General features: G+C 34.9%; 1 protein-coding gene and 1 non-coding gene across 8 annotated transcripts; both read right to left on the reverse strand.

The window, feature by feature from the left end:
• Nucleotides 1–723: 723 nt before the first annotated feature.
• Nucleotides 724–114715, reverse strand: LOC106982877 (sodium channel protein type 3 subunit alpha). 7 transcript variants are annotated; one of them, XM_027055589.2, is made up of 28 exons: nucleotides 114460–114715; nucleotides 94776–94952; nucleotides 83685–83998; nucleotides 78080–78198; nucleotides 75392–75481; nucleotides 70834–70962; nucleotides 70089–70180; nucleotides 68752–69024; nucleotides 68481–68544; nucleotides 60864–61005; nucleotides 59631–59837; nucleotides 52387–52677; nucleotides 46381–46728; nucleotides 45236–45368; nucleotides 43493–43731; nucleotides 35942–36115; nucleotides 34405–34761; nucleotides 32264–32734; nucleotides 21585–21705; nucleotides 20061–20215; nucleotides 19139–19312; nucleotides 12781–12903; nucleotides 10007–10279; nucleotides 8557–8610; nucleotides 7609–7746; nucleotides 6326–6430; nucleotides 4039–4309; nucleotides 724–3522 (listed from the first exon to the last, which is right to left on the reverse strand). In XM_027055589.2, the coding sequence occupies exons 3-28, from the start codon at nucleotides 83946–83948 to the stop codon at nucleotides 2327–2329; spliced, it is 6003 nt and encodes a 2000-aa protein (XP_026911390.1). In that variant the 5' UTR covers nucleotides 83949–83998; nucleotides 94776–94952; nucleotides 114460–114715; the 3' UTR covers nucleotides 724–2326. The 7 variants fall into 7 exon arrangements, with proteins under 7 accessions (XP_026911390.1, XP_026911393.1, XP_026911392.1 ...); XM_027055592.2 differs by having other exon boundaries at nucleotides 46528–46728; nucleotides 94758–94952; XM_027055591.2 differs by having other exon boundaries at nucleotides 46432–46728; nucleotides 94758–94952.
• LOC113598374 (small Cajal body-specific RNA 24) lies at nucleotides 44078–44203 on the reverse strand. The gene has a single exon (XR_003419038.1). It is a non-coding gene; the product is annotated as a small Cajal body-specific RNA 24 (non-coding RNA).
• Nucleotides 114716–115304: the final 589 nt, after the last annotated feature.

Raw genomic sequence — 115304 nt, forward strand, 5'->3', positions numbered from 1 at the left:
GAATTGACAACTATTATCGATGATGACTATTATTGTTATAGAAACCATAAGTTGGAACATGTGGATTTGATCCTTTTGCACACAAAAAAGTTCACAAAAACTGCTTTTCATAGCTTTTATTCTGTAGTACTGTTTGGTAGACCATACATTAGGTTGTTGTAAAATCCATGTGAACTTTTATGTATACAAATGTCAGATCAAGTGCGGGTTTCATTAATTATGTATATTTTAAACTTCCATCAATAAAAAAAAAACAGAGGCCAAGATATTAAATATAAAAAATGAAATATTTATTCTTTTGGCTCAATAATAATGTAGCTCACCATTCTTTTTAGTAATAGCAATTCCCTGCATGCAGTTCATCAGTACACTACAAGTAAATAGTTTTGTAAAAGGTTAACATTAAACTTTTGGTTTGTGCAAAAAACAAAAATTTATATCATATTAGGTAATTGCACAACTTTGCCACTTTGTTCATGGCTAAAAAGGACAGAGCCTGTGTTATTTCTCTAATAGCTATAGTGTAGCAAGAATTAAAAAAATAAGACTAGTCTGCATAAGCAAATACTACAAAAGTTTGAGTAAAAAAAAAAACTTCCATGAATAACGGGTAATATTGAGGCAACCATAGTTGGTAAAAAATGATCCATGTTTGAATTTTTGACAATGTCTCTCCTATTGGAATGGTAGAAAATATATTATAACAAAGAAATCCACAAAACCCATTGTCTAACTTTTATTTTAGGAAATTATCCATTGAAAAGTCTTATGGATTCAAAAGTTTGGAGTTGTGATTAAAAATAAAAAGCAAAAGCATAAAGTAAAATAAATCGCCATGTCATCAACCTGAAAATAATTTTCTTATGTACAAAATGCAACAAATAAAATTGATCATATTTTTACATTATTTATATTTAAACAAGTTTTAGACATATTTTTAGCAAAAGTTCACAAGGTTTTGACAATAGGCAGTGCGCAGTGTGTTTCCTTGAAATATAGAGAGACACCATATGACACTCAAGTTGAATTAAAAATGCAAAAATAAAGGTACTTTTAAATAACTGCAAGCTATTCTGCTTGACATACTAGATAGAGCTGTTTGAATTCACTCTACCAACATGTGACTGCTAACCAAGGCTTGTGAAGAATGAATTGGGTAGAATAGAGCAGCATAGGCAATATTAACATGCATTAGTGATAGTCTTCAAACTATTTATGTTTAATGAATGGTACAGGATACATCCCTGTTGGAAGATTGCAAAAGACATATACACTGTGGTACATATTTGACTTAACAGAAGTTGTTGATCTGGATATGTGTATCTATATGTATATATATACATTATATATACATATACATATATATTTCTACCCAAACATGCACCACAGGATAAAATAACTATTTACATAACAGGGGGTGTTGAATTGACATAAAATATCAGCTTTGCTGAGAGTAGAAGATGGCAAAGCAATACTGCAGCAGAAAGTGGGACAACTATTCTAAAGTGACACTTTAGATACACTTTTCTAGATTTTTGTTGTTTTGTTTTTGCAATGCATTTAACCAAATTAAATATAGAGCTCTGGAACTTAGAATAAAATTTGCACTTGCTGAAACAATTGTTGCATAAAAATAATCCTTTAAAAATTAGAGGAGACTGTACAGGCACATAACTGTTCAGATGTAAATAAATATAACAGACCAAAACACTTTCAAAATTAAAGTCTTCTAGAAAATGGAAGTACCTGAACTTACTGACATTAGAATATTTTTTTTCTGGTTTTAAGCAAGAATTTTATCTCTCAAAACACTTTTGCTCATTGTTTAAGAGATTTATGGAGGAGGAACACAGGGCTCTTATATACTTTTTTCTCAACTTAAACTGCATTTACAAAAATAGTGACATAGTATTATGAATAAACTATGAATTAGGGAGCAAGGAGATCCACCAGAACAAATTTTGTAAAAATATGGCAGATATGGAAGTTAAAAATAGAGTGGATGCAAGTACTGTACTAAAGGTGTTTGGTGTAGTTACAATGATCACTTTGCACAATTATCCCTACAGTCTAGGTAGCCATTGAGTTTCTCTTCAGCAGTGTCAGCTGGTAAGGAAAACAGCAACCTCTTGTCAATCTTGTTGATACCCTGACTCACAGAGTTGTAGTCATGGTGAGGTCACTGTCTTGTTATAGGCACTGACCATGAGTATTTGTTAAAACAGTCAGTTTGGCATAGACCTCCTCTGGGAGTCCAGTTGACACTTAGACTTTACCATCGTAGGCTGTAAACAATTGATCACAAGGATACTTCTTTGTTTCTTTTTTACTTTTGAGTTTCCCTGACCTCTTTCCCTTTGCTTTCTTTTTCTGGTTTGTCTTTCTCAAACTTTTCTTTGTCTGGCTTTGTTACGCTGTCATAGGAAGGAGGAGATGTGGTAGAGGAGCTTCCATCTGTTTTTTCGGGGGTGGAGTTTCCATTTAATTTGTCAATAATCATGTCTTCTTTTATAGGTAGGTCAATCCTTCCTTTAATTGCCTCTTTGTTATATTCACTTGATACTTTTTTTAACCTTTGCCTTAAAAGATAACATCTGAAGTTACGCTGAATGATAGCAGCAGACACCTCCTCTTGCTTGCGTTTCAGAGTGGTTGTGATGGGTTCGTAGGAGACTTTGGAGGGGTTCGATGCCATGAACCGGTCCTCCATCTGTATTCGAAGGGCATCCATCTCTCCACTCTCGCCCAAAACACGCTTTGTGAAGGCAAATAAGATGTCAAGACAATGGATCCGGTCGCCACTGACCATGGGCAGGTCCATGGCAATGAGCTGGACTTTGTTTGGTTTTGCTATGAGGAGAGGAGGATCTAGGGCAGCTGCAAAATCAGAGAGCTTGGAGAACTCTATAAACTGGGTGGCATCAGGATCAAACTTCTCCCAAACCTCATAGAACATCTCAAAGTCATCCTCACTCAGGGGCTCTGCACTTTCCTCAGTAGCGACACTGAAGTTCTCCAGGATGACAGCGATGTACATGTTCACCACAACTAGAAACGATATGATGATGTAACTGACAAAAAAGAAAATCCCCACAGATGGGTTCCCGCAGTCTCCCTTAACAGAGCTTCCAGGATGAATTGTGTCAGGATCACAGTCAGGTGGTGCACTATTAAGAATAGGTGCTAGCAATCCATCCCAGCCAGCAGAGGTGGTAATTTGGAACAGGCAGATCATGCTGTTGCCAAAGGTCTCAAAGTTGAACATGTCATCAATTCCAGCTTCCTTTTTAACATAGGCAAAATTGGACATTCCAAAGATGGCGTAGATGAACATGACCAGGAAGAGCAGGAGGCCGATGTTAAACAAGGCGGGAAGGGACATCATCAGAGCAAAGAGCAGCGTGCGGATCCCCTTCGCCCCTTTGATCAGACGCAAGATTCGACCAATCCTGGCGAGACGGATCACTCGGAACAAGGTAGGGGACACGAAGTATTTTTCTATCAGCTCGGCCAGAAACATGCCTGTGGAAAATATACAAATGAGCTAAACAGTGAATATCTTATGCTTATATGAACGCTTTATCTTTGCAAGGGGTGGGAAAACAGCAAGATTGTGTATAAACTTTTACTAAATATTTGGGCCCACTCCCTAATGTTAGCAATTAAAGATTACAGAATTTTATTCAATCATTCTATAATGTCATAAGCCAATATAGATTTTTGGAAAATCCAACAAATTAAATAATCTCAGACAGTGTCATGGCAATTTAAGGTTATATATACTCAGTTACTATGAAGAGTTATCCCACACATGAAATGTGCTAATTACAAACAAAGGTTATTTCTGAAGTCTCCAAATATATTGTTTTTTTTACTCTTGAATACCAACATTCCTCAGTTAGAGGAAAATGAACAGCAGTGGTAAACTTTAGATTATACACATTATCATTCTCAGATCTAATTTCCATGTTACACAGCTGTCAGACCTTAGGGAACTTTACCTACAACTGTACCCCTCTGTAACTAAACCACTCTTACCTACAATGGAGAGAATCACTACCACAAAATCAAAAATGTTCCAGCCTATGGTGAAGTAGTAGTATCTGAGAGAGACGAGCTTCAGCACAAATTCTCCAGTGAACAGGATAATGAACACAAGGTTGATCCGGGACAAAACTAGAGTCATATATTTGCTCTGGTCATCAGTTTCCACCATCATGGTGACCATGTTGAGGCAGATGAGGATCATGATGCTGATATCAAAGACTTGCCTGGTTACAAAATCAAAGACCATTCCTTGGAATTTGTTCTAGAAAGAGAGAAGAAGAAGAGAGAGGGTTAATATGCATATTTCATAAATAATGATCCATTAAAATTGCAGGTGAAGTCCTTCCATATATGGCCATGAGATCTACACCCTTTTCACATTACTCCAAATAATTTTTCATGCTACATTTCTCTTCACATTAAAATACAAGAAGGAAATGAAAAAAGTCATATGATAAGAAAAAACATATTTGGTTTATTTAAGTTCCATGGAAAAACAAAACTCAGTAAAACATAAATTGGTGACAATTGGCTGTTAATATGTATGGGCTTTGCTTGATTTCAAATAACTATGATAGTTTTTACAAAAAAATCATGACAACTAATAATGAAGATTTAAAAAGTGAGCTGATACAGACAGACTTTTAGATGGATGAATACCCTAATTCATTTATCAGTACTTCAGGAATTTTGGTTTATATCTGATTTCCATCTCTCCCTTCTTAAAAATATTCATTTTCTATTTAATTATACCTCTTCTAACTATGTGTGTCTGTGTGTTCACTATCACTTTCTTCACCTCTTCATGCTTCAACAAAAATGTATGATTTGTTTTTTGTCTTATTATTAACAATCATCTCAGGAGTCACACACTTTTAAAGATTACTTATATGGCCATTAAATATAGTTCTATTAGGGAAATAAATTAATAATTTAGAATAAAAATACAAAATTTCACAGGTTACTGAAAATCAATTTCATGAGTTGACCAAGTTTCCTTTTCTTAAATATAATATTTAAACAAAATATTCAGTAAAGCAGGTTTATGCCCTTCTGTGTATCCTGCCCTACATCTCCCCTTGACTGTCCCCAACCTCAACTCCAAAACTCTTAAAAATATGGTAATGTGAAGTCATTTATAGTATTCACGAGACCTTGTCAAGTCCCAGTTCTGGCAATTATAAGCTTATGACTTTAGGTACAATATTTTACCTTTTGGGGGGGCCTCAGTTTCCTTATTCCTTACCCATCTAAGAAGATAGATAAGTTAGAGTACAGCTCTTGAACATAATCCATCACTATTATTATTATGAAGCTCTACAGAATATGCATTCTAAATAAGTCTTTTTCATCTTTGTGTATTTGGTGAAACAAACTACTTTGATGACACACTTTTCCTTTCTAAAAAGGTTAAGAATATTTTCTAGTCCTACAAATAGAGAGAACAAATAACATAGAGGGAAGTGATAGGGCAGGATGCAGTTTTCCAGACTCCATATTTTTTTTGTAAATTTTTTAATGTTTTTATTTATTTTTGAGAGGGGGGGAGGGGCAGAGAGAGATGGAGATACAGGATCCGAAGTAGGCTCCAGGCTCTGAGATGCCAGCATAGAGCCTGACACAGGGCCGAACTCACTAGGGAGATCATGACCTGAGCTGAAGTCGGATGCTTAACCAAATGAGCCACCCAGGCACCCCTCCAGACTTCATATTTATTTATTTTTTTTTTCAACGTTTATTTGTTTTTGGGACAGAGAGAGACAGAGCATGAACGGGGGAGGGGCAGAGAGAGAGGGAGACACAGAATCGGAAACAGGCTCCAGGCTCTGAGCCATCAGCCCAGAGCCCGACGCGGGGCTCGAACTCACGGACCCCGAGATCGTGACCTGGCTGAAGTCAGACGCTTAACCGACTGCGCCACCCAGGCGCCCCCAGACTTCATATTTAAATGGCAAAAAGTGCCATATAGCAAAATTGGGTGCATTCCTGACAGCAGCGGGTGGCAGCAGGAGTATGAAGGCTGCTTTGGAAGCAGTTATTAGGACCTCCAAGTTGGATGTTTTCAGTTGACAAACTGTAAGAACATTATCTCCTTTTTAAGAACTTAGTAACTTTTATTAAGTGTAGTGATTGTGAACTGTATTAAACAATGAACTTTACAATTAGGGCATATTACATATTAGTGATTATCGCCCAATATGTTCTCATCCCGAGCACTGCCAATTTCATCATATGGAAATAAGGCTTTAGAATATTAAAGAAGATGAGTAGTTCTTACTGCTGGCCGAGGTATAGGCTTCTGTGGTTTCTTGGATCCAAGTTTCTTCATTGCGTTGTAATACTTTTTCTGTTCCTCTGTCATAAAGATATCTTGACCTCCAAAGTAAAGATAAGTATAAAACTGGTTACAATCCCAACATGTGTTATAACGGCACTTGTATAAAAATATTTCTGACTCTATCTTTTAGTCTTTTCTCAGGTTTTAAATGGAAATTATATATATATATACATATACATATATGTATATATATACACACATACACACACATATATATACAAATACATGTATATATATATGTGTGTGTATGTGTGTATATATATATATATACTTTCCTCATTTAAATAAAATTCTGAGTACTTTATTATTATATAAAACCTCTAATAACGTAAATCTCTGATTAGTACAGGATCCTAATATGATTATATTATGTTTAGAAGGAAGCTCAGGGATCTCAAATAAATTTCCATGAAAGGAAAAAATGTTTTCTTAGTCTGTTTCACTGTTGACAGTTTTTATTTGTTCAATAATTAGAAGTCATTTCTGTATGCTAGAAAATGTACCTGGTATCAGAATTACATAGATATATGAGACACAATGTCTTGTTGCCATAAGGAGCAGTAGGGAAATGAAAATGGGTGGAAAATGCATAAGGGTATGAAAAAAAAGTATTACAGAAATCAAAATAAACTCTTAAGACTCAGAAACAGGCTTTATATATGAAGGTGCCATTAAGCTAGGCCTTAAAGGATGACTAGAGTTGTACTAGGCAGAGCATTCCAGGAAAAGAAAATACCCTATGTAAAGTCGTGTACAAGTCACGTACAAGAGCATGGCTTGTTCAGAAAGGGCAGAATATCCATGTAGCTATGTGTGTAGCATGTGATAGTAGTGATGGTAGGTGTTGACTGAGGAGTAGGGAAGTAGATCCAGAAATGTAGAAATGTGGTGTTGTGGGAGAAAATAAAGCTGGAAAACTGGGTGGAAATAATTCCTGAAAGATCTCTAAGTAAGGGTAAAGCTTTAGAGGAGGTCCCCTGGATGTTCTGAAGCAGTGGTCACATTAATGTCACAAAGACACTACAGCAACTCTGCAGAGGATGAACCTGGAGAGCAGTCACCAACTAGAGGCTGGAAACCCTGCAGCTGCACTGACTGTAAAGTGAACTGAGAAGAATAGAAAACTGATGTAAGTCTGTCCTGACCATGAGTATCCTGATGATTTGGATGTACAACAAACAGAACCTCAGAGTGGAGAAAGTTGAGAGCTGAGGAATACTTATCTTCTTTTTCTGTTGGTTGAAGTTATCTATGATTACACCAATGAATAGATTCAGAGTGAAGAATGACCCAAAGATGATAAAGATGACGAAGTATAAATACATATATAGATTTTCTTCATATACAGGCTGAAGTTTTACCTAAATAGTATTGAAAATATTAAATAATATTTAAAAATGTAATAAATACTTTAAATTATTAACAGTTTGGTGAGTGTTGTTACTTAATATAAAGCTATTTTCGCCTTGCGCTAGATACTCTTCTGCAAAAAAAAGTTCTTTTTTCAAACTAGTATAATCTAGGATAATGAAAGTTTGTAATTTTTATGATTGTTCCTGAATCTCTCTTTCCATTGTGGCTTACCTATACACATTTTTTAGAATAAATAACTGATAAAACAAGAAACATTTGAACCTATTATTAGTCATATAATTTTTTTTGCAGTACTTTAAATTTGGGTTTGGAGATGTTGGTTCTTTAAGATATGGCTTTAATAATAGAACATCAACTTCTAAGAGGAAAATGCAGTATAAACAGATGCGTTCTGAGGAATTTTTTAATTCCTATTTTCAAAATTGAGTTTCCCTGAAATTTCCTTGCTTTTTTTCGTGATATTTTTGGAAGCTGCTTTACAAACTCTGCTTTATCATACTCTCCAGGGAGAGGGAGAGACAAGTTACTTTCCCATGAGCAACATTTCTAATCTTGAGCCTTATTTATGGATCAGTCTGATGTCTTCTGATCTATGTATATTAGATATATTTACCAGACATATATTAACAAAAATATCATCTTCATTTAAGTGCTTTAGCTTACGAGGATCATTTCTGTATGAAATTATAAATGTTCTTATTGCATCTAGTGTAAAATTCTGGGTCATTCACTTAAATTATTGCAAATGTTCACTATAGAAGAATCTAGTATCTATAAATAGTATGAGTGATACTTACATCTCTTGAGTCAACGGCTGCGTACATAATATCCATCCAGCCTTTAAATGTGGCCTGTGAACAATACATGTTTGAATTCTGCATTAAAAACTTAATCTAAGAATATGGCGTTTCACTATATGAAAATCTGATAGTGTTACTATGAGTAACTTTTTGTATAATATTGTAAAATTTTCTACAAAGAGGTTGAAATGTGAAAAAACAATTTTTTTAAAGGGGCGACTGGGTGGCTCAGTAGGTTAAGTGTCTAACTTCAGCTCAGGTCATGATCTCACAGCTCGTGGGTTCAAGTGCTGCATTAGCCTCTGCTGACAGCTCAGAGCCTGGAGCCTGCTTTGGATTCTGTGTCTCCCTTTCTCCCTGCCCCTCCCCCACCTCCTCTCTCTGTCTCTCTCTTTCTCTCTCTCTCTCTCTCTCTCTCTGTCTCGAAAATAAATAAACATTTAAAAAATTTAAAAAAATAGATTGAAATGAATTGAATGAAGAAATTAAATTGAAATAGAATATGATTTTATTTAGAGTCTGGAACTCATTTTCTTTGTTTCTCTTGGAAGATACTGTATTTTTTTTTCTACACTAAAATTTATCTGGAGGCTTGATTCATAAAATTGCCATCTTAGTCTCAAGTCCTTTTTATACAAAAACATAAGCTCTGCGATTCAAACCTGTGGGGAGTTTAAACACAACTCAATGGTTTTCATTAGCAAATAACTGATTAGTTAATATGTGGTCAACTGAGTCAAAATTATTAAACATTATACATTTTGAAATCTACCCATAAGATTTGTATTCCCACAAATACTAGAACCATCCTCCTTAGATGTTGGTACAATAAATTTCCTGGCTAATGATTTAATTTAGCACTAAAATATATTTAATTCATCAATAAACTATACATTGTTATTTTAACATATAAAATTGCTCCTTTGGCAATGACTGCTAAAGAAAACTAAAAACAGTATAGTGCAATAGTCCTCAATATATAATAAGAGAAAACCTAGCAGGGCGCCTGGGTGGCTCAGTTGGTTAAGTGACCAACTCTTGATTTTGGTTCAAGTCATGATCTCATGGTTTATGAGTTCGAGCCCCACATCAGGCTCTATGCTCACAGCGCGGAGCCTGCTTCAGTTCCTCTGTCTCCCTCTCACTGCCCCTTTCCCCTCTCTCTCTCAATAAATAAACATTAAAAAAATTAAAAAGAAAAAAAAGAAAAAACCTAGGAAAAAATACAAGGCCATATTAAAACATACTAAAAGCAGAACACTGCTATAAATACATAATAAGTTAACTGCAAAACATCTTAAAATCAAGTTCAGTTGATAATATAGGTGTTATCATCAACTACTTTTATACTGTCAGATATTAATTATTCAATCAAAGACCATCAGAGAAATGATCTTTTGTGAAACATTTTGAAAATGTTTTCAGAACTCATACAGTGGCAACTTACCACTTGAAGCAACGCAAGATAGCCAGCGCCAACGTTATCGAAGTTTACTTTGACGTTTTTCCATCGAGCTTGCTTGCCAAGAGCCTGACAGTCGCTCAGATTGTTGACTTCACTAACTTCAAACATGTTACCCGTTGTCGTGTTAACACAGTGGTAGAACTTGCCAGCAAACAAATTCACACCCATAATGCTAAAGATCAGCCAGAAGATGAGACAAACCAAGAGCACATTCATGATAGAGGGAATTGCTCCAACAAGAGCATTCACAACAACCTAGAAGAGGAAACGAGGGTAAGACAGCCGACAGATCGTTACAATGGAAACCATTCCTTTCATTTACTTATTTAATATTAAAATGGGCGTGAAAAGAGTTAAAAATCTAGGTGAGTAAGTTGTTTCTTGGATGTTTTCTAGGACATGTTTGATAAGGGAAAACAAACAGTGACACAGCTAAAGAGCTAAAGGATTTAAGGAAACCAAAATATGCCAAAGTGTGAAAAGAAATAAAAACCTGATATAGTAAGATGGAGTCAGAAAATGTTTGTATGCTGGGGAGAAAAGAAAAAAATGCATTAAATACCAACAGAAGAAGTAATCGTCATTCAGCAAAACATTTTAATTTTCAAAAGTGTTAATGAATGACTGATGATTTGAAAACAAGGTTAAACAAATCCTTTACAAATGAAGTATTAATAATGCCTTAAATCTGCATCCACAGATCAAGTCAACTTTTTATGACCATGAAGAATAGAGTTAGGAATTTACAAGGTTCTTTTTTTTTTCTCTACTGATAAATCCCAATTTAAAAAAGTATATTAAATGAGATAGAATTTATCTCTGGACATAAAAGTACTGAATATGTCCTCATTATTATTCTAAATCTCTCAAATGTTCACTTTGGGGTACATGTTGCTTCATCAACCTACACTGACCTGTTTCATGAAGGAGAAATCAAGTTACCTTTCCTCTTGTTAAATTCAAAAGAGCTTAAGTTGTATTTTGAAATCTCTAGGGAGGTTGACAGTATCTTTTCTTGTCTAATTTAATCTGATTCATATTGGACTATTTTGTTAGGCATGTATATTAAATAAAACTATTGTTTTATTTTAAAATACTGTAAAAGTGGGGCACCTGGGTGGCTCGTTCGGTTGTGTCTGACTTTGGCTGAGGTCATGATCTCACTGTTCATGGGTTCAAGCCCCACATCAGGCTCCATGCTGACAGCTCAGAGCCTGGAACCTGCTTCGGATTCTGGGTCTCCCTCTCATTCTGCCCCTTCCCCACTTGCTCTCTCTCTCTCTCTCTCTCTCTCTCAAATAAACGTTAAAAAATTTTTAAATACTGCAAATGTTATGTTAGAAATCAACACCAAAAATTTTTTAATTAACATCAAAACCTGAAATTCAAAGTTGTAAAAATTTCATATGCTACTTGTTTTATTTCTTTTAGAAATTAAGTCATATATATTATACTTGCCACATTTCTTTGTTACTAAAATTTGTATAAAATGACCTGCACAAATTTTCTTACCAAATAAATATATGATACATTTACCATATTTTATAGTGGGAATATTAATTCTGCCATATGGTTGAATTAAAATGCCAAACTATTTTTTCAGATTGGAGCAAATTTATAAGTTTCTTATTTTGTTCAATTGCTATCTCCCCTCAAAGAGGAATTGTTAATATGCAGCTGTGGATTCAGGACGAGGGCTTAAGTCAATAATGGCAAAGATTGGTTTGAAAAGAACTTGAAATTATATAATTTTTATGAATTTTATCTTGTCCTGTGACTTTTTTATCAAGTAGCAACGAAATGAAATTAGAATGTAAAACCAAATATTTGTTTGCTTACAGTGCTTCTGGAATGTCTGGAGAGTGGTTTCATTCTCCCTGATGAGTGAATCTCCAAGTCAAGGCTGAAGTGTTTTTATTGCTCCAAACAAACCTTCTAACATAAAAGCCCTACGGCCAGGGAGAAATTTAATAGCCATGTGCATTTGCATGCTGGGTTAAACAAAGCTGGCCTTTGCTAAATAGTATTTTGAGGGGCATGACAAAAGATTGTGTAACTCAATAAGTGTGTACTTTACATGTAGGTGCATAAAATATACACTAAAGAAGAGAGCTGGCGAGAACGATACACATGCTATGGAAAAAGTGAACCTCATTCAGAATGCTCTGTTAAAAGAGCAATCTTTAAAACAAACCCCAGGGGTTGCCTGAAATGCCAACTTTATTATTCCAACCCCCTATTTTGGTTGCTTAGGATGTATAGATTTTATCAGAGGCTACAATTTAGTGTTGTTTTCTTGTACAACAAGTGTTTTTTGTTACTCCTGTTAATTGAAGAAGTAAAGCACACAAAAACTCTTTACTTTTCATTCATTACCAGTGATTTCTGAGGAATCAAACTGCCCATTGGGAGGAAGAAACACCCTTACTAAGATGAATGTCAATAGTAAATAATCATTTAAAAATGCATAAGCAATGAAAAGAAATAAATGGCAGCACATTTTTTGGATGTTGTAGAAACATCCTTGAACTGTTATCAGAAGACTTGAATTCTAGTCCTGTTCTGCCACAGTTTCTGAGGACCTGCTTGTATAAACCTCGGTTTCATGAGGCTGGCCTTAGTGATCTCTAAGATTCCTGCTCTGAAATTCTGTAACTCTATGAACTAAATATCAGAAGAGTGTGGTACCCCTCTGTATCTAAATGATCACCTACATTTAATTCTGACATGAATCATCAGAGTTTTTTTCTTCTTACCCTCATGCCTTCAAACCGGGATAATGCTCTTAGAGGTCTTAAAGCTCTTAGTGTCCGTAGGGATTTAATGGCACCAAGTTCTGAGTAGCCAAGAGCGTTGGCTACCAAGCTAACCAAAGAAACCTACAAAACAAAAGATATTAATCAGTCCACCAAGAAATAAACTGTTGACTAAAGACATAGGATATGGTGTCTCTTCTTTAGTACCAACCACATAAAATTCAGACGTATCTTGGCAGCCTTCACCTTCCACATAGTGGGATCATCTTACATTGCCAGGCTCATCTGATGTCACTGCTTTTCTTACCAATGGAAACAGAGTCTTTGCTCATTTTTATAAACATCTGTAAACCCTTCAAGTTAGATATTTCACCCCATGGAACCCCTTTCAACCTGTGTATGTATAACTGATGATTCAGGATTTGATTCAAAAGCCAGATTCTCTGTGGATCTGTGCTTAATATCATTGATTGGAAGTTGTATTTCTCTCCTGAATTTATATAGTGTCTTGGTTATGTGTCCTGGAAGCATTTACCATTTAATAGAGTCAGTTGCTTAGATATCTTCTTTTCCCCTTCCAGGCAGGTCACATAAACTTTTCATGGACTGGCATGAAACATTCTTCTCTTACGGTGCCTAATGCTATCTGGCTGAATATGTTTTGTATAAATAAATAATGGGATAGTTTTACCTGAAAAAAAAACTTATCAAACTGTGTTGTAGTTTCACAATAATGAAGAAATATTTTCCCAAACTTCTGGACTTATAATTTAGTGAAATACATCTTCTGATATTTACACGTAATGAAATTTTAGTTAAATGTATGAAAGGTTAAAGAAGGCATGTCCTTTTTTGAGAGGAAGATACTTTATTTGCTTAGATTTTCTTTCGATATAGTAGCATATATTGAACATTTACTATATGTAAGGTTCTGTTCTTTTTTTAATTTTTTTATGTTTATTTATTTTTGAGAGAGAGGCAGAGAGAGACAGAGACAGAGTGCAAGTGGGGGGAGGGGCAGAGAGAGAAGGAGACACAGAATCCAAAGCAGGCTCCAGGCTCTGAGTGGTTATCACAGAGCCCGACACAAGGCTTGAACTCACAAACCGTGAGATCGTGATCTGAGCCGAAGTCAGATGCTTAACCAACTGAGCCACCCAGGTGCACTGCAAGGTTCTGTTCTAAGTGCCTTATGCACATAAATCTCAAGATGTAGATACTATTACTATTGCCTTTTCACTGGTGAGGAGGTTAAGCCCCCCACCTCCCCAAAAGAAAAGAGATGAAGAGGTAATAAGAGGTGGAGTTGGGACTTGAACCCAAGTGATCTGATGTCAAAACCATACCTTATCCTTTTGCATACCTTATCAAAAATTTGTTTCTCGTTTTGTAACAGGAAGAGCTTTAAGACCTCCAAGAAGATATTTGTTAGTCATCTGAGCCACAAAATACAGAAAATGGTTTGAGTGACTATCTTCTCAATTCTCAAGGACTGTACAAGTGCTTTCCTTAATGTGTAGGGAGGGAGGAGTTAATTCATTACATCCGCTGGATGCTTTAAAGGCATGTGAACTTAATTTCTTGTGAGAAAGGCTGTTGAAAATGGATCTGAATGAATCCTCCAACAGTCTTATGAGGTAGAATGGAAACAGTCATCTGCCCAAGAACACATGGTACAAAGCGTGACACAAAAAACAGAACTGAGCCTTTAAAGGCAAATGGAACCACTGTTCCCTCGTTGTTTAATTTAGCGTACATCTCACAGAATTTAACAGAAAAATAAATGACTAGTGGCAAGATAATTTATTGAGCTATTCATTTCTGTCTAGTGTTTGCTGCTACAGAAGACTGGAAAGATGGGAAAGGTTATTAGAGAACATGCAATCTTCTGTATTCTGGGCTTCTTTGCCTCAGGAAGCATTCACAGTTTCTTTAGGCCTCTGGAGCTGCTTTCAGAAGAGTTCCCTCATGCTCTCCAAGTCTTTTTATTTGAGAACTGGGAGTTTAAAGGGAAGTGGCTGGAAATTCCTCAAGACCTCAAGTAAGGAAGCTTATGCTTTGAGAAGAAAAGAAAGGCAATAGCCAAAATCAGAGAGTACTGGATGGATCAGAAATTCTGGGTTCCAAGACTGGGAGGGACCACTTGCATATAACTACCTCACCATGCCTGACTCTGAGTTCTTAGAGAAGTGGGGCACAAGTAACTGAGCTTCCTTTAATGGGCCTCATCCCATTTTATGTAGGATAAAAACTAATTTATTGAGGTAACTAATGTGAAAAACTTCATATACTTTAAGGCAATATTGAAAAAAATAATTTTAAAGATTTGCCATGCACTTAAAATTTGAAGATAATATCCTATATTGATAGCATGCTTTACAACTTACAATGGTCTTTTTTTTTACTTATTTACCTGTCTGAGAGTGGTCAAATGACTAGCCCAAGAAAAGGTAGCAAGGGGCAAGCCATGGCAGGAATTTAAGTCTTCTGTTTTCAAGGCCAATGTGTTTTCCACCTCAGAAAATATGTCCCCAACCTTTCAATGTATATTATTTTTGGTTTCATCTCTTTTGTGATAAATACAAAAGGCACTCCTGCTAATGTGTACAAAGTATAAGAGAAGCCCTGTGACAAAAACTGAATTTTTAGTATAAATTTACATGAATCCAGGTGCCTCACAATACAGCAAATTTATGAACCTGTTTGTGTTACAAGTTTCAGGAGGTTGGTTTAGTTGTCTTCCATACCTTTCCACGTTTCTGTATCAACGAGACTGAGAAAGAGAATTAATGCAGGAGGGATTTGATGATTTTGAAGAAGACCCTGGGAGTTCTGTGAGTGGTTAATGAACCAAGTAATGTGAATGTATTTCTCTTTAAAATGGCTTAAGATGATTTATTAAGTTCAGTATGAGCAAGTTGAAGTAAAAACCACAATCACCTCCATGCATTCCAATGATACATTTCATTCCAAATACTTGCATGATTTTTGATGGCAAAATCCAGAAGCATTCTCATTAAAGTGGACTAAAAGAATATGCCCACTACCAACATTTTTTTAACACTTTCTGGAAAAAGAAATAAGAGCTATATGCATTAGAAAAGTAGTAGAAATCATTATTTGCTGATATATTATTGTTGACCTCAACAAAACAAAGGAATAAAGTAAAAAACTATTATAAGAAATAATACAATTATTTTAGGTGCTAATATATGTTTTCATATATTTTTTAAAATGTTGTATAGGAGCCTTTGGAACTATATAAACTTTAAAATATTAACATGAGAAAGTATAAGTATAATTTATTATTGTTTTAAGAACAGAGAGCACTGACCCCACCAGATGTTAAAACCAATTATAAATCTGCAGTAATTCAAGTTGTTATGTTAATAGACAAAGAAATGAATGAAACAAATAAAATCCAAATTAGACCCAAGACATGCTGAGATTTACCATGTAATTAAAGGTAGCGTTTCAAAGGAGAGGTTAAAAAAAGAGAGAGAGAGAGAGAGAGGCAGGCAGAAATCATTTTGAAAAAAATAGTGTCGGATCCTAATCTCACACCTTACACCAAAATAAAAATTAAATGGATAAAGAAACAAACAAAACTCCATCTATAAAACTGGGGAAAAAACATGAAAAAGTGTTTTAATAATCTTGACATGACAGGGTCTTCAGAAGCATCAACAAACCAAGAAGGGAAAAAAATGAGACTGATAAGTTTGACCAAATCAATATGAAACATTTCTACATGACAAAAAAACAAAGTCAAGAAACAAAAGCCCAAATAGGCAAAACAATCATACCACATACGACAAAAGATCTTATTTTTATTTTTATTTATTTACGTATATTTTAAATGTTTTGTTTTATTTTTGAGAGAGAGAGGCAGAGACAGAGTATGAACAGGAGAGGGGCAGAGAGAGAGGGAGACACAGAATCTGAAGCAGACTCCAAGCTCTGGGCTGTCAGCACAGTGCCTGATGCGGGGCTCAAACTCATGAACCATGAGATCATGACTTGAGCTGAAGTCAGACGCTCAACCGACTGAGCCACCCAGGAGCCCCAAAAGATCTTATTTTTAGATTTTATTTGTTTATATCTTTATGTTTGTTCCTTCCTTCCAGAGGGTGTACGCTCTAACAGAGCTTGATCTGTTCATGTTCACACCTCCTTTGTTTAAAATGGCACGTGGCCCTTTTTAGGTGCTCAGCACGTTTATTAAATAAATGAATGAATGTTAGGAGGTTGGATAGGTAGCCCACTGCAGTCTACATTTACTTTTAGGTAGGGAATTGAAGAGATCACATTTTTACACAGATACATTTTTCAAGGTTTGAAACATGTTCCTTCTGGTTTGAAGTACTTCACTTACACCTCAGATTTTTTTTTTTAACTTTCTGTGGCTGTTTATTTATGTATCTTTTTAACAGCAATTTACCTGATGGACTGTGAAGCCCTTTTAAGTATGTTTTACTTGTACTTTCAAGAACAGTTTTATGTCTATGATTACTTTAGCTTAGTGGACCCAGTGGTCTGAGAACAAGTTAACTGAGGTTATATTAATTCACATATTTCAGCCCTAGCTTTGTGAAGGATAGACCCTAGACCCATTTAAGGTAACATAATTTGTCCCAAAGTAGAAGGCTTTAATTACCCAGTTCCAGCCTACTAATTGAGACTCACTAAAAGGGAAGTAATTTTTTTTAGCAACATTTTTTGAAATTAAAGTTATTCATTTAGACATTACTCAATAGATACTTCTATATCTATATTAGGTGTCTCTAAGGATACAAACATGATACAAAACCCCTGCTATTGAGAGATTTTAGCATCTTATTTATATTTCCTATATGGGGCAAATATATGGAAATACTTGAAGTAGAATGTAGTATTTTAGTAAATGTAAAATTTTTAGTAAATGTAAATATTTCAGTAAATTTCAGAATTCTCTGGATAAGTTCTATCACATTTGTAAATGACCTTCATGCATGACAAGATCTTTCTGAACCAGAGAGGATTCTTAAATGTATTTAAGTGTTCTTCAGGGAGAAGCTGGAGATGATAATAAGTGCTAAATCCCAAAGCCACAGTCTGAAAATACAGTATTACATTTATAACAGATAGGAAACTCATGGGGTGAAGGAGAACTGAATTGAGAATCAGGAAATTTGGACACTAATCTCAGCTTTGTTACTAAGTAGTTGTATTATCTTGGGAAAATTATTTAAACTGAGGCTTCAGTTTCCTAATGTCTAGAATAAATCCTAGATATTCTTTGAGGCCCATTCCACTGCAGATCATAAGAATATTAAACTTCCCTTATGGATAGCTTTTCAGGGTAACATTGAGACTCATTTCTTTTGTCCATTAAAGGCCAACCATGGGAATTAGAAATCATTTCTGGTCCATTGAAGTGATCTGGTAGCAGATTTCTTATCAACTCAAAGGGTTAAACTATAACGTTGGTTATAGTATTTATAAGTTATGCATGCGTGGGAAAAAGGGGAGTAGAATTTAGATAGGCCCACACTTGTCAAAATGATAAAATGAATGCACACATACAGCAATTATTCATTCATATTGGCAAGTGTTAGGGCTAAAAAGTGCTTTCTGATTGCTAGGGAACAGCTAGAGATGGTGCTTGAAGTACCTTGTTTTTTGGGGGAGGCTGTGAAGCTTTGTGCAGTGGAATATCAAAGACTACAAAGAACCAGATGACTGTCATTTTGCTCCAGTGTTTCTTCATCACTTGGAATGAGAATAGGGTGCAAGTCAGAGAGATCCTATAACTAGTGATGTTTTTATGACTACTGACCCCAGGGTAGTCAGATTCAGAGCAGGGCTCCTATACCTAACTCTCTGCATGGTGTATGTCTGAAGAGCTACTGGGATATCTACTTACTGATTTAAGAGTGGAAATGTATTTTATTGTCTCTGTGGATATGTGGCTGAATGAATACAATCGATGGGTTATTTTAGCATTATTTAGTAACAGGTAGTCTAGAAAGGAATTAAAATGCAATCTCACAATCTCTGGCCCCAAATCTATCTTAATTTTACCTCCTGGAGATTTTTTAAAAACTGTTAATAATTTAAGAGCTTAGATCTGTCAACTAATAGATTTTTAGCTATTCCTTACCTTGAGGTCCTTAAGTTTCAGAAAAAGAGCTGTCTGCTTATGGCACAGAACACGCACTTTCTTTTACATTTACTGTAGGTTTTTTTTTAACTGCATAGTTGTGTCAGCATTAGGGAGAGTAGGTTCTCAAAAGTCAAGGTTTTAATATAGAAATATGTGAAATGTCAAACTTGCCTTTTTAAAAATAATTTCATAAAAATCACTCAGGATACTTACGTCGACAATCAAGAAATCTAGCCAGCACCAGGCATTGGTGAAATATGTTTGAAATCCATAAGCTACCCATTTGAGGAGCATTTCCAGAATGAATATATAAGTGAACACCTTGTCAGCGTATTCTAGCATGGTTTTGATAGTCTTTCGCTGTTCGATGTATATATCTTCAAAAGCCTGTGAGTCAAAAATACTTTTATTTTACTTGAATTACTTGCTTCCCTCAAATACTTGATAAAATTGCTTAGTATAATATTGGGCACAAAGCAGTAATTTGATAAATATGGGTTAATATCTGACAAACAGACAAATTCTGAAGACTAAAACTAACAGAAAATGTTGGCAAGGAAATGTCAATATCTTTACTGATTTAAATGTTCTTTCTTTCCTATCTCTCACCCTCAAATCTCTGTCTCAATTACTGCCATAAAGACATGCTTTTAGAGAAGTAATATGAACTCAGGAAATAACTAGAAGTTCTGTTAATGAGGGATCGACTTGGCCTATTCCAACATTACTTTCATTGATTCCCTGAATGATCTGTCTTATTTTGAAAGAATAAACTGATTATACATAAAGAAAACACAATACACTTTTAGTCCATAAATGTTAATATAATTATTAGGGAGAACTGGATGGTATTTGACATAGAAGTTAACGTAGTTACAGAATGTCTCTGTAAGTGGTTGTCTCAGTGAGGAAAACATCTATTAGATAAACACCAGATGAGAAATTCCATCTGGCAGTTCATAGTTTTGATTTATTCTGTGCTGAGTTTTGCATAGTTAAACTCTGGGTGCCAAGCTCTGCAAGGCATAGATATACCTCCTTTTTTGCCTCTTAAACTCAATGTATGTTTGTGGTATTTTCAGAGCATTAGCTATTTCACTAGAACCTGATTCTTACCACTTTGCATTTTACTTACCAAAGCACCACTGCTGAGAAGAATCATGAAGACAATGAAAGTCTCAAACCAGTTGTGTTCAACAATGCTATAGCAGGTTTTCCGAAGATTCCACCAGACCTTTCCTTTGCCCTCTTCTATACTTACTTGACAGAATGGAAATTTTTTAATACATCCTAAAAGATAACATTAAATACAATAAATTAGAAATGTATATATATTTTGTACAAGATATTGATTCAACAATCCCATACATTATTGAGTGTTCACCACAATACGTGTAGTCACAGTCTGTCACATGCATAGTTATTACAATATTACTGACTGTGTTCTCAGTGCTATACTTTTCATCTCCATGATTTACTTATTTTATAACTGGAAGTTCATACCTGTTAATCCCATTTTGCCCATCTATTTTGCCCATCCCCTTACCCACATTCTTCACTTTCCCACCCACCTCCATCATTCCTAGAAAATATATTTTAATCTTAAATAGGAAAAAGTTAAACTTTGTTGCTTTCTCCCCATGCCAGTCTCAGATCATCATTTACAGGGGAACTGGCTACTTCATTCCCTAGTTATCTTTAGCATCTTTCCTATAAAATGAATCATTCTCAGACTTATATATTCAGCCAGCCACCTAAAATTCAAGGAATTACTTTATCAAGAGTTGCATGAGTATAAATGTTTTAATACTAGTTAGAATCGCTCTTTGCCTCAAGGCCATTGATGGAAATAGGTTTGGGGGAAAACTGCACTTTCAAATTGTTTATTAATTCCTTGATGTGATCCTGAATTTTTTACTTCCTTCTTTTCATGTACAGAAAAGCCCCCTGTTGTCCTAGGTATCAGCCACTGTCATTTTTCCCAAGCTAATTTATTTTCAGCCTCAGTGCTTTTCTTAGTTACACTATGACTCATCTTGTCAGTTAGTATCTCTGTTCCTTTGTCCTCCCCCTCCTAGTTTTCATGTTATTTCTAATTCTCATCCATTCTTCTGCTCTCTCTGAGCTACTACTCATTGGATTAAATCCAGTCACAGTGAATCAGCAAATCTTTATTGATCTGTGTGCAAGACACTATACTGGTCTCTGTGAGAACAACTACTGTTTTCCCTGTCAAAACTCTACAAAACATCCGCATCCCCTAACAGCTCTGGTCACAGCACAAATTAACCACATTTGAAACTGTGAAGGATGGGGTATAATTATTGTAGCATCTATAAATCAAATCACAACATTGTCAATGAGGTCTGAAGGGACTGCAGTCAGTATCAATAAGATGACATTCCAGAACGCTATTTATCTCATAGGGTTAGCCTCTCCACATTCTGGAGGATGAAACGAAAAACAAAAGACATGTCAAATCACTGCTATTCCACTGTAATCTGGAAATATAGATAAATTAACTTTTCAGAAGAAAAGAAAAAAGCAAAGATAAAGTGTCTTTACCATTTCTTTAAAATAGTTCCCTCAAGTGAAGTATTTTCAGCCACTGTAAGAAAAGAAGATGCATTGCATTTGAATCATATTAGAAATTATTTACCTTCAGTAAAACAAGCTTCTGGTTTAAGGTCTTCCTCAGGCTCCATTTCAGCTTGTTCACCTTCCCGTGGGGGAGCAACATCCACTGTGCTTCCTTCAGATGAGCTGGTTGCATTTAATTTCTGGAAACAAAACCCCATTGCAAATTGTGATTTTTCTCCCCTTTTATTCAGCTAATTTGGAAACTCTTTGTCATGGTGTGAAAAAATGATGGTGATTACATCTGACTCTATTAACGTTACTGACATTAGGTACTAATAATTTAACATAATTAAAGACCTACTATTTAGAACAATGGAACTGCTGACCTGATTCATACAGAAGAAAGTAAGACAGCATTCAGCGTGGGTGACTTGGAAATGATGGGTCATACTGATTGTTTTATGATCTCCATTTGTATATGAGTGCCATATGAAAATAGCTTAATGCATTAATACTCAGACCAAATCAAAAATAGTTTGATGAAATTTTGGTATGTTGACATCCACTACTGATTATATTAGTTAAAATGCATCAAATTAAATTATAATTTCCACCTCTTATGATGGAATTTTTCAGAGCAAAGAACATTACCAGTTGTCTCAAACTACTGTCCATGTTTCTGTAATTTTAGAAAGGAAGAGCAGCACATTGACATTAGTCACAGTCATTATATTTCAACTTTGGGCTATATTTTTCCTCTGGCTTACATAATCTTATTTTACTAGCAGAAAGATGATGGATCTCTCTCTGTCTCTCTATCTCTCTCTTTTTGAACTGCTTAAATGACTTCAATACTTGCCAAAGAATCCTAAATCAAATGGAAATTTCTTCATAAATGGCATTGGGCAGAATCTGTATAGACTTTTATTAGGAGCACATTCTGAATTCAACATGTTACCAAGTTGTGAATTTTTCCTGTAAATAAATCATTGTGACATGCCACATGGCTGGGAAGAGCCACTTTAATGTTACAAGAATAAACATATAAATACTTTGAGATCACTTGGGAAGACATTATGGATTTGCAGTGTTTTATGAAAACTGATGCAAAGACATGACATACAACACAGCCTGGCCAATGTAAAGATTTTAGGATGAGTAAAACAGCACATGGACATGGTAATGGTTCCAAAGCCCCCATTAACTTTCGTAGCTAAGTGGTAGGGGTCGCTGTGCCCTAGCCTTCTGAAAGAGTTAATGTGTTACCAAAAAAATCCCCAAATGACTCCCTAAACATTGGTCATATTGGAGGAAATTTGGCTTAAGATTCTTGATTCACTGGAATCATAATGCAAATGTAGTTTAATATTTTATATTGTGAACTAGTTGAAAAGTACTATCCAGATGACACTTCCTGCAATGTTACTTTGAAGGTGAGGTTAATCATGCCCAACTAAATATATTATGAAAATTAAATATATTATGAATATATATTATGAAAAATACTTTAAATCAAAATACAATTCTATAATAAAATACCTCCTTGTCTTGCATATGCTAAAGAGAGAAACTAGGCCATCATATTCAGCTGATGGTTCTTAGGATCATTATAGTACAAGAATTTTTATCATTGAATTTCTCTACTTTTTGGAGAGCTGAAACACTGAGACATATTTTCTTCCCGCAAGACTTTTCTGCTTCTTATAACCAGAATATCTTTATTCTTTTAAGAAAATCCCAGAAAAGCTACTACTGGATAGAATTGCAACAGCTTCTGATATAACAAAGAAAATACTGGATAATTGTTTGAATTCAGCGACTAACTCTTCCCTTCCAATTTCACTGGTGACTTATGGGTTGAACACTATTATATTTGATGAGTGGCAGTGATAATATCCACTGTATAAATAAAACCAGTAAGAAACCAAATTATTTTCAGGTTAGTTATAAAACATTCCATATTTCTTCTTCCTATTGGCCAAACCAAATTCACCAGTTTCTTCTGAGCCTAGTCATGGATCACCTCTTCCATGAAGCCTTTCTTTCTTGCATGATTTCTTTATGCTAAATTTTATAGAATGTTAGGCCATTATACATGATTGCTTTGATCAGATATTCTCATGAATGTATATAAATTATGTATGTACATAAAATTTTACATAGGTACAAATTATATATTTATGTATGCATACATAAACGTATATGCCAAACACACACACACACATATATATACCAAAAGACCCAAGCACAGAATAAACACTAAATATTTATATCAAATTTAGAGAGTGCCAATAAATGATTGAATGCATTTTGTATTACTTTTATAGAGAGAATTATAGTGTTTAGGTAATTTCATCTCTCCACTTTGATACATAATTCAATAATGGCCTTGATAGAAGTCTATTTAATTGTATTAGAAAATACCTTTTTAATGAATAGGAATTATTTAAAATTAATAATATTTTAGCAATAAAAACCCATGAAATTTCCAAATGTTTTTTCTAAAATATTGGCAGACATTCAATAAAGAAATGTTTTTCTAAAATATTGGCAGACATTCAATGAAGGAAGAAAGTAATCAGCATATATGTATAGATATACAAATACATGTATACTTTCCCATTTGACAACTCTAGAAAACACACTCTTCTCATTTTACCACTGTTAATATAATTGTGAGATGTTCAATTTTTCACATTATAGTTGTCTGCCACATAGTCTACAGATGGTCTTATATTTAAATACAAACACTATACTAACTTAAACCTGAATGACACAAGTAATAGTAGCTGCTAATCTGAATGACAACTGAATCTAACATTGCCAAGTATTGACCATTGGATGTTCTTTTGTTATTAGTACTGTCTTTAGGTTATAAATGTTTTTGTGAATGTGGTTAACATGTTTGGATATAAATACTTTCAATTTTCTAAATAGTTATGGAAGTTATGCATTGTACATTGTAAAGATTGTAAAATAGAGGGTCAGTAGTGAGTTAGTTTGTCTCTATCTACCTGGCATTATTATTTTAAAACATGGGTTTTAAAAACAGACAAACCACCCTTCCAAAACCCCACATGTATTCTACTCTTTTCAAACAAGCAGAACCCATTTTACATAGAGAATTGCTTCACAGTTACTCAGGAGTTTTTCTGATTTTAAGTTTTCCTGATTTTCTGATTTTAACTTATACCTTAGAAGTTTCTTAAGGAATATTCAGAGTCTTGTAGACCCTCATGCACCAAAGCTGAAAAGTTAGTTGGTAGGCTAGTGTTCATTTCACTAAGAAGTGTTTTGTGGGAAACTCCTTTCCCTGTGGAAGTTGACATAAGTTAATTCTTCTTAACTTGGAGTATCAGGCTTGTTCTGTTGTAATCTTCATAGGCCACATTTTTTTTGTCATAGGGAAATACATACATTTTCTTCTATGAAGTTACAAAAATCTTGTGTCAACCATATAAAATTTCAAAAGTTGTGAATTTACTTATAAAGTAAAGCTTAGAATGTGCTCTTATTAAGTTACAATTTACTAATTATGATATACTGCCTGATATGCTTTAGTCACTGTATACATAAAGGATTTTACTGCTGTCTTTTTAAAGAATTAATCTGTACCCTAGAAACTTAAATCCTAGAAATTTAAAATCTTGTACGTTGATATAATGCCATCTATGTAATCTAAACATTTTCTAGTTATTTCAATATTTGGCACTCATACTCTGATAGAGCGTAGTTTGTGATACATTTTATCATAGCCCTACCAAAATGACCTCCAAATTTATTTAAAAGCATGTAACTGATTTAAAAGCAAGTGACTGATGATAAACACAAAGAATAACTTACTTTCTTTATATTGCCATAGCTGTGATACTACAGTGGTATTAAAAAAAAAAAGCCAAGAAACCTGAAATGAAATTTTCCATATTAAGGAACTCAATACTATACTAAATAATAAAATTAATACTTTTTTAGAAGTAGTTAGAAAAATATAATTAGGTATATAGGCATAACTGTAGAAAACTTCCATATAAACCATATAGTACAAGTTCAAACTTGTGTTCTTGTACTATTTTCTCCTTACCCCTCCAATATTTTATGGCACTTAAAAGTTCGATTCTTCCATCCCTTGTAGAAACTACTGAATCTACAGAGGGATGATGGCTTATGCTCTACAAATGCACACTGGAAAGCAGGTTTTAAGATGCAACATTCTCCAGGCCTAATTCAGCCACAGAAAACATGCCTGGCTGTAGCAGAAGCCTGGCGCAATACTGTGGAAGCTGCACGCTGATCCAAGAACCATGTTCTCAAAGACATGGTACCTGAATATGTAGTTTTCAAGAAGGTTGACTACAAATACCATTCATAAGAAATGACAGAATCAGCACCCATAAAGGCCATGAGACCATTTTTCCCTCTAATAACATGAACTCATATAGAAATTCTCCTTTGTGATGAATATTGCTCTTGATTTTTATCCAATTAAAACATGAAATTTAACTTTCAGAGATAGAAGAGAATGTTAGCAACTGGCCTACTTCCACTGAAATGCGCTTACATTTCATTTATTTCCAGTCAGCTATCAAATGCTTGACTCTCACAAACTGCTATATGGTTCAAGAGGCAAAAATAAAAGATTCAGCCATTACAGATTGCCTTTAAAATCTAGCCATTTCTCTCATAACTTCTGAGTTTTGTCTTACAAGTAGAAGAGGAAAATTTTTTGATCACACATACTATCAGGGCCTTAGTCTGATCTTTTGGATATGCATATCCATATCTTGACTTACAATCTTTCACTTGAAGAATAGGTAGATACACCAGGAGGCCATTGGGCCGCTTGTCCAAGGCAGGGAGAACAAGATTAAAACCAATAGTTCTCTTTTCTAGGCCACTTATTGAATGGCTAAAAATATAAACCACGTGTATGTAGCTTTGCCTCAACACATTTTAAAAGTGCAACAGCCCTGGTGCTTCTTTAATTTCAAAACAGCGTTAATAAGAACATGATATTTGAAAGTGAAAATAATTATGTGGTAGTTGAAAAGTAAGGTAAAAGGGCATCAAGAAACCAAAATAAAAAAAAAACTGGCTTATCTTGAGAAGATATACAAAATTTCCATCTAAACTAGCCTTAATTGGGTTTTATTTCAACAGAAGTACGCTACCACACCAAAACAGTTCTCTAAAGGTCACGATGGGTTTAAAATGGCTATTGACGTACCCATCTGTGCCTCTGGAAGAGTTGCCTCACATTCAGTTTCACAAAGAGAGTGTTTGGAAGACACTGAGAGCAAGACAGAGAAAGCCCAGAGGTACTTTCATTGCTCTCCAGATTCTGACAACAGAGCACAGTGCCTTTTCCAGAAGAGCACGTGCTTGAGGTCTTCATCAAGTATCTATTTACAGTTTCCATGAAGACTTTGAAATGGAGGGAATACTGTTATAAACATGATGTAAAAGATAATTCTCCAGTACCATTTAATTCTGTCCTGCTTGTGAAGAAAAAATAAATCAGATTTTTTTCACTGGCTAATGTTGGTCATTGAAAGTTAATAGTCATTGTTAAACAAAAATTGTATAAATCAGCAGGGACCTGTATTTTTTCCCTACTTTTCATTAATAATTTTATTTCTGAATTGATTTCATTCTCCAACTAATTCTCAGTTATCCCTAAGGAAGAAGAGAGCAGGTATAAATTAAACCTAGAGACAACTCCAAACTCTAGTTAGATTTTTTTTTTTTCACCAAAAGTATTGAAACTGCCAATACTCAAGAACTTTCTACTTCTGCTTTGTAATTTCCCTCCCAGAACCACCCTCTGGCTGAGAGTCCAGCAAGCACTGATATCAACAAGAGAAAGTTGAGTGAAGAAAATAAAGACTTAGTTATGTACAAACCTATGGCAGTCTTGGGAGATGCCCTTTACTCCTCATAAAACTATATTTAATACTAAAAAATAGGACATTTTCTATGTCTCTTTTTTACCTGCTCAGTTTTGGGTAGAAAGGACATTTAGGGAAAATTAATGTAGATAAAGGAATTTTTTTTAAATGGATACACTGGACCAATTATTTAATGATAAAAATACAGTGAACTTTTCCTATCCCATATCACGATGCTTCCTTCTTTATTTATTTTCCAATGAACACTTACGGTTTTGCAGACATATGACTCAACAACTTTCCTAAACTACATAAAAATCCAAGATATGTGGTGCCCAAATACATACAGACTATGGCCCTTCATATCCAAAAACTTATGATCACCTTGCTTTTGTTTTTCACAGAGCCTTAAAAACAACATGAAAGCAAACATTTCCATCTGGAGCAAATGAATTATAAGGGTTGAAAATTATATTCATGAATCTGAATATAATGATCTGAAAATGGCACTATCAAAAAATCCTGTGAGACTCATTTTCGTATACAATTTACTTATAAGGGCTGAATCAACAACAACAAAGAGTTGTGGTCTTATTTTAATGAAATAAAAGCAGAGAAATAAAAAAAATGCATGCTCTCTTAAATTCTTGACTACATTGAACTTTAAACATTCCTATCATATTTTAAAATAGATATAAATCCTATAGAGCATGCAATCATTGCTTTTAAAAGTTTAAAAGGCTATACTGGAAAACTCATTAGCAGAATCAAATATGATGTGGGACTGCCCGTGTCTCCTGACCATGCTGTGATGTGTCACACGATTCAGCAGAGAGCAGCTGGGCACATCTGGCACTTCCTTGCCATGGCAGGGGAAGGAACAGAGCTGAGTAGCATGCAGGCCAGTCAAAATTTACTTAGAAAGTGATTGTACATGTACAACTTGCTTGGGTAACCCGGGTAAAAGTGATGGCACGAGCCTCTGGCTGGTTAAAAAACACCAGAGTTGCATTCTTGATGGCTCCAGCTTGGTTTTACCCCTGTGAGAAGTAAGAATGGTAAGCAGTGAAGGTCAGAGTATGATATTGCTAGATTGTGCTTTGGAATTCAACTTCAAATATGATTCTTAAGAGCATTTATTCTATATCCTCACCTCGGAAGACAATAAAACCTTTTATAAACAAAATTGTAAAAACTCGGTTATATAAATATTCCAAGAAATCATGATTATGTGAACTTTAAAAATATAAAAACAAAATTCTACATTACGATCTTGTCACAAGATTTGTATGATTCCAAGTTTTTCCAATATAAAAAGATCACTGTTTTGAAATCTATACCTTTAATTCTCTTACATTTTTTCATGCAAAGCTTTATATTTGTTTCCATACCATCTCATTTATGTTAGTGACCAAAATATATAGATATAATGGATTTAGATATAGATGTATAAATATATATGTTACAAATATAATAACAGCAATTCGTATCTTTATCTCTAACAAGAATTTTAGGGATCATTTCTCCCAATTGTACTTTAGCTCATTATACAATATGACAAATATGAATGTAAGGAGCAGAGTTTTCAAATACCATCTAAGTTAATGATTAATTTATTGCCTCTTCTTAAAGCAGAAATATATTGCAGGGATTTTTGTTGTTGTTGTTTTTGTTTTTTAGTGAGAAATGTATCACTCTGTTGGTTAGGTTGTATGATTTCTTACTTTGTCAGCAAAAAGAAAGGATATTCTGTGCTCTTCAAAGCATAGCTCAATGTTCTTTTTCTACTTGTGGTCAAAAACTTAGAAGCATGAACCAAAATGTCACTTTATGGATATGTTACTTTTCATTTGTGTGTGTGTATGTGTATGTGTATGTGTGCAATAGTTATTAAGAAAGAATAACCCAGCCAACATAAATATGCATGTGAAATGTGACCTATGTTCAGTGCCAGCAGTTTTGAGAAATTTCAGGTTAAAACTGAACTTTGCTGGAATTTAAACCCACTGTATTATGTTAGAACATGCTAATTTTTTGCATTTATTTTTAAGAACAATGTACTTTTAATCTTTGTGTGAGCATATATGAGAATTGCCCTATTACTTTTTCAGGGTTTTTTTTTAGTACTAATTTTCCATATAAAATGTGTTGAATTTATTTCTACTTTTTGAAATAATCTGAAATTTTATCCTAGCTTTATAAAAGTCTTTAGTTTTTCTATTTAGTTTGATGAATTTTTCCAGCTATTTTACATAATTTTAATTTCATTACATTCTATTATTGGTTTCCATGTATCCAAAATTTAGCTTGGAAGAGGATAGAATGGTTATAAAAAGAGTCACCAAAAAGGAATTTTTGTTCAGATGATAAAATGTTTTCCAGAACTTAATAATGAAGTCATTGTGTCTCCACACACCAAGTGTATGATTTTCTAGCAATTAAGAAGATATGACAATGAGGTGATATTCTTCTAAGCAACCATTTGAAATATCTGTGGGCACTATAGAGTTTTTGAAATATTCTGGAAATCAACCTTTTGGTAGAAAGAAATTAAGATATTTAATTTCCATAAATCCAATGTGATAAAATTTATGACATTAATGTAGCAAAAGTTTCTCTGCCTCTTTTTTTTTTGTCTTTTGTTTTTTGTTTTTTGGGGTTTTTTTAACCTCTTCTTGACCCCAAGCTACTCTTGTCCCTAATCTTACCTTATTTTCTCTTCATTTTAACTTCATTGGTAAGTTCCTCTATTTTCAGGGTATCAGGTAATTATGAAATCTGCATTATCAAATCTGTTTTTAAACCCTGATTTCTCCTCCAGGGTTTTACTCCCAATACGATCACTTATAATTCAGGATATTCCAATTGAATTCTTCCTCTTCCTACTTAAACCTGGTAACCTTTCTAAGAAGGCCATTTCAGTGGCATTACTGTTTTTCCAGTTTCCCGGAGTCTTTCTTTACTAGTTTGTCAAACTGCCACGTCTCAGTGCCCATACTTATTACCTTAGCCCAGAATTTCATCACCTCATTGCTATCAAATGATTGTTACCACATTCCCCAAGATAAATTCACTGATACCAAACAAACTTGCCTAAAACATCACTTTCCCCTGCTTCAGAACAAATAGCTCCTTATTGACTGTATCGCCAATTCTAAACTTTTCCACTTCAAAGATTTTACATTCTGAAACACCTTACTCACCCAAACATATTTTCCAGTATCTTCTCAGCCAGTACTTTATTCATGCTGATTGTTCCACTGTTACACCCTAATACTAAGCCCATTCTCAACTGTGAGTTTCCTTTGGTAGGGTTTTGCTTTGGCTTCCTGATCATATATTTGACCCAAACTTGGACGCCTATTTCAATTTTATCTCTTCCGTTTAGCAGCTTGCTGTGTTCTTGCTGTTTCTCACTATCTCTAATTTTTATATTCAGTCCTGCAGGATAAAACTTTTTAATAGGTCTTGAATGATTTTAAGAATTAATGTTAGCTTCCTCAAAGATGTTGAGATTTCCCAAAAGGGGTTATATTATAGAGTTCTCCTTTAACTCTTCCTTACTCTTAGTAGCCTAGCAGAGTGCTGAATTTACAGAAAGTGCTCAATAAGTGCTCATTAATTAATTGGTGTTTTTTCTTAAATAGGTCTATTTTAGGGATGAAAAATAAAATTAGAATTGAATTCTTATTTTATCAGAATGAGCAATTTGTAAATTAGAATTGAGCTCATTAAGCAGACTTTGAGTGGAATTCCAAGAATATTATACCTCATTTTGCATGTATTTGTACCTCTTAAAATATTTTCAAATTTGGTATTATAATATATCTCAGCAGTGCTGAAATGCCTGAAAGAAAGGATCAGGAGCTATGAGTTATGACATTGTCAACTACTTATTACTTATACAAATTCTATTGATACCATTCTTAAAAAGAGAGGTTTTTAAAATATGCTCACAAAATCAGACATCATTGGTCTGATTCCTGTGGTGCTAAATATCATACCCTTAAGCTAAAATCTGTCTTTTATAATTCTGTACTGGACTTACTTCCTACTGGGATGTTAGAAGTCCAAAAATGAATAGTAGTAAAAATTTTAATGTTGTTTTTCACAACGCAAAACTGCAGAATTAATACCATTAAGTGGCTATTGTGGGATCCTCTTAATTCTAATCACACAGTAGGAACAATTCCCTTTCTTCTTTATTTTGAACAACAGTAATATGACAATAAGAGCAGATTTTCAACTTTTACTTCTTAACTGTAATCCTCAAGTGGAGGTTCTCTACGTAGCTCTTAGCATTTTTCAAGTTAATCTGGAATACCTTATAGATTTGCTCACCCTTGGGAAAAATGTAACCAGTGCTTCTTGCACTGTCCTAATATGTGTAATACTTTCATAAATGAATAACACTCTGTCATAGTCAATAAACCTTCAGAGGTGAACAAAAGCTACACAAAACTTTCACATTAAAAAAATCATAGCAAAACCTAATATAGAAGGTAAGGAGATGACACTTTCACAATGATCAATAAAATACGGTTCACTGATTCATCTAAAGAGCATAACGTAGTGTAGAATAGAATGTGTTAAATAAGGTTGATGTTTTGACAGGCCACAATTTTTAGCCAGATTTTCAAACTGTCAAGAAGATGAATATACTAATTACACAGAATGATGATTTCCTGTGGAAAGTTGGAATTTGTATGAATGGATTTCCCAATAAAGAATATCTCATAATTTTCCAACATTGTCATATATATGACTTTCAGTATACTTTTTAATAATGCATATAAGCATAATGAAAATACTAAATAACCATAATGCATGGTTATTATAGGAAATGCCACAAAAACTTTAAAGGCATTCTTACCTCTTTGCTTTCTTCTAGTTCTGACTCACTGCTAAACTCTTCGGTATTTAAGTTTTCGAAGTCAGACTCTCCAACAGCAATTGGCACTGTTACAGTGAGGCTGGGGTTGTTTATGAATGACATATAATCATTTTCATCGATTACATATTTTTCAACACTGCTTCCGGTACCTACACCACTGGTGGTTCCATTCCCATCTTTAAGATAATTAAGTTCTTTGCTGATTTCTATTCCAGTATTATTGGAGATGCAGCTGTCTATTTTGTTGCCTTCATGGACCTCTATAACTTTTGGCTTTCTAAAAAAGGTTTTTCTGAAACACTCCCGTATCTTACTTTTCACATAATCAATTCCCTTTTGCATCCTTCCTACTGCAATCTGGAGATTGTTCATTTCATTATCATCATCAGTAGCAGCAAGATTGTCTGAGCTAAATGAACTCAACAATAAGGCCAGAAAGAGGTTCAGAACCTAAAAGAAAACAAGAAAATTTGCTACATTAATATGAAGTATTCATAAATTAATAACTTAAACAGGGAATTCATAGATCTTTACTAAAATTAATTCAACGAATGCTTACTGCATTTCAGACGCATGTCTTAATCACACACTATTTAAAGGACCTGAAATCTTCTACCTGCCGTAAGGGTGAAACGATAAAACAAGTGCCTTTTCTTTCGTGAAGAAGGACAATAAGAAAACTTCTAAGACTTTAATTGTCTACTCAGGGTTGCCAGTGAAGAGACAAAAATCCCAATTTATGGTTTTAGCCAATGAGAAAAAAAGATCATTTTAGTCATTTTACTTCATTTTATTAGTTTGTCTAGAGAATGTGTCTAGCTTTGTGTGTATAAATAATGAATTTATTTATTTGATAGCCTAGTGGTATGTGTTAAAACAGTATACTTTTAATATAAATTCCTTCATCCAATGGCCACAAATTTATAACAGCAGAGATTTCTAAATGCAAATATATAAGGTTAACACACTTCCCATCAAAGCAAGAACCCTAGTTTGTTTCCTTATTTCTGTATCAGATTTTGTTCATAATCTAGAGCTTCCTAATATACTATTCTGAAAAAAATACATGTCTACAGTTATTGCATAAACATTCTTAATTTTTTTTTTTAATTTTTATTTATTTTTGAGAGAGAGAGACAGAGTGAGAGCAGGGGAGGGGGAGAGAAAAAGGGAGATACAGAGTCCAAAGCAGGCTCCAGGCTTACAGGCCATGAGATCATGACCTGAGCTGAAGTCAGATGCTTAACTGACTGAGCCACCCAGGCATCCCTCCACAAGCATTCTTTTAAGCAGTCTAACTGGAAATGTACCTCTCAAAGGAAAGGTTCAGTATGATGGCATAAAGAACACTTTGTCCACACATAATTGAGAAACTTAGGCATCAAAACACATAAATATGCAAATTGTGCTTTTACATTTGTGCTTTTAGGTCAGAACTGAAAGTAAGCTTTTAAAATCTTGTCAGTGTCCATACATATGAAACCTTAAACTGCAATAACTTATTTTCTTTTAATAAAGTAAATTCAGGGAAGGATATATTTAGACCATTTCCAAGGCATTTGAATAATTACAATACATAGCTACAATATAATAGCCTCTTTTATTGAAATTTATCTTCAAAATTTGGTAATGTGCAACTTATGCCTCTGAGTGAGCCAACAATATGAACTATGAATGTGCAAAGATCAATTTCAATATAAAATAGACAGTTATATTTTTAGATTTACTGGAGATCATTTTCTTCTCAAAGTAAAGATAAGATAAAAAAAATAATTCAAGCCTTAACAGTAATATTGGGATTAAATTATTCTTCATAAAAGCATTTCTTTGAAAAAGAAAAACAAAGAAAAAAACTAATATTTTTGCTCCCAAACTTTCACAAATGTACCTCAGTTAATCCTCACACCAGCCGTAAGATTTCAGCTCTGTTATTCCAGTGTCAGAGTTGGGAAACTTTGGGCTCAGAGAAGCTAAGGAACTCCCCCAAACTCAGAGTGCTAGTCCTGGGATTTGAGTCTAAGTTACTGAGATCAAACCAGAGCTGTCTATTGCATCAGGCCACCTTCCTTGCTACAGTTTGATATTGTTCTTAAATATGAGCATTTGTAATACATACGTACCACAAGGTTTCCAATGACCATGACCAACATGAAAACAATAAGGCACATGGTTTGGCCAGCGACCTCCATACAGTCCCACATGGTTTCTATCCACTCTCCACATAGCACGCGGAACACAATCAGAAAGGAGTGAAAGAAGTCATTCATGTGCCAGCGTGGAAGTTGACAGTCACTGGAGATCTTGCAGACACATTCTTTGTAGCTTTTACCAAACAGCTGCATGCCAACCACAGCAAAAATGAAGACAATAATGGCCAACACCAAGGTGAGATTACCTAGAGCCCCCACAGAATTGCCAATGATCTTTATCAGCATATTCAGGGTGGGCCAGGATTTTGCCAACTTGAAAACTCGAAGCTGTAATTAAGTGAAAAAATACTCTCAGTATAATTACAATATAATTTTAGAAGTTAGTTAGACATTGTTTTATTAGTATACCATATTATAGACCTACTTCTGAGGGATATGAAAATCTCAAACCATACTAAAATTCAAATCCAGAAAAAAAGAGTTAACAATACTAGAATTGTAAATCAAGTCATATCATTTAAATGTAAAAGTAAAAGAAAATATTTCAGAATAAATAAAACATTCTGATTAATCAGCAGATATATCCCTAGAAACAAATTAATATTTTGATTACAGTGTTTTAAATTGGATTGGGTAAACTAATGTCACCCTCAGACTACATTTTAGAGTAAAAAGAAATATTAAAAATCTGAGTTATATATTTTAATGGATATTTATAAAATAAAACTAAAATAAACAAATTTGATTTAAAAAACTTACATGAAGTCTTCCTTTCAATTTGAAAAAAAATACACATTTTACTTAATTTCCAATAAAATTTTACATATTTTGAAATAATTTTTTTTGACAATATAAAAACATTTGTTACACCATTGTTTTAAATGCTAATGGTATCAAATATTTTCCTACATGTTCCTTTAAAGTAGTTCCCACTAATATAAGTAAGGTTGATAAAAAGCTAAGATTATGGGCACCTAGATGGTTCAGTTGGTTAAGCATCTGACTCTTGATTTCGGCTCAGGTCATGATTTCACGGTTCGTGAGATCTAGCCCTGCATTGGGCTCTGCACTATCAGTGCAGATTTGGGATTCTCTCTCTCTCTCTGCCCCTCCCCCACTCATGCTCTATCTCTTTCTCAAAATAAACATTAAAAAAAATAAGAATATTCACATATCTTAAAAAAAAAGCTAAGATTAATTGAGGCCTGAAGTTTTTATTTGCATTTCTTTACAGAGTTGAAACAAAAAAAAATGTTAATGAATTTAAAACATAATTTTAGACGCACATGTGTTTTTAATTTACCCTCTAGAACTAATCATTATGAAATGCTTCAACCATTTTTATCATTCTTAGTTTTAAAGGGAATATTTATGTATTTTCTTAGAGTATCATGCATATTGATGTAGATTTAAAATATTATTAAAGTAAAGATAAGATACACATTGATTCATTTTCAAAATAAATTTTATGCCAGTGACAGAATATAAACATAGTCTAAGTAGATACCAATCTGAATGATCTCAGTACAGACAATCCCTCCACATTGGCCAGGCCAAGCTCCATCAAACTAAGGCTGACAATAATTCCATCAAAGATATTCCAGCCCTCTTGGAAATAATAATATGGATCCATGGCAATAATCTTGAGAACCATTTCTGCTGTGAAGATCCCAGTGAAGACCTAAAGTAAAATAGAGATCACAGACATTGAAAAAAACTTTTGACACTGCAAGAATCTGTAAAGAATATTAAATAGTCATGAGTAAAAATACTTAAAATGGAGAAATGTGATAAACTGTTTAGCATTTTTTTCCAGGGGAGTATTTATTTTATTTAACAAATATGCTTAGATTTAACAAAACTGCTAGCTATCCAAGAAAATGCTGGTTTGAAAACATTTCCTCATTCACATTTTAAATCTGATACTAAATAGTAACTACTGAATTCCAGCCCTTTTTGGTACATCACACTTCTCCCATAATCACAGTGAATTTTGTTTTTAGTATTATTGCATTAGGAACAAATCTATATATTATTTGAAGTTACTGTAAATTTATTTTAAGTTCGGTAAAAAGCATATTTTATTCTTGATTTTTGTGTGTTTTTTTTTCAGGGACATCATCTTTTTTCTATAATTTAAAAAATATTCCTGAAATAAGAGTGAGGTTGCCACAAATGTTTTATAATAATAATCTCTGGATGCATGCCTCAGAATTAAGGTTAATGGATTAATAGAGCAAGGAGCTGCAGATTTAATTGAAAGCAGCAGGAGAACATTCTCAGTGTGCATACACTCACAGTAAAAATTAATAAATTACTTGAGTGGTTGGAAGAATGTTCGACAATAGAAAGAAAATGAAACAAACTCAAAAAAAATTTTAACTCAAAATCACAGGCAAAGAGACCCAGGGGGATGAAGAGTTATGAAATTACTCTTGCAAATAATCTTTTAAAGCAATTATCTTAAATATAGGTGATAGCTGCATTTTCTGACTGTAAAGTCAAGCTTACCATTTACAGGGTAAATCAGCCTCTACCTTGAAGGAACTCTGTCAAAATAACAGTATCCAAAATTATTTGGTTTCCTAAAACATCAGGTTAATTGAAAAGAAATATTGATTCACTCTTAGAAATGTGTAAATGCAGCTAATATGTTATTTTCCTAAACACAGAAAGATCTAAGGGAAATACCCCTTCCCGAAAAAATAGCTTAATTTCAGTTCATCTTTCATTCACTCAAGTGGAAATAAAATGTATTTCAAGTAATCTTAATGCATGAAAATCCAGATATATGGTGGAATGCACACTGAAAATTATTTCTTTTTTATCTTATAGAATGACTCACCGTAAGATATTTTCCCTGATTAATGTAAAATAAATTTTGATTTAGAGAAATTTTATTTCTTATACGAAGTCTCAGGAGCAGCTAACTATTTGAATTAGCAGCCTAAGTATAGAAATACATTAAACTGAGGTAGAAACTATCCAGGTAAATCATCTACAAATATTTCTTTCTACAGAGAAATCATAAGGCGATCTTTTCAGCTCTTTTGAAATGACTAAATCTCCTGCATTATAAAAGGTTATACCTTAGGGGTGCCTGGGTGGCTCAGTTGGCCAAGTGCTCAACTCTTGATTTGGACTCAGGTCATGATCTCACAGTTCGTGAGATCAAGCTCCATGTCAGACTCTGAACTGGCATTGTGAAACCTGCTTGGGATTCACTCTCTTCCTCTCTGTCCCTCTCCCGCGCGCACGCGTTTTCATTCTCTCTCTCTCAAAATAAATAAATAAATATTTTTAAAAATCCCTATACCTTAAACATACATTCTTTCATCTAATGTAACCCCAACATGAAACTTCTTTCATTTTAATTATAGTTTGCAATTTAAAATTATATCTATTTATATCCTTAAATGTTTTCAATTTAAGCCCTAAAAATCATTTGTATTGTTTTTTGGTACATTTTAGTCTAGTTTAGCATTGTCAGTGATTAGGAATTCTTAAAAATTCCTTCTCATTCTAGCAAAGGTCAGTCTAGCATACTGATTTCATGCCTATGCTTACATGATTTTAAAACTCCATCAAAAAAATTCTAAGGACAAAAAGAACTGGCAACCTCTAAATCTGTATTAGATTATGTAAATAATGCCCATGTATGGTTTGTAAACAATACTAATGTATGGTTTATAAATATACATTCAGCCACCTTTGAATTTTCTACATCACAAAAATTTTTAAGACTAAAAACAATTAATAAAAACCTTACTGAATGTTTATTGTTTGGCCTTAGCCTAATTCTCTCTTGTTTTCTGCAGAAAACAAGTTTGTCTTTGAAACTTTAGATTATATGCTTCTGTGGCCACTCATTCATTTAGAAAAAAACTGCTAAACACCTACTAAATGGTAGGCGTTTTGCTGGGCTTTGAAAATATAGTAGAAATTAGGATATATAAACCTGAGACTGTATAAACCAAGTCATTTAGGCTGATACATTTCTTTTTTTTAATGTTTATTTATTTATTTTGAGAGAGAGAGCATGAACAGGGTAGAAAATCAGAAGGGGAAGGAGAGAGAGAGAGAGACAGAGAGAGACAGAGAGAGACAGAGAGAGACAGAGAGAGAGAGAGAGAGAGAATCTCAAGCAGGCTCTATGCTGTCAGTGCAGAGCTGGACATGAGGTTCTGTCTCATGAACCATGAGATCATAACCTGAGCTGAAATCAAGAGCTGGACACTTAACAGACTGAGCCACCCAGGTGCCCCTAGGCTAATACATTTCTTATGGACAATGAATTTATAGGCTTCCTAATCCAGCTTCTTTAATGAGTAGATAAGTTCAATAAAAAGTTCCTAACGCATTGTAGGTGATGACACATGGTAAGTAGTAAAAGTCTAAGTGCTAAGGATAGAGATGAGAATCAGCCTGGGAGTCTAAACCAAGAATAAAGAAATTTGGAGCATTTTGAGTTGTTTTGTGGGGCACAACACTTAGGATGCTTAGGATGACCAAATATTAGAGTTTAAGGTCTTATTTCGGGATGAGAAGGCTTCCTAATTGAGTATTTACTTAGAGAAGAAGGTTATGTTGATGTACATGAAAAAGAGAAATGTTCATCCTAAAAGCTGAAGTTTGCCTATCAATCAGTTTGCTCTCCAGAACGTCTGCTTGCCCAGACTGATGCTCCGTTTTTTTTTTTTGTAGTGAATTTGATGTAACTGTAGCCTACTTTTGCTCTATTGTTATTAGCCTCTTATTTTAATGGTTTTAGTTTTATTATTCCCATGCCTCTTGGATACACATCTTTAAATATTTGTTGTTGTTGATCGGTGGGGGAGGTTAAATTGAAATATACTTAAAGAAAAATTATGGGAAATCATTTAACATTTATGGTGTTCCTTTCCCTCATCTGTCAAATGAGGATATTCATTGAGATGACTCATCAGGTCTGTATCTAAAATTCTTGGATTTCTGTCAGCATTGTATTGCCTACCAAATTTTATTCAGAAATTGGTGACAAAAATTATTACACAAGAGCCTCATGATAAGTTTTTAGTTTGGAGACAAGATAGCTTTGTATTATATTAGGAAAGGAGCTAAATGGCCAGATAGCACCTTCATTGATGCAAAATGCCTCTCAGGTAAATTTTAGGATTCGGCTCCCAAGTGTTTAATCTTTCAATAAGCAAAAGTTTTTTTTTTTTTCCTTCAAAGAGTTATCATGTCCCTATCCTGAGATTTTAAATTTATACTCTATTCCACACCATTTAATTGAAATAATTTAGCTAATTGTGTTTCTTTAGGCTTTTATATGCAAATAACCTGTGAAATCCTTAGTACAAGTACCATGTTCCAAGTTCCCTTCAGCATCCAGCAGAATAAAAGGATATCATGGACTCTTAATCATTGGTTAAAATGAGAGTTATAGTAAGCTACAGACCTCTATCTGTATTCGTTGAAGAAAGAGTTACAGGTTAGTTGGAAATGTTTGTATGATGAAGAAGTTGTCTAATCTGCTATGATTGATGGAAGATTTTTTGCTTATAAAATCTCTTAAGGTGGGTGCATTAGTTTTATAATGGTTAAAACAAAAACAAAATAGAGCATCTTAGAGAAACTCAACAGATATTTGAAGTCTCTCGATACTCAAGTTTGATCAACCCAATCAGTAGAGAAGTGATGTGCTTTTTATGTGCTCCAGAAACAGGATACAAATGGGGCACATTGATCTAAATAAAGCTGAACGTTCTACAAGTCTTTTATGGTATGTTCCTTTGCTAACAATTCAACCAAAACCTAAATGTCCTTATTTATAAGGTATTATATAATCATTTGAGGACTAATAACTCTCCATAGAAACTAAATTTATTTAAGTGAGTGAACTGTAAACTCCACAAAATACACAATATAACCATGCATGGTGTAAAATAGAGTCCAAAGTCAACTAAGTACCCAAGATATAAAGATTATATTCTGTCCTTCTCTCCCTCCCTCTCTCTTCCTCTCTCTGTCTCTGTCTCTTTCTCCTTAAATAGATTTTTTACATATTATTTACATACAATTAAACCTATAAATTTTCATATATAAATATTTATTATAAAGCTTGTTATGGGTATAAAATATGATACTATATGAGAAGCTATGAAATGGCTTATATATGATATTAATAATAACAAAGATATTTTGGTTAATACAAATAGTTTACAAATTCTCCTACTTTTATGATTGGTAATAGTTAACTCAGGTCTGTTTCCTGTCATGTGCACTCTGTATCTTGATGAGCCTTGTTTCCCCAGTGTTAACCTCAGCTTACCAATGGTTCTACCACAATATATCAGGCATCAGTCTTCTACCTCATTTCTATACCTCATTATTTCCATTGCTACTCATAAAGTTACAGAATTTTAGAACTGGAAGGGACATGAAAAATCATCTAGTCTGATATATTCTACTCATTAGAGAACAGACCCAAAGATCTAAATGACTTTTTCAAGAGTACCCAATTATTTAGCACGGACAAGTGGACTTCAACCCAGATTTGGTGCTTTAGTCTAGTGCTTTTCCATTCAATCATCCTATAATCCAACCTCTCTTATCCTGTGCTTCCAAACTAGTGCTTCAACATGGGAATTCCATGAAACCTCAATTTCCTGCTTCACTCTGGAAAATTTCCAAAATTTCTTCCTAACTGTTCAACTTCCCTGACCAGTATCTTGGGAAAAATACAGGAGCTAGACCAGAACTGTTTTCTATCAGTATTTCAGAGAAAGGTTAATAGCATATATTAGAGGAAGGAAATTGTTTATTGAGCACATGCTAGATGCCAGGCATAGTATTATTTTCACATTACCTCATTCAGCCTTCACAACAACTCCAGGAGATGGGTATTAGTATATCCGTTTCAAAATAGAAAACAAAGACTCAGATTTTTTATCAGACTTGTCCAGATGCTACATTATTAGTAAGCATTGGCAATGAGGTCAAACCCACTTCCACCCAACTCCAGAGCCCATGTTCTTTCCTGAAAACATGCTACTCAATTGAAGCAGCCCATTTGATTAGGAAACAACCAGTTAGTTATTTATTGAGCTGCAACCATGTAAATACTGTAGGAGATACAAAAGAAAAATGGGACATAACCTTGAAGAATATGAAGAATTGAGATGAGGTAATTTTGATTAGAACACTCTAGATGTGAATGTAGAGAACAGTGAAATATTTTTCCATATGTAAGCATATAAGATGTAAGCATGTAAGCATATGTAAGATGTGGTGTTTGTGTAGTATAGTGACATAGCTGTTCTGATGGGCCAATAGTGGCTGATTTAGGAAACAGTGGACAATAAGATGGTATAGAAAGGATGGGATCAGATGGGGAGTCTTGAAAACCAAATAGGATTGTTGAACCACAAATACAGATAACACGTTAGCAAAGTGCAAGCATACTGAGTGCAGTGTGTTAATATTATTTTAATAGTAGTTATAGGATTAAAAAAGAGATACCTTGAAAGAAGAAATAATGTCTTCATGTCAACTTGTATATAAGAAATAAAGGAGAAGTAAGTCAAAATGGCTATCCGATTTCTATCTTTGAAGTTGAAAGGCTCTTTGAAGCTGGGAGGTTACGACTAGAGGTAACACAAGACTACACTGAAATTGTTAGGACTTTCAATAAGCTGTGAGAAAGATGATCTTTCAGCTGTCACATACTGTGTTTAAAGCTATCCTTGAACAACTATCTGTAACAGTTGGAAATATAGAACTGGGATGCAGCTTATACCACAACAGTAGATAATTCCTATCGTTGTTGAGTACATAAAAACATTGAATGGAAAACATAGCCTTAGTAGACTTCATAAGAAGCCCAGAAAAGAAGGCAAAGATAGAGTGATCGGAAAGATCAAGGAACAATCATTTAAGAAAAATCAGTATCACAAGTGTCAAGGATGAAGAAAATCTCAAGAATCAGATGTGTGTTTTACTAAGTCAAATAATGTAATTAAGTTGAGGCCACTTACTGGGTAGACTTTTACGAAATCGTCTGCCCAGGATTCCCTTTTCAACTTCTGTTGGGAATTGCTCCTCCACCTGTATGATTCCTCAGATCTGTCATGTTTTCACATGGCCCCACCCTGTGCCCCTGATTAAGCCAGAGGTGAGCATCTGACTCAAGCTATACCAAACAAGAGTCCTATCATGAGAGTCTTTGAACTGGAACTGAAATAGAGATCCAGTCTTTTTCTAGTGCAGATATTACAAGATGTAAAACCAGTGAGGTATGCCTAAACATGTTCCCTGACCCAGAGATAAAAGACAAAGTGAACACTCGGGCTACATCTAAGTCCTTGGTTAAAGCATTTCCTGAAGCCCAACTGCAGAATTACCCTTTATATGGTTTGGTAGTTCATCTTTTTCTTTCCATTTTAGGGGTCACTCTTTTTATTTTCCTCTTAAGGTAGTTTGAGTTTATTTCTGTCTTGTGCCCCAAAGGAAGCTCTTGAATAATCCTTTCGTTACTTGTTTATCCATTTCAATTTTCTCATATAGATTAAGGAGGAAATGTACTTGTCAACACATACATACACAGATGCCTGCTCAAGTATTTTGAACCAAAAGTATGACTAAATTACAAATGCGTTTTTACTGTTTCTTCACTTATGTGAATACTACTGAAGCATTTTATTAGGTAATTCAATTTGAAACAACTATGTCTTCTTTTGTACAGAAATCAATCTTTATATATTCCCTTCAATGGACATGATTTCTTTAGAGGCTGTGTATATTAAAACAGCATTTTTGTGGAGCTGGAATTAGATATCATGGTTTTTCTAGACCTATACTTCAGCAAGAATGACAGTAAAGATTTAAAAAGTTTACAACTGGTAAGACACCACGGTCAATCAGCATGGACATTGTTCTGACCAATCAGCATTCATACCAGTTGACTTTTAGATCTTATCACTGAGATTCCCTACACAGCACAAAGGGATTTTTTTTTCCTTTGGTCTATATCCCCCATCCTTGTCAAAGGGAATAAGTAAACTTCAAATGAACTTACCAAGTTTCCTACAGTTAATACACTACTGAATTGACCGGTCATTGGGTAGTGCTCCATAGCCATAAAGAGGGTATTTAAGACAATGCAAATAGTGATGGCAAGATCAACAAATGGATCCATGACAATTAAATTCACAAGATGCTTTACTTTTAACCATGCATCACAGCAGTCCCAGATCAAAAACACATTGGCAAATCTGTACCAGCATGGAGGACATTTCTGTCTAGATTCTTCAAGTTCTAGGGGAACAATAAAAAGGAAGAGTAGTAAATAACAATAAAAATGAATTATTGTTGCTCTAGATTATACAATATTTGACAAAATCAGTGCTTCTACCTGGGGATGAAAGTTCATATTACTTAGCTTAAGAAACCTGAGAAGGCAATCCCATGAAATATGTTCACAAAATATTCATTGTAAATTTCATATGAAGATACAGACATTTTTTCTTTCTCCTTTATTTAAGTACAGAAAATAAATACCTTCAACTTAATGTTTTGCTTCAAATAAGCTAACTTCATTAGCTAATAACTAGGTAATTATTGATTAAATTGCTCTATTCTTTTTATGAAAACATTTTTTTTTAAATGTCAGTAGTGGATCCACCCTCTTAACTTGCAAAGGGTGAACAGAAAGCTACTATATTTCGCTAGGACATTTACAAAGAGTTATCTTCACTTTAAGAAAAAACTGAATAAAAATAAATGTCCACCATCAAAACAATTTTTAAATAATCTTTACAGAAATAATTAAATGTATCAAACATGTATTATTTCTTTTGAAAGTGCCTTTGTAAGAACACTGTCTAAAGCTATGATTCTTATTAATGTGTGACCAGCTCTCTCCTCTGATTGTCTCCACATTAGCATTAACGAGAATGTAGTGTGCCCTTTTTAGTATAGATTCAAACCGAAATCTATTTATGTTATTCATATTTACTCATATTTTTCAGAACTTTAGCCTAAAATATTTTTAAAAGTTGCTAGTAATTTTAATTTGTGAAACCTGTTATAATTATTATGTGACTGTTCAGGTATCACATACACCAACAGGACAAGAGACAAAATGTAATTGATATTTTCTAAACACATGTTAAATACTACTTATATAAAAGACTTATAAAATTGCAAAACTAATGGAATATCCCTCCAGACTTCATGATCTGGAGACTTATTTAATGAATAAACAGAAGATTAATAGTTGCTGCCCACTCCCATGTGTCAAAATTAACAAGTTTTGTGTGAGCTCTCCTTTGGAGGAATGTAATGGTTTCTGTACATGTGGAAGATGGAGGAGAGATCTTTTTTTAGGGTCAATGTTAAACACAAGTTTTTATTTATCCAATTTATTTATATGCCTCCTCCAACTACATCACTACCTCCCTGCCCAGAGAACTGACTAAAGCTTGAAAGAGGTGTTTCCTTGTTCTTTTACATACCAAGACTTAACAAGGGAAGTGTTTAATTGTTTAAGGATAATGTAACATAAACATAAATCCTCACTGACATAAAATCTAGTGGAGTAATACCACTCTGCAGACCAGATAAGGTGTTAAAAAGAAAAAGGGATAATATTAGTTTTTGTAACCAGTGTGATAATACCATATTCTACATATCATCTACGTAGGTCTGTTACAGAGTTCTGATCTTAGGTAATTGACTTTATTAATTCTATAGGAAGAAGAGATAGTTCCACAAAGCATATAATCATGTAAAGCTGACTATCTTGTGGCTTGCTTCTTACCCTCCATTGTATTGGTCAGGATGCTGGCTATGCTCATGGCTCTTTGCCTTCCAGAGGAATCCTCTAGCATCTCCATTGAAATCTGGTAAGAACTTAGCCTTCTCTTTCTGACTTCTGTTTCAGTGGTGGTGCCCTGCAAACCAAATACTGATGGTTCAAACCACCCTTTCAATGAATAATACAATACCACAGAGCATTTCTTTGGAAAATCATGCTACATGCAATTTTTCCAGTTAATAGTTTTCAAGTAATAATAAAATATTAAATTTATTATTAAGTTAAAAACACCTTTTAAAAATTATCACAAGCAATAGAATTTAACAAGAATTCACCAGTTGGATGCAATTGTATAGGGCAATTTTGTTGCAGGAATATTTTAATTAACCTGTTAGAATTTTCAGAGAAATTTCATAAGCATGCTAAAGTCATATATTGTTTCATTTCATTCAAATGCAGATTATTTTCAGCTTATCTCAATGATTAATAATAAGATCAATCTTCCCCCCCCCAAAAGTAGTAGGATTATAATGTTGCAAGGCAGAGTTATTTTCTTTGAAGCTATATTGACATATATGGGCCAATTTTTTTTTCCATGCACAAACACAGATGTACAATGAAATGTGTGTGCTTTCCTGAGATTTCTTTGATTATTTCTATATGCCATCCTATAAGAATCAAAACATTTTAGGGTAATCTTAATAGACATCAAAACATTTTAACTTCCCTGTAATATTGATATTTGTGTGGAAACTGCCTATTATCAATATATTGGTCATTATAACATTTAATTTTAAGTGTATGAAATTTCCATCATATTAATAAATTATTGTATAATTCTGTGTGAACATACATTTATAATAACAATTTGGTTGTCACAGTGTCCATTATTTTGTGTTGGTACGTCTACCGAATTTGCAGATGTTTCTTCTCAGACTCTAAAAACTCTAATGCATTTGAAAGCTAATGGTCTTCTACAGTTCAGTTGGTTCTAAAGATTCTATTGTTTTTCATTCAATAAATCATATAGTATTTTTTAGGCATTTCATTTGGGGGAAGCAGGATGGTATAACAGGCTAAACTGCCCAGACTTTGATTATTTCAAATTGGTGTGTAATGTCAGTAGTAGCTAACTTATCTATTATCACCTCTGGCAGAAGTTGTCCAGTAGGTGAGGTTAGAGCTGACGGTCCACCCACCAAGGAAACCACACCATTGCAATCCACAGTGCTGTGCATCTTCCCATTTGCTGGAAGCCCTGGCACCATCCTGGATGACATACTGGCCTGACTAACGTTACTGTTGCGTCGCTCTCCATGTCTGTGCGGCACAAACAGTGAGTCTCTCCTGCTCTCGCTGTCTTCAAATGTACTGTGCTCATCATCAGCAAAGTCATTTTCAGAACCGACATCCTTTGCCCGGCCTCTGAAGCTGAAAATGCTTGTTTTGCTATTGCGTCGTGGGGAAAACAGGGAGCCACGGATACTTAACAGAGACTGAGGAGAGAGCAAGGGAGAAAGGAATTGGGAGTGGGGGGGGAACACAGTTACTTAACAAAAGTCTTAATATTGCAGAATCTGTTTGGATTAGAATAGTCTTGCTCTTAAACACAGGCTCTTAAACACTTGCTCTAAACAAGTTTAGAGAGAACACATATGTTTTGATATTTTTATTAAAGACTACAATGCAAATTTGGGCATAAAGGGTGTTTTTCTGATTAAGAATTGCGATTTATAATTTACTAAGTGCATGACCATTTATTTCATTTGTTCTTAACTCTAATACTATGAGGTGGATTTTGTTATTATAATGTTATAGGTGTAGAACTGATACAAGAAAGGACAAATGATTCTTTTTGGAGGAAGTGGTGGTTAAACAAACAGTAGATGGCTTTCACTATGAAAAGCTATGATCTGAAGAGCATGCAACTTGGAAAATAAGTTATGGCTCAAGAGAGATTGTTGGCTCAAATTTAAAATATGTATGCCAAATGTGTTACTTCTAGATAATGATTTAAAAACAAAACTATTATCTCTCTGTTTTCTTTTTTTTTGGATTCTAAAAGGAAATTAGTTTACTTTCTTTCTGGATCTGTTGGTCTCTGTCCATGTGGGAATAAAGGTCACGAAACTTACCTATGATGCTGTCTTGCAAATTTGCTAATAGTTTCCCAAATATAGCTACTAGTGATTCACCATGAGAGAATATATGTCATAGCAAACACAACAGAGAGAATTCCTAAACTGCCATATAAATTCTATTATCAACACTATTATCTATTAAAATTCAACACTAGTTTAAAAAGGCAAGACATATCTACATGACTTTACCAAGGAGGATGAGGTAGAAGATAGCTTATCCTTCTGATCTCGCTTCAATTTTATTAAAAGGAACTGGATGATTCAGAACTTTTTTATTGCATATGTTCTCAAATAAATTGGGTAAATGGTACTGGAAAATGAAGATTTAACATGAAATCCCTTCTTTCACCCTTTTGAATGAATTTTAAACTAGCAACACCAAATATCTCTATTCTGGACTTGGCGATAGTTTAAAAAAAATCTCTATTCAGTCTGTAGAATCTTTGTTTATTCTCCTCATCATTAACAATGACATTCCCAGGAGTGCCTGGGTGGCTCTGTCCATCAAACGGCTGACTCTTTGTCTTGGCTCAGGTTATGATGTCATAGTTGAGCCCTGTGTTGGCTCTGTGCTGACAATGTAGAGCCAGCTTGGGATTCTCTCTCTCCCTCTCTTTCTGCCCTTCCCTTGCTCGTGCTCTCTCTCTCAAAATAAATACGTAAACTTAAAAAAAATGGCATTCCCCATTGCTCCCCCTGCTTAGACTCTCATAACCTCTCCTATCTATCTTCATTGTCAGGGTTTTATATGTATGTGGTTGTATACACACACACACACACACACACACACACACACACACGCATATATATCCATATGCCTGTAGCAGACATGCCTGGACCTTCCCATTCTTCCTCCAAACTTCAGTATAAAGCCAAATAAAATAATTTTAGTGGGAAAAAACATAGGAAAGGCAGACTCCATCAAATTTATTTTTGGTTCCTCTGCCTAATTAGGTCATGCTGATTTTCTTAGGTCCCATTTTTAGCTTTATTTTTATGGCTTTTCCCAGACTGCAAAGCACCAGAATAATTGCTGTTGCCCTCTGTCATAGTGATGTTCTGGAAAGATATTTTTCATTAAGAAATGTGCTCTTGCTTTGGACTTACTTAGACTATCCACAGGAACTATTGACTATCCAGCTTGTCCAACTTGAGACTGTGCCCCTGTGACACTCAGTTCACACATAGTTGGCTACCCAGTGCCAGACAGTGGTTAGACTGATTTTCTAATCGATCAAAGTGATCAAGAAATCAGATACCATGGGGACATAAACTCAGCCCCCAGTAATAAAGAATGTTAATGTTTTAATCTCCCTGGACTCAATTTTAATTAGCAATATAATAGTGGTTATTCTCAGACTTGTGTTTTGAAACTTTGGTGTGTATTTTTAGGTCCCATTTTTTTTTTTACTATCCCACACATATTCCAGGTGATTCTAATGCAAGTATTAGAAGAAAGCTAACTTTTTCTTACACTAATCCCTAGGATGGTTCAGGATGATCATCTTAATGTACCTATGTTCCACAACTGACTTTGGGAACTGAAAATCAGTCTACAGGATATTGGTTGGGAGTATGTGATATGTGGTATGTGTGTACATTATAATGTATCTGGCACATTCATTTAATTTGCATGTTTTTATGTTGGGGTGTTTCAAAGGCTTTCCAGAATTTTGAGTTTATTTGAAATTTCTATTCACTCTTTGGAAAGTATAATAACGGGTATGAGCAGAGCTTTCAAGGCAACAGAGACTGAAAAAGAAGATAACAAAAATAGTATTCAGAGAAAATAAACCAAAAATAACACACTAGAAGATGCAGCAAAGTAGAGGGAATACCCACAGCTGTGGCAGCCCTTTCTCAAAGAAAACAAGCTTTTATGCTTTGAAGACCAAAAGGCCATTTTTCTTTGCCTCAGACACAGCACAACATGAGTCCCAGGTATCTTCATTATTTTTCTTTTGCCTTGTTCCAAGAAGATAAATATGAACTTTTTCTCTTATAATATTCAATAACAATTGGGAAAATAGAAGACATTAGGTGTGTAAAACACAATCCTGCATGTAGGGGGATTGAACTTGAAGTCAATTGGGAAAAGTCAAGATGGAAGATGATGCAGAGAATTTAAAGATGTTCTAGTGGGAACATGTAAAGTGAGTGTTGGCAATACTCAATAGCATTTCAAATTCAGTATATGTACCTGTCAATGTTTTCAATAAATCAACAACTATACTTGGTTATAACTACAAACCTGGTTGAAATAAATCATCTGTGTGTCCAAACAACATAGCTAAAATCTTTGGAGGGGATTCACTTTCCATTGTACATCCTTAAGTACCTTTTCATGTTATACTCTGAACATGATTTATCTATTTGAAAATAAAATAATGACTAAATGTAAAAAAAAAATTTAAAATTTATGTTAGTATGGGGCAGTGTATCCATAATTTATGGCTTCTCTGCCTCGACATTTTCAGAAGATAAATTTGTTTTGAACAGTATGCCATGTCCATTTTATGCTTCCTATTCCCACTACTTTCACTGATTTTCTTTACTATCAGAGAGTCCTTTTTTGTTTATACAACCAGAAATTGTAAACTGCTTCTGGTATATTTTTGCTTGTGAGTTTTGTTAATGCTCCCTGTCTGTCTTTACTGGAATATGTAAATTATCAGTTAATAGGATCTTTCTTTTACTTTTAAAATCTCTCCCATCTATCTATCCATTTATCTATCTCCCTACCTATTTATCTACCTACCTACTATCCCTGTATCTATAAATACTGGAAAATAAATTATATATAGCATGTGTATATACTGATTCTGTTTTGAGTATTAAAATTCTGGCTGTTCCCCAACTTCCCTCTGCTATTGCCTCTCCGTGGTTCACTCAACACAGGCTCACAGATGCTCCTTGAGCATTCCAGGCATACTGCCATGCCAGGGCCTTACACTTGGCTCTTCCACGAGTCTGGGATGCTCTTCAATGAGATAGTCCCTTTTCTTGCCTCCTTAAAATCTTTGCTGAAATATCTCCTTTACAGTGAGAGCATCCCAAACCACCCTATTTACAATTTTTACATCCAGTTAGTGCTCCTGATCCCTTTTTCATGATTTACTTTTTTTTTCCCCATAGCACTTATCACCTTCTAACACAGTGTATAACTTATCTCACATATTGTCTGTCTTCTTCTTTAGTATAAATTTCCATGAAGTCAGTGAATTGTATTCATTCACTGAAGTATTTTCATTACCTAGAACTATTTCTGCCACTTAACGGGTGGTCAAAAAATATTTGTTGATTGGCTGAATGAACTAATCCTCAGTTTATCTTTGAGCACGGTGATGAAACAATGATGGAAGTAATGCTGTTTTTAAAAACATATAAATGTGCTCACATAAATACTGCTACTATGCATATACATTTGCGATTATTGAAACTACTCGAAAGTTCCTTCATTTTGAATAATTCACCAACTTAATAAGAGCTTTTACTATTTGTCACATAAGGTTTCTCTGTGTTGCTTAATCTCACACAACTCTTTAAGGTAGACATCATTACCCTCTTTTACGGAAATTGAACATAGTACAAGTGACTAGAAAGGTCACAGAACTCACTTGGAGTTGACATATGAACACAAGCTTCTTTGACGTCAATCATTATGTTAGTGTCAAATAATCCTAATCCTAATGACTCCTAATAGTCTTAATAATGCTAAAATATCAAGGGTGACAGTTTAAGCAAAAAAAAAATCTGGTCACAGAAATAGACAAATAGAGCTTCCAGTTAATCCCAAATGCGTTGTGCTGATATAAAACCATACTTTCTATTTGTATTATGCAAGACAATAATTGGATCTCTTGGTAGTGACATTATCTGAAGGAAAATGATTTTTATCTTTTAACTTTTTGTGTGTGCACATCTATTTTGTTCTACTAAGAGAATTCAAGTTATTAACATGGAGTTTATTAGCGATTTATTTTTTATTTTATTTACATCTTCAATATAAATTAAAAAATAAACACCCATTGATGACTTGCATATGCCCTTTCCTGTCAGCCAATAACTAAACACTGTATTGAATTTTGTGCTTATCCTTCTAATTTTTAGAAAAGTTTTTGTTCTTTATAAGAAAGATGTCATAACTCTTGGTTGATACAGAGTTTTTTGCTTTATCTCAATTATATAATGCCCCCTAAAACATTATTTTTAAGGTATAATTCTGACCCAGATTAATATGATTATAAGAGTTAATGATTCATGGCACATGAAATTCTAGGGGAACCAAATAATGTTCAAAGCCATACTGTACTTATCACAGATATCATAATTATTTACTCTTTACATTATGCAACCCATAAAATGTATTAACAAAGATTTAAAACTACTTTCCCTCATTGGCTTGAAGATATGCTGCAGAATTGTGTAGTTCATATTAAATCAGAGCAAACATATACTGCCTTCAATTTAGGTCTCTTCCAAGAGCACTTAGGTCATTTCATTCTAATGTTTCATAGAGCAACACCATGTCAGCATAATGGAGACTTATGACAGCACAGTTCTCGTATCAAAAGAATAAGGCAAAATCCAGTAACATTTCTTTTCAAAATTCATACATATGTTGCAGTGAGAACCTCAAAAAATAAAAGGAGACACCCATATGCAAAGATAATAAGTTCATTTGAGGTCTCAAAATGAAAAAGGTAAACAAGAGATTGCAAAACTCTCACTGAAGAGAAAAATTTGATAGGTGGGTTACATACCCTCAACCCCCAAAAAGAGATTAAGAAACAGGGTCTCAAATTAGTGCGTGTGTAAAGCTGATTACCTTAAAAGTTCTCAATGGTTTAATAAAAGTCTTTTAAAGACAACTTATGATACAAATTAAATAACCATTAAATGTTAGTTCCCTGTCCCTCATTTATATGAGATATTATAAAAATATGCCAAAATCAGTAAATACAAAGCAATAGAAATGACAAAACAAATGCAACACTTCATAGAAAACCATACCTGATGAGGGGAGTAGAATTTCTTGTCGCTAGTCAGTCGATTTCCATCCATGGAGAAAAGAAAGCTTCTTCTTTTGACACTGTCCTCAGATTCTGATTTGGGAAACCTGTCTCCCTCTCCTTTGTTGTTTCCTTCAAGATGTTCCCTCTGTCTTCTTTTCTTCCGTCGGTTCCTCCACTCCTTAGCGCTTTTGGAACTTAACTTCGAGGCTTCTGAAGAACTTTCCAGGAGCTCTCCTAACCCACCTATTCCACTGAAATCTCTTGAAGCAGCTGATGCGGCTGCAACTGCCTGTTTGAGACAAAGCCAGGCACTGTTTATAACAAGTCATTTTGGAAACAGTTGACTGTGGTACACACATTGCCATGTAAGACTATTAAGCATATGGAAACATTCTGGTCATTTCGTTGTGTTTTACCACAAGAGAGTTTACTTAATAATGACGATTTAAAACAGTACAAAGCAATATGGTAACCTATGCATTAAGGCAAGAAAAGTCAGGTTTGGTACATCTCTTGGAGAGTCTTTAAAAAAAAAAACCCTGTTGGGATTAGCTTAATTTCTAGGCAAAATTGCTCTCTTAAAAATATCTTCTACATTTTAAAAGCAAATGTTCTCTTTGCGGTGGTTGCTGATCTGATTACTATTCCAATTCCATCCACAGACTTGTTCTTCCCACATGTGACTGTGAACAACTGAGTGATATTTTTTCCTTCTAAATCTAGGACTAAGATCGTTTCTTTTCCTTTGGTGATGAACTCAAATCATTTGAAGTGCCTACTGCTTTACCACCAGATAAAAAGAGTGGGAATATATTGGCAAGTTTGACCTCTTCCTTCATTTGAATTATATTCAGTACTATAGTTCACATCCCTAGGGTGAACTGAGATTAACATGACTAATTTATTACATAGCACTTTTAGTTTTAAATTTTTTAATGTTTATATATTATTTATTGTTATTATAAATAAAGTGATTAACATAGCAATCAGTAAATGCCTGAAATGATCATTCAAGGGATTATTAGATCTTCAAATATTTTCTTTTTTTGTTTCAGCACTAAGTATACTTAGTTGTTTTGAATTTCTGTATATACTAAAGAAACAACCAGCTCTAAGATGACACATGACAAATGTGTTGTAATTTCATTTATATGAATAGTATTTTAAGACTGGAAATGATTTAGCCATGACTAGAGAGAATATGAAACAGCGATATGGTGCATATCAAAGCTGAGTTCTTATTAAGTATATTCTTGTTTTTAAATATAATCACAGAAGTGGAAATGATTAAATTATAAGAATGTTGGTTCAACTTTTTACACATGTCATTACTGAATACAAACAACTCTAATTTAGCCACCCATTTTGTTCTATCCTATCTTCTCTACTAGATAAATGCTAGATAAGAATTTAGTCATATGTATTTGTGCACATTGCCTATTATGCCACCTGACATAAAAAGTGTCCAGTAAATGTTTGGTGAATAAAGACAAAAAAGGTATTAAGCTGTCAATTGTCTTAGACACTGGGGTAAGGGTGGGAAAAGAACAACACATCATATTTAGACTTGGATTTTGAAGATCTCCTAAAAGACTATGTGTCACGATGGTCTGTATAACAGAAACATATTTTAGGAAAGAAGATAAAACAATTTAAAATGAGTTTGATAACACATGCTTTTTGTTTTTTCCTTCCTGAAAAGAAGCAAAGCCTCCAAAATAATTTCTATTTCTAAATCTCATCTCAACTGCAAATAATTAAAAAGAAAAAGAAAGGCTTAAAATTAAAGGTGGTATAATACAAATATTCTAGGATTATCATGATCCCAGGGATAGGAATGATAGTACTCCATATAGAATTAAATATGTGTGTTGGGCTAAGCAATGTAAAATGTACGTAAAATGTAAAACAGATTTTTGTTTATATTGAATACTATATTCATTATGGAAACCTAGATCTAAGACTCAGTATAAGTCATTGTCTAGCAATTTAATGGAACAGTAATTCAGAGTTTGGGTATTTATAAAATTACATAGTGTCAGAGAGCCAGATTTTTTTTACTGGATTCTTGATTTTAGTATCACTTCTAATATCATTAGTAATGGAAGATGAGAAATATTAAGGGCCCTTTGTAAATATGAATGAGTCCAATGTAAATATATATAAAATAAAGTGAATAAATGAAGCACTTATTTGTAGCAAGTTAGAGTTGCTTAGTAGTTGATACATAGGAGGTACATAATATACAGCATTTGTTGAACTAATGAATATACATATATTTATTTTTATCCAAATAAAGTCTTTAATTCTCCTTTCCACTTTGCATACACAGTAACACAGTGCAACACACAGTGTTAATCATTTATTGACTTGTTTGCAGTTAGAAATAAAGGAAGTGGTGGTAATATTCCTTTGTCATAATCCTGAAACTCATGTTCATTTAAATCACTTCCGGAATTTGTTTTGCATAAGACATGATTTCCCTACGTATTCTGGATAACAGTTCAAATAACTCAAAACTAAAGCATTTCTAAGGCAACAACAGTAACCTCCCGACACAACACATTTTCTGTGTCACTCATCAACTCAAATCTGTCACTTGTTCCACTGCCAGTGATTTGCCGATTCCCTCAAAGGCAGATGTTTCCTGTCACTTCTCATGTCTGTGTACCTGTTTCTACCCATCTCTGTGACAAGACCAATGTCCTGCTTACTTAGATTGAGAGTATTGCATTGATGAATTCCTCCTATAACAAATAACAAATATATGCTTAATATTTACTCAAGGAGTAACATTTAGTTCTTCTTATAACCTTTCTGTGTGATTTAGCGTATATAACTCACTGTATACACACAGTCCTTAAAAAATAAAGCCACATGGCTGCTTGTAATTATACTTCACTTTAAACATAAATCCAGCATAAGAGACTCTTAAAAACTGAGAACAAACTGAGGGCTGATGTGGGGTGGGAGGGAAGGGAGGGTGGGTGATGGGTATTGAGGAGGGAACCTGATGGGATGAGCGCTGGGTGTTGTATGGAAACCAATTTGACAATAAATTTCATATATTTAAAAAATTAACATAAATCCAGTTTGGGGGTGTCTGGGTGGCTCAGTGAGTTAAGCGTCCAACTCTTGATTTCAGCTTAGGTCATGGTCTTGCTGTTCGTGAGTTTGAGCCCTACATTAGGCTCTGCACTTGGGATCCTTTCTCTACCCCTCCCTGCCTACTTCTCTCTCTCAAAATGGATAAATAAACTTAAAAAAATTTAAAGACATAAATCCAGGTTTAAAAACCCATTAAAATTACAAGACATTAACTATACCTGTTTCAATTTTACCTCTAATTATTTTGGATCTCTTAAATACCACTATTTCTAATTTTGCCCCAAAGTTTACTATTAAATTTTTCCTATCAGATCAATATACATTGTTATGGGATGTGTTATATTGGGCACTATTAGACATTTAAAGATCACAAGTTAACTGCCAAATAGTTATGGTGACTTAGGATAAATCTTTTTGTTGTTGTTGGGTTTTGTCTTTCATGATCCTTTAAAGTTATACTTGATTTGTGAGTTCACTGGGCTTACTACATTACTTTTTCATGTCTAAACAATGACTAGCACTAGGAGGTCCTTCAACAGATACTAAATGAAAACAGAAGTGATGTTAGGCTTCATGAAGTCATTGACTAAATGGTAAATTTGAAGAGTCACTGGTGATTAGCAAGATGCAAGTTTACAGTGGAGCACCAATGATCTCATGGGTAGACTACGTCTCCCTCTATGTCTGCCTCCAACCCCTTCCTGTGTTTCAACATTGGCTATTATCTGGGAATTGTTACCTCTACTCTCAATAAGGAAGTAATATTGGATTGGTACTGTGCCATCCTAGTCCCTATTAAAATACTGGGATTAGTTACCCTAGAATCAGTTTAAATTTTTATATGTATGAAGCTATCAAATCATCATTTGTTCACTGGAATCCAATAACTGACACTTAAGTGAAAAGAATGGACATTTTTTAGTTGACCTAATTAGGTCAGATAATTAGATTCTTTAAACTTCTAATAGACATTATACACTTTCACTTCTAACTTTAAAAGATTATACTCTTTTAATTGATGCCATATTTTACCCTAAAATGGTAGAATTTCACAATGCATTCTTACTCCTGTACTATGTATCTGTGTAGTATTTTCAAGCACATTGCTTTGTCTGTTTTTATAAATGATACTATAGTAATCCAATTCTTTAAGATACATTTACATAAAATCTACAAATATTACCTCCTATAATATTTATTTAAACCTTGAGATAAATAATTAGCCCTGTAAATAGATAATGTATTTCATTATCTTATAAATGGGTTTTATTTACAGTGATCTGAAGTAAACTCTTAAGTACTTGAAATGTAGTAGAACTTTCTGCCAACCATGAGGTATATTTTCATAAGATTTTCAAGTATCATCAAACTTGTTTTTTAGCTTTTCTTATAAAATCAATAAATATAACAATGATACTACTCTGTACCCAATGGTAAGATGAAAATAGTAAAGCCAGCATGTTCAACAAATGCTAAGAAAATGGTTGGTTTGGGTAACCAGCTAAACAATCATTGTCAAATCCCTGTCCCACCAAAAAAAAGCCTCAAAAAAAGGACTTAGTGCTATATGTTGTGCATCTTCAAAGTAACTCAGAATTATTAAGAACTTAAATTTTGAATCTACAAATTCAAAGATCTGCTGTCATTCAAATAATGCTTTAAATACCTAGAACCATCCGTCTGAAAAAAAAATCACTATATATCAAAAAGTCACTATGTACAAAAGTTATTTGGACTTCTGCTTCTGGCTAAGATATGGTAATAGGGATTTGCTCTCCCTCCTGCAATAACCACTAAAACAGACAAAATACATGTAACAGTGGTTTTGAAGACACTGCATTAATGGGGCATTGGATACTATTTAAAAGGATCTTCGCTCAGTGGTAGGGAATAGTCTGCTTTACACTAGATGCTCCACCACTTCTACCTAATAACTCGTCAAAGGTTTCAAGATGCAAAAGAATCAAACTGTTTATAAGTAATGTAAGTAATGTCCCCAAATAAGGATCAAGAATTTTTTTAGGAATACAAAAATATCCAGCACCCAAAAAAGGTAAAGTTAACAGTGTCTGGAATTAAATTGAGAATTGTTAGGAATGCAAAAAAAATCAGTAATACATGAACAGTAATGAAGAAAAAAAATTAATTAAAACCAACTAAGATCTGACACAGATTTAGAATTAGCAGACAAGGACTTTAAACAGTTATTATAACTATATTGTGTCTGCTCAAAATGTTAAAGACATGGGAAATATAAAAGAGATGCAGATCAATGTTTTAGAGATGAAAGTGGCATAAACTGAGTTAAAAAAGGCACTGGATAGGATTAATGACACATCAGACATTACAGAAGAAAAGATGATGAACTTGAAGACATAGCAACAGAAATTAATGTAACTGAAATTGACAAGGTGATTCTAGAACCCATATAAAGTTACAAAGGGCTTAGGATAGTTAAAACAGCTATGAAAAAGAAAGTTGGAGAGCTGTCTAATTTCAAGACTTATTAAATAGCTGTGGTAATAAAAATGTGTATTGGTATAAAGAGAAACAAATCAATTGAACAGAACAAAATCCAGAAATAGACACATTCACATCTGGACAACTGATTTTTGACAAAAGTTCAAACGCAGTTTAGTGGAGAAAGATATTTTGTTCAACAAATGGTGCTATAGTAATTAGATATACATATGCAAAAGAAAAATCTCAACATATAAATTACACCTTAAACAAAAAATTAACTTAAGATGGATCATTGACATAAATATAGGACATGAAACTATAAAGCTTCTAGAAGAAAAAATAGAAAATCTGTATGATGTTAATTTGGCAAAAATGTGTTAGATACAATGCCAAAACATGACCTAACAAACAAAAAAGGTTTGGTAAAGTATATTTCATCAAAGTTTAACTTTTATCCTAAAAATATTATTAGAAGAATGAAAAGTAAATTACAGATTAGGAGAAAGTATTTGCAAAGTATACATATCATTGAAGACTAAAGGACTTATTTTGAGGATATATAAAGACTAAAAACTCAAGAAAACAAAAAACCCAGTTTAAAAAACAAATGGGCAAATGATTTAAACATCCACTTCATATAGAAGATACATAGACAGAAAATAACATGAAAATATGCTCAACATCATTAATCATTAAGAAAATGCAGAATAAAACAGTGAAGGACTTAGTAGAATGGCTAGTGAGACTGACCATACCAAATATTGGCAAAAATGTGGAGGAACTGTAAGTTTCACTGCCCTGAATCAGAATTTACTGTCTTCCTATGATTTTCTTTTAAGCCAATACTGTTCTTCTGTCTATTCCCTCAAGACATGAATACCCCATTCACCATGACCTGTGTTCAAATAGCCTTTTAATATTAATGAGAATTTAAAGTTGGAATCTAATGCAGATGCTTTCGTGATATCCTGATAGGGGCTGTAGCAAACACCTTTTAAGCTACAGAAACCCCAAAGAATGGTTAAAAGTAGGTATACATAAAGTTCTCTTGTTAACATTTGAGCTCAATTAACTTCAGAATAAACCCTCAAATGTTATAATTAGGAGTGAAACATGAATAGTTGGAAATACCAGTTATATATCTTTTCACATTAAACTGAATATCAGATTCCTCTCTCAGGTTTCATGAGACATTTTAGTTAACCTTATCCCAACTGTGTTTTCTACCCCAAGCTAATTTCTATAGATAATGTTCCTTTGATTCCAACTTGAGAAACAATTTTAGGTTTGAATAGCTTTCTCTCTCTCTCTTTTTTTTTTAATTATGTTTATTTATTTTTAAGAGAGAGAGACAAAGTGTGAGCAGGGGAGGGGCAGAGAGAGAGGGAGACACAGACTCCAAAGCAGGCTCTCCAAGCTCTTGAGCTGTCAGCACAGAGCCCAACATGGGGCTCAAACTCCTGGAACATGATGAGATCATGACCTGAGCCAAAGTCGATGCTTAACCAACTGGGCCACCCAGGTGCCCCAGCTTTCCCTTTTCTAATGACAGTGCTTGTATACCAAATGAAAAGCCAGTTCCAGTTTGACCTCTGTGCACAACAATATTCCTACTTAAAATTTACAATAAAAAAATAACAACAGTAACCGTGAAACTTTATCACTTAGTACCTGAGCTTCTTCCTGTTGTTTTTTAAGCTGTTCAAGCATTTGCTGAAATTCAGCCTCTTTCTGTTCTGCCTCTTCCAAGGTGGCCTGGTTCTGTTCCTCATAGGCCATGGCCACCACAGCCAGTATCAAATTCACCAAATAAAAAGATCCCAAGAAAATCACCAGGACAAAAAATATCATGTAGGTTTTTCCAGCAGCACGTAACGTCTAGAGGAAACAAAGGGTAATTTCATCAGTATTTTATATAATGTCCCAGGTAAAGATTTTATTTCCATAATTAGATAGTGAGGAGATGAATACTTTTTATCATCCTGTATTTTGACCAAGATTTGTTTGGTGTTAAAATGAACATTGATTCTGTTGTTTCTTAAATTCCACATATAAGTGAATCATATGATATTTATCTTTCACTATAGGGGAAAGGAAGGAAACATAAGATAAAAACAGAGGGGGAGGCAAACCATAAGAGACTCTTAAATACAGAGAACAAACTAAGGGTTGCTGGAGGGGAGGGGGAGGGGGTGGGTGGGGTTTCAGTTCTCCTGAAACCAATACTACACTGTGTGTTAACTAACTTGAATTTAAATAAGGAAAGAAAGAAAAAGTGAGCATTGAGCTTTTAAATATTTTCATGTGTTCCTTTTATATCTATAACTAGATTATGAACTCAAAGCCTTGAACATTCTTTGCATCTTCTATAGTTCCTAGCGAAATGTCCTTCATATAAAAAGTCCTTACTGTACATGTACTGACTGAATGAACAATTGGGATTCTAGGCAAACTTGCTGTACTGGACCCTCCTCTGTATTCTAGTGTGTTACTAACAAGTATTGATATTTTTCAGTTCATATATGTTCATAAAATTAAATCCCACACATGTTGATTTGAACCTTACTCCTACAGCCTGAATGCTTATGTCCCCCCAAAATTCCTAACTTTAAATCCTAATGTCCAAGGTGATAGTATTAGAAGGTGGGGGCCTTTGGGAGGTTTTGAAGGTAGAGCTATCATGAATGGGATTAGTGCCTGAAAAAAAGAGCCTCCAGAGAGATGATGACACAGTGAGAAGGAATCAGCTTATGAACCAGAAAGGGGCTCTTGCCAGAATGGAGCCATGCTGGTGTCTTGTTCTTAAACTTCCCAGTCTCCAGAATGGTGAGCAATAAAATTCTGTTATTTATAAGCTATCCAGTCTGTATTGTTGCAGCAGCCCCAATGGACTAAGACACTTACCAACTGGTAAAGATTCTCCCAGTAGTCTTGAGTCATGAGTCGAAATAAGGACAAGAAAGCCCAACTAAAGGTATCAAAGCTTGTGTATCCATAGTTGGGGTTTCGACCAGCCTTCACACAGATGTATCCTTCTGGACACTGGCTATAAGAGAGAGAATTGGAGCTAAGGTCAGCATAGCCATTATAGTTATTTCAATTGATGTTGATATAAAGGACTTGTCAAAACCCAGAGTTGCTGTCTATGATGAATTTTCTTGCCTGTATTTGTAGAGCACTTTCAGTAATTGCATACAGTGATACTGTTATTATATGAAATTTATTAGGAAAACCAATAGAAAATTTGGATGCAAGGAGTCAGATTTACAGACACTTAGAATGGCAAAGAGGCAGCAACCACACACTTTTGCCTCTAACATCATTAGTCTCCTGCTCTTTACAAAGTGTCAAGCAAGAATCAATTATTTAAAATGAAAGGCCAGAAGGGCCAGTAGGGAACCACTTAATGAGCTGCTTCATTAGCCACTTCTATAGAATTTTATAAAATAAAATTTATATTTTAGAATAACTTGAGATTTACAGAACAATTACAAAGAGGGCACAGTGACTTCCCAAATATGCCCAGTTTCCCCTATTATTAACATCTTATGTTGATATGGTACATTTTAACTAATACTGATACATTATTATTAACCAAAGCCAATGCTTCATCCAGATTTTCTCAGGTTTTTTCCCCTAATATCCTTTTTATATTCCAGGATCCCATTCAGGATTCCATGTTCTATTTAGTCATCATGTCACTTTAGGCTCCTCTGAGAAAGTTTCTAAGACTTTCCTTGTTTCTGATTACTTTCATAGTTTTGAGGAATACTTTTGGGTATTTGGAAGAATTTCTTTCAATTGGTATTTGTCTGATGTTGTTCTCATGATGAGATTGGGGTTATGGATTTTTGGAAAGAAGACCACAGAGGTACAATATTATTATTGTCCTATCATATCAAGGGTACATACTATCCATATGACTTATCATTGTCGACACTAACTTTCATCACCTGACTGGAGGTAGTGTTTGCAAGTTTCTCCACTGTAAATTTACTCTTTTTTCCCCCATAGTGCGCTCTTTGTAATGAAGTCACAATGTGCAGCCCACACATCAGGAACAGGGAGTTATGATCCACCTTCTTAAGAGCAGAGTAGGTACATAAATTGTTTGGAATTCTTCTGCATGGGGGATTTGTCTATTACCTCTCATTTATGTATTTATTCAATAATTTCTTTTTTTAATTTCAAGTTTTTATTTAAATTCTAGTTAGTTAACATATAGTATAATATTAGTTTCAGAAGTAGAATTTAGTGATTCATCACTTATATACAACACTCAGTGCTCATCACCAGTGCCCTCCTTAATACCCACCACCCTTTTAACCCATCCTCTGCCCACCTCCCATCAGCAACCCTGTTTGTTCTCTGTAGCTAAGAGTCTGTTTCATGGTTTGTCTCTCTCTTTTTCCCTATATGTTCATCTGTTTCATTTCTTAAATTCCACATATAAGTGAAATTATGTGGTATTTGTCTTTTTCTGACTGACTTATTTTGCTTAGGGTAATATAGTCTAGCTCCATCCATGTTGTCTGACACCAGCCATAGTAACTTCTTACTAAATGCATCTCCAGAGCAAGGGAAATGAGCAAAAATGTACTATTGGGACCTCATCAAGATAAAAAAGCTTCTGCACAGCAAAGGAAACAATCAACAAAACTGAAAGGCAACCTACGGAATGGGAGAGGGTACTGGCAAATGACATATCTGATAAAGCGTTAGTATCCAAAATCCATAAGGAACTTTCCAAACTCAACACTCAAAAAACAAATAACCCAGTTAAGAAATGGGCAGAAGACATGAATAGACATTTTTCCAAAAAAGATGTCCAGATGGCTAACAGTCATGAAAAGCTGTTCAACATCGCTCACCATCAGGGAGATACAAATCAGAACTCCAATGAGATATCACCTCACACCTGTTAGAATGGCTAAAATTTACAACACGGGAAACAACAGGTGTTGGTGAGGAAGCAGAGAAAGAACCCTCTTACACTGTTGGTGGGAATGCAAACTGGTGCAGCCACTGTGGAAAACAGTGTGGAAGTTACTCAAAAAGTTAAAAAAGAACTCTCCTATAATCCAGCAATTGCACTACTACGTATTTACCCAAAGGATATAAAAATACTGATTCAAAGAGGCACATGCACCTCAATGTTTATAGCAGCATTATCAACAATAGCCAAATTATATAAAAAGCCTAATGTCCACTGACTGATGAATGGGTATTCAATCACTTGTTTATATGAGTATTTACTTATAATACTAATTTTCAGTTTGAATTCTAATTTGTTTTATATAATTTGTTGCTTAAATTGTTCCAGTTTTGGTCATTGAAAGCTTTTTCATTGACTTCATTGACTACTTCTCTTTGATTTAACCTCATAATTCTGTGTGTCTTGTTTTTGTTTGTCTTTTTTAGCACTTTCTAACTTTGTGGCACTGCAAATGCCACAGACTCATATTTCCTGCTCTAGCATTGGCCATTTGTCCAAGAAGACCTTGTCTTTTATTGGAGAACGGTACTAGAAACCAGGGCAAACATTTCATGCTCATGGATTGGAAGAACAACTGATGTTAAAATGTCTATACTACCCAAAGCAATCTACACATTCAAAATGTGTAGATTCTCAAAATAACACCAGCATTCTTCACAGAGCTAGAACAAACAATCCCTAAAATTTGTTTGGAACCAGAAAAGACCCCAAATAGACAACGTAATGTTAAAAAGAAAGCCAAAGCTGGAAGCATCACAATTCCAGACCTTAAGTTGTATTACAAAGCTGTAATTATCAAGATAGTAATGGTGCTGGCACAAAAACAGACACAGATGAATGGAACAGAATAGAGAACCCAGAAGTGGATCCACAAATGTATAGCCAACTAATCTTTGAGCAAGAAAGGATTATTGAATGGAAAAAAGACAGCCTCTTCAGCAAATGATGCTGGGAAAACTGGATAAATGACATGCACAAGAATGAAACTGGACCACTATCTTACACCATACACAAAAATAAATTCAAAATGGATGAAAGGCCTAAATGTGACACAGGAAGCCATCAGAATCCTACAGGAGAAAGCAGGAAGCAACCTCTTTGATCTTGGTTGCAGCAACTTCTTACTAGACATGTCTCTGGAGGCAAAGGAAATAAAAGCAAAAATGAACTATTGGGACCTCATCAAAATAAAAAACTTCCACACAGCAAAGGAAACAATCAACAAAACTAAAAGGCAACCAACAGAATGTGAGAAGATACTTGCAAATGACATATCTGATAAAGGGCTAGTACCCAAAATCTATAAAGAACTTACCAAACTCAACACACCAAAAACAAATAATCCAGTGAAGAAATGGGCAGAAGACATGAATTTATATTTTTCCAAAGAAGACATCCAGATGGCCAACAGACACATGAAAAGATGTTTAACATCACTCATCATCAGGGAAACACAAATCAAAACCACAGTGAGATACCATCTCACTCCTGTCAGAATAGCTAAAGTTTACAACTCAGGCAACAACAGATGTTGGCGAGGATGTGGAGAAAGGGAAGCCCTTTCACACTGCTGGTGGGGAAGCAAACTGGTACAGCAACTCTGGAAAACAGTATGGAGGTTCCTCAAAAAAATTAAAAATAGAACTACCCTAAAATACAGCAATTGCACTACTAGGTATTTATCTAAATGATACAAAACTGCTGGTTGGAAGGGGCACATGCACCCCAATGTTGATAGCAGTACTATCAACAATAGCCAAATTATGGAAAGAGCCCAAATGTCCATCGACTGACGAATGGATAAAGATGTGGTACATATACACAATGAAATACTCAGCGATCAAAAAGAATGAAATCTTGCCATTTGCAAAAATGTGGGTGGAACTAGAGGGTATAATGCTAAGCAAAATAAGTCAGCTAGAGAAAGACAAATATATATGATTTCACTGATGTGGAATTTAAGAAACACAACAGATGAACATAAAAGAAAGGAAGGAAAAGTAAGATAAAAACAGGTAGGGAGGCAAACCATAAGAGACTCTTAAATACAGAGAACAAACTAGGGATTGCTAGAGGGGAGGTAGATGGGGGGATGGACTAAATGGGTGATGGGCATTGAGGAAGACACTTGTTGGGATGAGCACTGGGTGTTATATGTAAGTGGTGAATCACTGGGTTCTAGTCCTGAAACCAATGCTACACTATATGGTAACTAACTGGAATTTAAATAAATGGAAAGATAAAAAAAATTGGCTGCTTCCATCATCCGCTATCTAAATGCTTAACTGTTCAATACCAGTACACATGCAAAGTTGTTTCAGGACTGTTAATCCATACTAACATGGGAAACAACTTTATTAACTAGAGTGCATGGTGTTTGCCTTTGTCTTACAGACTCCACTCATTTCCAAAGTTGCTTAGATAGGTACTTATTCTCCCACTCCTTCCTTGAGTTTTTTTTTTATACATTTTAAATATATTTATATCCCTTTGTCACATTCTGTATTTCAACCGGAGATACCCAAACTGACAAATTATTTTTTTTATTTGCATACAGTGTTAACTCATTGTACTGTAAAGTTCTGTGGGTTTTGACAGATGCTTGTGTTCATCATTACAGAATCATGAAGAAATTTCTCCACCCTAAAAAATTCTGCGTGTATCACCCAGTCAACCCACCCCAAACCTTTGAAAATCTGATTTTTTAAATCATTTCTATTGTGATCTTTTCCATAATGTCATGTAATTGGAATCAGACGAATATAGCTTTGTTTATATGGCTTTTTTCATGTATTAATATGCATTTAAGGTTCTCAATGTCTTTTTGTGGCTTGATAGCTCATTTTCTTTTTATCACTGAGTAATATTTCACTGGATGAATACAGCACAGTTATCCATTCACCCGTTAAAGGACATCTTGATTGCTTCCAGTTTTTTGGGTTTTTTTTAAGTTTATTTATTTTGAGAGAGAGAGAGAGAGAGAGCATGTGTGCATGTGTATGAGCAGGGCAGGGGCAGAAAAAGAGGGCGAGAGAGAATCCCAAGCAAGCTCCATGCAGCCTGGAACCTGATATGGAGATCAATGTCATGAACTGTGAGATCATGACCTGAGCTGAAATCAAAAGTTAGATGCTTAACCACTAAACCACCCAGGCTTCCCAGTTTCTTGTGATTATGAATACAACTGTTATAAATATTCACATGAATGTTTTTGTGTAGACATAAATTTCAATTTAATTGGCTAAATATCTAGTAGGGCAATTGCTGGATCATATGGTTAGACTGTGTTTATTTTGTAAGAAACTGCCAGATTGTCTTGCAAAGTGGCTATACTGTTTTGCATTCCCACCAGCGATGAATGAGAATTCTTATTGTTCTGCATCCATCTTGTTGTTCTGCAATTTGTATTGCCAGGTTTTTTTTTGGATTTTTAACCATTCTAATAGGTATATAATATATAGTAGTAACTCATTTTTGTTTTAATTTTCAATTCTCCAATGGCAAATGTTGTTTAGCATCTTTATATATCCTTATTAGACTTCTGTATATATTCTTTTATAGGGTGTCCAGATTTTTGCCTGCTTTTAAATTGAGTTATTTGGGTTTTTTGTTGTTGTTGTTGTTGTTGTTGTTGTTGAGTTTTAAGAGTACTTTCTTTGTATATTTTGGATACGAGTCTTTTTTTCAGATACATGTTTTGCAAATATTTTCTTCCAATTATAGCTTGTTTTTTCATTCCCTTTATAGTGTCTCTGCAGAGCAGAAATTTTTAATTATAATTAAGTCCAAATTAATCAATTTGTTCTTTCATGGATTCTGTTATTGGTGTTTAAAACTTATCACTAAATCTGAAGTCATGTAGATTTTATTCTATGCTTTCTTATATACATTTTATGGTTTTGTATTTTACATTTAGGTCTATAATTGATTTTGATTTAGTTCTTGGGTAGGGTGTGAGATCTACACCTAGGTTCATTTCTTTGCATTTGGATTTCCAATTGTTCCAGCACCATTTGTCAAAAAAAACTTTCCTATCTCCATTGTACTGCATTTTCCTCTTTGTCAAAAATTAGTTGACTACATTTGTGTAGGTCTGTTTTTGTGTTTTGGGGGGCAGGGTGCTGTCTCTTTTCTGTTTCAGTGATCTATATATGTATTCTTTCCCAGGTACCATAGTGTCTTGATTACTGTAGCCTTATAGGAAGTCTTGAAATTAGGTAGATTTCTTCAGAATTTTATTTGACAATTAACAACAGTGGCCATCAATTTTACCATATAAATTGCCTAATGCATACTAACTACCCAATAAAGAGAAATGATAATTATGGCTTAATAGGGATAAAGTATGTATCATCCAACCTTCTCTAAAGTTTTATCTAGGCTTTTATATTAACAACAATAATAATATATAAAATAATAATACCTAAAATGCACTAAATGCTCATGATAGACCAGGTGCTAATCCAAGTGCTTTATGTGTATTACTTAATTAATCACCATAACAACCCTAAGAGACAATATTACTTTCCACATTTTAAAAACAAATAAACTCAGATACAGAGAGCTTAGAATATTTTTCCAAAGTCAGGGTTTATAAATGTCAGAATTAGGGTTTGATTCCAAGTATATGTAAACTCTAGAATTCATGCTCTTATTTACTCCATTCTCCTAAAAAAAAGGTTAGGAAAAACATCAGGAAAACAATTCTCCCCCTGTCAACACCATCTCTGGGACTGATACACTTTTTCAATAATGCGCTTAGATATTTATGGCCATACAAGTTTCCCATTTTCTGGGATGACTCAAAATATGTTCTGTGTAAGTTTGGTGGCTTAAGAGTCACTTAATGTTGCTGTCCTTCACTTCTAAAAAAAATTATACCCTGACCTAAAATCACTTTTTAATCCTCTTGGGAAAATATGCTAAGTATGAGAGACCAGCAGGATGACTAAGATATTAAAGTGCCCCTTATTGTAGAATGTGACCAAAAGAACTGTAAGGTATACAGACTCAAACTTGTACATGGCTTTGACATATATCTGTCCCTTGGCTTTTTTGCACATGCTACTTGAAGAACAACCAACTCTCTCAAAAGCAATTTGCCAAATGAGCTTTTGCCCTGAAGATCATGTTATATTCTGGATCTTTTCCAGCCACAGCAAAGCTCATCACATCAACACATACCCATTATCAATCAAAATGTGCCCATATTGTGTTTTCTTACCCGTATTTATTAAACAGCTCTGATGGGCTTACAGAAAAAAAAGACTATGGGTCTTCACACTTTGGGGTAATAATCAGGTACATCTTAACTATGGAATTCTAGGAAAAAAGGTCTTCACCCAGAAGGGTGATTTTAATGGCTGTGAATTTAGAATTAATAGCAATCCAGTAACATAGAGAAGGTACTTCCTAGGTAGGTAGCACTACTCTTTGCAATCTACATGTAAGAATACCCTTGTATTTTTTTTTTCCTATCTGCTTTTTCTCAAAGTGTTCTACATTTTTTATATGATGTTTCTTACCCTGCATCTGAGCCATTTCCACAGAGTAAAGGGTCCTTTTGTCCATCCAAAACATAAAAGTGACCTGTTAATATAAAGAAGAATTAGCTAATTCATTTCATATCAATCCTACTGACATTAGGAATAAATTAGAGTTTGACTATCAGTTATTTTCAAAGTGGACACAATAAAGTATATTTACAAAGATGGCTTCAACCCCACAGCCTCAACTATTTATAGTTGAAAAATCATTCAGCAACACTCAGGTTAACAATGTAGCAATATTTCTTACTGTCATCTTCAATATAATCCTTCCAGTTAAATGTACTCATTGTTACATTAACAAATATTCCATTTGAATCCATTGTGCCATTAAAGTAGGATGTGGTGTTGGTTTCAAAAGCAGAATTGCTTGGGGGCCATTGCAAGCATTTATTCCGCAGGTTGCCCATGAACAGCTGCAGACCAATTAGAGCAAACACGCTCAGACAGAACACAGTCAAGATCATGACGTCAGAAAGCTTCTTCACGGACTGGATTAAGGCCCCCACAATGGTCTTTAAACCTGAGGAGAGACAACAATAGGTCATCCAAGGAATAGTGTCATAAGCCACAATGTGTATCTTCTTAGTCACACACATTCTCATTTCCCATAAACTGTTGCTTGGCTGTTTAGACACCAGAGCTTAATGGATAGCCAGATGGTTTGGGAAATGGATGAAAAGCAGGTTTTATTTATGAATAGTATGCTTTCTGGGGATTTTAAAATGAAAGTGTAAATATCTAGGCAAGAAGCTTTTTTTTTTTTTTTTTTTTGCTTATTCATTTATTTTTGAGAGAGAGAGTGTGTGAGCAGGGGAGGGACAGAGGGGGAGAGACAAACACACACAGAATCTGAAGCAGGCTCTGAGCTGTCAGCACAGAGCCCAATGTGAGGCTCAAACCCACAAACCGTGAGGTCATGTCCTGGGCCGAAGTTGGATGCTTAATTGACTGAGGCACCCAGGCACCCCTAGGCAGGAAGCTTTCTTGCCTGTGGTTTTACATGTTGCCATGAGCACCTAAAGATGAACTTGTAGTTACTTTTCATTTCAGATTTTGTGTTTCATGAGGCTGTCTCCCTCCAACCCATTCTTTATACCAGCCTCCATGTAGCTATAATCAGAGGAGAAAAGAATTGAAAATACTAACAATCCCATGCCAGGTACATGCTGTTCAATAATAATCTTTTCTCCTTTATAAAAGGAGATCTATTTTCAGAATAGACCTGCAGTGAATGGTAAAACCCAAATCAATTAGTAAAGGCATGCTAGCAAAGCCTTTTCCAGATTGTAAAAGAGAAAACTTTACATCATAAATGCAAAAAGGAAGAGACAGAGAGTGCACACATGTACTAGGGCAGACTAGTACTTTTATAGACACTCATGCAATTCTCCGTTAAACTCAGCTGACTTTATAAACAAGTATGTAATTTCTAAAATTTTAGGACCTGAACTGCATGGAAACATCATTTGGCATTCTTGAAGTTGACAAACAAGAATAATAAACAAGTCCAATGTCATAAGTGTGGTTTCAACCTGAGTATTACAGTGTATTTAAAGTCCACCCAGTGTTTAACCTAGCTCTCACCTGGAATGACTGAAATTGTTTTCAGGGCTCGAAGAACTCTGAATGTTCTCAGTGCTGAGACATTGCCCAGGTCCACGAACTCTGTCACATATCTGTAATAGGGAGTTCACACACAACACAATAATACACAAGAAAAGTTGGAGATAAAAGGAGCCTATCGTCTTACACCAGTTTCTTCTTACCTGGAATTACAGAAATAGTTTTCAGAGCTTTCAAGACTCTGAAAGTTTGAAGGGCTGAAACATTGCCTAGGCTTACAAATTCTGTTACATACCTGTAGAATTAAATCAGAGTTGCTGATAATTTTGGCAAAGTTTATTCCAAATAAAGAATGAAAGCTGGGTTTGGCATATAGAGAGCCTCTTGACTTTAACAAATGGAATTGCTACAGAACTCAGAGTGCCTCAGCGGTAGGCTGCTTTATTTCAATGTAATTTTCACTAATATGAACAAGTTTGTTTATAAAAGCAATCAAAATACAGTTGAAGGTGTTAGAGTCAATGAATAACTTCATTGTGATGATGTGGAAGACTCTATGACATGAAAGTAATTCTGTTTATTTGCTCATTTACCAGATATATTTGCCTTGCAATATGTATTCTAATGTGTATTCTCAAAACATATGAGGCATATAGTTAATTTGGCTAATAAGAACACTCTACAATTAAAATATGTCACAACAATCTGGTTGATGCTACAACTATTTTCATTCCTTCGAGTTTAACAACTTTTCAAAGATACTCACGCCATCACGATGACACTGAAATCCAGCCAGTTCCATGGATCACGAAGGAATGTAAAATCTTCTAAGCAAAACCCTCTTGCCAAGATTTTTATAAGCGACTCAAAGGTGTAGATTCCAGTGAATGTGTACCTAGGAAAAGCATCCAAACAAAAATTAACAATTTCATTTGAGCTGTAAATATACATATTTTCAACATGGCAAATCTTATCCTTTTGTGGTTTTTAATTTGCTAAAATCTTGTTTCTTATTTCCACTTACAAAGACTTGACTAGTTTAATTAATCTTACAAACCTGAGTGAAGGGTTAAACTGAAGAGATAATATCTTCTCCCAAAGAATCTGATCTTGTTTAACTATTTAGATTTTTAGAATAATAGTTTCATGTGTTTTATGCATAACGATCCAGCTTGGCCCTCTAGAGCAACGCTGTTTGACTAAAATATCATACAAGCTACATATGTTGTTTGGAAATTTTTAGTAGCCAAATAAAAAAGTAAGAAAAAACAAGTGAATTTAATTTTCATATTATATTTTATTTCAACCAATATATCTGAAACACTATTATTCTAACATTTAAGACTAGACAAATTTCAGGTTTCACATGTGGCTAGTGTTTCCCTCATTAGACAATATAGCTCTAGAGGTAAAATTTCTTGGATTTGTTTATTTATAATAAAATATTTCATTCAAATTTATTAATGAGTAGAATTATTTTTAGGAATATATCACATGTCTAATCTAGAAAATATGCTTCCCCTTTTTAAGAGTCAGGCATAGACTTGTAAAACTGTCTCTCTCTCTCTCTATGTATATATATGTGTGTGTATACACATATATATGTATGTATATATATATGTGTGTGTGTATATATATATATATATATAAGAAAATTTTCAATTTATTAGTATTTTATGTATGTGCATTTACACAATTACCAAAATTCACAGACAAACAAAATTTCTGATTCTAACCTTGCATCAGCTACTATTTCTATACAATTGGGACAAATCATTTAAATATGCTTAAATTCAAATTTCAGCCTCCAAAATGGTGAAAGATTTTCCATTTACTGTTTGATACAGTGCATTTTTAGCTCTCTCTCCTTTGAGTGTTGACAATATTAAGTTATTTCTGTTTCTTCCAAAAATAGTTGAGAAAGAATACTTGTTTTTCAATATTGTGTTCTTTTAAAAAAGTACAATTTACGATTACCCTTCAGATTAATTCACCCAAGTCACAAAGATTCGACTTACTTATATTAAAAACAATAATATTTGCCTGCCTACTAGTATTGTATATGTGAATAAAGTTAGGGGAGTTATTTTTGCATTGTTTTCTGCAGAAATTTCTCTTAGATAAGGGAACAAAGATAAGAGAAAAATGTATGCAGAGATCTTCATATCAGGTTTTCCTAAGAATATTCCTCCTCCCTTTTAAAATAATTCAGCTTAGTTTTTGAGGAATAAGTGTAATTGCTATATTTACTTATGAAGTAGCTGACCTTATTAGGAAAAGGTATACTTTACAACACCACGCTTATATTTACTTGTGTTTTAGTTTGGATCTTTGCACATTACACATAACCACCATGACATTTCTGTTCGAAGATAGCTGCCTTGTAAAAAGCCATCAGAGACAGCTCAATGTGCGCTTTATTTATCACATTAATGGTTAATGTCCTATGGTCTATGCTGAGGCAATTCTAAGTTTTCTGCAGATTTACTAGGGGTAAGATGAAAGTCCCTACTCCTATCCCTGTTTTTTAGAAAAGTAAGAAAATTTGTGACATTTGGAGTATATAGTGAGTGTTGATAGCTATTCAAGGAAGAGAGTCCCAGAGCTTAACATCTGAGATAGAGCTTTGCACAGAACAGGTGTTCAGAAGTACCTATTAGCAAACTAGATTGAACAGGGAAGTGAGAATCAAGGGTACCTTGATCTTTCTTGGCTCTGCCCCTACTAGACTCTAACCATGCTGTTGATTCTGTCCATGTCACCGAGGTTTTCTCCCATAATTATGACGTCTATAGACCCGCCTCCCTTTCATAACACGACGCTCACTATACAATATGGTTCTCAGCCTATTCTGCGTGTGTCACCTCTTTGTACAGGGACTGTTTATGCTACCAATGTCCTGTTTTCATGTCAGAACTGAGTTATCTTCTTTTTGCTTTGGACTCTGTTAGCTTTATTTGTTGGCTGTAACCACTGATTTTGCTTGTTTTCCTGCCTCTTTACTGTCAAGTGAGTAGGGATAAATGATCAGGAAACTTGTGCAAAGTTTTCTCACTGACTGATGAAGTCAGAAACTTTGTGGGGGTAAGACTATTTTCATAATGGATACAGTCATCTCTAAAAAATGACTTGAAAACGAGAGACCTGGGGCACCTGGGTGGCTCGGTTGGTTAAGCGTCTGACTTCGGCCCAGGTCATGATCCCACACTTTGTGGGTTTGAGCCTCGCGTCGGGCTCTGTGCTGACCGGCTCAGAGCCTGGAGCCTGCTTCAGATGCTGTGTCTCCCTCTGTCTCTGCCCCTCCCTCACTCTGTCTCTCGGTCTCCCAAAAATAAATAAACGTTAAAAAAATTTAAAAAATAAATAAATAAAATAAAATAAAACGAGAGACCTGCATAGTCAAGTAATAATATTCAAGTGTCCTCTTTGCCTATCTTTTAATAATGTTTTACAGATAAATGAGATTTGCACAGGTTTAAATGCTTCAGTAATTTCTGCTAGGAAAAGTACATATAGAATAGTTTTATATAGGGATGTCCATTTGTTAACCCACAGATGATAAATAACTAAAAATTCTGTTAAATTGCTTGCTCAACATAAGAACTGGATTCTTTCCTAAAATGATTTCTAGGGAGCATTTCCAAGCTACTACCAAGGAGAAAAAAAAGTCTTTAATGTGTTAGATCACTGACAAATGATGGCTTAGAATAGTGCATTAAATCCTCAAAGAAGCCTACAGAGGCAGAAATAGAAGTGGCAATGTTTGTCATAATAATTTATCTCCTATTGGGTATTATTTTTAAAAATATGACAACAAAAAGAACATACTAAAAACTTCTTTTTACTAAACCTGATCATTGTATTGTACCATACATAAATAGCCTACATACCCTAAACACCTTCTGTTTCACTAATTAATGTGTTTCTTTGTCATGAATAATCTCATATGTGACTGATAACTTAGGGAGTAATGTTGTTGTTATGATGCAAAAATTGTGTTAGTTAATGCAAAATTTTCCCCATATTGATGTTTTGAATCAATTAGTGGCATCTTTTTCGTCGTACTTAAATAGAACATCCTTAGCATTAAAAGGAGACATTAATACTAATGCATAAAATTGACCTAAGAGCCTTCTTCAGTGCAAGCAGAGGCTAGTTTAACATGCCCCAAAACTATTGTGCTTACACCTTTCCCTTTGTATTAAAATAATGAATCAAATGTTTAATTTGAAGACATGATAGAAATGTCCCCAGGGTCTTCATCTTAAAAGAAAAAGGAGGGGCGCCTGGGTGGCGCAGTCGGTTAAGCGTCCGACTTCAGCCAGGTCACGATCTCGCGGTCCGTGAGTTCGAGCCCCGCGTCAGGCTCTGGGCTGATGGCTCAGAGCCTGGAGCCTGTTTCCGATTCTGTGTCTCCCTCTCTCTCTGCCCCTCCCCCGTTCATGCTCTGTCTCTCTCTGTCCCAAAAACAAATAAACGTTGAAAAAAAAAAGAAAAGAAAAGAAAAGAAAAAGGACAAGACCTGGGGTCTGAGACTGCAAAGGAGTTGTTGGCTATGACTTTTGGTACAAACATCTATAGACGTTTAACTAGGCCAGTATTTTTTTTTATTGGGATTGTTACTGCTTTTATTAGTGTTCTAATTACAAAATCTCATAAGTTTGAATGATCTGCTCTTAATCATGTTTTCCCCTTAAGCCCTATTATTTTTTTTGAGCTCTGATTTTGTAGAGACATTTTGTTTCTTTTATGGAACACATCTATGGTGTTTTAGCACACATGCTGTGTCTAAATAAACTACATATCTGACTGTAACTAAACATCTAAGCTACTTTCCTAAATATAATGATATATAACCATGATACCTAATATAATATATATTGCTAAACACCTAAATTTGTTTTATGAAAATATAGCAATAATAGTAACACACTAGAATACAATAATTTTATTCATATTACTCAGATGGTCATTGGTTTTTTATCTAAAATACATAACTATGATACTTTTATGCTAAATGACTGGTTTAGTACAGCTAATTGTACAGCTAAATGATTGGTGTAGTACAGCTAATGTGTACTATTTATAACCTTTCTTAAACAGGTACCGTCATGAATTTGTTGGGAAAAAATACTTACCTTATAGAAGAAAAACTCCCCTAAAGAACTTCCCTTATCTTCTTTCATGTTATGGAAATAACTTTTTCTTAGAAGCTTTTAGCCTGACTCCAAAAAGTGGAAAACTTGAGTCAGACCATAATCATAAGGAGACTGTGAGAGAATTTGATTGTGCATTTCTCATTCCAAGAAGTCATTCCTACTTACTCTACATTCTTCGTCCAGTCTGGAGGGTTACTCAAGGTCATAAATACACAGTTGGTCAAAATAGTGCACATGATAAGCATGCTGAATAAAGTAGATTATAGTTAAGGAATAAATGCTAGTATATTATCACGGCCATTTACAAACGATCAAATACCAAAAAAAAAAAAAAAATCATCAACAAAGTTACCTGTGAAATCAGTCTTACTTATTTGTTTTAAAGCAATGGCAAAAATAATAGTAATAAAGTATTAAAATAAAATAAGAAGTAAGAAATTGTAAAGCCTGTCATACATCCTGAGTCTACTCCTTTTCATTTTTCTCACAAAACCGAATTTAATAAAGAAATGTATTTGAAGCAATGGGAATTTTACATCCCAAGCAATTATGTGAAATAGAACTGCAATGGGAAATGACTGTTCTTTACTAAGTTCACAGTATAAAAGTATAAAAAGTCTGAGTTTGATTATATCTGAAGTTGTACTTCAGATTGTACTTCAGATATAATTTAAAGTCACCACTAACTGACAAAATGTTAATGGGTACAATATAAAAACCCTAGGAATGTATAGCCCAGTATATTCAACAATGACACTGATTGAGCATTCTACTGTAATTAGGTACTCTTAATTCATTTATTCATCATTTATTCATAATGAATGAATACTATGAATCCATAGAATGAAAATAATTCAAATGAACCTCAAAAAATTATCAGTCCTGTCTGTCCTGTCTCTAGGTTAATCAGTCTTTTGTCTCTCTTTTAGTTTTTAGAAGGCCATTTTGAATCTGTCTATATAAAATGCCCATTCTTGATTAAAGAGCTAAATGTGAGACAGGAAACCATTAAAATCCTAGAGGAAAACATAGGCAGTAATCTCTTTGACATCCACTGGAGCAGTGTCTTGCAAGATATGCCTCCTGAGGCAAGGCAAACAAAAGCAAAACTAAACTATTGGTACTTGATCAAAATGAAATACTTCTGCATAGTGAAGGAAATAATCAACAAAACTAAAAGGCAACCTATGGAATAGATTATATTTGCAAATGACACATTGGACAAAGGGTTAGTATCCAAAATCTATAATGAAATTATCAAACTCAACACTCAAAAAACAAATAATCCAATTAAAAAAATGGGCAGAAGACAAGAATAGACATTTTTTCCAAAGAAGACATCCAGATGGCTAACAGACACTTGAAAAGACTCTCAACATCACTCATCATCAGGGAAATACAAATCAAAACTCCAATGAGATATCACCTCACACCATCAGAAAGGCTAAAATTAACAATACAAGAAACCACAGGTGTTGGCAAGGATGTGGAGAAAGGGGAACCCTCTTACACTGTTGGTAAGAATGCAAAGTGGTACAGCCACTCTGGAAAACAGTATGGAGGTTCTGCAAAAGAACTCTCCTAGAGTAAGAGTAGAACTACCCTACAATCCAGCAATTGCATTCCTAGGTATTTACTCAAAGGACACAAAAAATATAATGGGAAGGGATACATACACCCCAATGTTTATAGCAGCATTATCTACAATGGCCAAATTGTGGAAAGAGCACAAATGTTCATCAACTGATGAATGGATATAGAAGTGTGGTGTGTATATATACATGGACATACACATGTACATGTACATATACATATACACACACATCATGGAATATTTCTCAGCCATAAAAAAAGAATGAAATCTTGCTATTTGCAATGATGTGGATGGAACTAGAGAATATTATGTTAAGTGAAATAAGTCAGCCAGAGAAAGACTACCATATAATTCCACTCATGTGTGGAATTTAAGAAACAAAACAAACTATCATGGGGCTAAAAGAGACTAAAAGAGACTAAAACCAAGAAACAGACTCTTAACCTACAGAGAAAAACTATTGGTTACCAGAGAGGAGGTGGGTAGGGGAATGGGTTAAACAGGTGATGGGGATTAAGGAGTGCACTTGTGATGAGCACCAGGTGTTGTATGGAAGCATTGAATCACTAAATTGTACACCTGATACTAAAATTACAGTGTATGTTAACTAACTGGAATTTAAATAAAAATCAATGCCCATTCTTGAACACAGCCTCTGAATACCTATTTTATCATTACCTATTTGAGAATACTTTTGAAGTCCACAGCTATTCTGTCCTTTTTTGTGTACTTTTTGACTATCATTGTAAGTAGTCTTAAATTCAGTGATATTTAAATATATACTATCAGATATATAGGCACATAGTAGTTTAATAAATATTTAGTGAAGGAGGATGGACAGACCCAGGTGCTGAAGATATAGAACCAATTAGGGCATAAAAGTTTGAACATTGGTAATACAGATAATGTTTCTTTAGCAATGGTTATGTATGGTCTAACTGAGGTTAACAAAAGTGTGAAGTAGCTTTGCTGTTATTCCGTCTACACAGTGCGTTTCATTTACACATTTATTATCATCATTCATTTTTTTACTTCTAGAATCATAGTAGTAATTCTATGCTAATCTTTTTATAAATAGCAGAAAATCAATGAGAACAGGTTAAATAACAATGTCACCATTAATCTCAAAATAATTATATATATATATAACATATAAAGGAATATATATAAAATATAAATATATAAAATATATTCATATACATATGAATGACATTTTCTTTAAAATCAACCGTAGGCATTCGGTCACATGAAAAGGATATGAATGTACCAAAATCTTAATAGCAATTTTCCTAACAGGGTTTAGCGGAGTTAAAATATACAAGGCAGAGGTGGCACTGAATCGGAAAATTGCCTTCCCTTTATTCAATACTATAAAAGTCTGAAAAAGAAAATATGAAAAAAAAGTCACTAGATTAGACATGTGGTTTATTTGGAGAGTTTACACACATGAAGAACTTTTTACCTGATTTGTTCGTTCAAACCTGTTTGTTTAAACAAGTTGGTATATCATAACTATAAACACGTTAGATGTTTCTCCCTTAAATTAATATATAGCTACAAGTAAACATATGATTTACTATTACCTAATTTGTCTCTAAGGTTTCAACTTTCTGATACAAACTAATGATCCTACACAGAATTTTTTTTTTATCAAGTTGTAACTTTACAGATTCCAACTTTATTTAAAGCTTACCATCTGTCTCCAGCTTTGGTTAACTTTTCAGATTATTCTGTACATATTGCTACTAAAATAATCTTTTATTTTAATTATTTCAAGTCTTGAACTCAAGCTTATGAAGCCTTTGTATTTTCCATGTGGTAGTTGTCCTATTTTAAGATGTTTAAACAGGCTGAATAACCTGGTTTTGCTGATTCTATAGATCTGCTGGTAATACTGAGAAGGGACAGCTGCATAGAGAATTAGGCTTAAAGACATCATTTCAAAGGGCATTCCATAGCTAAAATCCTATGACTTGAAACATATAATCATCAACTTAGCATTTAAGCTATGCTACCCAGTGATTACCTACCACATCTCTCTAAGATCATTTACTTTTTACCACCAAGGCATCTCTGCTCCCACCAAATCAGTCCACTTGTCAATCCTGCTCACAGCCTGTCAGCTTCTCCTTCTGATTCTGGAAATGAGTGTCATAAAATCCTAGAGGAAGGAGGTACCTGTGAGGTCATCTAATACAAACTCCCCCCATTTGGGGTCCGTAACAAGCCTGTCAGTGAGGTCCCACCCACGATTATTTCAACGGTTCTTAGTCCTGTCTGCATATTAGAATCTCTGTAGGTGATTTTAAAATTGCCAATATTTGAGTTCTACTCAAAACCAAATGAATCAGAATTTCTAAAGGATGGGCTTAGACATGGGATTTTTTTAAGTTTCCTCAGGCAATTCTAATATGCAGCCAGGGTTGAAAAGCCCTATCCTCAGAAAATGTCCTCAGCTATCAAAGTCACCTCCTTCATCATGTCTTTCCAGATAAATCACTGCCTTCTGATTGCTCCCTAAGTGTTTCCCTTTACCAGTAAGTCTTAGTGTATTAATTTGCACACATTGGCATGTTGCTTGTAATTATAGTCAAGTAGCAGTTTACATGTAGGGTTCATTCCACTGAGGACTAGGTTAGAAGTTGTTATAAACTATTGAGCATAAAAAGCCTGTAATCTACTTTTTCTCCATTTTTTCCCCACAGTATTTAATAGTGTGGTTTGTACATAAATACTTGTTTTAATTAAATGCAGGCTTACCTTTAAGATGCCATTTACCTTTAAGACATCTATATATCCATTTGCTTAATAATATGTTTTTACTCTTTAAGAGCTGTATCCCATACAATCATGTTCACTGACAACATGGTAGTGTTTGAATAGGTAGAGAGAAATATTTATATTGTGAGTATTAAAGGCAAAGAAAACAATTCCTGTGTACATTGCCCTTTTGTATTCAAGACCATGGAGTCAAGCATTACCTAACCAACCATTTTCCATGAACTGCAATCTATAAATTTGAACAATTGTATAAGAAGGACAAGGAAACTTCTTTCTAGCATTAAGATCATCCACACAGGACAGTGGACATTGAGAAAACTGCCCTTCAAGCACAAATGCATTAAAGGATTTTCTTGATTTTACAGGATTAGGTTATTTACATTTCAAACAATCTAGATCTATTTAGACATTCAATAACATGTAAAGTTCACTATAATTTAAAGTGCATTTACTTATGCTTTTGTGAAACAATTGCCATGAAAAAACAGTTAACACTTGTAACATTAGGAGGGGAATTTATTTTGAAAATCTCCAAAAACAGAGCAACAGGAATGAACTGGCCCTTTAAACATGGAATCCTCTGCTCCCCTGAAAGATTAGCCTCTGTGGTACTATCGGGATTAAAAATGACATGCCAAGGGCATCTTCAGTGAATTTACAGGTTCTGGAACACAGCAGGCCTTAACGACACAATTTCAGTTTATTTCTGGGGGAACAAAACCTGGTATAAAACCTGAGTTCTGAGAAATGAAGAATAAAATACTACTATCCTATATAGTGAAATAATTACAAGGAAGATGTTTGAAATTTGGGGCTCTGATGTTATTGAGAGATGTAGCTAAACTGAAAATTATTTGAGTGACAGATAATTGGAAGAGGAGTAGATAGTGTCAACTCCAGAATCTGGTCTGCAAGTAATGATAAATAATGATGTGGCTAAAAGACAATTACTGCATATTGCTAATAAGAAAGCGCATCAAACCGGTTATTGTTCACTCCGGAATGCTACTTGCTTTTTCAGAGATAAATATGCATCATATAGGTTCACTAAAATTTTTACTGCTTGAGGCAAGAGTAAGCTTTCCATCTCTAAGTAGGACCACTTCAGTCAGAGAATTCAAAAAGTTATACAAGCAGTTTTTAACATTATCTTTCCTTTTATCAATAAATGCCATATATAGCTTTGCTTAGTACTTAAGAGCTCTGACTGCTGGGTTCAATCCCAGAATCGACCTCTTATGGAGTATAACTTGGGCAAAGTTACGTAACCTCTCTGGGGTTAACCCGTGTGTAACGCTTAACACTAACACTTAACCCATGTGTAAAATGAGGCCAATGGTACCTGCCTTGTTGGTTCTTGAATAATAAATGAACTCTGCCACCTAAACACCCAAACAGTGCCTGAAATCCACACCTATTTTGTCTGAGCACATTATTAGCTATCATTATTATTACTGTCACTATTCTTAAGTTATTACCTGGCCAACTTAAATACCATTAAAATGCATTGTGATGTGGCTCATCTGATTATCTGATTAAATTAGGCATGCAAAATATATCATTAATTAATCGCAACAAATTGTTACATAATGCTTTATTATTCATTATATTCACCTGCATTATTCATATAATTAACATAAACTTCATACCATATTCTTAAATTCCAGAACTTCTCCATTAGCTTTTTACATTAGCTTCTTTTATCCTAACAATCACAAACTATCATCTGTTTCAATAGCATCACCTTAGTCTTCATTTTTCTAGATACTTCATAAAGAAAAGCAGTGCACCCACAGTAAAGAGTAAATAGATGTCTCCTGAGATGGGTCATGGCCACCATGAATAAATCAAGGTCCAAATCTGGTTCTCAGACAGGGAGGCAGTAAGAACTGACTTTGTTAGCACACAGAGAACAATTCTGTTTCTTGGCAGCAGACTCACATTAACCAAGCTTAAGAGCATGACATACAAAATCAGAATGCAAATCTATTTATTTACAACAAGATTTATTTCTGTCACGTGGACTGAAATAATTGTAATGGCATAACCAGCATACTCTTTCCTTTCAAGCAGATCTATGGGAAGGCAAATTCTAGTAAGAAGGTTCTTTGCTGAGTCAACTTAAGTCAAGTTAATCAAATGCAGAATGTTTAATGCCTCCTCTGTTCAGTAGCCCAGTGTAGCCCCTCTGCAATGAAATGGACTTGATTTCAGGAGGAAAATGCTTTCAGATCTGTCTCCCTTGAAAAATGCCAGTGTTTGTCTCTGTTTTTTTCCCCTATCCTTTAATCTTGCCAATTTCCTTCCTTAAGAACACTTCCTTTCTTTAAGTAGCAAATACTTTTAACCATGTCAGAGTAAGCATTCCCCTGTCTCTTGAAGATATCTTTTCAAATATATACTTTGAATCAGTAATTTTAAGGATAATTTTATTATAGTTTCTTGGGGGATGCCTCACTTATCATTGTGTGTAATAATACAGTAACTAAATTTCAAATTTTTCTTTAGTGCTTCTGTAGTAAAGTTCTGGAATAAATTACTTTTAAAAATATATGAAGCTATATGGAATGCCACCTTTCATGAGACTAATTTCAAAGGAAAGAGAAGGGCCATGCTTAGCTATTTAAATTTGTTTGATGGTTTATAGAAAACATTTTAAAACTTGCTACTCAAAGTGTGGCCCATGCATTAGCAGCAAGAATCTCACTCGAGGACTTATTAGAGATGTAGATCTCTAGCCTCCTCTCAGACCTGTGGAGTCAGAATCTATATCTTAACAGGATCCTCAGATAATGTGTATAAACATGCAAGTTTGAGAAACCCTTCTTTAGAGCAATAGGGCTAGCTCCACGATTGGATGGTTAACTGCCAGGCTCTTTAACATCACTGGTCTTCTCTGTTTAAATTGTGTACTGCTTAGAGAATGCAATTTCCTTAGCCATTCCTTTTAAAAGGACTGGCTCTAATTAATAAAGGTGTTTAATACCTTTTTTAATCCACAAACCATCAATTCATGGTGATATCTATTTATCTTTATTTTCTACACATACCTGTTTTTATGCTTATGAATGTGAAATATAAATTGTGGTTATAAAATGCCAAAATACCCAATTACATCATGCGGAATCTATAATCTATTAAAAAATATTTACTATAAACTCTGCAAAGCTGGTTATCTTCAAAAACTAGTCAATTCTGACAGAATTTTGTGGTTATTATAGCTTTAGGAAGGCATAGTCATAACTTGATTTAAATCATATGTAGATAGAGAAAACTTGAGTATTTTGTTTTTGTCTTCTGTTTTTGACATTTTTTTCACGGACTGATGTTTTAACAATAAGTAATTATGACTGTGCTTGTCAATGTATTGTCTTCCTATAGGAGGATGCTAAATAAAAATATTACCCTCTGGGGGTGCTTGTGTGGCTCAGTCGGTTAAGCGTCCAGCTTCAGCTCAGGTCATGGTCTCACCATTTATGAGTTCAAGCCCCGCATCGGGCTCTGCTCTGACAGCTCAGAGCCTGGAGCCTGCTTCAGATTCTGTGCCTCATTCTCTCTCTGCGCCCCACCCCCCATGTGCTCTGTCTCTCTCTGTCACTCAAAAATAAATACCTGTAAAAAAATTTTTAAAAATACCCTCTTGAGTACAAATCTATTGTGAGGAAACCTCAAGCTAATTAAAAACTAAAAAATAAGAAGTACGTATGCCCACAACTCTTCTTTGGCATGGCTGTTCTTCTGTTCTCTACCATGTGCTTAAGTATGTCAGTAATAACAGATATTTTGCTTTGTTGGCGTCAGTTTTAATTCTGACTATCTCAGTTACTGTGAAATTGTAGAAATCGTTCGCCTCTCATATCTCTTCACTGTGGCCAAATCTTGACTTCATTTCTTGTAAATATTTCTGCTTATACTGTGCCTAAAAGTAAGTGGAAATAAAAAGTATAAAATCTCTAAAGGTAGAAAACTTCTGATGCAGTGTGTGTATGAGCCAGGAAAAAGTATATTAAAGTTAAGTGTTTAATTGAAGACTTAACTTTGGAAATATCACTTAACTTTAAAATCAATAAAATCAACACTCACCTTCTTACTGATATAGTACGGGTCCAGGTCCTCCAGAGGCTCTGACACCATCTCTGGAGGGATGTCTCCATAAATAAACGGAAGGTTCTTTCCAGCTTCCAAGTCACTGTTTGGCTTTGGTTTGTTCTCGTCATCATTGTCTTGTTCTCTCTTGGGCTTTTGGGCTTTCTCTTCTGCAGCACGTTTTTCGATAGCAGCAAGAGATTCTCTAGTAAAAAGGCGGAAGCTTTCAGGCCCCGGGGGTACCAGCAGTGCCTGTGCCATCTTTTCATCCTGCACATTTAATTACGTTTAGCTTCTTGCATAAGAATTGCCTGCAAAAAAAAAAAATGCATGAGAGGAAAGCCAGTGAATGAGACAGATTGAGAAAATCAACCAAGATGTCATTTAATGTTTCTTCCAGTAACTTTTTTTGCTAGTATATTAATAAATAAACATTATTTTTGGTGAAAAGCTCTTTTCTTCTTCAATACACATGTTGCTTTTTTCTGCATGTTGTTTCAGCATAGACATTTTACAGTGTCCCTTTGAGGATTCTTCTAGTAGCTTTTTAAAAGTATAAACATTAATAGTGCTTTTAGTGCTGCACTACAAATTTTAACCTGGAAGCATCATTATCCAATCTAAGTTTCAATAAGCCAAGTATATAGGTCTGTCAAAGTCGAGTCAGAGACTTTTGAGCCAAAATATAGTATACATTTGGTGAAGAGAATAATGTCATTGATGCTTGTCAGTAAAACTACTTAAGGACCCATCATTTCTTTCCCTGCTCCTTTTATCACATCATACTGAATCCAAATAAAGAAATATGGTAGTATATGCCTGACTTACAAAATCTCAGGATAGGAAAAGAAGTTTTGCCTAATCCAACCACTGTTCTGGTTATCAGCATCATTATCATTGACCATGGGTTCTCCAAAGTTTGACCATCAGCAGCGACAGAGAAATCAAAACTTCTCTCTCAACTTTCACCTTGGGTCCTTCTGAAGCATCTTCTGAGGCAGGGCAGAATATATTTCATTTTCTAGTCTGCTGTTATTCAATTATTCCAAGACACTTTTCATATTCTTTCTGAATCTTCCATTTGATGTAGTACTTGGAAGCATGGACTATGGAGCTAGACTCTCTCTGTTCTTAACCCTGGCTCTGCCATTTATGAGCCACATGACTTTGCAAAATGTAAGCCCTCAGTTCTTCAGTCTCCACGTATAAAATGGGGAAGCTATGAGAAATGACCTCCCACATTACGGTAACGAGTAAATAAATTAATTTACATTAAGTGTCTAGACTGTTCTGGAATTAGTCAGCGCTGTGTTGGTGTCAACCATCATAATCTAATTATCTTTCATTCCTTGTAGCTGTGTCCTCTGTTGTGGTTTCAAGCATCCTCACACTTCCAGGCATTTCCCTTAAGTGAGGTCCTGATTTGGTGGAACCACAACTGACCACAGAGCTCCAAGAGTGGACCAGGAAGTACAGGGCCATATTCACATGCCATGCAACTGGCTAGGATTAGAAAGGAGAAGAAAGCAGACATGTGGAGTGACCCTGATCAATTTTCCAGGGAAGGTAAAAAAAAAATCTGCTAGAAGTGTGACAGAACAGTCAAAAATACTAGAAATCAGCTACATACATTTTGAAACATAAGTTAATAGCTATTTTATTTTGCATCATGTCAAAAATCACATTTAAAAAACCTAGAAAATAGAAACAATAAACAAATTTCAATGAGCACATCAGTCATCTTGTAAAACAATCTACAACCATGGCATTGGGGTAATCATCAGAGTCGTCTGACATTTTTTCTAGCTCAACCACCTACCCCATTTCTGCCCCTGCATTTACTCTAGTCTCCATAGTCGTTTATCCCTAAATGGCCTTCTAATTCTTAGCTGTTTGTGGCATGTATATACTGAGCTTACAGACAATAAGAAACTCTAGATCTTATAGTAACATAAGAAAAATGATATAGATTAAAAATGACTATAGATTATTACATATGGTTTTTTGGGGTTTATATCTGAATTCCTAGTGCCCTGGTCTGTTCTAATGAGTTAAGTATTTTGATAGCTTTTTCTTTTCTTTTTTTTAATGTTTATTTATTTTTGAGAGAGAGAGAGGGAGAGGGAGACACAGAACCCGAAGGAGGCTCCAGGCTCTGAGCTATTAACACAGAGCACAACGCAAGGCTTGAACCCACAGACCGTGAGATCCTGGCCTGAGCCAAAGTCGGACACTCAGGCACCCCCATAGCTGTGTCCTTTCATTTAACTAGTATTTATAATATGACATTGTTATATTTTCTGCTACTATGAAGGTATATTCTAAGTAAGTTAAAAAAAATATCAGATGTCAAAAGCTGTGCCATTTTCCCTACTAATTCTGAAAAAGAATTTCTGGTTTGTGGTGGGACTGGGCTTTTTTGTTTTGTTTTGTTTGCCATTGAGTAGCATATGAATTAGAAATTTTGAGAATAGTTATTCTATTTTAGTCAAAAATTAATCACCTGTTTATTTTGTGCCTTCTAACTTCACGACACATGGCACAAAGTAGAATTAAAGTCTTTTGCCGTTTTATGTTCATTTTGACCTACACATGGCCAGTCCAGTGCTAAGCTGTTATAGAATAATCACCTTAATACTTTTGAATGTGGAAGGAGTTTGTGCATTAACTGCAAGCCTTAAATACCCAGAGATGTGTAATCCATCTATCTCTCATCACCTTTCATGAACTAAATGGATAAGATTTTTACCAAGTGCTAAATGAAAATGAAACAGCATGACAAAGATATCTTAAGACATTTCTATGAAGCATGGCTGCTTTCTTAGGGAAGAAGAAAGTTTACTATTGTATTTGAGAGTTTAGTTAAACTAATTTTCGTTTCTTTATTAACAATGGAATGAGGGGCGCCTGGGTGGCTCAGTCGGTTGAGCCACTGACTTCGGCTCAGGTCATGATCTTGCGGTTTCTGAGTTTGAGCCCTGCATCGGGCTCTGTGCTGACAGCTCAGAACCTGGAGCCTGTTTCAGATTCTGTGTGTCCCTCTCTCTCTGCTCCTTCCCCGCTCGTGCTCTGTCTCTCTCTGTCTCTCTCAAAAATAAACATTAAAAAAAATTAAAAACAAAACAAAACAATGGAATGAAAAGCATGCAGCAGTCAGAATCCTGAGTTCTGGGTCTGTACTGAGCCTAACCATTTGTTTATGACATTTAACTTTCCTCAAGCTCACTGTCATTGAAACACTTTACCATATATGTGGCAACACTTTGCCACAAAGAAATAACCACTTATACTCATTTAATTGAAATTTCCTGGTTCCTAGGTTTTAAAATGAAATTAGGTTAAAAATATCTAATGTGGAGGGGCGCCTGGGTGGCTCAGTTGGTTGAGCTTCTGACTTCAGCTCAGGTCATGATCTGACTGTCCGTGAGTTCGAGCCCGCATAGGACTTTTTGCTGACAGCTTGGAGCCTGGAGCCTGTTTCAGATTTTGTGCCTCCCTCTCTCTTTGACCTTCCCCCTTTCATGCTCTGTCTCTCTCTGTCTCAAAATTAAGTAAACATTAAAATTTTTTAAATATCTAATGTGGAAATATTTCAATAATCTGTACAGATTACTTTGATTTCTCTGAGATGATGTGGAACAGGGTACCATCACAAAATCGTAAACACATATTTAAACAAATCATTCTTTACCTTCCTGTTGGCAAGGACTAGCACAACGAATGTGAGTCTTGGCCAAAAGAAAGTAACAAAGTCTCTTTGAAACTGCCACACTATTGTTTCTAAATCCTAGGAACATAGATCAGTTCCAGACTCAAGGCTTTTCCTTGAGTAGGGTTTGCCCAATATTTGGATAGGTTGAGACATTAAAAATCATAGCGAGGGGAGATTCCTTCTCATGGCTTCTCCTGCAGCTTTGCTGTTTAGAAACCTCTCATAGTTCTAAAGCAGTTCGATTTTAAGTTTTTTTCCTCTTCCCTCTTGTTCTTTGTGAGCCAATTATATAGACCTCTTACATAATTTCACATTTCCATTAGAGCAGACTTTTAAAAATTAACTCCTACTGATGCCTTGGTGTGGGATATATATTATTAATGGATATATGTGCATTATAATTTATTAAAATATATCAAATTTAATATGCCAAATTTTCTCTAGAACTGTCCTTGCAAGGACAAAAAAGATTAAAAAAAAAAAAAGATCTGAGGAGATGATCTCTTGACTAAAAACCAAAGTGTGTGTGAGTAAACCAAATGCATCTCTGTTAATCAATAAAAATACTATAGTTTCCAAAATCCTATTCTAGGGATGGACCACAGAATTTATAGCCTGGAAGGATTAGGATCATTTATGCAAGAAATATTTATTGAGAGACTACTATGTGTCAACACTATGTTTGGACTAGGCACCCATTGTTCTTACTCTTAAGAAGCTGACAGTCCAGGGAGCCTGGGTGGCTCAGTCGGTTGAGCATCTGACTTCAGCTCAGATCATGATCTCGCCTTGGTGAGTTCAAGCCCTGCATTGGGCTCTGTGCTGACAGCTCAGAACCTGGAGCCTGCTTCAGATTATGTGTCTCCCTCTCTCTCTGCCCTTCCCCCACTCATGCTCTGTTTCTCTGTCTCAAAAATAAATAAACATAAAAAAAAGCTGACAGTCCAGTGTGAGAGATGTTCACACAAATAATTATAATACCATTGTACATATATGACTGGTTATTGTCTGAGCTCCATAAATGGGAGCAATTTATTCTGCCTAGGCAAGGGTGAGGAGGTTTATGGTTCAGAGAAGTTTTCCTGAGAAAGTTTTATAGACTAATTGTGATTTGACCAACTGGCATGGTGGTGGTAGTTGGAGGAAAGTTGGTAGGAAGACAAATCAGTAGAGATAGTATGTGCATGGGCCCAGAAATAAGAAAAAGCAGGGAGAGCTTTGGAAGAACTAAGAAGTTCATTACTAAGAAGAAGTTCATTACTAAGAACTAAGAAGTTCATAGAGACCAACCTGCTCAAAAGAAAGTGGTTAGAGCAAGGCTGAAACGCTGGCAGGATATAAATCACAAAAGGTCTTGTACAGCATGCTGGGGTAAACCATGGATGGGGAGTGATGGGATTGATTTGAAGATTAGAAAGATAGTGGCAGGATAAAGGACAGACAGGTGGGGGTGATCCTAGAACAATGGTTTTCAAACATTTTGATTTCAGGATCCTTTTTTTTTAGGTTTATTTATTTATTTTGAGAGAGAGACAGAGCACAAGTGGGGAGGAAAAGAGAGAGAGAGAGAAAGAGAAAGAGAGAGAATCCCAAGGAGGCTGAACACTGTCAAGTTTACAGCCCGATGAGGGGCTCAAACTCACAAACCAAGAGATAATAACCTGAGCCAAAATCAAGAGTCAGAGGCTTAACCAACTGAGTCATGCAGGCGCTCCCTTTTAGACTCCTAAAATTATTGATGACATCGGGGAACCTGGGTGGCTCAGTCGGCTGAGCATCCGACGTCAGCTCAGGTCATGATCTTGGGGTTGATGAGTTTGAGCCCCGCGTTGGGCTCTATGCTGATAGCTCGGAGCCTGGAGCCTATTTCGGATTCTGTGTCTCCCTCTCTCCCTGCCCCTCCCCCACTAGCATTCTGTCTCTTTCTCTCTGAAAAATAAATAAACATTAAAAAAAATTACTGATGATATCAAAGAGCTTTTGTTTATGGGGGCTTATCTATTCATATTTATCATATTAAAAATTAAGGTTTAAAAACTTTTATTAACTTAATAATGACAAGCCCTTGTGTGTTTACATACAAAACACATTTTTAATAAAAATAACTATGCTATCCCAGATGAAAAAAAATGGTGTGAGAAAAAGGAATTTATTTTTTTATTTTATTAAAAAAAATTTTTTTAATGTCTATTTTTATTTTTGAGAGAGAGAGAGAGAGAGATTCAGAGAAAGAAGGAGATACAGAATCTGAAGCAGGCTCCAGGCTCTGAGCTGTCAGCACAGAGTCCAACATGGGGCTTGAACCCACGAACCATGAAATCATGACCTGAGCTGAAGTCGGACACTTAACCGACTGAGCCACCAAGGTGCCCCAGGAATTTATTTTAAATTTGGGCAAATCTCTTTACTGTCTGGAATACAACCAGATTCTCCTATCTGCTTCTAGTTTCAGTCTGCTGAGATATGTTGTTTTGATTGAAGTAGATGAAGAAAATCCTCATAATAAATATATATGTAGCTGGAAAAATGAGTTTTTTAATTGTTTTTTTCAGGCTGTTTTGAATATTCTTTGATACACACCAAAACTCTACAAATAATAATTGCTTGAATTAGTTTCAATGTGAAATCTGAAACTGTATCAGGAATTATTTACTGATCTTGCCTTTTGGATGGATTCTGTACCATGTGTGGATCATTTGGAAAATATTGGCACACTGGTAGGCAGATTTCCCAAAATTTGGCAAATTTCATTAAATAACGTTCAAAAGTCACGTTCGTTAATGTCACCATTGATCTCATGAGAAAAGTCATAATGTATTGGGAGGCTGTCTAGTTCGCAGTGGCAGGTAAAAGTTTTCCACAATTCCAATTTCCACTTGAAAGCTCCAGTTTTAACACTGACAACAAATGCTGTCATTTGCTTTTCCTGAAGTGACAGCCTTTTCCTTTGTTCATTTTTTAGAAAATATCTGCTAAATATCCGAGTCTGAATAACCATAGTTTGTCACTTCTTCTTTCAAGTGAAAATGGTGTTCCATGAAAAAAAGAAAAAGTGGTTTATTCAGCTTCTGATTCACACAGGCACACAAATGCTTTTCCTTGAGACAACCATGGCACTTCAATATGCAGCAGAAATGCTCTATGTATTTTTTCCAGTTTCATCATACAGAATACTAAAAACACATGTCCCTTAGGTCAAGATTTAATAAAATTAATAATATTTCCTGCTTCATCAAAGTTGTTCTTATGTGAACTGGTACTTTCTGCTTACTGAAAGTGTGTGGGAGTGAAAATGTCAAAACTTGTCCTACAGTTTGATGCTGCTGCCTTGCTTCCTGCTAAGACATTAGCACTTTCACTCCGTGACTTTTGCGCTATCAGTGAAAAAGGCAAAGGTCATCTCGGTATTACTGTTCGGAAAATAGTTGGACCTCACTGCCCCCCCTGAAAGGGACTGGGGAACCCCCAGTTGTCTGCAAACCACCCTTTGAGAACTGCCCTAGAAGGAAACAGTTGGGCACCAGGAATCTAAAGAAGAGGTCAAGAGAATATGACTACAGCTGTACTATTTAAGGGTCTACAGTCAGAACTGTATTCAAGCCCTGGCTCTGCGACTTTCTAGCAGTTTGACCTTGGGCAATTTGTTTTATCCTTTATAATCTTCAGTTTCCCTGTCTGCATAATAAAGATAATGATAGCAATAATAGCACATATTTCATAGAGTTAATGCGACATTAAATGAGAAAAAGCCCCTAGAGGGTGAACACCATGCTTGGAAGATAGTAGACCATCAAAAAGCTAAAGAGAAAACAAACCATGGCCTGGCCAGAGGACTGTATTTAATGCAAAATTAGGAGAGAGGAAATCAATGAGATTTTATGATGTTTTGATATGAGGATTGAAGAAGTGTTATGAGGTTAAGCTCAATCCCAGATTGGTTTAAACCACAAGTTGTCATTAACCCAACAGAAAAGCGGAAAGGGTTTGTAGGGCATGATAATAAATTCTGTTTGGGATTTATTTAGGTTGAGATGCCTGTTAGACAGCTGGATATGTAATTAAAATATGGGTCTGAGAATCAGGAAAGCCGTCTGGGCTGAGAAAATGTTGATTAAGGAATCACTGGTTGAAACTGAAGATAAGAATATGCATTACACTGTCTAGGAAAAAATCAGAAGATCAAAAGTAGGACTCTTGTGACTACCAGTTTTTAAGGAAAGGAAAATTAGACAGTGAAGTCAGAACAGTTACATAGATGCCAAAAGAAGAATTTTGAAGATGCTAATTAAAAGGCGTATATTGGATTTGACAATTAGTCAACTAGTTCATTTAAAATGAATGAACAACAGGCACAGAGAAGCTAAGTAACCTTCACTGAAACGTCTACTGACAACACAAATTGTTGTTCTGAGGCAAAACATTTTCCACACATTCTATTCTTGACTGACTTTTCCTATTACAGTTGACATTTTTATCTTGAATCTTACTATTGTGTGATTTGATTTTAAAGATCTAAGCTATATGTAAATAACTGCATAAAAATACATTTATGTAGTTCGATTCAGTTTTCCAGGCTCACATATCTGTATGCTGTGATACTAACATAAGCTTCTGAAACTCTGTGAAACCAAAAAATATGAATACAAAGCTACTATTTGTTAATGAATCAGAATCTGAGGAAAAGGGCATAGTAAACAGTTGGGATATGCTGTGGCATTACTGAGGCAAAGACAAAAGTATTTTTTCTCCATTACTCATATAGCCTGGGAGTTCTTACCTTGACTAATTTCCAGAATAGCAGTTGGAAAATTGCATTGGTCTATAACCTGTTAATATCAATAGTTTCTCTTTCCCTTTGTAGGGATTTTTATGATTATGTTACAGACCAAAATCAATTAGTTCTGGTCTGTTCCCATGGAGACAAAATTATGTCAGAGGCTGTAAATTTGCCATCTTCAAGGATGGAAAGCTCTATCATACAACTTGAAAGATTAGAGGGGAAAAAATCCACAGTGTATTTTATGTCCTTGATGATGAGACAGCAAATTGTTGGGGAAAGATTGTGTCCACTGCTGAGGAAAAGATGCTGTGTTTTCTTGTTATCAGTGAGAAACTATTATAGAAGGGCATAATCTAAAAGACAAAATGGAGCTGACTACCCATCCTTTGAATAAAGTTATTAACATTTTCTAAAGGGCTTTTCACTTTGGGATAGTGATTATCTGGTATTTACTGTATTTTCAAGCCACGTATGTGACAAAGAGAATAATGATTTTTTAAAGGCATATACAGAGCATTTGGCACATTATAATAATAACCACTGGGCATTCTCCAAGGCAGAATTAAATGTTATTTTCTGTATTTCAGAAGATCTTTGAAATAACATCTGGTTGGTATGCTTACCTAACTAGGTGGCTTTGAGAATTAAACAATAATAGACAAAACTCTGTTAAACTGTTACTATGTCTCAGGTACTCTGTCATATAATTTATATACATTAACTCACTTAATCTTATGAGGTTTAATCGTTTAATTTTATTTAACCTTGTTATTCCCATTTTAGAGATCAAAAAACCTAGGTGCAAGTAGGTTGGATAATCTGTCCAAGCTGTAAAAGTGGTGAGTCAAGAAGACAGGTTTTGAATCAATATAGTTCAGGAAAGAGCCTGGGCCCCAAAATGGGATTTTTAGTTCACGTGTTCTGAAATTGAATTAGGATAAGTCTGCTACCTTACTGGGAGGTTACTACGTATATAGCCCCATGTTAGTAATGAAGTGGTGCAATCTAAGAAATAGAGCAATATAGTCCTCACCTTTGTTTTTAATGTAGAAGATAAACAGGAATGAATTAATAACAAGCATAAAACTCACATCTAATGGATACGTACTGACATATTTTAAACACCTTGGAGTTGTTTGAAGATAAATTAAAGGCCTAGGCTAGCTTCTTGTATATCATTACCTCTTGCTCTCATTGTGATGTCAAGGAATGATGCAGTACTCTTGTCTGAATTAAACCTATTGAGAAAGTAACTCTACAGCAAGGATATCACTATTATATGGCCAAATATAGATGAAATTTAGACTTTTTCTACCACTGTTCCCTTCCTGTTAGCTAAACTCATGATTGTCCACACATAATTGCTATTTATTGATTTGCTAACTGTTTTAATAAGAGGATCTATTTCTGTCTTTACCTGGACTCAATGGCATACCTCTGAAAAAAAAATAGCTGCGTATGAAAGTGTGAGCTCGTCTCTGTCATCAGAACAATTTTTATCCTGGAATAGTTTCTAGGAGTTGATGTTCCCAGTGACTTTGTCTTTATCAGACAGCTATAAGCACAGAGAGACAACTGCTAACTAGTAACAATTAATAACATTGTAATAGACAAATTGTTGGCTTTATTAGCTCCTGAATTTTTGTACTATATGTTTGCAAACTGGAGAAGATTGTGTGTCCAACTCCCCAGCATCCATTCCACTCCACACACAGTCTCTAAGCCCCTTGCCAATCAATGGTTCAGGAATAGGCCTCAGGAATAGGTGAGGGGAAGCCTGCCAAAGGAGTGTCTATAAAAGGTTTGTTCACTCCTAAGAAGGAGACCAAGGAAGAGACAGAATTCTCTGTCCTCTGGACCTTATTGCATCAGGGTATGATACGTGGCACTACTTCAGTCAACTTAAAACCAGAAGGGATGTCATTCTGAGGGCAAAGCTGGAACACTGAGGGTGGCAGATCACAGAGACAGATCTCCCCCTGGGCTCTTGACGGATCGCTCAGCTCTTGGACCCAAACAACCTCTGCACTGCCTGTTATATTCAATAAACATCCTCCTTGACTAAGACGGTTTTAGACAGTTTTTCTAGCTAGTTGCAGCAGATACGCCAAACAAGTAAATATTCCTTGGTCGGTTCAAAAACTTGGCCAGTTCAGAAGCCAGCTTTCAACCAAATACTAACCATATATTTATTTGGATGTCCTTTACCCCATGCAAACAGTTAAGCTATGGATACAATCACCAAATAAATATAATAAAATTCAAGTAAATACAATCCTGGGTAATTTACTAAACACACAGGATGGATGTTTCTTTTAAAAGAAAAATAACTAAAAAGCTGGGTTAGTCTCTCTTTCTTACATCAATAGCCTTTGGCATCATTTTACTCCCTGAGGTCATCTCTGCCACATCTCTAAGTGTTTGCCTCTTTGGAGACACATATTAGCAAGGAAGGAGATAATCACTCTTTTGCCTTCTTCTTTTTTTTCCCCCCGTCATGCAGCTGCCCTTGTTAGCTAATAGAGATTTTCGTTTACCTTCCACAAACACAAATTTATACCACTGGTAGTTTAGGTACCTTAGATAGTTACAGCACCTTTCTCTGGAAAAGCTTCAGGCCACTTCTGGAAATTATCTCATTTGTTCTTATACTATCCCTAGAAGAAATTCTGTGTTTTTATTCCTGTAAGCGACTCTGCCACAAATCCTTGACAGATATCTCATCCCTGATGAACACTGATGTGGCTTGGTGTCAGCTTTCTTGCTCCATAATCTGTGTAGAAAGGGAAACAGGTGAAGTTAGTCCAGCATCTTTGGTATTTGGAGTGAAATGGGTGGTGTGGGTCTGGGTCTGGGTGCCCTGGTGTGCTCAAGGAAAGATGGGGCCGGGAACCACTGCCAGGATCCTGGGGTGGGGGTGGGGCCCTTCTTTCTTTGGCAGCCTTGATTTAATTACTCTTTCTGAAGGCATGCCAGAGCTCCAGAGCATCTTTCTGTTCTTCACCTCCTACTTCCTTCCCTCCTCTCCCTCTTTTCTTCCTCTTTGTTTCTTTTCTTCAAATACCAGAAAGACCAAAGAAGTAGACCAATGGAACGTGTGATCTGCATTGGTGTTATGGGTCATCATTCTAGTTCCTTTTTAGCTCCTTTTCCTCTCCACCTAAAATCCCATTTGACTGGCTAAGATAAGACGAATAAACCTTATTCAGTGGCTTCTAAGGTAAATTTTAGACAAGAAGAGATGAAAAACTAGCATGTTAAACCAAGGCATAATATTAACCTAAGAATAACAATCTGATGTCATATTTCATCAGCCATAACCTTTAGCAATAACTTAGCCCAGTTAAACCAATAATTATTTCAAAGGGCATTATATGTAACTTTTAAATCAGCAATTGATATTTGAAACAATGTTTACATCAATTCGCTCATAAGCCAAACTGGTAATGGATTCTCACCAATAGATCTCCTTTTATAATTTACTATGACAAACAAACAAACAAAACCATTAAATCTCACTTTTTAATTTTATACATAGACTTTTAAAATATAACATATATCCTACACCCTTGTTAAAATTTGTCTGTGGCCTTCAGTGACTTAGTCACTTCAGCAAAGTATACAGGTACCTGTATGATCTTCCTTTCAGACCTGTATGATCTCACTTACCTTTCATTTGGTGGTAACACGGATCTTGCTAACTATGTAATGTTGAACATGCTACCTAACCCATTCAGTTTTTAGTTTCCCATGAGATAATGAGGTTTACAGTGCCTAGTGAAACAGGGCTGTTGTTAGAACTAAATGAGATATATTATTTCATACACAAACACACACACACACACCTATAAGTCACTCATACAATAGCGGGCATAAAGTAGGAAAATCTGAAAGTTTTAGTGGTATTAGAAGTAGCAATAATTATAATAGTAGTTTTATTGTTATTATGCTACTAACAATACCCATCAGATACACCATGCACCAGAGCTTGAAATATTAATTTGTAAAATAAATGTATAGCCCTTCAGTAAATGTTTCCTCTACTTTACAGCCACAAGCCTAATAAACACTACTTCCCTTCCCCAGGACATAAGTAACTGTGTTTAAATAGCTTAATCTATCTACATCCTGACATAAAATGAGCATATGTTAAAAAACCAAAATGTCAATTTAGGTATATTTCTAAAATATTTGTCAACTTTACTTTGGGAACATGGAGGGGGATTAGGTACAGAGGGTGAATATCCAAGAGAAACTAAGGACTTAAGGAGGAGCAAGAGAGTAGTTTGAGAAAGCATCCCAAAAGGTTCTGATTTGCTTGGTTTCTCTCTCCTCTTCCTATTCTTGTAAAAAAAATCACTGCTTCGTGGATCAGAGAAAATATATTCTATGGCCTGGGCTCCAAATGGGAAAAATTTGCCAGTCCCAAATAAACATGCCAATCCCAACTATACAAATAATTCCAAATCCCCAGTCATAGTGATTTCGGTATATGGCTTCATGCTCCAATTTAGACCTCATACTTCAAGTTACACTGTGCCTTAATAAGAGTTCTGTCTCAGCCATCTTTAAAAGCAGACCATGGCTTACAGATTAACTAAAATATAAAACTGGTGTAATTGAATTCTTTAGAGAATGGGGATTCCTTAAAGTAGCTCTGAACTAAAGCAAGCATAAGAATCATTTGGCTACTTGTAAAAGACACAGATTTCTGGGTTCTATCTCCGGAAATTCTGAAAAAGTTGATTTGGGGCATGGCCCAGGAATCTGCATTTTAAACAAGCTTCCTAAATGAATTTGGTGCAGGTGGCACAGAGATTACAGTTTGAGAAGGCTGCTCTGAAGGAAATGAATAAAAGTTACTAGAAATAGGCAATTGATACTTTAAACAATCAAGGCTGGAATTTAGATCTAATGTTCCCAATAAGTAAGAAAAAGCAGAAGCACACTGGATTACATGGCTTTATTTTGTTTTAGGAAGAAATAAAAATTCCTAAAAGCTGTGTATAAAAAGGCAAACTTTCTCCAAGAACTAAATAGAGAAAAGAAACTTTGCTTAGGACATAACAGAAGGGACACTAGGTAACATGCTTAACAGATGTCCTAAATTTAATTGCCCAAAAGACCCATACAAGGTTAAATCAAATAAGACTTCTACTGATGGCTAAAATTAGTTGAACTCAGTGAATTCCATTTAAAAGGTGATGAAATAGGATGGTTCAGAAACTTTACTTTCAGATTATCTAGTATACAACTATTGGGCCTGGAGATCCCCCCAAATTTTGAACTTATGTTAACAGAATTTCAGCATTTTGGAAATTAAGGGGAGGTTCTCTATGCCACAAATGAGGAAGTGATAGCTCAAAGAGCATGTTAAGGCCTTACCCTGAAAAAGGTAGGTGTCATCAGCTGAGGAACCTTGGACAAAGTTGCTTCAATTTTATTTTTCTTAATATATTTATATTAACATTATTAGTTATAATACTAATATCAACAATTGAATGTTTAAAACATTTTAATGTTTATTTATTTATTTTGAGAGAGAGAGAAAGAGCATGAGCAGGAAAAGGGCAGAGAGAGAGGGAGGGAGAGAGCGAATCCTAAGCAGGTTCCACATATCAGAGCAGAGTCCAGTGCAAGGCTTGATCTTACAACTATAAGATCATGACCTGAGCCAAAATCAAGAGTCAGACGCTCAATCAACTGAGCCACCCAGGCGCCATCAACAGCTGAATTTTGTAGAGGTGAGCTCAATCATTTATATTCACTTTTGTGGTATTTTAGTTTATCCTGACAATTTATGTGTTCTTTAAGACTGAGTCCCATTGTTTTTTAAAAATTTCGTCTTATTTCAGGTGCATTGTTTTTACCATCATTTTTCCTCTTTAGTTTATCTTGTAACTGTTTCTGGCCATTTATGCTATTTTCTTTTCTCTCAATACATCCTGTCCTTTATATTCATAATATGATATACCTGCCTTCCTCTCCCGACCCCACCCTGATCAAAACCATTTCTGCCAGGCATTAGGCTATAAAACTCTGGGGACTTAGCTCTTTGTGCAAGGGCCAAAGCAGATCCAAAGCCTCTTTCTGAGGAACTCACAGACTTTGCCAGCCTGTCTCTGGCAGCATTTCCCCACAGGGAAGGGGCAGCATTCCATCTGGGTGGGAATGCTGGTTGGCTCTCCAATGTCTGTAATCATCCTACCCTACCAGCTGCTCATTTGGTTTTAAGACTTCAGGCCCTTATCTAGGGGACAATACCAAATGACCAAATCACCAGTGAAGTGAAATACAAGAAGTTTGTCTGGAAAGTAAACTGTACATCTACTCCCTTGGGTGCTCCAGAGATTCTCTTGGATCATATTTGACCACGAGAAAGCTTCATGGTGCTTCACATTAACCTAAAATCTGGGATTTGTTTCTCTGAGTTGTATAAAATTCATTCCTGAGTTCACTCTATAAATGTTGAGCCCAAGAGGCTCAAAGCTAAATGTACATTCTAAAAGAGGAACTTCATTAATCCCCAGTGTTGGCGGGTTTATCATCCCCATTTTCTCTATTTTCCTTTTCTTCAACTTTCTATTGCACATGGATTAAAAAAAAATAATATACCACTTTCCACAGTATTTTTATAGAGAAGTGGGATATAATTAATGTCAAATTTTTCTGTTTATTCATAAGCATGAGACTATGCTACTTATAAATTTTCTATTTATTTGTAAGCATGAGTCTATGCTGCTTATAAATAATTATTCTCAAAGACTATAGTTAATTTTAAAATGAAATAAATGTAAAAAATTGAACTTGGAAACCCAGTATCCTAAAACTGAAAAGAATCTTTCAGTCCATCTATTTTCACCATCTAAGTTTTATAGGAGTGGTTCTTCATATTGGCATCAAAGTCACCTGGAAGGCCTTGCCAGTTGCCTCCCTAGAGTTGCTAATTCTATAGATATGAGTGAGGCCCCAAATTTTGCATTTCTAACAAGCATACAGATGATGCTGGTGCTTCTGGCCCAGGAATCATACTTTGACGTGACTGGCTTATAGAAACCACAATTTTATTTTTCTTGAAGTTAGAAACATATGTGCCATTAATATTGCTCTCATTTGTTCATTTGCTCATTTGTTCATTCATTTAATGTCCTGTGATATAATTCCTCTGAACCCAGAGTCTTGGAATGATTTATGGCAGTATTCTACAAAAGCCTGCAATAGCTTCCTGTCTCCCAGCTCCCAGCCTATTTTCAACAGCAATCAGATCAGTTTGGGAAAAATGGAAATCAAATCATGTCATTCCTCTGATCAAAAGCCTTCAGAAGTTACCCAGAGAAAGGGCCAAACTCCTTTCAATTATCTATAAGGCCTCATGATATGGCCTTAGAGCAACCTAGCTGAACTTATCTCCTCTTGCTCTCCCTCTCCCTCACTGCTTGTTAGCCAGATTGGCTTCTGTCTGGCCTCTGCACCTGCCAGACACATATATACTGTTCCCTCTCTCAAGAATGCTCTTTCTCTAGATAGCTGAATGCCTAACTCCCTCATCTTCCTCAGGTCTTGGCCAAATGTATACCTTCTCAAAGACACCTACTGTGCTTCCCCTCCAGTTTATTACCTCACTTTATTGGTGTCTACACACCATCACCTTATTATATACTACATCATTTACTTATTTATAATGTTTATTATTCATTTTCTTTCTCTCCTGTGTAGAACATAAGCCTTGTAGGCGCTGGAATATTTGCTTTTTAGGTCTATTTTGTTCACCAACAAATCCCAAGTGCTTAGAACAGTACATGACACATAGTAGGTGCTCAGGAGGCATTTTTGAATAAACGGATTATTTAATTTTGGTTTTCCCACAAAATTTAATAATTTATATTTTAATTTACTGAAAAGAAATTCAACCTACATGTACTCTTTAAAAAGGCTTGCATTCTATTTATGGCAGCATATTTTATAATAGCAAAGTCTAGAAAAAAATGAAATGTCCACTAATAGGGGATTGGTTAAGTAAGTAAAGTAACTTGGGTTTGTATCATACAGCCATTAACATGATAAAATTAAAAAAAAACAGTAAAAGCCACATTATCTATGGGTACTATATTTCCTAATTTTGTAGTCCTATTTAATATAGATTAAAATAACACACATTGAAATCTTGTATACCTTAAATTGTATAAATAAGCTAAGTTTACTAGACTGTCTTTAAACAGAGCAAAATAAAGACTGAATGCTTTAGTCAAAGAGTTCCCTACAATCAATATTGTAGAGGCGTAATAATAATGATTATATAGAACATTAACTAAGCACTTGCTATGCAGTAGGCACTGATCAGCTCACTTAATCTTTACAATAACCCTGTGAGATAAATGTGGTTATTGTCCTCATTTTTCAGATAAAGGAACTATAAGGTCCAGAGAGGATAAGTAATTTGGCCAAGATTGCATGGCTAGTAAATGGTGCCATCAAATCAAGTGGTTGTTTGTTTTTTGTTTTTTGTTTTAGAAAAAGTAATCAAACTCTCTCTCTAAAACTATTTTACAATCTGCTTCTGCAGTTTCATCTTACATACTTACCTACATATATGTCAAACTGATCTATTTGCCATTCCCTGAAAGTCTCCAGTCTCTGGCCTCTGGACATCAAAAACATTCCTTGTGCCTGAAATATCATTGACCACCAATCATTGCTTGTTAAGATCCTACCTACACTCTAAAGTTAGAAGTCATTTTGCATTCCTCTAAACTCCCATAGCACACACATATTGTCTTTAAAATTCATATAATAATTATAATATTCTATCATCTGTTGTTCTTAAGGTCGCGCCTTATTGCTTCTACATTTACTGCTAAAGTCCTGGAGGATGGGATTTTACTGACTAGCCACCACAGTAAGCAGGCAGTTATTAGATAATTATTGAATACAATTACCTAAAACAAATTTTATAAATGCCCTGTCCGATGTGGTAGCCACAAGCCAGATGTAGGAGTTGAGCATTTAAAATGTGGCTAGTGCCAAAATTTGAAATGATGATATTTGGGGTATATTGGCTTTAAAAAACATAGCATCAATAACATTAATTTCACTTGTTAATTTTTCCTTTTTTTAGCATCTAGAAAATTTCAAAGTACATATAGGGGTCTCATTATATTTCTATTGAATAGGGCTGCTCTGATATATACAATTACCCTACCCTCTCACCCTCCTCCAAATGGTCAAACACCTAAACAAACACAGGAATTAGAAAGGGGGACAATCCCCTATTCTGAGATGCTCAAAAAGTGAGAGGGGGGGCTCTCTCTGGATGGATAATTTTTCTATTTTACTTGGTCAGATTGTTATTTTTGTCCTAAGTCACAGGATTTGGGACCAAGCAACAATATAGTGAAAAACTTATTTGGTCCATAAGCAAACATTCTGTGTGTGGGGGTGTGTGCCTGCACGCACATGTGTTTCTGGAGTGGAAACCACATTTAAATCTGAATACAACAGAATTATAGAAAGCTTTCTATTTTGAGGTAAATTGGCAGCATGGCAAACAGAAAGCAAACAGCGATATAATCCTTGATCCATACTCCTACTATAACATCAGTGCTGCTTCAGCCATTACAGAGAGCCCTCCCTGTGAGTGCCCTCAGCCACATTTCTCCTACTGCTGCTGGTGCCGTGTGCTTTAGGCAGTTTCTTTCCAGGCAACCACAGACTGTTTACTGACTGTAATCAAAATGACAGCACACTGTTTTCACAACCGAGTGTTGAGAGTTGATTGCCTTTTTCACTTGGCAACCTGAGGGAACTTTAGAACTGGGATCCTGAGGTACAACTTGTGTTACTTAGATGCAGAAAAACCATTTGACAAAATACGACATCCATTCTTGATAAAAACCCTTAACAAAGTACGGATAGATGGAGCATACCTCAACATCATGAAGGCCACATATGAAAGACTCACAGCTAATATCATCCTCAATGGGGAAAACTGAGAGCCTTTCCCCTATGGCCAGTAACAAGACAAAGATGTCCACTCTCACCATTACTACTTAACATAGTACTGGAAGTCTTAGCCTCTGCAATCAGACAACAAAAAGAAATAAAAAGCATCCAAATCGGCAAGGAAAAAGTCAAATTTTCACTATTTGAAGATGACATGATACTCCCATGTAGAAAACCCAAATGATTCCACCAAAAAATTGCTAGAACTAACACATGAATTCAGCAAAGCTGCAGGATATAAAATCAATGTGCAAAAGTCTGTTGCATTTCTATACAACAAAACAAAGCAGGAGAAAAAGAAATCAAGGGATCAATCCCATTTGCAATTGCACCAAAACAATAAGATACCTAGAAATAATCCTGACTAAAGAGGTAAAAGATCAACACTGAAAACTACAGAACACTTATGAAGGAAACTGAAGAGGACACAAAAAAATGGAAAAGCATTTCATGCTCATGGATTAGAACAAACATTGCTAAAATGTCTATACTACCCATAGCCATCTACACATTTAATGCAATCCCTATGAAAATACCACCAGCACCTTTTTTTGCAGAGCTACATCCTAAAATTTGTATGGAACCACAAAAGATCCTGAATAGCCAAAGCAGTTCTGGGAAGGAAAAAAAACTGGAGGCATGATGATTCTGGATTTCACGCTATATTACAAAGCTGTAGTCATCAAGACAGTATGGTACTGGCACAAAAACAGACACATACATTAATGGAACAGAATAGAAAATCCAAAAATGGAGCCACAACTGTATGGTCAATTAATCATCAACAAATCAGGAAAGAATATCCAATGGAAAAAAGACAGTCTCTTCAACAAATAGTGTTGGGAAGACTGGATGGCGACATGCAGAAGAATGAAACTGGACCACTTTCTTACACCACACACAAAAATAAATTCAAAAGAATGAAAGACCTGAGACAGGAAACCATCAAAATCCTGGAGAACATAGGCAGCAACTTCTTTGACATGAGCCATAGCAACTTCTTACTACATACATTTCCGGAGGAAAGGGAAACAAAAGCAAAAATGAACTATTGGGACATCTTCAAGATAAAAACTTCTACACAGTGAGGGAAACAATCAACAAAACTAGAAAGCAACCTGTGAAATGGGAGAAGATACTTGCAAATGATGTATCTGATAGTTTATATCTAAAATCTATAAAGAATTGTCAAACTCAACACCCAAAAAACAAATAACCCAGTTAAGAAATGGGCAGAAGACATGAATAGAACCTTTTCTAAGAAGACATCTAGATGGCTAACACTGACATGAAAAGATGCTCAACATTACTCATCATCAGGAAAATACAAACCAAAACCGCAATGAGATTGTACCCCATACCTGTCAGAATGGCTAAAATTAACAATGCAAGAAACAACAGGTGCTGGCAAGGATGCAGAGAAAGGGGAACTCTCTTGCACTGTTTATGAGAATGCAAACTGGTGCAGCCACCCTGGAGAACTACTGTTTCTGTAGGTTCCTCAAGAAATTAAAAATAGAACTATCCTATGATCTAGCAATTGCACTATTAGGTTTTTACCCAAAGGATACAAAAATACAGATTCAAAAGGGGTGCATGCACCCTAATGTTTACAGCAGCATTATCAATAATAGCCAAGCTACAGAGAGAGCCCAAAGGTCTATCAACTGATGATGGATAAAGAAGATATGGTGTATATATAATGGAATATTACTCAACCATCAAAAAGAATGAAATCTTGCCATTTGCAATGATGTGGGTAGAGCTATAATCTATTATGCTAAGTGAAATAAATCAATCAGAGAAAGACAAATACCATATGATTTCACTCATATGTGGAATATAAGAAACAAAACAGGTGAACATATAGGAAGTGAGGGAAAAAGAAAAGAGAGAGAAACAAACCACAAGAGGCTCTTGGTGATGGAGACAGATGGAGGGAGATGTGTTGGGGATGGGCTAGATGGGTGATGTATATTAAGGAGGGCTCTTGTGATGAGCACTAGGTATAGTATATAAGTGATGAATCATTGAATTCTACTCCTGAAGCCAATATTGCACTGTATGTTAACTAACTAAAATCAAAATTTTTAAAAAGGTGGGGGAAGGAAAATTAGTGGTCCCTTCCCTCTTGTGCTAAAAGAGGACAGGCATTAAATAAAGCAATCTGAGGCACAGAAACAAAACAAAACAAGAACAAACCACAAAAAAACAACAACTTGCATTACTTCGAGATGGCAATGCTTTCTTCCTCAAATATAACCTGAATTCCTTTGAGGTTTATAATTAAGAGGTTTAAGATTTATCTAGCCTGGAACAGAGAGGCTGTAATCACTCCCTTCCAATCAGTTCTAGTGGAATTGGTGTTTGATTTAGATGGGGCTGAGGTTCGGCTGTCACGTGATTCTTCACCAGTGAGGACCCGGCCATGTGAGGGAGCTTCTCTACTAAGCATGCCCCACAAATAGATGATTATAATGCCATGCACTCTGATCACCCTGACATAGTGCCCCAGAAGACAGTGTAACATAATGGATAAGTTTGCCCTGCTCTATCTTTTTAGAAAAAAAGATTTAATGAAAAGGTAAGGAAGAGAGGGAGGAAAACAGGAGACAAATGGAGCCTGCCATTCAGGTAACCTGTATTTTAGGCTTGTGTTTGCCATCAGTTGTTGTGACATATTGAACACTCAACATCTTAGGTGTTCATTGTCCACATCTGTAAACAAGAGGGAGAGGAGGAAAATTGACTAGCTCATTTGTAGTGCCTTTTTTGTCTCTAAAACTCTAGTTCCCGTATCCAGACTCTGGGACTCTGTACCAGACACACTCCAACATCCACAACTTCTGGGAGAATTGAATGATGGGTACAACAATAGTCTTCTACTCTGAGCAACAAGGACCACTGCATACTGGACCAATCATGTAACTGAGCTAGGCTGTGCTATACTTACTAGAGGCTACCTTCATCTTCAGAATACTTTAGTGAACTTGGGACTTGCTCAGATTTAAACAATGTTTTTTTGATGAATAAATACTATGAATGCCTTGACTAGAGCACAGCTGGAAGGTTGGTTGCTGAAAAGAACGATCCCTCAAATCCTTTCTAACTCTACATATTCAATCCTGTATACATGATTTCTTCATGAAATGGTAATATGAAAAGTCTTCTCATCTGGGGAATTCTACACAAATAGCAGGTTTAAAAAAAAACTCACAAAACTATGTCTAATTTTCAGTGAAATATGACAAGTCACTTGGCTAAGTTCCCCCCACCCCCAGCCTCACCACCACCATCCCTGCCACAAAAATAGGGTCTTTGAAAGCCAGAAAAGCTGAAAATATTTCTCCTAGGATCTGAATTCAGGACCCAAAAAGTCAGTGTTTGTTTTTTTCACCTTTCCAGCCACTAAGCACATCATTGGCACCAAAAATTAGAGCAAGGGCCTGGGTGCACCGCCCTGATGTAGGTGTCAGTGATGCCACTCACTACAGCAGGAACACACAGTGGAAGGTCTCTGATGTAAAGGCAGGAAGGATGCTGTTCAATGCTCAATTCCTTCGAGGCTAAAGACAACCAGAATGCCTCAGGTAAGAAAAAATTACATGTGATGCACGACTTCATTTCAGGAAAGGATTTGCAGCAACCAGCTTGCTCACGAGAGCCAAGACTGATGTCGCCTGTCTATCCTGGCTCTACCCAGGATGGACTATCTAGCAAGTGAGCCCCTGGCTAACAGAGGGCAGCAGTCATGAGGAGAAATGTAAAAGCTAAAGGGAAAAGATGCTAGAAAGAACTGGAATCTGTGGCATTCCTGCAATGTTTCAAGCGTGCCACCCGAAATGTCTCCTCAAGGATTTGGGTAATTGAGGATTCTGATAAAATTGCTTCAGCAATATTGAGCATTGAATGCACTCCTTCTTCAAGTGACCCCCCCCTTTAAAAAATTAATAGACTTTATTCTTTCAGGCTAACAAAAAATTTTGATTGGAAAAATACGAAGAGTTACCACATCAAGTGTGCCTTTTTCAGCTTTAAATATTTAGTCCTGAAACCTTTTATTCCGGAAGAATTTAAGAGAATAAGTAGAAAATATTTTCTCACACATAAAAGTCTCTAAATTTAGCTTTCTTGAGGGATATGGACTGTTGAAAAAGTGTGTATTATTTTATGATTAAATTAGTCTCAGAGAGGGGTGCTGGAGACGTGGCACCACTATTGTGCACTTAATGGATGTTTAAAAGAGATGTGCCTTACAATGACTCAGAATAATTTTAGGACACCTGGCAAACAACATGTCCAACAAAAGTATAAGAAAGAGCTCACTTTTGTGGCTTTGGTGGTGTAGCTTAACTCTTTTGTGTTAATTTGCATAGAGATCTGTATCGTGATTTGATGTGCTGTGCCACTTTTTATTTATTCCTGAGCATTACCCTTTCCCTTTTCAATTGATCTAATTGCTTTTGAATGACAACTTGGAATGGTTTTCCCCAAAGAATCAGGTTAGTTATCACACTTGTCACCATGTTGGTAGAGAGAATGTTTATATCAACAATAAACTTTTCACTCTCTATACTCACTGAATAATTTAAGGTGACCCTTCTTTGCAAAATATTTCTTCTCTGGTTCAGGCTTTAATTCCTATCAACACTTCACTGGTTTATTTTTTTACATTTTCATTGTTGGCTAACCCCAAGTATTTTGTGTATAAAGGTAGGATGTTGATTATTTTTAAGTAAATGATCCAATCCCAGTTTAAGGACCCAAGCATGGTTTTACATACATCCATCACAAATCGAGCCTCAAACAAAATATTGTATTTCTTCTGTTTGCCATAGAAGCACCAGCCCCCTGCTTCAAAATACGGATATTCTCAACCTGAGATTTAACAGATCTTTCCTATCGGGTGGTAATTTTACTGACCAGATTGACAGAATGGTAGGAGTTGTGAAGAAAACATACTTAAGTAGTAATATTAAGTGATACTTATCTAGAGGCAAGACTTTAGGATATAATTTGTCCTGAAGCACATAGAAGATTGTTTTATTAATGGCTACCGCAGTCTCCTCCCAGCTGGAAAACGACATAAAAAGCAACTGGGGTGTTAACCCAGTAAATGTCTCCTTAAAGAGTTGAAAAAGCTGACTCATCTTGGTAATGGAATTCCTTTTAAGAAATGCAATTCATTATTAATTCCGCTTAGCTATTAGATTAATTCATTTCTTTCTCATAAATATCACTTTCTGAAAATACACTTTTAAATGCATTTGGCCTTAAGAAATTTGTTGGTTTACAGGTCTGCCTTCCCTCTGAATCTACCACAATTGCAGTTTCAGAAATTAGAAATCAATGTTTTGTTTCCAGTTGGATGACCTGGACATTCAAAGAGTATCTTTCAACAGAAACTCTTATTCGATTATTGAGGGCTTAATTTTCAAAGGAGCAATTTACGAGGTACAGAATGAAAAGAGAACGAAATCTCTGGTTGTACAAATTGCAGCTCGTGGATGCTTATTTCTGAGTGTGCACAATTGTTTGTATTGTTAGTTTGCACAATATACCATAGCCAGCAGCTGGGTCAACTTTCAAATAGAGGGAAGGGTAGGAAATTAACAATTTGAAATATAAAACTGCTTAAACATATGGAATAAATACCAGCCTTTTTAACCAAGGAAGAAATGGACAGGAATATATTTTTTTGTTGTTGTTATTTTCCTAAGCATTTGTGTGTCTCTTTACTGAACACACATCCACTTACTAGAATTTTGAAAGTCATTTCTCAGCTTTTACTTCGCTAGCCAACCTTTCATTAGCTTCTCTTATTTTTCTCTGCCTTCCTTCAGTCAGCCGGTTTCAAGGCTGGCCACATATTTGAACTATACTTGCAGAGCTTTTAAATAAACACTGATACCCAGACTCAGCCCCAGAGAGTCTTAATTGAATTGATCTAAAGTGGAGCTGGCATTGCTCTTTTTTAAGCTTCCCAGGTGATTCCAGTGTGCAACTAAAGCTTATCATGTTGTACCTCTGTTTTCTCTCAGGATGTTTACGTATCTATTTCCCTTCAAGTGTTCTTTTCCTCTGTCATTTTTATTAGTGAGTTTTTAATAATCTAATTTTTTTTCGTTTCTCATTTTGCGCTTTTGTCCCCCTGATTTCCCATTTCCTGGACAAGAAGTTCTCATCCCAAGTGGATGTATCTGAGGTGTATTCTTATCTAATACTACCAGATTTTTATGTCCATGAAAGAGAATGCGATATGATTGTAAATTATACTTTTGTCTGTTCTTCCAATGCTGATGTAATAATACACTTTAAATTTTGGTATACATATATAAAGATTGATAGTGGACCCCAACACAATTGTTGAAAAATAATATAAGAATGGATTTACTTGAGCTGTAATCATTATTGACTATTATTAAAGATAATTTGATAAGATATTTTAGAACTTTGAGGCCATATGGGACTCAAGGACATGTAAATATCCTATTAATAATATTTTTACCATTTCACAGCTAAAGGATCTATTTTTGAGTTGTAATGTAAAGACAAATTTTAATAGTTTCAGAACAGGGCATAAACTATCATATCAGTAACATGATAGTGACAGTAAGGAAAGCACTAATAGCAACAAAAAAGGGGGTAAGAAGGATCTATGATGATTAAAATTTGGTGATATAAATATCAGTAGGAAAAACAGATATATGGGAGGTAATGTATAGAACATTCAAGGATTTGAAATGAATGTAGTAGGAAAATCACAGGCAGTTGGTTGAGGCCTGGAATAGTAGATAAGAAATGTGTTATTGTGGCTGTGCTTCGAAATGCAGTCAAGCCATTTCCTCTCCATCAGGTTTATTTTCCCTCACTGGTAAAAATACTGGTTGGATTGGCAAAAGGAAAAAAAAACCCAGCCAAACTCTTTTGGCCATATCCTGCCTGTAGGTATGTTTTGTTGAATCTATCTAGTATTATAAATAATTTGAAATAGATGCCAACGTTTAACAAAAGAGATAATTCTAAAAAAAAATCTGGATTTTTTAGCTTCTTTGGAGAAATCGTCTGATTCAACAGTCTCCTAGCCCTAAGATGGAGTTTCCCCTCTTTGTAAAGGGTATGGGCTGTCCAGTTCCTTACTTGTAACCTGGCTGACTTCACTCCTCTTCTTACCCATTTTGCCCATGTAGAAGTTTGGGTTTGTTTCCTTAAGAATTTATTTGTAAGATTATTTCTAACCATGATGTAAGTTCCATGAAAAGAAAATGCTCAATACTTTGTTTAGGTAGAATAGAAATAATTTACAAAGAGGAAAATGAATGCCACAAGCAAAAACACCGAGGAGACAGAGAAACTAACAAACAGGTGACTGGTTCTTAAATAGAGGCGTAAGCCCTTAAAATGTGTTTTGTTAAGACCTATGCAAGAATATTTTGGATTATAGATCAGAAGCACAATGTCACTTAGGAGTAAAAACTGGGATTTGGTGAATTATTTCAGTCATATCTCTTGGGAAAGGAAAAGGACACAGTGTTCTGTACAACCCAAGTAAGAATAAAGTATATTCTAAATATTAAGAGATTAAAATTCCCCAAAGTAAGCTTCTTGGCAGAAAATGGCCAAAGTTATTTAAAGAGTGACTTCCCATCTTTGAATTCACCCATTGAATAAAACAATATTCAACCACTGTTTAATAATTTAAGCACCATCATTTCTTTCACTTTGTGCCAGCATAGAGCTTAATCACATGAAGGGCTCCCTATATGCAGTCTCCAAAAGGATGAACACCTAATTCAATTATTACAGAAATAACTCCAGACTTTTAAAAGATTTCTCTGAACTGAAACAACCTCTGAGAATTATCTTCTACAAACCACCACCCAGCATATGCACTGTATTTGTGTGTGTGTGTATATATATATACATATATATATATGTAAAATATTGTAAACTTGTATATAAGTTACTTTGCAGTTTTTCTCTATTCATGTATCTTGGGAAGAAATATCTTTAAAATTCTTTCTATAAGGTGCTTTATCACTTCAAATTCTGAAGAAAAGAGGTAGAGTATAAAAAAAATCAATCAATAAATAAGGCACCTTAAAGCTTGTGGTATCCAATAAGCATTCATATAAGTTTTGAAGAATTCTTCTACTGTGGCTAATTATATGTCTGGATATAGATTCAAGTGTTAGGTACCCAAAGAGTTGATACTTGTCAGGCAGTTCATAGAACAAAGCATGTCTTTGCATAATAGGAGAGCCACATTTTCTTTATTACCATATTATCAAGTAAAATTAACACTAGTCTGCTCTGAAATAGGTATCTACACTCGTTATATCCCATTAAAAGGTACCACAGAGTGAAAACTATCATCAGGTAAAACTGAACTAAAAAGTAACTTCCTAATCAAAGACAAATATATGACCTTGCAACACAAGCAACAATACAACTGGATTTTTATCCTTCCCAAATTTTATAATCACCTCAAACAAGAGTCTACCTCAAGAAGTAATAGTTCAGATACCAGGTTCTATGGTGAATTGCCATTAAAGTTGCTTATGGGGTAAAATTCAAGTGGAAGCAAAGATAATTTAGAATTGAAATTAATCAAAATTTAAAACAGATCCTAAAAGTGCAGAAGTGTACTGTTAATATTAAATTATACTTCAGGGGCAGGTAGGTGATTAATCTTCATAGTTTTGGAAACTTGTAAATCAACCATGAATATTAAGATAGAATGAATAATACGTTTTTAGATGACAAACAAAATACTAATTCCCAACCTTCAGTGAGTTCACAATGTTCCTATACATGAATGATAATGAGAAAAAGTAATCTGTACAGCCACTCATGCAAAGAAATTTGACTGTCTAGCCACATGTTCATTCTTTAATGGAAAAGAAAGCATTTATCTTCATATTCTTTTACTTATGACTGCTTTCAGCTAATTTCAACCCTAAATATAAGGAATCACAAAAGCTGGAGTTACCTAGTTTCAAGGAAGATGGACTACCAACAAATTCCAAGCACAGCACTGTGTAACTGAAAAACCTTCCCCTCGTATCTTTAAGCCTCCCGAACTTCTCACATCTGCCCAGTCATGAGCCCATTAAGTCATCTTGGCTGCCATGAAGATGAAAATGACAGTGCAGTTACTTGAGTCAGTTTAAAGAGGCCCAGGGGTGGTTGAAGGGCAGGATTAGGAGGCCTGGGGTGCTGAAAGCACATCCCAGCCGTAGCTCCCTAAGATCCCAGTAGCTGATCTTGACGAGCTGTCAAGAGCACAAAACTGCACGTAGAGAAAACCTTTGGAGGGAAGTAGGGATTTTGCAGTATGCCTACAATTTCATCAGGCACAATTTGCCTCTCCACCTTTTATTGTATCATTAATAAGATTTAAACAGTAGAGATTTGTGAGTTGATCACAAAGCCAACATCTATGGTCGTTTCTGGGATTTAGACTTTGTAATTTGATGGCTATAGTACAAATTATTTGGTATTTAAATGTTCTTGGTGAAACCTAAATTTTCTTTGTGAATCTTTATAGAGGTCTTTTGTCTGATAAGTATATCTGTTAATGCGCAAGTGAAATAAAGCCCCTTGGCCCTATTGTGTTAAAAAGAAGAAAGTCTTTAAAGTAGAGTCCATGATAATATATCATTGTACAAAAGAATGGTCTTCTAGAAGGTATTATGAGAGTTCTTTAAACTCCCAGGAAATGCCCCGGATGTTAGCACTAATCAATATTATTACAAGGAGCACATTTGTTGTTGTTGTTGTTGTTGTTGTTGTTGTTGTCATTGTTGTTGTTGTTTCAGCAAGGGCACTCTTCTAGGATGAGAATTATCACTTTTAACTACAGAATTTCTTGGCGGTTTCATTCAGTTCTTCCTGTTGTGGTGGAAGATATTATATCACCATCACTATTAATGGGGAACAGGGGAAGAGGGAAGGGTAGGCATTCAATCATGTCCCAGGATATATAATAAGTACTGAACAGACGTTATTTATTTACACAATCTTGCAGCATAGACATCATTCCTATTTTATAGATGATGTAGAGAGGCTTATAGAGTTTAAATACTTTGTCATTTAACAGTGGAACTAGGATTCAGTCCGCCAGCCCTTGCTCTTCCCCACTTCTCCATATTGCTTCCTAGTCATTTCCACCACAGAAGGAAGTGACCAAGGACCTTTAAAACATCTCTATTTCTCTATTTTTCTATCTCCAGGTTTAATGCACCATTAGTGGTAATATACAACTCAGTAAGAGTTGAGGATGTATCATATTACAGTTAAGCTGAGAAATAAATTGGCAAAAATCCAGATAATTAAAAAGTGTCCTCATATATTTTTGATTCTAATAACCCTACAGGCAAGGAAAATGCACGTCAGTGATACATGGTGTCTTTTCTCAGGTGATAAAGCTCATTATTTGTAGCAGAACTTGAATCAAAAACTAAGACTTCCAGCTCAGTGCTCAACCTGTTTATCTTGACTACATGATAAATTACATAAATTACATAAATTATTCTTGACCTTACAAATGAAGTCACTATTAGATTCTTCTAAAGAATAAGATACCCAAACTTACTTGATGTATCGTTTAATCAAAACAGGTTTTATTTTTAAAAATTTTCAAAGAGCAAATTTTGTGAAGAACTCTGTGTACATTTGCTCTTCACATGGTGACTACATATATAGACAAATAACTAAGAAATTATTACAACTACACCGAAAAAAAATTGCTTGTATTGAGGGCTGAAGTATAAGCATCCATTCATAAATGTAAAACAGTTCAATCAAGACCAGCTCCTGTGTTCATGTAAAACAAAGTTACTCATATTCAGTCACCTGTAGAGAAGCATGGAATATACAATACACCGAAGCCAATTAACATCCATTTCTGGGAACCCTTTTCCAAGAAACAGTTTTCTTCATATCCTATGGTAGGAGTTCTTCTGATATACACAAGACTCACGGCTTTTCTCTAAGGCAACCACTATTTTATGTTTTTAGGGGGAGTATTATTGTTTGTTACTCAGTGTAAAGTGTTAAGTGAGAAATCAGTATTTGCCCATATCACTAGAAATTACAATTGCTTTTAAATACTCAATGTCTATTTTTAGGCCATTTTGACCAGTACTAACTGGAAACCCAGGTTAAAATCAAAGGTCTTTATTTCACATAGGGCACACACTACTTGGAATGTTGCGGTGAAATCTTGGCATGCAAATTCCTACAAGCACTTATGCCTTTATCTTTGTTCTCATATGCTACATTACACCACCTGTTGTATTAAAAAAAAAACTTTATGATATTTAAAACGCTTCTTTCAATTAATGACTATAGATTTTCTGCCAATAACTTCTTCTTCTAAGGATGTGATTGCTAACTAAATGAAGTATTTGTGGTTATGCTATAAAATATTTTAAAGAAAACTACATAAATATATATATTATAAACTAAATAATTATTCCTTTTGGCTCAAGTGGCTCTCTCTGATATTTAATAATCACAATAACCAGTTATTAAATCTATAGAGAAAAAAATAAACAGAAATATATCAAGCTTATAAGAGAATTCATCAAGAAAATATAATAGCCTTTTTTAAGTCAATAAATTAAAAATTAAATATTTAATATAAAAATGAACATATTAAAATATAAAAGAAATAACATATTATGGAACATATAGGGGTGATTTTATTATTAAAAGGTTAAATCTCTTTTTAATGGTTAGTATTTATTATCTTCTTCCCTCCCTGAAAATAGATTATTACACCTCTATATTGTTATTGCTCCCTATACACATGGCCCCTCCAAAGCTGTTAAATAAAAGACTACAGCACAAGGATGATAGTTCCAATTTCACTATAGATTTATGTTTAAGAAATACTGGACACACTGGAATACTGAACACACTGGACATTTAAATAAATGATGTACAGCCACAAAAACCATTAGGTTAGCTTTGTGCAATAAAAAATAATTTTCTTTGAATACAATGAATCATAACCATCTGCATGTTTCAAAAACACGAGATCAGTAGTGCCTAGTCTCTACCATAAGTCACCATTTCTAGACAGAGGCTCTATTTCCTTTGAGAGATAAAGGAATAGTAAGCAGTTTACACATCAAATGATGACTTTGGTTGCTGTAATTTACATTAAAACAGCATTAGGTTAAAAATAGCAGCATGAGGATGATTTTAAAAAAGAGAAATGATCTGGTGGCTAGATTCTATGGTGCAGATAATTAAATGTTTTGCCAGCTTACCTGATAAAACAGAGCCTCACAGATCACAGCATAACAAAGCCCCGCATCCAAGATGGTTAGAGTATAAGGTGCCTTCCTCTGCAGTTGTTCAGATTTTTGGCCACAGAGGTCTACAAATTAATTACAATGTTTTTTTTTTCTTTGCTTTCTCTGTGGACAAGAAAACAAAGAGACCTTTCCAGAATCCTCTCTGCTTATGCCTCCGCTTCCTGTTCTGAGATTCACTCTATGGTACCCAACATATATCAGAAAACAGCTTTGAGGGGGGGAAGAAAAAAAAAAAAAAAAAGGCTGACAGCACTCAACATGGTACCGCCATCTACTGGCAGACACACAAAATTGAGCAAAAGGAAAAACATCCTCATTATTCTTTATCATCAGGTAAAACAGAACATCTCTCCTGCATAAGAGTATGTACAGAGATTCTTTCCCATACTCATTTATTTGCACCTCACCAATATTTTTTCTAAATTTTCTAAATTTACAAACTCTATTCACTCATAAACTAGTACAATTAAAATAAAACCTACAAATTTCTGTTTGAAAATTTGGATTTTTAGATTACCTTACACCCTGCATGTAGAGTTTTGCAAAAATCTCTCTTGTGGTCTGTGCTGGTCTTCTGAAAACTTTTTCTTCTCACGGGCTGGATTATTTTCCAAGTGAGTAATCGGACTCCTTAAAGAACTGTGCAATACACATTTACGGATAGACTTTTGTGTTGCTCTTGGTAAGACATTTACAAGAATTAATATCTGAATGTGGAAAAGTATCCTAAACTTTATTTAGGTCTAGATAACTTAGCTCTGTGGATTATTTGTGTGTGTGTGTGTATGATGTGAGGA

The sequence above is a fragment of the Acinonyx jubatus genome, chromosome C1 (genome assembly GCF_027475565.1).
Source record: "Acinonyx jubatus isolate Ajub_Pintada_27869175 chromosome C1, VMU_Ajub_asm_v1.0, whole genome shotgun sequence".
Lineage (NCBI taxonomy): Eukaryota > Metazoa > Chordata > Mammalia > Carnivora > Felidae > Acinonyx > Acinonyx jubatus.

Coding starts and splice junctions, on each gene's coding strand:
- LOC106982877 (XM_027055590.2), bottom strand. CDS start 83,948: ATGGCACAGGCACTGCTGGTACCCCCGGGGCCTGAAAGCTTCCGCCTT. Junction 70,181..70,833: donor TTCAGTGTCATCGTGATGGC/GTGAGTATCTTT, acceptor TCCCTATTACAG/ATATGTGACAGAGTTCGTGG. Junction 36,116..43,492: donor TATTAACTGTAGGAAACTTG/GTAAGTTCATTT, acceptor ATTTTACTTTAG/GTCTTCACTGGGATCTTCAC.